Source organism: Erpetoichthys calabaricus, chromosome 2, assembly GCF_900747795.2.
Source record: "Erpetoichthys calabaricus chromosome 2, fErpCal1.3, whole genome shotgun sequence".
Lineage (NCBI taxonomy): Eukaryota > Metazoa > Chordata > Cladistia > Polypteriformes > Polypteridae > Erpetoichthys > Erpetoichthys calabaricus.
The window spans coordinates 22,703,560-22,847,738 of NC_041395.2; the positions used below are offsets into that span (position 1 = coordinate 22,703,560).

At 42.6% G+C, this 144,179-nt stretch overlaps 2 protein-coding genes across 2 annotated transcripts; one reads left to right on the forward strand and one right to left on the reverse strand.

Annotated features, from left to right (window-relative positions):
- Positions 1-16,095: 16,095 nt before the first annotated feature.
- On the forward strand, positions 16,096-91,033 carry si:ch211-210p4.6 (malignant fibrous histiocytoma-amplified sequence 1 homolog). Its single transcript, XM_028793516.2, has 11 exons — positions 16,096-16,111; positions 23,117-23,984; positions 28,365-28,662; positions 28,742-28,928; positions 34,319-34,509; positions 42,715-43,202; positions 58,726-58,877; positions 69,095-69,263; positions 74,823-74,890; positions 82,152-82,267; positions 90,829-91,033. The coding sequence occupies exons 1-11, from the start codon at positions 16,096-16,098 to the stop codon at positions 90,841-90,843; spliced, it is 2,568 nt and encodes an 855-aa protein (XP_028649349.2). The 3' UTR covers positions 90,844-91,033.
- A 16,201-nt stretch (positions 91,034-107,234) lies between these two features.
- On the reverse strand, positions 107,235-140,862 carry irf7 (interferon regulatory factor 7). Its single transcript, XM_028793517.2, has 9 exons — positions 140,741-140,862; positions 137,850-138,006; positions 131,807-131,978; positions 122,997-123,100; positions 118,884-118,935; positions 115,347-115,487; positions 112,617-113,012; positions 110,305-110,420; positions 107,235-108,053 (listed from the first exon to the last, which is right to left on the reverse strand). Exons 1-9 carry the CDS (start codon positions 140,746-140,748, stop codon positions 107,889-107,891), a joined length of 1,311 nt encoding a protein of 436 aa, XP_028649350.2. The 5' UTR covers positions 140,749-140,862; the 3' UTR covers positions 107,235-107,888.
- Between the last annotated feature and the right edge of the window lie 3,317 nt (positions 140,863-144,179).

Below are 144,179 nucleotides of genomic sequence, written 5' to 3' on the forward strand. Positions count from 1 at the left end.
CGTAGATTGCAGCCCATAGCTGCTCCCCCAGATCCAGTGTTGTAGGGGCTGGGCATGGGTCCTGGCCGTCCGCCACACCAGACAGAGACGTCTCTCAAACACGCTGTGGTGGTCTATGCATGTCGGCCCATCTCCACGGTCACAACGCTCACTACGACGTGCAAATGAATGACGAGACTTCAGTTACCTTGTGCTATTCAGCTCCTGAATGGACAACAGCAGTTTAAGGTTTTGGTTTTCTCTCCTCATCAAAGACTTTTGGGTTCAGTTTCTTTTGCTCTCTCCCAGAAACCCCAGCGGTGGTTTAAAAACACACAGACTGGAGGAACTGGGAGGCGGGTGTTTTCTTGGGGGCGGAGCCTTTGCAGTGCTGTTGTTCACTACTGTGGAAGTGTTGAACCTTTAAATAGTGGTAGCCACGTCAGTATTACTTCTGTCTAAAATGATTGCCTGTTCAATTTAAGTAGACAGAAGATAGTGTTCAATATATCAATATTGTTCAATACTCAACAATGCCAGGAAGGAAGGACGATTTAGCAAGGATAGAACTGAACTTGTCTGAAACTGGTTCTGCGTCACTGGCCATTGATGGGTAGACTCTATCGATGAAATCAGTGAAGGTAAATGTTGGTTGGAGTGAAAACCTGAACTTTGGAAGCCTCCCACCTATTCTACATCCCACGTGCACTCGTGACATAGACGGTGACTGGGAAGGCCACTCACCAGCAATTTGGGTGGTCACAGTTGGAACAGCAGTGACAAAGATGAGCAAAGAGGCAAGACATCCGGGCACAGTCATGTGTGTGACAAGTTGATGGGGAGTCTTAGATGGCACTGCATCTGTGTCATCAGGGGACACTCGGGGAGGCAGAGAGAGTAACTGGAGGAAGGGAAAGCGAATATGATGGGCCTGCTGCATGCGCTGGTGCTTCAGGTAGGATGATCGGACATGTCAAGAGCAGGAGAGCAGCACAGAGGATCAATGAAAGTGCCAAGTGCGGTGTGCCCCCAGGATGTGGCTCTATACTTGGTCCAGTCACCGTCTGTGTAGCACCTTTGTGTCACGAATCACTGCTCAGATGTATCTTTATATATAATCTTCATTTGGATCTTGATCTTTGTTTGTCCGCAAATTCCACGCATGCGTAGACCACCTTCCAGTTTAGTACGTTGTTGTTACTCACGGATGTCAACAATGTGCCGGGGTGGTGGACAGTGTTACGCTGGTTAGCTCCTGAGGCCTGGTTAGAGAATGAGATTGCTGAAGATAAAAGGTACGTGCCTACGTAACATATGAATGAAAGAAAGACAGTGGGTAAAATGAATGACAACGTAACGGCACGTTCCGGAAATGATTATTGTTACGTTGTAGCCGGCGAGTGCTGCGCGTCTCACAGTTGTACCCTGGCATGCTCACATGTCAGTGAAGTGATCCCTATTTATGCTTTAAAGAGCCTGGATACCTATGTGTCCCCCTTTCATAAGCATTGCTCCGTGTATATTGCCTTACTCTTTGGATTGCCACAAAGCAACCTGCGAGATTGGAGAAAGGTTGAGAAGAGATCGTGAGAGGAAACGAGACGGACTGTGAACGGAGTAGCAAAGTGGTGCTACACTGAAAAGCTGGAAAATAGGTTTACAGCCAACGACCCTGCATCAGTGTGCAGAGGTTTGAAAGACATCACCAACTACAGGAAACCATCCCCCCATACTGAAGAGAACCATCAACTGGCCAACGAGCTGAATTTGTTCTACTGCAGGTTTGATAATCCCTCTTTCACACCTCTCACCCACGCCAATCAAAATACACTCCCAGCACTCACTACCAAGCCCCTGCCCCTCCCCACTGACACCATACCTGCACTCGGGATCTGTGAAGGGGACGTGAGTCAGCTCTTCAGGAGACAGAAGATCAGGAAGGCACCAGGTCCAGATGGTGTTTCACCCTCCTGTCTTAAAGTCTGTGCTGATCAGCTGGCCCCCATATTTACACAGATCTTCAACAGATCCCTGGAGCTATGTGAAGTTCCCTCCTGCCTTAAGCGTTCCACAATTATCCCGGTTCCAAAGAAAACCTCCATCGCAGGGTTAAATGACTACAGGCCAGTCGCCCAGACGTCTGTGGTCATGAAATCCTTTGAAAGACTGGTGTTGACCTACCTCAAGGACATTACAGACCCCCTGCTTGACCCCCTACAGTTTGCTTACTGAGCAAACAGGTCAGTGGATGATGCAATCAACATGGGACTGCACTACATCCTGCAACATCTCGACTCTCCATGGACATATGCTAGGATCCTGTTTGTGGACTTCAGCTCGGCGTTCAATACTATCATTCCAGAAGTCCTCCACACCAAACTCACTTGGCTCACTGTACCAGCTCCCATCTCCCGGTGGATCAAAAACTTCCTGGCAGATAGGAAGCAGCAAGTGAGACTGGGAAAAATTACATCCAGCACACGAACAGTCAGCACTGGCGCCCCCCAGGGATGTGTCCTCTCTCCTCTGCTCTACTCCCTCTACACAAATGACTGCACCTCAAGAGACCCGTCTGTTAAAATCCTGAAGTTCGCAGATGATATGACAGTCATTGGCCTCATCAAGGACAGTGACGAGTCTGTATACAGACGAGAGGTCGAACAGCTGGCCCTCTGGTGCGGTCAAAACAACCTGGAGCTGAACAAGCTTAAAACTGTGGAGATGACAGTGGACTGCAGGAGGAGCCCCCCAATGCTGCCCCCTCTCACACTACTCAACAGCATTGTGTCTGCTATGGAAAACTTTAGGTTTCTGGGATCCGCAATTTCCCAGGACCTAAAGTGGGAACTAAACATAAACACAATTGTTAAAAAGGCCCAGCAGAGGTTGTACTTCCTGCGCCAGCTCAGGAAGTTCAACCTGCCTCAGGAGCTGCTCATCCAATTTTACTCTGCAGTAATCCAGTCTGTTCTCTGTTCATCTATCACAGTCTGGTTTGGCTCAGCCACAAAACAGGACAGGAACAGACTTCAACGGACAGTCAGGATTGCAGAAAAAATCATTGGTGTTGATCTGCCCTCCATTCAAGACTTATACAGATCTCGAGTCAGGAAACGGGCAGAAAACATCATTGCAGACCCATCACACCCTGGTTACAACCTTTTTCAACTTGATAGATAGATAGATAGATAGATACTTTATTAATCCCAATGGGAAATTCACATTCTTCAGCAGCAGCATACTGATACAATAAATAATATTAAAGAATGATAATAATGCAGGTGAAAAACAGACAATAACTATGTATAATGTTAAATATTAACATTTACCCCCCCGGGTGGAATTAAAGAGTCGCATAGTTTGGGGGAGGAACGATCTCCTCAATCTGTCAGTGGAGCAGGATGGTGACAGCAGTCTGTCGCTGAAGCTGCTCTTCTGTCTGGAGATGATACTATTTAGTGGATGCAGTGGATTCTCCCATAATTGATAGGAGCCTGCTGAGCGCCCTTCGCTCTGCCACAGATGTTAAACTGTCCAGCTCCATGCCAACAATAGAGCCTGCCTTCCTCACCAGTTTGTCCAGGCGTGAGGCGTCTTTCCTCTTAATGCTGCCTCCCCAGCACACCACTACGTAGAAGAGGGCGCTCGCCACAACTGTCTGATAGAACATCTGCAGCATCTTATTGCAGATGTTGAAGGACGCCAGCCTTCTAAGGAAGTATAACCGGCTTTGTCCTTTCTTACACAGCGCATCAGTATTGGCAGTCCAGTCTAATTTATCATCCAGCTGCACTCCCAGATATTTATAGGTCTGCACCATCTGTACACAGTCACCTCTGATGATCACTGGGTCTATGAGGGGTCTGGGCCTCCTAAAATCCACCACCAGCTCCTTGGTTTTGCTGGTGTTCAGTTGTAGGTGGTTTGAGTCGCACCATTTAACAAAGTCATTGATTAGGTCCCTATACTCCTCCTCCAGCCCATTCCTGATACAGCCCACGATAGCAGTGTCATCAGCGAACTTTTGCATATGGCAGGACTCCGAGTTGTATTGGAAGTCCGATGTATATAGGCTGAACAGGACCGGAGAAAGTACAGTCCTCTGTGGCTCTCCTGTGTTGCTAACCACAATGTCAGACGTGCAGTTCCCAAGACGCACATAGTGAGGTCTGTCTGTAAGATAGTCCACAATCCATGCCACTAGGTATGAATCTAATCCCATCTCTGTCAGCTTGTCCCTAAGGAGCAGAGGTTGGATTCTTCTTCTTCTTCTTCCCTCTGGTAGGCGCTACAGAGCACTGCACGCCAAAACTACCAGACATGTGAACAGTTTCTTTCCTCAGGCCATCACTCTCATGAACACTTAAGTCAATCTCACAGCATCAGGGACAATACTAGGTAAAACCGGAGTCCAATTCCTTGTATGTGTACATATACTTGGCCAATAAAGCTGATTCTGATTCTGATTCTGAGAGAAGCAGAACTGCTCCTACACCACCACATAATTACTATTCGGACAGTGATTCCGAGTAGGCCATTCCTATCGAATCAATGTCCAAGGGTTTTGTTTTGTAATTTTGTTTCCCTTATAAAAAATCATAATGCTGTGCGACGAAGGGCCCAGTTCACAACTGGCAGCCGCGTTTAAACAGGGAGCCCTTCACAGACAACTTTAACACGCGCAACGTAGTTGGGCGCACATGGCTAGTTCATATATACAGTTGTGGCCAAAAGGTTTGAGTGAATGAGACAAATATTACTTTTCAAAAAGTTTGCTACTTTTGTTTCTTAGATCTTTTTGTTTCTCTGGTGTACTGAAGTAGAATTACAAACATTTCAAGATTCAAAGCCTTTTACTGACCATTCCATGACGTTTATGCGCAGAGTCAATATCTGCAGTGTTGGCCCTTCTTTCTTTTTCCAGACCTCTGCAATTCACCCTGGCAGGCTGTCTGTCCATCAGCTTCTGGGCCCAATCCTGACTGTTGGCAGAATGGTCAGAATTTTGGGGGATTTTGTTTGCCCACCTACCTCTTGAGGATTGACCACAAGTTGTCAATGGCATTAAGGTCTGGGGAGTCTCCTGGCTCTGGACCCCAAATTTCGATGCTGTGTTCCCAAAGCCACTTAGTTCTCACTTTTTCCTTATGGCCCGGTGCTCCATCAAGCTGGATTGTTCATTGTTGGTCACCAAACTGTTCTTGGCTGGTTAGGAGAAGTTGCTCTCGGAGGATGTTTTGGTCCCATTGTGGTATAGCGGGTCCGCGGCTTCCGAAAAAAAAGGTTGGTTTTTAAATCAGTATAGCCGTGCCGTTCTCCGTGGGTGTGATTGCACAACCGCAGGGAGTTAATGAGGTGATTGGAGCGAGTCGCACCTGCACGTGTGTGTGTGCGGTCGTTCTTGTTTGCTTCATTGGCTTCCTGCAGCGTGTAATTAAGGCGCAGCGCCCACGGAGGCACCCGTGGGTGTGTATATATACAGTGATCCCTCCTCGATCACGGGGTTGCGTTCCAGAACCCCCCGCGAAAGGTGAAAATCCGCGAAGTAGAAACCATATGTTTATATGGTTATTTTTATTTTGTCACACTTGGGTCACAGATTTGCACAGAAACACAGGAGGTTGTAGAGAGACAGGAACATTATTCAAACACTGCAAACAAACATTTGTCTCTTTTTCAAAAGTTTAAACTGTGCTCCATGACAAGACAGAGATGACAGTTCCGTCTCACAATTAAAAGAATGCAAACATATCTTCCTCTTCAAAGGAGTGCGCATCAGGAGCAGAGAATGTCAGAGAGAGAGAAAAGCAAACAATCAAAAATCAATAGTTGCTGTTTGGGCTTTTAAGTATGCAAAGCACCGCCGGACAAAGGAGCTGCAAGGAAGAGAACAATGTGAAGGGAGTCTTTAAGCATTTTTTAGAGGAGCGTCCGTATCCTGTAGGGGTGCGAACAGCCCCTCTGCTCACACCCCTCCGTCAGGAGCAGAGAATGTCAGAGAGAGTGAGAGAGACAGACAGAGAAAATCAAAAATCAATACGTGCCGTTCAAGCTTTGAAGTATGCGAAGCACCGCATGGGAAGCATGTCGCTTGACAAAGCCGGAAGGGAGCAATGTGAAGATAATCTTTCAGCATTTTTAGACGAGCATCCGTATCGTCTAGGGGTGCGAACAGCCCCCATGCTCACAATATATTTGAGGAGTTTTATTTAATAAGTAATACGCGCTCTGGTTGGGTAGCTTCTCAGCCATCTGCTAATAGCGTCCATTGTATGAAATCAACTGGGCAAACCAACTGAGGAGGCATGTACCATAAATTAGAAGACCCATTGTCCGCAGAAATCCGCGAACCAGCAAAAAATCCGCGATATATATTTAAATATGCTTACATATAAAATCCGCGATAGAGTGAAGCCGCGAAATTCGAAGCGCGATATAGCAAGGGATTACTGTAGACGGATGTATACGAGCGGAGTTTGTTCTAAATCGGAGAGAGAAATCGTGAAGAAGGAGAAAGGTTGATGGAGAGAGACAAGCAGATGCGGTAAAAGGTCGGGAAAACAGCAGTCAGGTGGTGACGATCCGGACACCTGGACGGTGGAAACGCCATGAGCTGGAGCCCCACGAAGGAGCGTTATGCTGATGCGCTCTGGGGCTAGTTCACCCCACTGAATTTATCAGTGAGTGGGGTGAGCAGGAGTGGTGCCCTCCCGAAGGATCTGAGGAGTGACTGCGGGTGTGCGAAGGATCGAGGGAGGAGAGTTGACCTTGGCGGTCTGGCAGTGACATCCTGATAGGGGGCCAAGACGAAGGTTAACTGAAGGAGCTCGTGGTTGTTGGTTCTCCGTGGAGTAGAAGGTGCAATGGGAGGAGGGCTGGAGAGTAAGGAGAGACTGAGTTTTAATTACAGTAATCCCTCGCTACTTCGTGGTTCACTTTTCGTGGCTTCACTCTATCGTGGATTTTATATGTAAGCATATCTAAATATATAACGCAGATTTTTTGCTGCTTCGCGGGTTTCTGCGGACAATGGATCTTTTTACTTCTGGTGCTTGCTTCCTCAGTTAGTTTGCCCAGTTGATTTCATACAAGAGATGCTATTGGTGGATGGCTGAGAAGCTACCCAATTACAGCACGCAGTTAAGTTTCTGTGTGCTGCTGATTGGCTCAGTGACGGAGTGCTGCATTAACCAGGAAGTCTCATCTCACTCATTCAGCATTAACGTGCTCCTGCTACTGCTTCAGGGGCCGTGTCCAAGCGCCAACAGAAGATGCAAATGATTGCAGAAAACGTAAAAGTTTCGGATATGTTGAAGGAAGGGAACAGCTACACCGCTGCAGGACACCATCACAGCATCAATGAGTCCACGATTCTTTTTATTTAAAAAGGAGGAAAAGCATATAACATCTACGGCCGCAGTGTCCTTTAACCAGGGCGCAAAACGAGTTGCAAGTGGACGTGATAAGGCAGTAGTCTGGATGGAATCTGCTTTAGGAATCTTTGCAACAAGGTCGACGACGTCATGACCTCCTACAAGCTGCTCTTCGACCGGAAAAAGAAGCAGCGGCAGCAACTGCCGATCACAATGTTTTTGCAGCCTCGCAAAAAAGAGCCAGTTCCTCCTACTACTACTACTACTACGGATACACCTTCGGAAACCGTGGAGGAGGTGCCCCAGGAAATGGCACCGCTGTCTGAAGAGACGTTAAATACAGTCATCGGCTGCACAGTAAAAGTCATCATCACCTTCATCATCATCATTTTTACTGCGCAGCATATTCATCACCATCATCACGTCATATATAGCGAATGTGTACTTCGCTATACAATAAGTGTAAACTTATCTACCGATTTCATATTGCTTAGCAGTTGTCCCTGTTATTAATAGAGTAAACGGTGGGTTGTAAACAATACAGGGAGGGTTTAAAAACGTCCAAATACACGTTAAATAATTAAATAAATATAGTGTCCCTACTTCGCGGAAATTCAGTTATTGCGGTCGGCCTTGGAACCTATCTCCCGCGATAAGTGAGGGATTACTGTACTGCATATATTAACCTTGTGTTTTATGGATTTATTTTTTTGTTGGTTTTTATCCTCACTGGACCTTTTATGGAATTTTGGACACTGCACTTTTGCACTTTATGATTGATTTAATAAAAGCACGTTTTCACTTTTGGAAATATCCCCTGGCTTCATGTGAGATTTGTCCCCATTTGTCAGCTCAACTCAGTGACATTACTGACAGTGTTGGGTTCAGGGCTCCCATAAGGTTGTTAGGAGCCTGCAGAGAACATGCATCGTCACACCCATTCTTTATTCGTGGCCAAATTGTGAGTGAGCTGACTGCCTTGGCTGAGAAGCAACCCCACACATGAATGATCTCAGGATGTTTTACTGTTGGCCTGACACAGGACTGCTGGTAGTGCCACTCACCTTCTCTTTTTTCTGGATGGCCCAAACAATCAGAAAGAGGAATTCATCAGAGACAATGACTTGACCCCAGCAGTCCAATCCCAGAATATCAGTCTGTCCCCTGATGTTTTTCTTGGCTACTTTGCTGCCATCCTCCTAAAGTCTTCACCTCACTCAAACCTGCCTGCTGCCATTCCTGAGCAAGCTCTGCACTGGTGGTGCCCACAGCTGAATCAACTTTAGGAGACGGTGCCAGTCTCCTGCTGGACATTCCTGGGAACCCAAGACAATTGACCCTCTCTCTTCTGACTCTATCAGCGTGACATAGTGATCTCCAGCCTCGTCCTCGTCGACGCTCTCACCCGTGTCAACGAGAGGATCACTGAAATGACGTCAGCAGGTCCTATTGTTGATATGCAGTGGAATTGAGTTCACTTTCATGGCAAAGAGGGACTTTGCAATTAATTGCAATTCATCTGATCACTCTTCAGAACATTCTAGAGTCGATGCAAATTGGCATCATAAAAACTGAGACAGCAAACTTTGTGAAAATTCATATTTGTGTCATTCTCAAAACTTTTAGCCACGACTGCACACATTCCTGACCCTTCACTATCTGATTAGAAGTTTTTATTCATTTTATTTATTTTTTAAATATGGTATCTTCCTACAGTGACTACCGCCGACACGAGCACACATGTTCGCTGTTAAGTTTCAGTCAGCTTGTTATTTCTTGTTTTTGTGTGGGTTTGCCATGATGTATTTTTTTGTAGTATGATTTAGAGTTGATTGCGTATTTATGCTTGCATATATTCCTTGCTTGCGATTGTTGGACCTCCCCAAGAGGCGTGTCCAGCATGATGTCACTGCTGATGGCCCGCCCCCACTTCCCTCTCCCTTATCATCAGGCTAAAGTGTGCTGCAGGGTTTTTCCATTGTGAGTTTGGTTTTGAGGCGCTGCGGGTCTTCTTGAAAGCCTGCCTCTAGAGTTTGGGGTCTGGCTGCCTACGTTGAGGCCTGAGTTTCCTTTTTTGTGGATTTTGTGGCTTGAACCCCTTTTTGACATCTTGTGCCGCTATCCCCAAAATATTCACGCCCATTCCCAATCCCATTACTGTTTGTGTTAATTCGTCTCATTTTCTATTGTCACGCACACGCGCTTGGGGAGCCGCAGAACAACTCAGGGAGTAGTGGAAACCCGAAAGCCATAAGGGATTGGCGGGCAACTAACCATTCTCTCCTTATTTTCCCTAGAAAGAAGGAAATGCCGACACCCTGAGCAAGCTCCCGTTCATCCACTTTCTCATACTCCTCCTCCTCTCTGATGACATCATGATTACTGGATGCACCTGCAACTCATTACCCACACTCCCTCTGCTTATTCCGGCCCGCCCTATAAAGGTTCCCCCATCACACCAGCATGTGTTCAGTGATACTCTTTTGGACTGTTGTAACAAATTTGCATACTGTACAGTATACGGGGCCGGAAAACCCCAAACCTTTCTGTGCTGTATTCTCTTTATTTTTACACTATATAGCGCCTTTCTTAAAACATCTTTAAACACAGAAGTGCACATGTCTGCCCACACCCATCACTGTCTATGTAGGATTTTTAAATATTATTTTATAAAGTCAAGTCACATGACTTCAGTGTCCTCCCATCCGTACACCATATTGCAGCATACAGCGGCACGAAATAACATTTCAAAGACAGGTAGAGACCAATACCAGAAATAGATAAATAATGGGTAGGTGAATGGATGTCATGATTTGAAATAGACAGCTATCATAAGGTATTGTACCGTGTTAGCCATGATGGATGCAATGAGAAGTGAAGCAAAATGACCCCTTTTATTGGCTAACTAAAGAGATTACAAAATGTTAACTTTCAAGGCAAGAATGTAAAGGTTGGGTTTGGCTGAGAAAGAGAAAGTGAAGAAGGAGACTGAGCTGCCTCCAAATCTCGCACATTGTAATCGGATCAGAAGGTGTCATTCTGCTTGACGTCACATTAAATAGCTAGTAATAAATTAATAACAACAACTAATGATAATGAACACAACAGTAGAAACATCCATCCATCCATCCATCCATCATCCAACCCGCTATATCCTAACTTACAGGGTCACGGGGGTCTGCTGTAGCCAATCCCTGTCAACACAGGGTGCAAGGCAGGAAATGATCCCCGGGCAGGACGCCAGCCCACCGCAGACAGTAGAATCAAGTATAACAAATGTGCTGCATGTAAATAAACTCCTAGGAGCAGATCTGAGGGCAGGGGGGCAGCACAGAGTTCAGAGTCCGGACCACCAAGGGATAGAAGCTGTTGCAGAATCTCGTAGAACTTTCTGGGGACAAAGAGACCCCCAGGGTGGAGGGATGGCAATGGAGGTGGCAAGCTGTTTTGTAGTGGTCCTTCACAATAAAAAAAATCCTCAATAGGATCCATGATCACTTGCTCACCTACCAGCGACTGGAACAGTCTGGTTTCATGCCTAACAAGTCGACCATCGATCACATCCTGGCACTGAGGGTTCTCATGGAGCACAAAATGCGAATATCAGCAGAGTTTGTTTGCAGCTTTTGTCAATTTTCGGAAAAGCGTTCGGACTCAGTTAATCGAGCTGCCCTCTGAGACTTCACGGGATCCCCTCAAGGTTGCTGGATATCATGGCCGAACCTGTACACTGGTACTGTGAGTGCTGTACAGACTGGAGGCAGGACCTCTGTGTTTGTCCCAGTTGATTCTCAGCGGTGTGTTTTGCTCCTACCTCTGTTCAATGCTTGTATGGACTGGGTGTTGGGCAAGGTTGTGGTGGGGTCCAGCGGCTGTGGGGGCATCTGTTGGTGAAGAAAGATTCACTGATCTTGACTGTGCTGACAATGCTGCGTTCTTCACGGAGTCAATGGAGGCTCTGAGCAGGGCGCTCGGGAACTGAGTGAGGGGTCTGAGTGTCTGGCTTGTGAGGGTCCTGATAAAAACCAAGAGCCAGGCCTTTAATGACCTTTTGGGCACAGCCATCAGCAGTGTGTCTATCTGCGGAGAGAGTGTCGACCTTGTTGAGATGTTTACTTACCTCGGCAGTGACATTCAGGGTCTCTGGTGACTCTTCCCATGAAGTAAGTAGGCGGATTGGGAGAGCATGGGGTGGGGTCATGAGGTCACTGGAAAGGGGGTGTGTGGTGTTCCCGATATCTATTGCAAAAGGACGAAGGTCCAAGTGTTTATATTCCTGGTGCTTTCCTGTCTTGCTGTATGGTTGCGAGACATGGACTCTATCCAGTGACCTGAGATGAAAGACTGGACTCCTTCAGTACTGTGTCTCTTTGGAGAATCCTTGGTACCGCTGGTTAGACTTTATGTTGCTCATGGAGTCCTGAATGAGGCACATGACCTGCATTGTGAGGGAGCGTCAGTTATGGCACTACGGCCATGTGGCGCGTTTCCCCGAGGGTGGTCCGGCTTGCAGGATCCTCATTGTTGAGGACACTGAGTGGCTGGACCAGGCCAAGGAGACGCCCACGTAACACCTGGCTGCGGCAGATAGAGGGTCATTTCTGGAGGGTGAGACTGGACCGAGTGTCTGCCGGGGGGGGGGGTTGCCAACCAGGATCCTGAGCTGTTTCATCAGGTGGTGGGCGCAGCAACGCGCTGTACCAACCTGACCTGACCTGACCTTCACAATGCTGCAGGCTTTGTGGATGAAACACTTTACAAAGTTAGACAAACTTTACATATCCAAAGGAGGAATTTAGATGCATACAGCAGCAGAAAAATTAAAAATGAGGATAAATAAATATAAACTTTATTTATTTATTAACAAGTACATTGGATGGAAGCATTGAATTGCCTGATAGCAATGGGGCAGTGAAGACCCTCAGAGGCACATTGTGCACACAGTGCTAGAATGAGCCTGTGGCTGAAAGTGCCCTCAAGAGAGCGCCTCCTGCAGGGGATGGAGGAGATTTTTCATGATGGCATTCGACTTCATCGCCATTCTCTCTTTTTCAACAGCTTCACGTGTATCTGGGGTTTGTCCTGTGATGGTTTCCTGATATTGTGCTTCTTTTGAGCTCAGGCTGCTTCCCCAGGAGACCACACCACTCTGGCTACCTAAACAAGTCCCAGGTCTACTTAAACCACCTGCACCTGAACACCAGCAAAACCAAGGAGCTGGTGCTGGATTTTAGGAGGCCCAGGCCCCTCATGGACCCTGTGATCATCAGAGGTGACTGTGTGCAGAGGGTGCAGACCTATAAATACCTGGGAGTGCAGATGGATGATAAATTGGACTGGACTGCCAATACTGATGCTCTGTGCAAGAAAGGACAGAGCTGACTATACTTCCTTAGAAGGCTGGCGTCCTTCAACATCTGCAATAAGATGCTGCAGATGTTCTACCAGACAGTTGTGGCGAGCGCCCTCTTCTACGCGGTGGTGTGCTGGGGAAGCAGCATAAAGAAGAAGGACGCCTCACGCCTGGACAAACTGGTGTGGAAAGCTGAGCTCTATTGTAGGCACTGGAGCTGGACAGCTTTGACATCCTTGGCAGAGCGACGGGCGCTGAGCAGGCTCCTGTCAATCATGGAGAATCCACTGCATCCACTGAACAGGATCATCTCCAGACAGAGGAGGCAGCTTTCTGCGACAGACTGCTGTCACCGTCCTGCTCCACTGACAGACTGAGGAGATCGTTCCTCCGACACACTATGAGACCTCTTCAATTCCACTTGGGGGGGTAAACGTTAACATTATATAAAGTTATTGTCTGTCTGTTATACTGCATTGTTATCACTCTTTAATTTAATATTGTTATTATCAGAATGCTGCTGCTGGAGTATGTGAATTTCTCCTTGGGATTAATAAACTAACTGTCTGTCTGTCTGTCTGTCTGTCTGTCTGTCTGTCTGTCTGTCTGTCTGTCTGTCTGTCTGTCTGTCTGTCTATCTATCTATCTATCTATCTATCTATCTATCTATTATCTATCTATCTATCTATCTATCTAATCTATCTATCTATCTATCCTATCTATCTATCTATCTATCTATCTATCTATCTATCTATCTATCTATCTATCTATCTATCTATCTATCTACTCACCCACTCACTCAGACCCTGGTAGCATCCTTCTGCTACCTCAATTGGTGTCATCCCGTAGAGAACCTTGGTGTCTACTGGATCCCTGGGAGTCTAAACTATCATTCCTGCTCCTCAAGGCTATTCATTAGGGAAACGATCCACCCTGAAGCGAGATTCCCTTCCTTCCCTCATGGGTCACTGAATACTCGATCTCCAGTGTGCTTGCTCATTCCCGACTTTGCCTTTTGCTTATGCTCTCTAGTTTGAACCTTCTCTCCGACTATCCTTCTCAGGCTTCTTTTGTACTGATAGGGATGCACATGCGCTGATTAAGGACCCCAGAGCGCCAATGAGGCAATTGGCTGAACTGCATGTGGATGCACAGTCAACCGATGTTCCCATCAACCTCTGGAGCTGCTCCGCCACGCTACCACTCACACCTACACCTCTTTGACCCCAAGCGTGCTGTTTTTATTTAATACTTCCACCACCATGGCCCTGTCTCACCACATACCTAAACACAAGTAAACCCGGTGCAGTTCGAATAGATTAAAGGGAGATCATTCCACAGCTCCGGAGTGAGAACAAACATTGTCCAGACTTTGCATGTCTGCCAAGAAGATGAGGGAGTGTCAGCAGACAGGCAGAATAAGAAGAGAGACTAAATGAAGAGACTTAGGGAGAGACCAAGGTGATATTTCTCAAGATGCCGGTCTTCTTATGATTCCAAGGATTAATAAAATAACAATGGGAGGTGGAGCTTTAAAGTGACAGAACCCCTAAACTGTGGAGTGGTCTGCCTGCTACTATAAGAGATGTCCCTTCGGTCTCAGCTTTCAAATCCCGGCTGAAGACTCACTACTTCAGTTTAGGACACCCTGACTAGAGCTGCTGATTAACTGTACAGACTGCATCTCTGTTGTTAGTCATTAGCACTAAAACATAAGTAACAACCATCCATCCATCCATCCATTATCCAACCCGCTAAATCCTAACTACAGGGTCATGGGGGTCTGCTGGTGCCAATCCCAGCCAACACAGGGCACAAGGCAGGAAACAAACCCCGGGCATTGCGCCAGCCCACCGCAGCATAACTAACATGATAGTTCTAATTTGTTACTAACTCCCACCTATTCTGTTTCTCTTCTCGGTACTCATGTGGCACTTGGTGCCCACGGCCCACCTGCCAAGTTGTTTTGCCTGCCTAAGGTAAAGTCATCTCTGGTGGAGGATCGCAGGAATCGTGGGGTAGAGGGGTCCTTTCATCAGATTGGCTGACTCAACTGTGGAATGGCCAGTAGGGGGGAGGCAGCTTGATGGCCGAGGCCTCCAGAACTCTAATCCTATCATGTGATATCATTTACTGTTAACTTCTGCTCCAGATTTTTATACTGTATGAGGATTTGTTCTGTGTATTGTATTGTATTGTATTGTATTGACCCCTTCTATTTGACACCCACTGCATGCCCAACCTACCTGAAAAGGGGTCTCTTTTTGAACTGCCTATCCACAAGGTTTCTTCCATTTTTTCCCTACTAGGTTTTTTGGGGGAGTTTTTCCTTGTCTTCTTAGAGAGTCATGGCTGGGGGGCTGTCAAAAGGCAGGGCCTGTTAAAGCCCATTGTGGCACTTCTTGTGATTTTGGGCTACACAAAAATAAATTGTAATGTATTGTATACTGAGGAGCAGAACCGTTCAGAGAACTGTAGATCAAGGGTTTTGAATTGGTTCCTTGCTGCGACTGTAAGTCAGTAGACAGGCTGAAGCAGAGGAGGAGGAGGAGAAGTAGCAGAGAAACAAGGAACTGAGAATGCCAGACCAGCAGACACATTCAGGAGGAGCTGCAGAGGTCTGATAGCAGCTGAAGGAAGTCCTCCCAGGAAAGAGTTACAGTAATAATATCAAGAGAGAACAAGTGGCTGAACGAGGAGTTGTGTGGCATAATTAGTGAGGAAGGTTTGAATCCTCTGGATATTAGGAAGAAAGGAACAACAGGACTGGCTCATTGACATGGATGCCTTGACAAGTGACACAAGTATGCACTGACTCTTTTGCCATTGTTTGCTGTGTTCCAGCATTGGTCTCCATAGACAACTGTTCAGAAACTTTGCTGTCTCTAACATTTTCTTTTTCTTGGCCATCACTAGATCCATATGGGGTAAGTAAGTATTTCTTGAGTGGCGTACTCCTTTAAAGGTGGTTTAAGCTGTTTACAAAATGGATGAATGAACTTTGTGATAGGTGTGTTCTAACATTTCCATGCAATTAGAGTATCAAATAACTGGACACCTCCAGCTCTGGGAATGTGCAGGTGCAGCTGATTTTGGCCGTTCCACCAAAAGTGTGAACAAGTTCTGAAGGAATGAATGAGTGAAGAATGCAGGCTGCCTTCCAGCAGCATTTTCATGTTGTTCTAAAGTGAAACAAACCGTCTCTCCGCAAGGAAGAACTTACCCGTGCACTGCCACGCCTACCCGCCTACCTCTCTTTGGTTATGCTTTCTAGAGCTGCCCTCCTTTTTTGAAGGCCTGCCAATGAGGTTACGTTTCATCAGACAACACTGATAGAGGAAGTGAAACTGGAGCAGTGAGCGTCACAGAAGAGGTTTCTGTGGTGAGAAGATGGCTCAAAAGAATGGTGAGTAAAAAAGAGAAAAGCGAGTGCAGATTTGTTTACAGGACACAACAGCAAAAGTGCTCATTCTTCAGAACACTTGTCCTAAAGGTTAGGAAGTCCTATGGCTGTCATTTTGTTTTTTTTAGTCAGAAGTACTTTAAAGGCCTGGGGGCTTATTTGAGACAAGCTGTTGTGGAAAGTCAACAGCCATACCACTTCAGAAGAGGTCATCCACCTGAAGCCAAGCATGTTCAGGCCTGACCAATACTTGGCTGGGAGACCATCTAGGAAAAGCTTGGGGTGCTGCTGGAAGAGACGTTGGTGAGGCCAGTAGAGGGCGCTTACCCTGCGGTCTGAATGTGGATCTCAATGCACCAGTGCAGTGACGGGGACACTGTGCTGTAAAAATGGTGCCGACATAAAACTGAGGTCCTAACTCTCTGTGGCCATAAAAGATCCCTGGACATCCTTCGTAAACAGCAGGGTGTATCCCAATGTCCAGGCTAAATTGCCCACCACAGATTGTCATTCTGGCCCCCTAATCATCCCCTGTGTCTAATTGGCTATCTCTCTCACCACCTAACAGCTCATGTGTGGTGAGCGGACTGGTGAAAAAATGGCTGCCATCACATCATCCAGGTGGATGGTGCACATTAGTGGTGGTTGAAGTGGCTCCCCACTCACTGAAGTGCTCTGGAAAGATAGGGGGGGAGACAACCTGGCAGGGCTACTGACCAATGACATGCTAGGTGGCAGTCTCCACGGACTATACTCCCTTTGCAGATTCAGACTCCCATAAGGCATGCTGGGAACTGGAGTCCCATAGGGTAGCAACGGACCATGGGTGCTGCTAGGGGGAGCTGCTGGGATTACTGATCCCTACTTTGTGGGGTTTCTGTTTGACCTGGAATTGCTTCCAATTGGCTATGACCTTGCATTGGAAGTACTCCCGGATCCAAAATAAATGAAGCTGCTCAACCTCATCCAGACGAGTTGGAGTCGGATGTGGAAGACAATACAAAGCTCGCCTGGGAGGTGTGGGGAAGAAGCAAAAAGAGAGAGAAAAGAATGTCGGTTTTGTGATTACATTGTTAAAGAAGCCTTTTGTAAGGTAATTTATCATAAGAAACCTTGCATTTGCACCTGGGACTTGTGCCTGTGCAGTTGGAGTTTGGGGTGCTGCAACACCCTCTAGTGGTCACAAAGTATAAAGGAAATAATAACAATAATAGTACATTTCATATAAAGGGATAGAAAAAATGGAAGGGAAAAGGACAGAGGTTAAAACAAAAGTAAGGAAGAAATAGAGGGCAGGATAGCGAGAGCTGGAGCTGATGGGTTGTGGAGTCAAGCGGTCGGGAGTGTGGGCCCGAGAAGTGTGCATGGCCAACACTCGAGGTTCAGGGGTCTCTCCTGCTGTGCACCCCAAGAAGCAGGAACAACCAAGTGCTCCATCAAGCCATATCTGTGGGAGGCATGTCAGGACTTGTGGGGTCCCTGGGACCCCAAGGGATGGCAGGAAGGAACATGAGCCAGCATGTAAAAGCTTTGACCGTGCCTGTCAGTTGATGTCTCCTTTTGCTGAGGTGACCACTCATAGTGAGCTGAAGAGCGCTGTGGCTCATGGTTGTTTTTAAAAGGACTCTGGGGCTTCGCTCACCAACCCACGTTTTTGGTTAACCACATATTCAATTTAAAGAGATTGTTATTTTCCATGGGAATTGTTACATATACATTATTTTCACTTTTACTTTAAAACTTCAGTTAAAACATTATTTGGAATTAACTTTTCGTGAATATTGCATTGAAGTTTGAGTCCGTGTTTGGACTTGCATCATGACAACACAACGTATACTTGCCCGTGAGTGAAAATTGTTTCTTTCTCTCTAATAAATAAACCGACTTTTCTGAAAGTTTGTCCCTGTGATTTGTTAATTATCATATAAAAAGCTATTCTAACAGGAATCTGTAAACGTTTTAATATGAATGGCATATCAAGATCTCCTTTGGTGTCTAATGTCATTAGTGAAGATGGACTACATTAGCTTTCTTGTTGCCTGTTAAAATTTGACATGTCAGAATTGTTCGCCCAATTTTGAATACAACTAATCTTGTCCTACTGCATAGCCCATCACTCAGACGTAAATTACGCAATAACATTACGATACGTCCTTCTTTCTACAGTAATTCGGGCCGGTGTAAGACTGGATGGTGTTAATGCTTGTATTCTACATGATATTGTAAGATGATGTTTTCATCTTCTGCACCATCACCACCAACTGTTTCATCATAGTCTATTGATGCATTTAACCAATTTAACGTGTAACCGATCGACAATTTTCACGTTAATTCGTTTGACTTCATCGTTTCTCGCTGCCATATTTAGATGAATGAGTGATTTTAAACTGGATCTTTGTAAGTGTTAGTGTGTGTGTGTTCATTAGTAAGCCCTTTAATGGATTGGTTAAGTGCCGGAATGCACCTGAAGACCGTGGTCTTGTTTGAAAGTAGTTGTAAGTAGGGCGTGACTTAAAAGAATCTCATGGTCTCCGTCTTCCTTCCAAAAAGTCACATCTCGTCACGTCTTTATTATAATTTCGAGATTTCTTCCCGTGGTTTTAACCTCATTTTATGTAATATATTAATTGATTTATCTACTGAGTTTTAACCTCCACATGATTGGATTATTTATTTATAATGGAATAAGCACTGCACTTTGATTAGTGCAGCCGTTTGTTTTAATAAAAGCCCTTTCCATATTTGTACCAAGCCTTGCTTGTTAAGGTGTGGATGAAATAAATTAGAAAGAAATCTTGATGGCGTCTTTTATTTTCTCTTGGGAGCATCCTGTTATAGCAATCTACTAGAGGGCAGTGCCCTGGGCAGAGGCTATCAGCAAATGGAGATCAGAGACAGAGAGTCAGTCTTATAGATAACTAAATGTGCATAACAGTGCTGAATGATTGCTGACTCTGATTGGTTCACTAGCTTGTGTTCACTCTGATTGGCTCATTTGGCTTACACACCCTAATAAGCATACCCAAATAACTACAATCTTGTCTTCACTATCTCTTAAATTCAGCTCTTATTCTTTTATGGAAAACTGTGCACGTAACAGTTGTCAGGTCTTATTGAGTACATAGCATCGGCCAATTTCTTAAGCCTGCACCTTGAACGCTCTGCGTTGCCGAAGAGGTCAACCACCTGAAGCTAAGCCTGTTCGTACCTGGCCAGTACTTGGAATGGAGACCATCTAGGAAAAAAGCTTGGATTGCTGCTTGAAGAGGTGTTGGTGTGACCAGCAGGGGGTGCTTACCCTGTGGTCTGAATGTGGATCTCAATGCCCCAGTGTGAAAATGGCACTGTCCTTCAGATGAGACGTAAAACCAAGGTCCTGACTCCTGGGCATCTTTTGAAAAGAGTTGGGTATATTCTGATGTCCTGGCTAAATTGCCCTCCATGGCCTAGTTATTCTGGCCCCCCTAATCATCTCTTGTCTCTCTCACCACTTCACTTACCTAATAGCTAATGCAGCCTTTTCTCGATCTTTAAGTATTTGCTACCCGAGTTTTCATAACAGTTTTATTCGTGCCCCCCTAACATTTTTTTGAAACCCTAATAAAATTTATTCCTATATTTTTTACTGCCGATACACCGCTACGAGTTTAAAATTTCCCTGCGAATAGCGAAATTACACCACATATGGCAACATTCGTGCCCCCTTTTTTGCTACTTCGCGCCCCCCACCCCACAGTTTGAGAACCGCTGAGCTAATGTGTGGTGAGCATACTGGTGCAAAAATGGCTGCCGTCGGATAATCCAGGTGGATGATACACATTTGTGGTGGTTGAAGTAGTTCCCCACTCCCTATATGAAGTGCTGTGAGTGTTGAGGACAGTCCTATATAAATGAGTAGAACAATAATCAAATTATTAAATTATTCAATAATTAATAATTATAATTATTATTTCTGAGACAAATGTTATATTTCTTTTAATGTGTACTGCATACCATAATGCTTCATGAGCAAAAACTACATTACCCCTTGAGGTTCTCTCTCTTCTCTCACACCTTGCCCATGTGGGTTTATGACTATTGACAGATCCGGGGTTTAGGAATAAAGCAGCTGCTGCCAACCCGGACCATCACAACGCAGTTCTCGATTGGTTGTCAACTTTCAGAGCTTTTGCTCTTTAGATAGATAGATAGATAGATAGATAGATAGATACTTTATTAATCGCAAGGGGAAATTCACATACACCAGCAGCACCTTACTGATACAAAAAACAATATTAAATTAAAGATTGATAATAATGCAGGTAAAAACAGACAATAACTTTATATAATGTTAACGTTTACCCCCCTGGGTGGAATTGAAAAGTCACATAGTGTGGGGGAGGAACGATCTCCTCAGTCTGTCAGTGGCGCAGGACGGTGACAGCAGTCTGTCGCTGAAGCTGCTCCTCTGTGTGGAGATGATCCTGTTTAGAGGATGCAGTGGATTTTCAATAATTGATAGGAGCCTGCTGAGCGCCCGTCGCTCTGCCACAGATGTTAAACTGTCCAGCTCCATGCCAACAATAGAGCCTGCCTTCCTCACCAGTTTGTCCAGGCATGAGGCGTCTTTCTTCTTAATGCTGCCTCCCCAGCACACTACCGCATAGAAGAGGGCGCTCGCCACAACTGTCTGATAGAACATCTGCAGCATCTTATTGCAGATGTTGAAGGACGCCAGCCTTCTAAGGAAGTATAGTCAGCTCTGTCCTCTCTTACACAGAGCATCAGTATTGGCAGTCCAGTCAAATTTATCATCCAGCTGCACTCCCAGGTATTTATAGGTCTGCACCATCTGCACACAGTCACCTCTGATGATCACGGGGTCCATGAGGGGTCTGGGCCTCTTAAAATCCACCACCAGCTCCTTGGTTTTGCTGGTGTTCAGGTGTAGGTGGTTTGAGTCGAACCATTTAACAAAGTCCTTGATTAGGTCCCTATACTCCTCTTCCTGCCCACTCCTCATGCAGCCCACGATAGCAGTGTCATCAGCGAACTTTTGCACGTGGCAGGACTCCGAGTTGTATTGGAAGTCCGATGTATATAGGCTGAACAGGACCGGAGAAAGTACAGTCCTCTGCGGCGCTCCTGTGTTGCTGACCACAATGTCAGACATGCAGTTCCCAAGACGCACATACTGAGGTCTGTCTTTAAGATAGTCCACAATCCATGCCACCAGGTATGAATCTATTCCCATCTCTGTCAGCTTGTCCCTAAGGAGCAGAGGTTGGATTGTGTTGAAGGCGCTAGAGAAGTCTAGAAACATAATTCTTACAGCACCACTGCTTCTGTCCAAGTGAGAGAGGGATCGATGTAGCATATAGATGATGGCATCCTCCGCTCCTACCTTCTCCTGATATGCAAACTGCAGAAGGTCGAGGGCGTGGCGTACCTGTGGCCTCAGGTGGTGAAGCAGCAGCCTCTCCATGGTCTTCATCACATGTGATGTCAGAGCAACAGGCTGGAAGTCATTCAGCTCACTAGGACGTGATACCTTTGGGACTGGGGTGATGCAAGATGTTTTCCAAAGCCTCGGGACTCTCCCCTGTTCCAGGCTCAGGTTGAAGATGCGCTGTAGAGGACCCCCCAGCTCCGATGCACAGACCTTTAGCAGTCGTGGCGATACTCCATCTGGACCCGCTGCTTTGCTGGCACGAAGTCTCCTCAGCTCTCTGCTCACTTGCGCTGTTGTAATTGTGGGTGGGGATGTCTCTCCTATGCTGGTATCAGCAGAAGGATGTGTGGAGGGTGCAGTACTCTGAGGTGAGAATGAGAGTGGGTTAGGGTGGTCAAACCTGTTAAAGAAGTTGTTCATCTGGTTTGCTCTCTTCACGTCTCTCTCGATGGTGGCACCCCGCTTCGAGCTGCAGCCAGTGATGATCTTCATCCCATCCCACACTTCCTTCATGCTGTTATTCTGCAACTTCTGCTCCAGCTTTCTCCTGTACTACTTCTTCGCCGCCCTGAGCTGGACTCAGAGTTCCTTCTGCACGAGGTGGGACCTTCTGGGCTGACGTAGAAGCAACATCAAGAATTTGTTTCCGTATCTGGGCTCTGGGTGAGAAGGAGAAGGCAGTTAGTTGTCCGCGTTTATTCAAGCACCTGTTTGCGAGTCTTTACCTGCAGATTGTCTCTCAGATGCTTACGACGTAGAAAACATCTACTCTATATATTCTTTATATTTAAAATCCTAAGCCTAAAAGTGCAATGATTTTATGTGATGTTTTTGTGTGACATTTTTTGTCACTTTAAATCGGCTTATTTTAAAATCTGCATATATATGTCTGGTATTCTTTTCAGAATTTATCGAACTTTAATGTAATGTTGTTAGATTTTCAGATTTTTATTCCGTTTTTAAATGATAAACTAAAAAATATCAAGAACTCGCATCCCGCGAGACGAGACTTTGTGCCAAGAAATTTAACCACGCCCGGGGCCGGAAATAAAAGACAAAGAGTAGGACAGCTGCTGCAGAGACTTTTAAATGTTTGAAGTGCCGTGCGAGATGCAGCAGCTGTTGATCGAGCAAAGAGGAGGTAAATAAGTAAAACTGGATTTGTTTCCCATTGTATCACCGTTTAAGAAGGGGTTTCGGAGGAGTGACTGCGTCTCCTTGGGGTGCGTTCAGCCCCCCTCTTCACAACATGAGCGGTAGAGACGCAACGGGGTTGGTGCGTAGCACAGGCCGGTGGGGTTGGCAAGCGAAGCGAGCAGGGGGCGAACCCCCTAGTAATCTATATAATCAAAAACTCCAAGAGAAAGGCAAGAAAAATCATTAAGAAACCTGGAAAAATTAAGTATGAAATGTCCTTTCTGGGATTTTGTGAGGGACTTCACCTCCATGTCTTTATGTGTCCTTTACTTTCTGAATTACGTGGTGTTCCAGGCTCACTTCTTGTTTATCTCCCAATATCTGCCTACTGTTTGAGGAATATCTAATTATGTGTTTTTTTTTATTGTTTTCAATCACAGGTTTTGAGCAGGAGAAAAACGTAGACCTTTCCAGAAAGAAACTCAAAGCTTTACCAGAAAACATTTTGGGTGATACCAGTGTTGTTCAGCTGGATCTGGACCGTAATAAGCTCAAAACACTTGTAGGCATTGAAAAGCTGAGGAATCTGAGATGTCTCATCTTGAGCAAGAATGAATTCAGTGTGTTCCCGCAAGAAATCTCCCTTTTACAAAATCTTGAGAAGCTTTACCTAAACCAGAACAAGCTCCAGGTAATCCCTGAAGGGATCTTTAATCAACTTCATCACCTCAAACTCTTGAAACTGAGCCTCAACCGTCTCCAGGATCTTCCAGGAGACCTTGGTCAATGTTCCAAGTTGCAGTACATCAATGTATCTCACAACCTCCTGAAGGAGATTCCCGTGTCCTTCTTGGAGCTCAGAAACTTGGAAGAACTCTACTTGGAGGACAACAAGCTTCAAAAACTTCCTCCCAAGCTTTTTGAAAATAAGGCTTTACAGAAATTTAGCGCCGCTCGAAATCCCCTGAGTGAACCGCCTGATGAGATCTGCGCTGGTGGGCTCAAGCAAATCCGAAGTTACTTCAGTCAGATTAGCACTTCTGAGGCGGACTACATCAAGAGGGTGAAAACAATGTTTCTGGGTTGTTCGATGGCCGGGAAATCCACACTCTGCAGGAGCCTAAAGCAGCAGCAGGCAGTGGCAGTGGAATTGAAGGACAGAACCATTGGAATTGAAATAACGGAGACCCAGGTGAAAGATTTTCGATTTCATTTTTGGGATTTTGCCGGACAAGAGGAATACTACCTGACACACCACGTGTTTATTACACCTCAGGCCCTCGTTATTTTGGTGATCAATTTAGCAAGGTAGGCAAAACTCTGGCATGGTTATTATATTAGAAATGCAATAGTTTTAACAACTGGCTTATTCAAGTTAGTGATGGCCATGTGCCGGAGATGGAACAGAAATCGATGAATGTCCACCCATTGCAGGCCACACTTACTCATCCCAAACCGGTTAACCTAATCTGAGTGTCTTTAGGATGTGGGAGGAAACCGGAGTAGCGGGGAGAAAAGACGTGAAAGTCACTCAGTTTCAAGTGTAGATGGAAATGGCTCGTCCAAAACCGCATGGGCCAAGAAATGAAGAAGCCGGCGAGACTTTCCAAAAGTTTAGCTGAGAATTAGTAGTTCATGAAACAAAGCAAAATCCTGACGACCTTGTGATCCTTACAATTAATATCACAGGAGGATACAAGTCGTTTGTATTTGAGTTTATCCAAATACTTGGACAACAGCTAATCCGCACTTCTACCTTTATTATGATGTCTGAGAGGAGACACCATGAGAATTATCAAAAGTAACCAGGGGCCTCATATATAAAGCTTTGCGTGGATTCGAGCGTAAGATTATGCACACACCAAAAAACAGGAATACCCGTACACCAAAAATAATCGAATTTATAAAACCCAGCGTATGGAAATTTCTACTAAATCACAATTACCTTGAAAATATGCGTATGTGAAAATGTGTCAAAGGCTGCCCTGAAACATCTGTATATGGAGTGTGACAATATAGAGGCACTGTTGACCCCTTGAACCCTCAGACCAAATGTCAGACACCAGATAAAAGTCCAAATATAATATTTATTAGGACAATAATGTGCACAAAGTACCCTCCAGTCCTCTATACTTATAAACAATAACAAATAAACAATCCTCCAATCTTCCAGATGCTTAGCCACCCTGCCTCCCAACTCAGCTCATCCATCTGGGATTTCCCACAGTCCTTTATGGTCCTCGACCCGGAAGTGCTTCTAAGCCCTCAGTCCATGTGATTTTCCAGCACTTCTGGGTCAAGTAAAAACTTCTCTTTTTTCTTCAGCCCGGAAGTATATCATTTCTTCTGTTCCCGTGACTTGGAAATACTTCCGGGCTATACGGAAAATATAAATCCCTGGGCCTCCCTGCAGTGACTCCTGGCGGCCCCCATGGTATCCAGCAGGGCTGTGCATTAAAACTCCACTGTCCATGAGGCCCTGCTGGATTTCGGGACACCTCCATGTTGCAGGGAGGGCTCCATCTGGCGGCCTGGGGGTATTGGCTGGGATGAACGGCCAGCCATATCCCACAGGAGCATATTAATCATTATAGTGGGACTTGAACAGCGTAGAGGCTTGGGCAGATTTGTAGGAAATGAAATTTAATGTCAGTAAATGTAAAGAATTACACATAGGAAGGAAAAATGTGAGGTTTGAATACACAATGGGGGGTCAGAAAATCGAGAGTACCCCTTATGAGAAGGATTTAGGAGTCATAGTGGACTCTAAACTATCGACTTCCAGACAGTGTTCACAAGCCATTAAGAAGGCTAACAGAATGTCAGGTTATATAGCGCCTTGATGTGTGGAGTACAAGTCACAGGAGGTTCTGCTCAAGCTTTATAACACACTGGTGAGGCCTCATCTGGAGTCCTGTGTGCAGTTTGGGTCTCCAGGCTACAAAAAGGACATAACACAATACTTTGTCAGCATGCTTACAGTATGTCGATCAACTACTTTGACTTTATGCTGTAGAAAGATAAGTAAATAAATCAAGGTAAACAACATTCGATACGGCTTTTACTTAAGTAACATATACATGTTTTTTATATAAAGACCATCAAAAAACATAATCACAAACAGAATTTTGCACAATACCTTGGCGAGCTCTGTAAGCTGTGCTGTTTTGTTGAAGGAAATGTGTGGAGCAGACTGACTGGCAGGATGACGGCCAACCTGTTCCTACATCCAAACGGTGCCATCTTTCGTCTTTACGCCTGGTGCAGCTGCATTGTTCTTATGTGTGAGTGGACGTTTCTTGCGGGGAGAGCTTCTGTTCTCTTCTCTTTCTCAATTGAAATCACCACTTTCTGTCCCTTGGGTACACTGTTCATCATTTCATCCAACTCACTCCAAAAATCTTCTTTCTCCTCCATCGCACACTCAACTTGTGGTGCACATGCACTAGAAACATTCATCATCACACTTCCAATTTCCAGCTTCATAATCCGACACTCTTGACATTCTGTTCCTTCAGAATAACCCCTACTCCATTTCTCCTCTCATCCACACCATGATAGAACAATTTGAATCCACCTGGCCTTACTCCCCTTCCATTTAGTCTCTTGCACGCACAATATATCAACCTTCCTTCTCTCCATCATATCTGCTAACTCTCTCCCCTTACCAGTCATACTGCCAACATTCAAAGTTCCTACCCTCAGTTCCACTCTCTTTACCTTCCTCCTCTCCTCTTGTCTCTGGACACGTCTCCCCCCTCTTCTTCTCCTTCCACCAGCACCCTGTTGACTAACAGTACTGGTGGTGGTCGTTGTTAACCCAGAGCTCGAAATTTGTATAGTTGTCTGCATATTGATTTGGCAAAATTTTACACCGGATCCCCTCCCTGACGTAACCCTCCCCATTTATCCGGGCTTGGGACCGGCACAAAGAAACACACTGGTTTGTGCATTCCCTGTGGCTGGGTTACAATATGAAATATATACAATATGTAAAAAATATTTGCCACAATCTATTTCTAAAACGTTTATATTCAGAATCTTAAAACTTACGAAAATGGGAAAACTTCAGAGAGTGATCATGATTTGAAGCTCCATGACTTTGTTCATATATCCACAGCAGTGCTAGGTCTCTGGTGGTTCCATGGTTAGCCATAAAAGTCAAACCGCTGTGCTCATGTGCTATCAGACAGGTGGTAAATACGAGTTTCTAAGCTGGACTTCCATGTATACTCAGAGCTTTGAATCAGACAATTCTGAGAAAACAAAGCAACCGGAATCCTCCAAGGTGTGATTTAATGCTGACCTTCTTGTTATCCCAGTTTGTCCATCTATTCAGTACCCCATCTCTGTTCAGCTTGGTTCTTCATCACTAACACCTGGCAAGTCGATACACAACCTTGGGGTGGTGACTGATGGCCAGTTGTCCTTTGAGGACCATGTGGCTATGGTCCTTCAGTCTTGTAGATTCACTCTGTACAATAATCACAAGATCAGAGTATGCGACACAACTCCTGGTCCTGGCTCTGGTTTTGTCATGGCTGGACTACTACTGTGGTCTTCTAGCAGGACCACCGGCATGTACATATCGCCGAGCCAATGCAGATGATTCAAAATGCAGCAGCACATCACGTCTGGTGTTCAACCAGCCAAGGCAGCCACATGTCACTCCTCTCTTCTGACCACTTTCTAGCAATGTCATCGATGGCTGCCATTGTACTGGCCTCCCTGAATCTCCTGTTCAATTTTCCAGCAAGCTAAACACCTTCATGCAATAATTCCCGGAACCATGAAGTGATGTTGAGAATGTTTAATTACACAAATGGTGTGAAACTGTAAATACAAATACAAACAAACACTAATAAGTACTTGTATAAGTAACATAAACTAAATACAGCAGCATTTCTAACTAAAAGCTTAACAGCCGAAAGCTCAGTAATTTTGTATGTTATAAATATAACATTTACTTTGACATTCCCTAACCAAAATTACTTAAACAAAAGCTATAAAACTAGAAGATAACTTACAAGGAATGCCTTTACAATGGCTAACTAAGCAGGATGGCGAAGGATTGTTTGAGAGAACAAACACCCAAGATAACAAACACACCATGCTGGCTGCTGCTACACTCACTTCCTACTTCCTGTCACATTAGGATTTTTATGTTAAAGTTACAAAAGTTTGCTAAATAATTAGAACTTAACTGGCAGTGCCAGAACAGCCATGCTGATACTTCCCTGGGGATTTCCTGGAGTTGCACTGCATGTGATGTCATCAACGTGACCATATAAGGATCGGTGCATACATTATGGTGTAAATGAAATTGGATAATAACTGTGTTGGCTTGATTCTTGCTTTGTGATCTTAGTTTACATTTTTCTCCTGTCTGCTGAGCCTGAACAGAGAGGTAAGGTAATTATTTAAGGTATGGAAGACAGAAGTTTCCAGGTAAGATCGTTCTACTCCGTAGTTTTGGTACCAGAGAGCGGTGACATGTTGCATGTTGATTAGCACACGCAAGTAAGAATGTCACTTTGTTCTGCATATATGACAGTAAGGACCCTGTAAAGGCTAATTACAGGATCTCATGCAGCTTCCAAAGCCTTCCTCACATCCACTTTACTGTATGTTGATTCTTGAAGTCATATATTATACCAAATGATAAATGCAAAATATGAACTGTTTTAGCTACCAGATTGAAGAGCCCGACTCGTTTAAGAAGGACGTTGCCTTCTGGATCAATAACATCTTGATGAGGGTTCCTGACTCCGTGGTGCTGCCGGTTGGCACTCATGTTGATAAATGCTCCAGTTTGGAAGTTATGATGGCAAAGAAGGAAGATATCGAGAAAAGAATTCAGCAAATGATGAAGAAGATGAAAGAAAACATTCAGCTGCGGATGGAAAACTTCAGTGAAAAGAATGATGCTGAATTATTTTTCGATCAGTCCAATAAACTGAACAGCTTGATGGACTGCGACCTACAGGTATGTCATGCCTTTGAGTAGCTCTGCTGGGTGGTCTTATCTCTCCAGTTTTCCTTCTAAGCAATTTGTTTCTTCACAGGTCTTGGATCTGGTGCTCATCGATTGCACAAATATAAAGGAAATTAAACGCCTTCAAAATAGGATATTAGAAATTGTGCAAAATAAGGAAATATTCCCAAGTATTGAGAAAAAACTTCCTTACCTTTACAAGATGGTTGAATCAACAATAACGGACCTTCTAATCCGGAAGGAGATTCCAGAGCACGGTATGTCTTAAAAAAAACCCAAAAAAACCTGAATTTCATTAGAAATGTTGCTTAATGCATTTTGTTCACATTTACATAAAAATACAGCCAGGTAAATCAGCAGCAGTCTAGAAAAGGCTTCTTTAAATTTAGAAATCAGAAAAATTATGAAGAGAAATGGCCATATAACCTCATCAATTCTATTCACCTACAGTTGAGATTTGAAGATTTTAAGTCCTGCTCTCCACCATACAACTTGATCATTTATTCCATGTGCCTAAGGTCCTCTGTGTGAAGAAAAGCTTTCCAATACTTATGTGACATATACCTTTAACAAGTTTCTATCTGCTGTCATAAGAATGAGTCATAGACCTCATAAAGGTTTGGGGCAGCCACCCGTATATATTGTTTCCTGGCTGCAAAAAGTTGATTTAAAATAAGCACGATGTGTACAGAACAGAGTCCAGAACAGAACTGACTGGCCTGGAGACAAAATGGCTGTTTTAAGCAAGAGTAGGGAAAATGACATCACTGGTGCCAGAACCGGAAGTGACATCTTCGTGACTGGAAGTGAGGTCATCGATGGCGCCGGAACCGGAAGTGCTGTCGTCAGTGGTGCCGGAATCAAGCAGGATTTCCTGGGAATGGTCTGCAAGAGACGGAGAGAGAGAGACGGTCAGCACACTCCGCCGCCTTCTGGTCTGGCATAGAATTACTGTTATTTAGGCCCTTTAGCTGTTTCCCATGCTCACGTGTGTGATAGATACTATATTGATCCTGAGGGAAATTTAAGAGCAACACTGACAAAGCTATTATGATATAGTATGGTGTGATACTGTACAGTATGGTATGGTAATTTGTAAAATCTATACTTGCATTTTACCTGAGAACTTCTATTTGCACTCTGTGCCTGCCCTCAGTGAAGAACACTAAGCTGAATTAAATTGAAAATGGATGGACAAATTCACATTTGGTCTTTCGGTATTTTAGTAGTAAAAGAGCGGTCAAGGAGGTGATGAAGCATATGAGAAAAGGTAAATTCAAATTATAATAGGCAAACAGTGAAACAACAAACACTTCAAATTAGAATTTTTCAGAGGCTTCCACATGTGAGGAAGTCAATAATCTCTCACTAGTAATGGGGACTACTAACTTTCTCAATCTCTTCTGTCCACAGTCTGGAGGTAGCTAGTGATGAGTCCACTACAACTCCTAAATCCTTCTCATAAAGTGTACTTTTGATTTTCCGACCGCCCATTGTGTATTCAAACCTAACATTTTTACTTCCTTCATGTAATACTTTACATTTACTTGCATGAGATATCATCATCCATGGTCTGTATGCTGTCCAGGTCTCTCTGTAATGACACAACTGTTTCTACCTTATCTGCCCTTCCACCTAGTTTGGTGTTATCTGCAAACTTAACCATCTTTTTAATTATTTTCATGTCAAGATCCTTGATGTGTATTTCAAATAGTCGTGGCCACAGCACTGATTCCTGAAGGACATCAGTTTTAACATCACCCAATTCTGATGAGGTTCCTCCCACAATAATACTTTGTTCTCAGTTTTTCCACCCGTTTTCACTCTACACCCAGAATTTCCACTACTTCTAGTTTAATTCATAACTTCTTGTGTGGTATTTTACCTAAAGTTTTCTGAAAAATCAAAATAAATAATGTCATATGCACATCTCTGATTGTACCATTTTGTTGCTTCCTTGTAGAATTCCAACACATTAATGAAACACAACCATCCTCATCTGAACCCATGTGGACTATTAGTCAAACCTCTTATTCATGCCATGTGCTGCTCAATCTTTTTCTTTATAATTCCTGCCATTGATGTACCTCTAATGCCTGTTAAGCTTACTGACGTATAGTTACCTGGAACTCCCTAATCACTCTTTTTAGACAAGATAATATTTGCTAGCCTCCAGTCTTTAGGAAATTCCCAAGTGTGCAGAGATTTTCAAAAAAAAGTGTCAATGTTATTATATGTACTCACCAACTTCCTTAAGAACTCAAAGATGAATATTATCTGATCCTGGTGATTTGTTAGATTTCAGCCTATTTAATCTTAGCAGCACTTCTCTCTCTACAATTTCCAACTTCTTCACTACCCCCTTAGTAGTCCCCATTACTAGTGAGAGATTATTGACTTCCTCACATGTGGAAGCCTCTGAAAAATTCTAATTTGAAGTGTTTGCTTTTTCACTGTTTATATATTATAATTTGAATTTACCTTTTCTCATATGCTTCATCAATTCCTTGACTGCTCTTTTACTACTAAAATACCGAAAGACCAAATGTAAATTTGTCAATCCATTTTCAATTTTACTTCAGTTTAGTGTTCTTCACTGAGTGCAGATGCAGAGTGCAAATAGAAGTTCTCAGGTAAAATGCAAGTATAGATTTTACAAATTACCATACTGTACAGTATCACACCATACTATATCATAATAGCTTTGTCAGTGTTGCTCTTAAATTTCCCTCAGGATCAATATAGTAAGTATCTATCTATCTATCTATCTATCTATCTATCTATCTATCTATCTATCTATCTATCTATCTATCTATCTATCTATCTATGTATGTACAGGTGCTGGTCATAAAATTAGAATATCATGACAAAGTTGATTTATTTCAGTAATTCCATTCAAAAAGTGAAACTTGTATATTAGATTCATTCATTACACACAGACTGATGTATTTCAAATGTTTATTTCTTTTAATGTTGATGATTATAACTGACAACTAATGAAAGTCCCAAATTCAGTATCTCGGAAAATTAGAATATCAATTAAGACCAATGCAAAAAAAAGGATTTTTAGAAATGCTGGCCAACTGAAAGGTATGAACATGAAAAATATGAGCATGTACAGCACTCAATATTTAGTTGGGGCTCCTTTGACCAGGATTACTGCAGCAATGCGGCGTGGCATGGAGTCGATCAGTCTGTGGCACTGCTCAGGTGTTATGAGAGCCCATGTTGCTCTGATAGTGGCCTTCAGCTCTTCTGAATTGTTGGGTCTGGCGTATTGCATCTTCCTCTTCACAATACCCCATAGATTTTTTATGGGGTTAAGGTCAGACGAGTTTGCTGGCTAATCAAGAACAGGGATACCATGGTCCTTAAACCAGGTACTGGTAGCTTTGGCACTGTGTGCAGGTGCCAGGTCCTGCTGTTGGAAAATGAAATCTGCATCTCCATAAAGTTCGTCAGCAGCAGGAAGCATGAAGTGCTCTAAAACTTCCTGGTAGACGGCTGCGTTGACCTTGGACCTCAGAAAACACAATGGACCAACACCAGCAGATGACATGGCACCCCAAACCATCACTGACTGTGGAAACTTTACACTGGAGCTCACGCAACGTGGATTCTGTGCCTCTCCTCTCTTCCTCCAGACTCTGGGACCTTGATTTCCAAAGGAAATGCAAAATTTACTTTCATCAGAGAACGTAACTTTGGACCACTCAGCAGCAGTCCAAAGGCGAGACGCTTCTGACGCTGTCTCTTGTTCAAGAGTGGCTTGACACAAGGAATGCGACAGCTGAAACCCATGTCTTGCATACGTCTGTGCCTGGTGGTTCTTGAAGCACTGACTCCAGCTGCAGTCCACTCTTTGTGAATCTCCCCCACATTTTTGAATGGGTTTTGTTTCACAATCCTCTCCAGGGTGCGGTTATCCCTATTGCTTGTACACTTTTTTCTACCACATCTTGTCCTTCCCTTCGCCTCTCTATTAATGTGCTTGGACACAGAGCTCTGTGAACAGCCAGCCTCTTTAGCAATGACCTTTTGTGTCTTGCCCTCCTTGTGCAAGGTGTCAATGGTCGTCTTTTGGACAACTGTCAAGTCAGCAGTCTTCCCCATGATTGTGTAGTCTACAGAACTCGACTGAGAGACCATTTAAAGGCTTTTGAGTTAATTAGCTGATTAGAGTGTGGCACCAGGTGTCTTCAATATTGAACCTTTTCACAATATTCTAATTTTCCGAGATACTGAATTTGGGACTTTCATTAGTTGTCAGTTATAATCATCAACATTAAAAGAAATAAACATTTGAAATACATCAGTCTGTGTGTAATGAATGAATCTAATATACAAGTTTCACTTTTTGAATGGAATTACTGAAATAAATCAACTTTGTCATGATATTCTAATTTTATGACCAGCACATCTGTCTGTCTGTCTATCTATCTATCTATCTATCTATCTATCTATCTATCTATCTATCTATCTATCTATCTATCTATCTATCTATCTATCTATCTATCTATCTATCTATCTATCTATCTATCTATCTATCTATCTATCTATCTATCTATCACCACACCACACCACACCACTGTCTAAACCCACATAATCCTGAGCAGGATCGCAGGGGTCTGGGGCCGCTCCCAGCAAACAGGAACAATCCCTTTCTACAGGGTGCCAGTCCATTGCAGAGGAACACACTCACATGCACACTCCAGGTCCAATTTAGCAACATCAATCCCCCAAATCTACATGTAAATACAGAATTAGTACATTTGAAGACGCAGATTTGTTTAAAACACAGAGCACAAAGTACAAACTGATTAACAGACTAAAATACATGGGAACTAACAATATCTGTCCATTAATTAATTGTTGAATGCTCATCAGTTGACAACGGAGGAGAGGAAACCAAAAACTCCAGTCTTCGTCCCTGGGATATTAAACCCTCTTGTATCAGGTCATAATGGCTGTGCAGATCTCGAGTGCTGAATGTTCCATTTTAGGGCTCAGCCCCAGGTTTGACCCCACCGAGGTACCCTTCTTCAACATGTGCCTTTTCTGCCTGAGTTATTGTGATCCCCCCTTTCCATGGACTCTGAAACATACTGCACTACCGCTAAACGTAGCTGTTGGTTGTGCGTCCATTCTCCCCCTCTTATCTAAGGCTTGGGCAAATTATGGAATTTATAAATGTCGATGATATTGAATGACAATGACCTTGTCACCATACATGGTTGTGACATTTAAAGGTATTCTCTCCTTGGACGTTTCCCAATTTTCTTGTTATACACCATTGAATCACAATGGATTTCATTTTGCTTTTTTGACATAGATCAGCTGATAAAGACTCCTTAATGTCCAGGTGAAAACAGATCTCTGTAAACAGGCAACACGCTCTGGTTGAAACATCACAGTCTCTCTTCATCTCCTGATCCGTCTTTCCCAGTTTATTATTGTGCATACCTCATTCACCTCATCTTGTGCAGATCCTCTACTACTGTATGTTGTTCATGTGTCAATGAAATTGTGACCAGAAAGCGATGGATTCCCTTCTGTTCCCAGTGCCTCCTAAAGGAGCCGGCCTCTGAGCTCCTCAGGCATGTTCCTCTCACCTGTTAAATTTAAGCACTTCTGTTGGTTTTTCCAGGCATCGTTCCTCTTGGTGAGCTGTTGGACAAAATAAACGAGAACGGGGGCTTCAAGAAGCTGATAGAGGATGACTTGAAAGACATTTTACGATACCTGCATAGGATTGGGATTATCATGTGGTATGAGGAAATCTCCACTTTGGCCAAAACAATCTTCGTCAAACCTTCTTTTCTCATAACTCTTTTTAAGGCAAGTCTAAAATGTTTTCATTCCCACCTGATGGACTGTTTCATTCTCTCAGTGCTTATGTGTGATTGTCATTTGCTTCCAAAATCCCGTGTGTCAAAATCTTTCTTTGAATTCCTTCACAGTTTCTTTCCCTTATATTACCTTATCAGTACTGTCTTCCATTTTCATGTAATAAGGAGCTCAACTTGTGACAGTATTATGCAGTGCCCACCATAATGTATGGGACAAAGACTAGTTTCTCTTTGATTTCCTTCTTTGCTCCACAGTTTAATATTACAAATCAAATCATTCAGATGTGATTAAAGTGCAGATTGCAGACTTTCATTTAAGGGGTTTCCATACATTTCGGTCACAGCATGTAGACGTGACAAAACGTTTTATACTCGAAAGTTACAAATGTGACTTCAGTCCATTGGCATGGAGACAAAATAGATATTGGAACAATCTAGACGAGAACAGGCCATTCAGCCCAATTAGCTCTCCAGTCCTAGCCACTTAATTCTTCTACAATAGCATCAAGTTGAGTTTTGAAAGGTCCCTAAAGTTCTTCTATATCATGCAAAAATAATGGCAATGTAATCATAAATAAACTAGAGCAGTCATTGTATTGTTCTGGGTATGACGTTAAACTGCATCCAGCCCTGCAAGCGGTCCTCCAACTTGCAAGCTGATGGCAGGACTGGCACACAAGCCACCATAAAAATTTCATGCTCTGAAACACCAGACAGGCTCCTTTCTGCTCTCTGTGTGAGTAGCTCTGCTGCAGCCACCCATAGGACGGTTGCTAGCATTATGAAGGGGATGGCGTAAAGCCCTTGGCTTTCCCTGGAAGAGTCGGAACCCCTGAAGAGCCAATGGGGTCAGGCCTGTTGGAGCTGGCATGGCGCTGAGCTGTAGCCCACTGCACGGCAGCACTCGTGTCCCTCTGATGCGGCCCATCCAGGTAGGGGACTGGAACGTCTTGTCTCTCATGCATTCTGGAGTTGGACCGCATGTCTGCCTTGGGGTTTGCCAGTTGGGATCCTGAGCTGTGGTGGGTGCAGTAACACGCTGTACCAGTGCATGCTTCCCAACCTGACCTGACCTTAGCCATCGTATAAAAATAGTATACAAGCAGCCAGCGTGAGTTTCTGAGAGGAAGGTCCTACCAAACCAATCTGTTAGACTTGACTTCTTAAATGGGTAACTGGAGTAGTGGACAAAATCATAGCACGAAACACAACTTATCTGATTTTCAAAAAGCCTCAGATTCAGTCCCACAAATTTTGAAACTATACAATACAGTACAATTTATTTTTGTATAGCCCAAAATCACACAAGAAGTGCCGCAATGGGCTTTAACAGGCCCTGCCTCTTGACAGCCCCCCAGCCCTGACTCTCAAAGAAGACAAGGGAAAACTCCCAAGAAACCCTTGTAGGGAAAAAATGGCAGAAGCCTTGGGAAAGGCAGTTCAAAGAGAGACCCCTTTCCAGGTACGTTGGGCGTGCAGTGGGTGTCAAAAAGAAGGCGGTCAATACAATACAATACACAGAACAGAACAAATCCTCAATACAGTATAAAAATAAAAAAATTACAAGTATGGAGCAGAATTTAACAGTAGATAATATCACATAATATGATTTGGATTTGTTTAGAGTCCTGGAGACCTCATCCATCAAGCTGCCTCCCCCATTTGGCCATTCCACAGCTGAAACAGCGCTAATCCGATGAAAGGACCCCTCTTTCCCATGATTCCTGCTATCCTAAATCAGGGATGACTTTACCATAGGCAGGCAAAACAACTTGGCAGGTGGGTCGTGGCAGCAAGTGCCACATTTGAGTGCCTAGAAGAGAAACAGAATAGGTGAGGGTTAGTGACAAATTCTAACTATCATGTTACTTATGTTTTAGTGCTAATGACCAACAACAGAGATGCAGTCTGTACAGTTAATCAGCAGCTCTAGTCAGGGTGTGCTAAACTGAAGTTGTGAGTCTTCAGCCAGGATTTAAAAGCTGAGACCGAAGGGGCATCTCTTATAGTAGCAGGCAGACCACTCCACAGTTTAGGGGTCCTTTAACTAAAAGCTTGACTTCCCACTGTTATTTTATTAATCCTTGGAATCATAAGCAGACCGGCATCTTGAGATCTTAATGTGCGTTCAGGTTTGTAAATCATGATAAGTTCAGACAAGTAAGCCAGACCTCGGCCATTTAATGCTTTTCTTTATATGTTAACCCCTTAACCGCCCTCTGCCGGATATATCCGGCATCGTTGTTTTATTGCTAACGCCGTACTGCCAGAATTATCCGGCACATTTGCCTATGGTTATATGAATGCCTGGCGCATAGTATAACTGACGGTTTGGCGTGGGTATTATTACTACATTGTATTTCGACAACTCTGTGGTTGTTTTGGCCGGTTATGTGACGTGATTCGGAAGTGACAGCTGTGAATATGGCGAAACATAAACTGACTTCAAGTGAGGCTTTGCAGGCGATTTTGGACAATTCTGATCATGATTGTAGCAGTTCTGAAGAAGATTTTAGCGACAATGATGAGCAGCAAGGTGCGCTGCATGATACTGTGAATGACGGCGCATCGGATGATGGCGATGAGTGGGTGTATCCCCAGCATCTCAACTGGACTGCTGCCCGAGGTGAACTACCTTTTCTGCATCCGTTTCAGGCAACGTGTGGCTTTACTGTTGATGTAAAAAATTACACTGCTGAGCAGTTTTATGAGCTCTTTGTGTCACCTGATTTGATCAGACATTTTGCTCATCAGACAAATCTGTATGCAGCACAGTTTATTGAGAAAAATCCCAATTTACCTCCACATTCCCGTGTTCATGCTTGGGTAGACACTGATGAAAACGAAATGAAAAAATTCATTGGGATTTTGATGTTGATGGGAATAATCAGAAAACCAGATATTGAGATGTACTGGTCTACAGATCCTATGTATGCAACACCTATTTTTGCAGCTATCATGAAATGTAACCGATTCTCTTTGCTGCTGAAATTCTTTCATTTGAATGACAACAGAAATGAGCCAGATAAGAAAGATCCAAACCGCGACCGCTTATTCAAGCTACGTCCTTTGATTGACCATTTATTTGAAGCATTTCAGTTGCCCTACATGCCAGGACCGTCAGTTGCAGTTGATGAAAGTTTATTGTCGTGGAAGGGCCGCTTACAGTTTCGACAGTATCTACCATTGAAAAGGGCACGGTTTGGTATGAAGATGTTTTGCTTAGCTGAGAATTCAGGTTACATTTATAGATTTCGTGTATACACTGGCAAAGAGGATCCTATGAGTAGTATTTCAGCAGTGTTGCCAGACGAATGTAAGGACTTTGGACTTTCAGAGAAAATTGTTGTGTACCTTGCCCTACCACTATTGGACAATGGGTACACCATTTGGATGGATAACTGGTACTCCAGTTGTATGTGTTTGCCCATTTCTAGAACTTGCACAACATTTAGTGGTCAATACTGCTTGAATAAATGTAAAAAAGTAAACAAACGAAAATTGTTCAGATTTCACCTGGCGTGGGGAATATTTAGGGAGTTGGCGGTTAAAGGGTTAAAAGAAGGATTTTGAAATCTGCCCTAAACTTAACCAGGAGCCAGTGTAAGGATTTAAGAAGTGGAGTGATGTGTTCGTATTTTCTTGTTCTTGTAATAATTCTTGCAGCAGCATTTTATATTAACTGGAGGCTGTATAAAGAACAGTTTGAACATCCAGTGTACACCGCATTGCAGTAGTCAATCCTACTAGAAATAAATGCAAGATTTAATTTCTCAGAATCCTGTTTATTTCGAAAGCGCCTTAATTTCCCAACATTTTTCAGATGGAAGAAACCCGATTTGGACAACGTTGTAATATGCGCTGTCCTATAAGCTTTTGGCATCGGAAGCAAGTGTTCTACCAAAAATGAAAAGATATGGCAGGTCACAATGGCTGTGAATGCAGGGGCTGGAAGATAAATGTTTAGTCAAAAAGTCAAGCCAAAGTCAAAACATAGGAAATTAATAAAAAATATGTAGCACAGAAGCCAAATATTTAACCAAATATCTGAAGTCAAAAAACAGAGGCGGAAGAGCTAAGTTAACCATATGTGCTTAGAATTGTTTCAAAATCCGCAGTCTTGTATGCTGACCTTTATACTGTTTGACATCATGCATCAGGTCGTACTTGCATAACAGCTGTTATTACTAGGCAGTACCTTGTGGCCTCCAGGGGGCACTCCAGCTCCCCAAACACCTGACACAGACAGGCTCGGACACAAGTCACAGCAAACAAGAGTTTTTTATATTGTGTTTTCCGTGGGTAACTCTTTCCTAATCATTTCCCACAGCAATAAGCAGCACACAGCAACTCTTTCTTTTCTTCTCTTTCTTTCTCTCCCTCTGCCTCTTCCTCCTCTGCTCCACCCAGTAAGCTTCATCTCCTTCCTCCCAACTCTGGCTCCCAATTTCTTTCAGGCAGCATCTTTTATATTATCCCCGGAAGTACATCTGTTGTTCTAAAGGCTTGGCCCCACGAAGTAGGGCTCCCCAGTCCCTGCAGTACACACTGGTGGCACCCATTAATTCCAACAGGACTGAGTCAAAGAACTTCAGTTCCCAGGATGCCCTGTAGGAAACCGTGGCGTAGCTGGAACCTAGAGGGGTCTGCCATCTAGTAGTCTGGAGAGACAATGCCCTATGCATTGCTGTCTCCCCCTGCCCATTGAAGCATCATGGCCAGCCAAGGTCTCCGGCCATCCCGCACAATCTTTAATAAACTTTTTCTGATTATCAAAGAGGATTTTAACATGCCCGAATTTCATTGATTTTGTTATATATATTGCTTAGAATCTTGCTTATTTTTGTTATCATTTTGGTTTGCATTCTAAAGGATCGCTATTTTGTTTTTGGTAGATGTCACAACGTGCTAGGAAAAGGTTTCATGAAAGTTGGATCACATGACATGACAAGTGTGACGCTTCCTTTGTGGCATTCAGCATTGTGCATGAATGTCTTTCTAAGACGCGCTCTTGTTGATGTTTGTTTTTGACTAAGCCCACGTTCTAGAAATTTTGATTCTGCTCATCTGGACAAAGTTTTTAAGTGGGAGAAATATTTCGAGACTTATCCAAGTCTCTTCCTCAGTCTCAACTGACTGCAGGTTTCCCCAACCTTATAAACAGTACCTTTGCTTAATCACAGAGACTAGCACCATTGACAAAGGGCCAGTTGATCAGTGATATGCAAATTGTCCACTGATTAGTAGACGTGTGAACCATTCATAGAGGGTTGAGGAATGGCTGCAATCACAGCATTGTAAGATGGCGACAGATGTACCCTTAGGCCCCCTCCTCTGTTCAGAGATGGTCGTTCCTTTTTCACATAAATGGCCTCCTTGATTCCTCTCTCAAACCAGCGCTCCTTCCTGTCCAGGATGTGCACCTCTTCATCTTTAAAGGAGTGACCACTATCCTGTAGATGTAAATAGACTGCGGAGTCCTGGCCTGATGAGGAAGCTCTTCTGTGTTGTGACATGCGCTTAGCCAGTGGCTGCTTGGTTTCCCCGATGTACAATTCACGGCACTCCTCCTGGCACTTAACTGCGTAAACTATGTTACTCTGTTTGTGCCGTGGGACCCGATCCTTGGGATGGACCAATCTTTGGCGTAGCGTGTTTTGGGGTTTGAAAGCCACTGAGACCCGGTGTTTCGAGAAAATGCGCCTCAGCTGTTCCGATACTCCTGACACATACGGGATCACTAAGGGTTTTCGCTTAGGCAGTGGATGTCCTTCCTCTCTCATGAATCTCATGATTGCAGCCATTCCTCAACCCTCTATGAATGGTTCACAAGTCTACTAATCAGTGGACAATTTGCATATCACTGATCAACTGGCCCTTTGTCAATGGTGCTAGTCTCTGTGATTAAGCAAAGGTACTGTTTATAAGGTTGGGGAAACCTGCAGTCAATTGAGACTGAGGAAGAGACTTAGATAAGTCTCGAAATATTTCTCCCACTTAAAAACTTTGTCCAGATGAACAGAATAAAAATTTCTAGGCTTTCCTTACCTGGATTATTGAGCATGCATCGAGACATCGTAAGCCCACGTTGACTATTTGGGAATACTCCTGTCCCACACACGTGCTGCTCAATTTTTTCCTAGAAAATATCATGAGATTGCTGTAGAATTCCAGTACCTTAGTGAAACATGACCAGCCTCTTCTGAACCCTTGTTGACTGTTGACAGTTAAAACCTCCTATTTTTGCTGTGTGCTGCTCAATATTTTCTTTAATAATTGCTTCCATTAATTTACCGTACACGTGATGTTTGTTGAGCTTACTTGCCTAAAGTGACTTGGATCATCTTGATCCTGCTTTTATTCAATGGTTTAATATTTGCTGGCCTCCAGTCTTCAGGAATTTCCCCAGCGTGCATCGATTTTCGAAAATTGTGGTTTATATCTGCATTAATGTTTACTGTATATTTGATTATCTGAACCAACCTTCGTCCCAATTTCTTTAGAAAAGTGATGTTCTACTGTATTTTATTACAGGTGCTGGTCATAAAATTAGAATATAATGACAAAGTTGATTTATTTCAGTAATTCCATTCAAAAAGTGAAACTTGAATATTAGATTTATTCATTACACACAGACTGATGTATTTCAAATGTTTATTTCTTTTAATGTTGATGATTATAACTGACAACTAATGAAAGTCCCAAATTCAGTATCTCGGAAAATTAGAATATCAATTAAGACCAATGCAAAAAAAGGATTTTTAGAAATGTTGGCCAACTGAAAGGTATGAACATGAAAAATATGAGCATGTACAGCACTCAATATTTAGTTGGGGCTCCTTTGGCCTGGATTACTGCAGCAATGCGGCGTGGCATGGAGTCGATCAGTCTGTGGCACTGCTCAGGTGTTATGAGAGCCCATGTTGCTCTGATAGTGGCCTTCAGCTCTTCTGAATTGTTGGGTCTGGCGTATTGCATCTTCCTCTTCACAATACCCCATAGATTTTCTATGGGATTAAGGTCAGACGAGTTTGCTGGCCAATCAAGAACAGGGATACCATGGTCCTTAAACCAGGTACTGATAGCTTTGGCACTGTGTGCAGGTGCCAGGTCCTGTTGGAAAATGAAATCTGCATCTCCATAAAGTTCGTCAGCAGCAGGAAGCATGAAGTGCTCTAAAACTTCCTGGTAGATGGCTGCGTTGACCTTGGACCTCAGAAAACACAATGGACCAACAACAGCAGATGACATGGCACCCCAAACCATCACTGACTGTGGAAACTTTATGCTGGACCTCAAGCAACGTGGATTCTGTGCCTCTCCTCTCTTCCTCCAGACTCTGGGACCTTGATTTCCAAAGAAGATGCAAAATTTACTTTCATCAGAGAACATAACTTTGGACCACTCAGCAGCAGTCCAAAGGCGAGATGCTTCTGACGCTGTCTCTTGTTCAAGAGTGGCTTGACACAAGGAATGCGACAGCTGAAACCCATGTCTTGCATACGTCTGTGCGTGGTGGTTCTTGAAGCACTGACTCCAGCTGCAGTCCACTCTTTGTGAATCTCCCCCACATTTTTGTTTCACAATCCTCTCCAGGGTGCGGTTATCCCTATTGCTTGTACACTTTTTCTACCACATCTTGTCCTTCCCTTCGCCTCTCTATTAATGTGCTTGGACACAGAGCTCTGTGAACAGCCAGCCTCTTTAGCAATGACCTTTTGTGTCTTGCCCTCCTTGTGCAAGGTGTCAATGGTCATCTTTTGGACAACTGTCAAGTCAGCAGTCTTCCCCATGATTGTGTAGCCTACAGAACTGGACTGAGAGACCATTTAAAGGCTTTTGTAGGTGTTTTGAGTTAATTAGCTGATTAGAGTGTGGCACCAGGTGTCTTCAATATTGAACCTTTTCACAATATTCTAATTTTCCGAGATACTGAATTTGGGACTTTCATTAGTTGTCAGTTATAATCCTCAACATTAAAAGAAATAAACATTTGAAATACATCAGTCTGTGTGTAATGAATGAATCTAATATACAAGTTTCACTTTTTGAATGGAATTACTGAAATAAATCAACTTTGTCATAATATTCTAATTTTATGACCAGCACCTGTAGAAATTGTTCAAGGACAACATTTTCTGTGAATCAATCTGAAAATCACATGCTAATTCTGTGCATTTATTTAATTTATCAGTTGATTGTCCGCCATGATTTGGTCGAACAGTTAGAGAAAATTCCCAAGGCTGTGTTGGTGCGAGAGCGCGCTCTAGAGAAAGATGTCCACAAATGGATCCGTCAGTATAGAAGCAATGCGATCCTGGACCACAAAGCTGTGTCTGCCCTGGTGAAACATCTACTGCAGCAAGTCAGCTCTGATGGAGAAGACGACATCTTGGAGGAGATCACGGGGAACAGAGGACAGAAAGGAAAGCTTTTCAACCTTCTGGAACATTTTGAAATCTGTTTGGCGATGAAACCTCACACGTCCCTAAATCCTAATGCTACAGTATTCCATCCAGGAAGAAGGTGGGACTACATGGACTGCCATTCCAATGGAGCTTACCTGTTTCCAAGCAACTTACGCAATGCCATTTCAATGGGAATTTGGAAAAACGATAAGGAAGATGATATACGTGTCTTGGTTTATTTCCTGCCAGAAGTTCCTCAAGGCTTTTTTGCAAGGTAACTAAAAATTTTCTTTTTCACAAATCAAATTTTTTAAATGTTACTGAATACTCTCTAGTTAAACAAAGACAGAATAAATAGGCCTTAGATAAGTTGATATCTTTTGTGTGAATCAAATTATAAAGATGTCTTCATTGTCTAATCCTGTACATTTAGATCATTCTACCAGTTTAGAAGCTGAGTGTCTTCAGACCATCAAGTGCCTGAAGTGGAAACACATAAGTGCTGGCATTTCAAATTTTACACGATTTCTTAACTGAGTGAGGGGAGGCCACCCTCCAAAGTTCAAGGGCGTGATATATGCACATTAGATTTGAGAGCGGTAGGGCACAGTGGCCACCAAGAAGGTCAGAGATGGAGATGTTGGTTTGACGCCGCAAAAAATAGAATACATACCGGCCCACTTCAAGACCTGAGACCTTCCCTTTGTTTCTGTTGTCATGTTAATTATTTTTCTGTGACTTCAGGAATCGTCGCTTAGCTCTCAACTAGTCAACCATGCGCCGAATTTGCCATCGAAGATTTCTGTTTTCATGGAAAGTACATGTGCCCCAATCTCAAAAGTTAACATGGAAGAGCTTTCATCACGAGTACATGGCCAACCTAGCACTATGCCCAAACTGTGACAGAAGGACTCCAATCATGGTGTGTTCACACGCTTTGGAACAGATACTTGTGAGTGAAACCTTGACGACCTTTAAGAAGAATCAGGATGAGACATTCAGGTGAAAACAAGAACTTGATGGACCGAATGGTCTCCTCTTGTTTGTCAAATTTCTATTTTTTATTAGGAGTGTGGAATTAAAGGTCGCCACCCTTCCAAGTTTTAGGTTCCAGTGAGACAATTTAGAGATAACTTTATTACACATATAAGCTTTGACCTCTCACCTTATTCTGTAGTAAAAACAAAAAGTATTTCAGCCACAAATATCATTTTTTGTGCTTGCATTGTATTTAGTGGTCTGACATTTAATGAGTTCATGTGAATTGAGCAGAAAAACAGCAATGACCTCAAGTTTCTCTTACAGTGACACCACGAAACAAAGCGGAAAAGTGAGACTGCGGTCCAAAAGCAAGAAAAGAATCCGAAACTGTGGATTCAGTGGCCACTTTCACGAAATTTCCACAAAAAGGAAACGTGTTCATTAATTAACTGGGGTGAACAACAACAGCAACATTTATTTCTATAATACATTTTCATGCAAACAATGCAGCTCAAAGTGCTTTACAGGATGACAAAAAGAAAGTTATATGAAACGAAAAGCAAAAAAAGATTAGGCAATAATACGAGGGACGTTCAAAATGTTTCCGCCCTTTTTTTTTTTTTAACTCTATAAGAATTTCAAAACCAAATTATGTCTAAGTACTAGGGTGTTGTACTGTGTTAGACGTTATGGATGTAGTGAGAAGTCAAGCAAAATGACACCTTTTTATTGGCTAACAAGATAGATTACAATATGCAAGCTTTCGAGGCAACTTAGGCCCCTTCCTCAGGCAAGCTTGCATATTGTAATCTGTCTTGTTAGCCAATAAAAGTGTCATTTGGATTAACTTCTCACTAAAAACAAATGACCTCACTTTTCTACATAGTCACCTTGCTTTGCGATGCAATTTTCCCAGAGTCATACCAACTTTTTAATGCCCAATTACTTCACCGTTTCCAACAAAAATGCGGAATCTTTTTGAACATCCCTCGTATTGAAGAGAAAAAAGTAAATTCAGATGGTCAGGAGGTCAGAAACAACAAAAAAATAAGTCCACAAAGGCTGAAGTTAGGCCTCTACGCATAGCTGTGCTCAGAATCCATCAACTCTATGAAATAAAGTGCTCATGTCTGTCACACAATTACTATTATAGAGTGCTTATCTATCTATCTATCTATCTATCTATCTATCTATCTATCTATCTATCTATCTATCTATCTATCTATCTATCTATCTATCTATCTATCTATCTATCTATCTATCTATCTATCTATCTATAATATCGTGCCTTTCATATCTATCTATCTATAATATAGTGTCTTTCATATCTATCTATCTATCTATCTATCTATCTATCTATCTATCTATCTATCTATCTATCTATCTATCTATAATATCGTGCCTTTCATATCTATCTATCTATCTATAATATAGTGTCTTTCATCTATCTATCTATCTATCTATCTATCTATCTATCTATCTATCTATCTATCTATCTATCTATCTATCTATCTATCTATCTATCTATCAGTGCCTTTCATATCTGTCTGTCTGTCATGAAATTTTGCATACAAGTTGTTAAATATTTTGTACGTGTTTATTTGTAACTTAGGCAAAGCAATGTAATATTAGTGTTACATTAGTGAGAAGCATTCATGTTTACCCCCTTTTAGGACTGAGTCTTTTTGAATTTTACTACAGGGTCAGGGGAAGTGCCTCAAACAAGTTTGGCTAAATTTTCTCCGCTGTTTCTCAATCAACCCCCTCAGGAAAGCCAGCCTGCCTAACTGCCAAGCTTCACCCTAACATACGGTTTGGAGGGCAGGTGTGAAGGTATTCTGTCCCCCATTGGTCTGAAGTATGGCTGTTTGGAACTGGCTTGTATCAAAAGCCTTTAAGTATCATGACGTCTTATTGGCTTAGGAGTTGGACAGAAAACCTATAAATTTGCTTGCTTTACCTCACCCTCTCTCTCTTATCAAACTGATAAAAGTCCATCTCACACACCATGAACTGAAAAGGACAACACAATGAAGAGCACAGCTCGGCAGCCATATTGAGACAGGCATGCGGCCTGTTCTGAAGAAAGCTGACCACGAATGAGGACTTAACTAGAGACATTTTAAGTAACTAACAAATCTGTGTGCCGCCTTATGCTACACATCACCATTTATTAGATTGTATGGTTGCCAATATTCAAATGTACTTTGCATATTGTTATTATTTATGAATATTATCAATAGTACATTATTTAAAGTGTAACTTAACTCCTGCTTGTCTTTTACTACACCTGATTGCCTGAGGTTATAAATGTAGAAGGGAAGGTGAGGAGAAGTTATAAAGTACAGTACCTTATAAACAGTGGTAAGTCTGTGAGATTTGAGGCATTCTGCAAAGGCTACAAATTAATAATATAAAGGGGAAAGTAGAGCAATATAATATAATATAATACCTACAGAGAATGCAGTTTGTTGTGTTTCTGCGAAACGTGGCTAAATAACACCATCCCAGATGCCAACGTGGAGCTACCCGGGTTTAGCACAGTTAGAGCGGACAGAGATGCAAGTACCTGTGGTAAGCACAAAGGAGGAGGACTCGCTCTCTATGTTAATACACGGTGGTGTCACTCTGGACATGTTAACGTCAAAATCTCCACTTGCTGCAGGGATATCGAACTGTTGGCCGTAAGTTTACGTCCCTACTATTTGCCCAGAGAGTTTGGACATGTCATTGTTGTTATTGTATACATTCCTCCTCGGGCAGACGTGGAGTCAGCGAGTGACATCATCCATTCCGCTGTTGCTAAGTTACAAACGCAGCACCCTGAGGCGCTTGTGCTAATCGCTGGAGACTTTAACCATGTGACGCTGGACAAAACATTGCCTGCATTCTCCCAGTATGTGGACTGTAACACCCGGGGAAATAAGACTATTGATTTACTGTATGCAAACGTTAAAGACGCATACAGCGCCACCCCGCTGCCTGCGCTTGGGAAAGGAGATCATAACCTGGTTCAGCTTCAGCCTCACTATAAACCAAAAGTTAGAGTCCTACCTGTAACCACACGATCATTCAGGAAGTGGACCCCGGAGGCTGAGAATACTCTGAGAGAACTTTTTGGAACTACAGACTGGGATATCCTGCAGGGATCTCATAATGAGAACATTGAGGAAGTTGTTGACTGCACTACTGACTACATCAACTTCTGTATGGACATTGTAGTTCCAGTAAGAACAGTACGCTGCTATGCTAACAACAAGCCATGGATTACAAGTGACATCAAGGGCCTTTTGAACCAGAAGAAAAGGGCTTTTAAAGACGGTGATCAGCATGAGCTCAAGCGCGTGCAGAAGGAACTCCGAGTCCAACTCAGGGTGGCGAAGGAGCAGTACAGGAGAAAGCTGGAGCAGAAGTTGCAGAATAACAGCATGAAGGAAGTGTGGGATGGGATGAAGATCATCACTGGCTGCAGCTCGAAGCGGGGTACCACCATTGAGAGAGACGTGAAGAGAGCAAACCAAATGAACAACTTTTTTAACAGGTTTGACCACCCTAACCCACTCTCACTCTCACCTCGGAGTACTGCACCCTCCACACATCCTTCTGCTGATACCAGCATAGGAAAAACATCCCCACCCATAATAACAACAGCGCAAGTGAGCAGAGAGCTGAGGAGACTTCGTGCCAGCAAAGCAGCGGGTCCAGATGGAGTATCGCCACGACTGCTGAAGGTCTGTGCATCGGAGCTGGGGGGGTCCTCTACAGCGCATCTTCAACCTGAGCCTGGAACAGGGGAGAGTCCCGAGGCTTTGGAAAACATCTTGTATCACCCCAGTCCCAAAGGTATCACGTCCTAGTGAGCTGAATGACTTTCGGCCTGTTGCTCTGACATCACATGTGATGAAGACCATGGAGAGGCTGCTGCTTCACCACCTTAGGCCACAGGTTCAACACGCCCTTGACCCTCTGCAGTTTGCATATCAGGAGAAGGTGGGAGCGGAAGATGCCATCATCTATATGCTACACCGATCCCTCTCTCACTTGGACAGAGGCAGTGGTGCTGTAAGAATTATGTTTCTAGACTTCTCTAGCGCCTTCAACACAATCCAACCTCTGCTCCTTAGGGACAAGCTGACAGAGATGGGATTAGATTCATACCTAGTGGCATGGATCGTGGACTATCTTAAAGACAGACCTCAGTATGTGCGTCTTGGGAACTGCACGTCTGACATTGTGGTCAGCAACACAGGAGCGCCACAAGGGACTGTACTTTCTCCGGTCCTGTTCAGCCTATATACATCGGACTTCCAATACAACTCGGAGTCCTGCCATGTGCAAAAGTTCGCTGATGACACTGCTATCGTGGGCTGTATCAGGAATGGGCTGGAGGAGGAGTATAGGGACCTAATCAATGACTTTGTTAAATGGTCCGACTCAAACCACCTACACCTGAACACCAGCAAAACCAAGGAGCTGGTGGTGGATTTTAGGAGGCCCAGACCCCTCATAGACCCAGTGATCATCAAAGGTGACTGTGTGCAGATGGTGCAGACCTATAAATATCTGGGAGTGCAGCTGGATGATAAATTAGACTGGACTGCCAATACTGATGCTCTGTGCAAGAAAGGACAAAGCCGGTTATACTACCTTAGAAGGCTGGCTTCCTTCAACATCTGCAATAAGATGCTGCAGATGTTCTATCAAACAGTTGTGGCGAGCGCCCTCTTCTACGCAGTGGTGTGCTGGGGAGGCAGCATTAAGAGGAAAGACGCCTCACGCCTGGACAAACTGGTGAGGAAGGCAGGCTCTATTGTTGGCATGGAGCTGGACAGTTTAACATCTGTGGCAGAGCGAAGGGCGCTCAGCAGGCTCCTATCAATTATGGAGAATCCACTGCATCCATTAAATAATGTCATCTCCAGACAGAAGAGCAGCTTCAGCGACAGACTGCTGTCACTGTCCTGCTCCACAGACAGATTGAGGAGATCGTTCCTCCCCCAAACTATGCGACTCTTTAATTCCACCAGGGGGGGTAAACGTTAATATTTAACATTATACATAGTTATTGTCTGTTTTTTTCACCTGTATTATTATCATTCTTTAATTTAATATTATTTATTGTATCAGTATGCTGCTGCTGAAGAATGTGAATTTCCCATTGGGATTAATAAAGTATCTATCTATCTATCTATCTATCTATCTATCTATCTATCTATCTATCTATCTATCTATCTATCTATCTATCTACTCTACCAAGACAAAACACTATCTATCTATCGTTCTGTTATATAGCACCTTTCTCATGTTCCAGCCTACTGTTAATATCATTTAAATTATTTTTTTCCTTCATTAAGCAACACTCAATACTCCAGAATGGCAAAGCAAGATTTTATGCATTTTATTTAATCTGTTAAATATAAAACAAAACAACTTAGTACTTATCTGAAGCCCCTTTGGCAGAGATTTCAGCCTGGTGTCTTCTTCAGGTTTAACATGACAGGCTTCACACTTCTGGATTTGGTGATTTTCAAGCTCCATTAGTTTGGATGGAGACCATCAGTGGACAGTTATTTTAGGCCTGTTCAGTGGGGTTTAAGTCCGAGGTCTGTCTGGACCAGTCAGGGGTATTTCTTAAGAGTTCTCGCTAAGCCAGTCTTGTTATGTCGTTGGTTTGTGGTTTCGGGTCATTGTCCTATTGGAAGGTAAACCATTGGCCCAGTCAGAGGCCCAGAGGACTCCAGACCAGGTTCTCAAAAAGGATATCTCTGTACTTTGCTCCATTTAGTTTTCCCTCAATCCTGACTAGCTACTCAATCCCTGCTGCTGCTCCCACCATGTTTCACCGTTGGACTGGTATTGCAGTGGTGATGAGCAGTGTCTTGTTCCCACCAGATGTGACACTTAGAAATGAGGCCAAACAGTTCAATCTTGGTTTCATCAGACCAGAAAATCTTGTTTCTCATTGTCTTGCCTTTGTGCAAACTTCAAACATCTTTCCAAAAATCTTTTACTGAGGTGATGTTATTCCACTTTTCTTATTTATGTTGCTTGTTTGTGAGGTTGTGTTAATGTTATAAGCAACTCCAAAGCTACCAAGTTAAATTCCTGTACATTAAGTACTGGCAAATTAAAGTGTGTCTGATTCTGATTCTGACGTGGTCACTCTGCCATAAAGCACAGATTGTTGAAGTGTTGCAGTAAGGGTTGTGTTTCTGGAAGTTTCTCCCATCTCCACACGGGTTGTCTTGACCTCAGCCAGAGTAGCCATTAGGTTCTTGGTCACCTCTCTTACTAAGACTGTTCTACCCCTATTGCTCAGTTTGTCCGAGTGACCAGTTCTAGGAAGAGTCTTCAGTTATTCCCAACTTTGTCCTTTTAGGAATTATGGAAGCCATTGTGCTCTTGGGATTCTCCGGGGCTGTAGGAATTTTCATGTAGTCATCCCCAGGTTTGTGCCTGAACACAATCCTGTCTCTATGCTGTGCTGGCAGTTTCTTCATCCTCATGGCTTGGGTTTTGCTCAGCAGGTGTGTTCCTTTCCTAATCAGGTCCAGACCACAGAACTGACCACAAGAGGACTGCAGACATCTCAATGATGGTCAGTAGAATCGGACACACTTGACACAAATATTAAGTGTCATAACAAAGGGTCAGAATACTTGTATCAATGGGATATTTCAGGTTTTTATTTTTAAATATTTTGAAAAAATATCTAAAGTCCTATTTTTGCTTTGCCATTATGGAAAGATGAGTGTTGTTTGATTGTGGTCCATATTGACATGATAGCAACACACAGTTGCTACAGATTTGTCAGCTGCACATCCATGATTCAAATCTCCTGTCCACCTTATCCCAAAGGTGCTTTATTGGATTGAGATCTGCTGACTGTGAAGGCCATTTGAGTCCAGTGAACTCATTGTTAGATTCAAGAAACCAGTTTGAGATGATCTCAGCTTTGTGACATGGTGCGTTATACTGCTGGAAGTAGCCATCAGAAGATGGGGACACTGCGGTCATAAAGGGATCGATGTGGTCAGCAACAACTCTCAGGTAGGCTGTGGCATTTAAATGATGCTCAGTTGGTACTGTGGGGCCCAAAGTGTGCCTAGAAAATACCCCCCACACCATTACACCACCACCACCACCAGCAACAGCAATCTGAGCTGTTGATACGAGGCAGGATGGATCCATGCTTTCATGTTGTTGATGCTAAATTCTGACCATACCATCCGAGTGTCACAGCAGAAATTGAGACTCATCAGACCAGGCAACGTTTTTCCAATCTTCTATTGCCAATTTTGATGAGCCTGTGTGAAGTGTCACCCTGTGTGGTTTCCTGCTGCTGCAGCCCACCTGCTTCAAAGTCCAATGTGTTGTGCATTCAGAGATGCTCTTCTGAATAACTCGGTTATAATGAGTGGTCATTTGAGTTCCTGTTGCCTTTCTGTCAGCTCAAACCAGTCTGGTTATTCTCCTTTGACCTCTCAAGGCATTTTCTTTTTTGGATTTTATTGATTTTAGTAAAATCAAATAACATTCCATACAAATAAGTCAAGTTTTACAAAAATAGGTTTGAAACAAATCAACTCCCACCCATGAGAAAGAGAGCTAAGCCAGCAGAGTACAACTTTGAGCTAGTAAAAAAAAGTACTGTAAATAGATAAATTAATAAATGAATAAAGATAAATGAAGGAATAAAATAGGCGAGAGATCCTGCTTCCTCAATTTAAATGCTTATTCTGAAATGTTATTAATTAGATCCTGTCAGGTTTTAAAGAAGTTTTGTACAGATCCTTCCTCTAAGTGAGAATTTGATTTTTTCCAGTTTCAAATAGTATAAAACATCAGTTACCCACTGACTTAGAACAGGTGAGTTAGGATTCTTCCAGTTGAGCAAGATAAGTCTACGTGCCAATAGTGAAGTAAAGACAATGACAGTTTGTTTGTCCTTCTCCACCTTAAGCCCCTCTGTGAGCCCACCAAACACAGATGTTAGTGGATTAGGAGGGATTGGGACACCAAGGCTGACTGAAAGGCATTTAAAGATTTTGGTTCAGAATGATGTTTATTTGGTGCAGACCCAAAACATGTGGCCTAGTGAGGCTGGAGCTTGATTGCAACGTTCACAAGTTGGGTCTTGCCTCAGAAACATTTTGGACAGTTTTAAACGAGACATATGTGCTCGATAGATAATTTTGAATTGAATAATTCTAAGCTTGAGTGAATTCTGTACATTGCTACCTTCCACTCTTTTTCTGAGATGTCGAGTGAGAGATCCTTTTCCCACTGTACTCTTGGATCTTTGAAAGGTGAGGGACTGTAAATGTTTTTATATATTACAGAAATGCTGTCTGAGTCCTCGAGACTGAGTAATATTAGGGGTAGGTGGGAGGTGAGGAAAATTGGGCAGGTTCTGTTTAACAAAGTTTCTAATTTGAAGGTAGTGAAAGAAATGTGTTGCTGGAAAGTTAAATTTGGAGTGTAATTGTTCATAGGATGCAAAGACGTTGTCTATGTACAGATCTCTAAGTGATTTAATCACAAATGTTTTCCAGACATTAAAAACTGTGTACGTTTGAGAGGGTGGGAAAAGGTGCAGAGCTGCAACAGATAAAAGCTTCTTTATCTTAAAATACTTCCTACATTGGTTCCATATTCTGAGTGAGTGAAGCACAATTAGGTTGTTAGTATATTGATGATGACTTGTATTTATTAGGGTACAAAGTAAGGAATATAAAGAAGTACTGTGGGATTTTATTTCTATTGTGGACCAAGCCTGTGTGTGTTCATCTATTTGTGTCCATGTCCAGGTTTTTATAGTTTGTATATTTGCTGATCAGTAATAAAACTGAAAGTTATGTAGATCCATGCTGCCTTCTGCCTTAGGTCTTTGTAGAGTTGCTCTTTGGATACGTGGATGTTTTGAATTCCAAATAAATGAGGTTATGCTTGAGTCTAATTTCTTAAAAAATGATTTATTGATGTATATTGAAATGTTTTGAAATAAAAAAGAAGTTTAGGAAGGATATTCATCTTAACAATGTTAATTCTTCCAGCTAAAGTGAGATGAAGGGTTGACCATCTATGCAAGTCTTTCTTAATTTTTTCCATACAGATGGCGAAATTTTGTTGATAAAGAGCTTTATGTTTACTTGTGATGTTTACCCCTAGGTATTTAAACTGATCTGCAATGATAAAAGGGAAGGTGTTCAATCTAATATTGTGTGCTCGAGAATTCACTGGAAAGAGCACACTTTTAGTCAAATTAATTCTGAGACCAGAAATCTTTTGAAATTCTGTAAGTGCTGTTAGGACTGCAGGTACAGTGTTTTGTGGGTCTGATGTATACAGTACCATATCATCTGCATATAGAGAAATTTTCTGTTCAAGTCCTTCTCTGATCATTCCCTTTATCTCATTAGCATTTCTACAGTGAACTGCTAGTGGCTCAATGGCGATTGCAAAAAGTAGTGGTAACAAGTGGCATCCTTGTCTGGTACCATGTTCTAGTTTAAAGTAGTCTGAACAATATGTTGTTAATACAAACTGAAGCTTCTGGATTGGTATACAGTAGTTTGATCCAAGCACAAATGTTTGGGCCAAACCCAAATTTCTCCAACGTAGTAAAAAGGTAGTTCCATTCAACCATATCAAATGCTTTTTTTGCATCCAACAATAATAATATCTCCTGTGTGTTTGACTTTGTGGGTGAATATGTTACATTAAACAGGCATTGAAGATTGGAAGCTAAGTGTCTGCCTTTAATGAATCCAGTTTGGTCTTGTGATATTACCGAAGGAAGCACTTTCTCAATCCTTCCAGCTAGAACTTTGGAAAGTATCGTAACGTCATTATTCAGAAGTGAGATTGGTCTGTATGATGCACATTATAATAAGTCCTTATTTTGTTTAGGAAAAACACTAATTAATGCTTGGCGAAAAGTTTGAGGTAGAATTTTATTGTCTTTAGCTTTTGTAAATGTTGCTAATAAAAGGGGAGCTAGCTGAGTTGAGAATTTTTTATAAAATTCAGCAGGGTAGCCATCAGGGCCTGCTGCTTTCCCACTCTGAAATGAGCTTATAGCATCTAGTAATTCTGATAGTGCCAGAGATTTATCCAATTTCTCTGCCCTAAGAGTACCAATTTGTTTTATCTGTAATGCATCCAGAAATGCATTAGATTGCGTGTTGTCTTCTTTAAACTCAGTAGAATATAAAGACTTATAGTAGTCTCTCAATGTGTGCATTATATTTTTATGGTCAACGATTTTGTCTCCGTTTTGCGTTGGTGATTTCTGGGATCGCATTGTTCTTGTTTGTGGATTTGTTGAGCTAAGATCTTATTAGCTTTCTCTCCTTGTTCATAATAATAATGTCTTGATTTAAAAATGAGTTGTTCGGTTTCTTTTGTTTTTAAGAGCTTGAGTTCTGAATGCAGAGCCTGTCTTTTCCTACTAAGTGCCTCTCTTGGACACCTGGCATGTTCTTGATCTATTCTAGTAATTTTACTGATTAGCTCTGATACCTTCTTGGTTTCCAATTTATTTCTGTGGGAAAGGTATGAGATAATCTGTCCTTTTAAGAAAGCCTTCACGGTTTCCCAGAGTGTTCCTGCAGAAACCTCTGAGTATATATTAGTCTCTAAAACAAAATTGATTTGAATTGATTTAAATTCTGTACAGTTCTCGTCTGCTAATAAAAGTGGATTAAGACGCCACCTGCGAGATGGGTATGTGGGACATAATGATTTTAGCTCCAAGATCAAAGGGGCATGGTCAAAAATAACAATTGCGACGTACTTACAAGATTTAATCATAGGCAAGAAATTGTTATCTATAAAGAAATAATCAATTCTTGAGTAGCATTGATGCACTGGTGAATAGAAGGAATATGCTCTTGAATTTGGGTTTAGGAGTCTCCAGGGGTTTGATAAGTTGTGGTCAGTTACTAACTGTACAATTGTCTTTGCAGTGTTAGATGTCATCGTCCCTGTGGCAGGAGACCTATCTAAGTCTGGATTTAAAACACAATTAAAGTCCCCAGCCATTATAATTTTATGAGTGTTCACATTGGGAATGGATGCAAATACATTTTGGATGAAGTCCTTATCATCCAAATTGGGTGCATAAACATTTATCAAAATCACTTTACAGTTAAATAAATTACCTATGACTATCACATCTGATACTATAAATGAGACTGTTCTATGTACAGTATAAGAATTCCCACACCTCTAATTTTCTTTATATAGCTGGAATGGAATATTTGGCCAGTCCAGTCTCTGTGTAGCCGAAACTAATCCTTGCTTAATAAGTGGGTCTCCTGTAAAAATACTATTTTAGTATTTAGATGTGTTAGGTGAGAGAATACCTCTAACAATCCAGCTAACAAAGTTAACTTTCCAGTCATGGAGACATTGCTTCTGAACTTTTGTTGTCATTTTCTAGTCTTAACTGAAAATAAGACAGCTTTGACCTTAATTTCCAATTTTCCCACAAGTTATTACCATGCAGCCTATTGTTACGTTGGCACTTATAAGGAATTAAAGGATAAATTAGAGATAGTTTGCTCTCTTTCTCTCCCCCCCAAGTCCCCCCGGCCTCCCATTTTGCCTCCCCACATGAGGCTGGACCACACTTCACAAAGTCCCAGTCCTCTGACATACCTAGAGACAGAGAACGTCCAAAACAAAACAAGTCCCCCAGCAGCGGTGTATGAGGATTAAAATTGAGATATCTATTGATAATACGGTCCAAATACTATAAGCATAAAATATAATCTTCAACAATGTTGAGATAGTAAACCCAGGGAGTGAAGATAAAAAGTAGCCTTGGATAAACCCCGCTACAATAATAACAATAACATTAAACCAAGGGTATGATGTTAAAAAGTCACCTTAAAAATATACATACATATCCACATATAATTGTAATTAAAGCATAAACAAAAAGTGGCCGAAAAGTATGTATAATTACAGTACCAGTATCATTGCAAGCGGATCAAACAGCCAGTAAGATCATCTTTGCCATGCCGTGACTGGATGCTACTCACAATCGTATTTCAAAAAAGTATCGGGATCAGTTTTCTTAGCTCTTTTTCTGCTTCTTCCGTAGAGATAAAGATGTAATTGCTTGTCTTGAATATCCACTTTCAGTTTGGCAGGATACAAGAGGCTGTATCTGATATTGGCTTTCCATAAGTGCTGTTTAATGTTGTAAAAAGCAGCACATTCAGCAGCTGTTGAGGGTGAGAAATCAGGGAAAATATGAATGTGCTTATTTTCAAATATGGTTTCTGTCTGAGAAGTAATATTACATGTAATTTAGATTGTAATTTTTCGAAACCCACGGTTTTAGAGATATTTGATCCCCGTATGTGGTAAGCTGCTGCTATCTCGCCGTCTAATTTGAAGTCCTCTCCAATTATTTTAGAGAATAGTTCAGCTACGAATTTCACTGGGTTTGCACTTTCACGATTCTCAGGGAGACCTTTCATTCTAATTTTATTCCTTCTACATCCATCTTCCAGTACAGCAAGTCTGTCTCTGAGTATTTTGTATTCGGAATTTGCAACCGTTGCTTTTCTGTCAGCGGTAGGTGCCAGATGTTTGGCTGTTTCAGTTCGAGTCATGAACATTGTGCTCTCAGTTTATTCTCAAACTTAGATGTATTTTCCTGAATTTGTTCCTCAGTTTTTTCTAGCATACCTTTAAAGGCTGCCTCAGAGTGATTGTTTACACGTTTCTCCAGGTCTTTATTATCCTGCAGCAGCTTCTTGTTTGTCTTGTGTATGTCCTTTATTTCTTTCCTTATATCATTTATTTCCTTCCTTATACCATTTATTTCTTTCTTTCTATCTTTCTTGAGCGGTGGCCGTGGCCATTGCACTGATCATTACCTTCAGTTCGGACAGATCTTTTCAGTCTTCGTGCTCCACGCGGTGACGTGGCAAGTCCAGTTAAAATCGATACTCCCGGCTCGTGAGGAGGCAAGGCTATTTTCAGTTTTAATGAATCTTTTGGAATTGACGAGCTATCGTGACCTGAATCACTTGCACATTCGCTCCCACTTTCACTCTCGGATGGAGACAATGCAGCGGCTCCCGGTCCCAGGAAATCTGTGCTTTCACCGGTCTGTTCCAGGTCAGTCTCTGAAAGGCCGTACCTTGAACTTGAACTTGATGCCTGTCTAGTCTTGGATGGACCTTTAGCTTTCTTTTCCGTTTCTTTCTGAGCCCCTTTCCTGCTGGTCATGTTTATATATGCTTGCATATACTGTAATAGAACCTCCTTGGGTTGGGTAAATACAGGATACCTTGGGATGATAAAAAAAGAGAAAAAATAACACCACTTCTAATGGAATTTCGCTTCAGATGTCCATCTCCCATAACAGATGAGACCAACAAAGCATTTTCACCCAGACAACTGATGCTCACCGGATGTTTTCCCTTTCTTGGACCATTCTCTGTAAACCCTGGAGATGGTTTTGTGAGAAAATCCCAGTAGATCAGCAGTTTCTGAAATACTCAGAGCAGCCTGTCTGGCACCAACAACCATGCCACGTTCAGAGTCACTGCAGACACCTTTCTTACAGCAGGAGGGCTGCAGTGGCTGAAGGTTTTCATTCTAACCCTTTTTCCTAATCAATGACCAGCTTTCACTGCTAATTAATTATTTTCCCTTCATTGTAATAGCCCTGTTTTTAAGAATTCAGTCCTCTGAATTGATTCTTTTCTTCATTAAATGACAGCCAAACAGAAATGAGACTTGAAATGAGCCAACGGATGACCAGCTAAATTGGGACTTCAGACTACAACCAGTTTCTTAATGAGAAGCCCATTCTTTCTGTTAATTAAGCCCATTGTTTAATTCCATGGCCACAGCAGACATTTCTAAAACTGTTGACTTTCTGTGTTTTCTAAGACTACCGTCAAAATGTTTTAGTGACCTGAAAGATCAATCTTACTGAGACCTTCACTTTTCTTTACGTTCAGATATTGTGTGATGGGCACAGATAAGCTGGTCTTATGGTGGCTTGTTTTGTGTCTCATTATTGTTTGGCTGCTAATTAAGGAAAAAGAAACAACTAAGAGGCCCAAGTCAAGTTAATTAAAATGAAAACAAAAGAAGTTAATTAGCAGCAAAAACTGGTCCCTAATGAAGAAGCTGGTTAGAATGAAAACCAGCAGCTGCTGCGGCCCTCCAGGACCAGAGTCTGACATCCGTGGTCTACAGGCCAAAATGCTTTGAGTTGCTTTCATATGATTGGATGATTAGATATTTGCATTAACAAGCAATTGAACAGGTGTATCTAATAAAGTGGCCAGTGAGTGTAAATGTCTGTACAGCTGTGTTTTGCACTGTGTGCATTAGACCATTCTTTTGCTACTCTTTTTTATTAAATTTATTTATTTTACTTCATTGTATTGTATTATTATGCATATACATACTTCCCTTCCCTCACTCCACAGCTTTGACTCCAGAATTTCACTGTGTTCTCACAGTGTGTGTGTCAATGAAGATCTGATCTAATTTAATCTAATTAACCATATTCATGTTAGAGTACGTCAATTTTGATAACTTGTATTACATGATGTGACACACTGTAGGTCTTTGGGTCAGTATTCACACCTATAGAGAGTGCAGTGAAATTCACACGTCATCCATCCTCAGAAAATCGATGACCCCTTTCATTCACATCCTCTGGGGCTTGGATAACTTTTTAAAGATTAAATTATGTACCATGAGGCCACTCTGGATTCTAATTGGATGGCTTGTGTCTGAATCTCACCCGTCCTTTTTTTCCTTTATCTTCCAAGGCTTATCATAAGGACCTGCTCACTTTTTTCTCCTCACTGGGTGGGCTTTCAAACGTGCTTAGTTGTGTCAAACTCTATTGAGCTGTTAATAAAGGAAAAACATGAAGAAGACCAGTTCATGGAAATTCGCTGCAGACGTCCCCGCGGCACCGGTAAGGAATTTATTTTTTTTAATTGCATTTGTTTTTTTCATGCATTACTTGATCTTAATATCTGCATTTGAGTGACAGTCAGTCAGTCATTTTCCAACCCGCTATATCCTAACAGAGGGTCACGGGGGTCTGCTGGAGCCAATCCCAGCCAACACAGGCTGCAAGGGAGGAACAAACCCCAGGCAAGGCGCCATCCCACCATAGGGCACACACACCCACACACCAAGCACACACATGGGACAGTTTAGGATCGCCAATCTACCAAACCTGCATGTCTTTGGACTGTGGGAGGAAACCCACGCAGACACGGGGAGAACATGCAAACTATATGCAGGGAGGATCTGGGAAGTGAACCTCCTTACTGCAAGACAGCAGCGCTACCCACTGCACCACTGAGCCGTCCCGATTTTATTATACTATTGGTAAATTTACCAATGAACTGTAGAAGTGATAGATGGACCACAGTGATGTACCAAATTTGCCATGTGCCCAAATATTGTAACAGATCTACAAAGTCAAAACTGTACTTAGTGCTTTACTTTTCGAGCTCTGCACCATTGGCTGCAATACATGTGTAGGGTACTGGTGCTCTGATGGTGTCCTTCACCTATGCTGCAAGACTGAACTCCATCTTCCTTGGCAAGTCAGAGCACCCATAGAGCATACAGTAATATGAAAAAGTTTGGGAACCCCTCTCAGCCTGCATAATAATTGACTCTCCTTTCAACAAAGAAGATAACAGTGGTATGTCTTTCATTTCCTAGGAATATCTGAGTATTGCAGTGTTTTCTGAACAAAGATTTTTAGTGAAGCAGTATTTAGTTGTATGAAATTAAATCAAATGTGAAAAACTGGCTGTGCACAAATGTGGGTCCCCTTGTCATTTTGCTGATTTGAATGCCTGTCACTGCTCAATGCTGATGACTTACAACACCAAATTGGTTGGATGAGCTCGTTAAGCCTTGAACTTCATAGACAGGTGTGTCCAATCAGGAGATATAAAGGTATTTAAGGTGGTCAATTACAAGTTGTGCTTCCTTCCCTTTGACTCTCCTCTGAAGACAGCATGGGATCCTCAAAGCAACTCTCCAAAGATCTGGGGCCTCATGTATAACGCCGTGCGTAGAACTCACACTATAACATGGCGTAAGCACAAAAGCAGGAATGTGCGTACGCACAAAAAAATCCAGATGCAGGAATCTGTACGTACGCAAACTTTCATGTTTTTCCGTTACATAAATCCCGATCAGCGTGAAAAGTAACGCACGTGCACGCGCCTTCTGTCCCGCCCCAACTCCTCCCAGAATTACGCCTCTTTGAATATGCAAATCGATATAAATAGCCTTCTGTGAAAAGACAATGGGAAAAGCACGGGGGAAAATATAAGAATTTCAGCGAATACCAAGTGGAGGCAAAGGAAAAACGTACTATTTGTTGGTTTAAACAGTGGTATAATCAACAAAAGGAAGCTGAACGAGTGACAGAGTGTCGGAGAAACTTGAAAGCTCAAGTTCACAAAGTCGCACAGTCCCCGAAATAAAAAAGAAATCACATATCAAAGTCGCCGTGAAAAGGCAAGTCATAGCCCACCGTCTGAGTGTCATATGAAAGCTTATTAGGGTACAGTGAAAAAAAAATAGGCACACAGTGGGGAAAAAAGCACGAAATGTCAACTTTAATCTCGAAATTTCCACTTTAATCACGTAGTTTATTTTGCCATTAAAGTAGAACATCATAAACTTCATCTTAAAATCATTTAATTTACTAGTTTCTCAAATCCCATTGTAACTAAAGTAGCACATTAAATGCTTTGTTCTGTATTTGATCTTCTACAGTATGTACTCTGTGTGTGAATCACTACCTGCTTCTTAAAGGGCTTTCTCTTTCTCTGACAGGACACATAATCCATTACATTCGTGATATTACAGCTCTCTGAATAATTAAAATACTGAGATGTATACGTGATATCTTTTTCATGATGATAGGAATGAAAGCATTTATTAAACATGGGAACACGGTGGCACAGTGCTTGTTCATGTCTCACGCAAGAGGCTTGCTGCGCCATGTGCGACCTTCGATGAAATAATTTATTACAGAAGTACTGTCTCTTTCAAACATACTAACCTCCAATTCCTGTCCTTACTTTTCTTTCTCCAAATACTCAATCGCCACACAATTAGCTCTATAATAGATGTGAAGCCATTTGTAAGCTTAGAACGCTGATTCTTCAAAACTTTTAAGGAACATTGAAATATCTTCGTAGTACATATTTAATTATTCTATCCGTCTATCTTTCCAGTGTCGCGTCAGCGCAAGAATACAGCGCAATGCAGGAACAATCCCTGAACTAGCTAGCGCTGCGGCACCGTGTCCTCACATGTTTAATTATTAACAATACAGATTATTTAAATGAAGTTAAAGTTTTATCTGTATAATATAATCAACATATTTTGCTGTATTTCATCTTAAAAATGATATCATCATCATATGTAGATACGCGCTTTATAAAGTGGCGCAGGTTGTGCAATATTATAACTGTAGTGCAAGTTTACAGTGAGGTAATTGTACTTATAAGTACAAACAGTTCTACAAGGAGCACTTGATGGACTGATTGAGTGCGTTTATAGTTCTTGGGATGAAACCTTTTCTAAACCGCGAAGTCCGTACAGGGAAGTCTCTGAAGCGTTTTGCCATGGCTCAGGCAGTGTCTGCTTCATGCTGTATACTGATAATTCTCTTTCCAATCAGCTGCTGCTGTGATTCCCCACTCAGATACAGTGATATAAAAACTCCGAGTGGTGCAGTGAGAGTAATGTGGAAAAAGATGATCTGCTGTGGCAACCCTTAATGGGAGCAGCTGAAAGAAGAAGAAGATGCAGTGAGAGTAACAACGCTAAAGCAGTTATGGTATTTGGAATACTATGGCTATTCCCTGGACCATTATATTGCTACAGATTAATTACAATCAGATGCATTACACTAATAAACAATATGCAGTTAGTTTCAGTGTATTTATAAAGCAGCGTCAGGAATGTGGATCTAAGAAAGAAAGGGTGACAACACAGGAACAGTAGCACTGCTTTGACGCTGGGTGCCACCAGTCTGCAAAACCGAGCGGAGAAATTGCGTACGTCAGGGTATGAGGTACCGTGGAAAAGTGCGTTACTTTACACCAAGTTTAGGTTTTATACATCGCGATTTGAGCGTGGAAAGGTTCGTACGCAACATTTCTGTGCATACGCACTGTTTATACATGAGGCCCCTGAAAACAAAGATTGTTCAGTCTCCTGGTTTAGGGGAAGGCTACAAAAAGCTATCTCAGAGGTTTAAACTGTCATTTTCATCTGTAAGGAATGGAATCAGGAAATGGAAGGCCACAGGCACAGTTGCTGTTAAACCCAGTAGGTCTGGCAGGCCAACAAAAATACAGGAGCGGCATATGCGCAGGATTGTTAGAATGGTTACAGACAACCCACAGATCACCTCCAAAGACCTGCAAGAACATCTTGCTACAGATGGTGTATCTATACATCGTTCTACAATTCAGCGCAATTTGCACAAAGAACATCTGTATGGCAGGGTGATGAGAAAGAAGCCCTTTCTGCACTTACGCCACAAACAGCGTCGCTTGTTGTATGTAAATGCTCATTTAGACAAGCCAGATTCATTTTGGAACAAAGTGCTTTGGACTGATGAGACAAAAATGGAGTTATTTGGTCAGAACAAAAGATAGATAGATAGATAGATAGATAGATAGATAGATAGATAGATAGATAGATAGATAGATACTTTATTAAAAAAGCGCTTTGCATGGCGGAAGAAGAACACCGCATTCCAAGAAAAACACCTGATATCTACTGTCAAATGTGGTGGAGGTTCCATCATGCGGTGGGGCTGTGTGGCTAGTTCAGGGACTGGGGCCCTTGTTAAAGTCGAGGGTCAGATGAATTCAACCCAATATCAACAAATTCTTCAGGATAATGTTCAAGCATCAGTCACAAAGTTGAAGTTACGCAGGGGTTGGATATTCCAACAAGACAATGACCCAAAACACAGTTCAAAATCTACAAAGGCATTCATGCAGAGGGAGAAGTACAATGTTTTTGAATGGCCGTCGCAGTCCCCTGACTTGAATATCATCGAAAATCTATGGGATGATTTGAAGCAGGCTGTCCATGCTCGACAGCCATCAAATTGAACTGAACTGGAGAGATTTTGTATGAAGAATGGTCAACAATACCTCCATCCAGAATCCAGACACTCATCAAAGGCTATAGGAGGACAGCGTCTAGAGGCTGTTAGATTTACAAAAGGAAGCTCAACTAAGTATTGATGTCATATCTCTGTTGGGGTGCTCAAATTTATGCACCTGTCTAATTTTGTTATGATGCATATTGCATATTTTCTGTTAATCTAATAAACTTAATATCACTGCTGAAATACTACTGTTTCCATAAGGCATGTCACATATTAAAAGGAAGTTGCTACTTTGAAAGCTCAGCAAATGAGAAGCAAAAATCCAAGTAATTAAGAGGGGTTCTCAAACTTTTTCGTTTGACTGTACATATGAGGGATGTTCAAAAAGTTTCCGCTCTTTTTTAAACTCTATTTATTAAGAATTTCCAAAACAAATTCCATCACTTTTCTACATAGTCACCTTCCTTTGTGATGCAATTTTCCCAGCGTTGCACCAACTTTTTAATGTCCAATTGCTACTCGTATATTATTGTGTAATCTGAGGTGACCAAATGTCTTTTTATATACTGTACTCTAAATTAACCAGTTGTTTCACTTAAATGGGTAGTTTGAAAGAATCGAGTCAGTAAAGTGAATTGAAATGCCCATCACTAGTAAATTCGATAGTTGGCTTTTGATGTAATACAGAGGGTTATTGAGGCTATGTATTTCATATTTTTTTTACATATTTTTATATTTTTTTTCATCTTGTAAAGCACTTTGAGCTTCATCATTTGTATGAACCTGTGCTATATAAATAAATGATGTTATTGTTGTACATATGGATGTGGTTTTATGTATGGTGATTTGTGCCTGTGAGGTTTTGTGAAGTATACTGAACTTTGTACATTGTGATATCTGTTGTTTGGAGTTTCAGTTATAGGGCTGTGTTTTTATGAAGTGCCTTTCGTTGGTTTGTGTGTATCAGTTCATTGTGTCAAGTGTTTTTGGTTTTATGTACAAAATTCTTGAGACGTGTTTGTTGTGGACACCAGGGGGCATTCCAGTTCCCCAAACACCCAGCACAAACAGGCAAAAGCCCAAAGAGTCTTTATTTGTGGGAAACTCTTTAAAACAAGCATTTCCCACCACTACAGCCATAGTATATGCAATAAGCACTGTATAGCACAAAAAGGCAACTCTTCGTCTTCTCTCTCTGTATTTCGCTGGTCATTGCCCCTTCCACTCCTCCACACAAGCTTTGTCCATCTTCCACACGACTCTGGCGTATACGTCTGAGGCAGGCAGCTCCTTTTATCTTCCACACGGGAGTACTTCCGGTCTTCTGTACACGTAGTTCAAAAGCACATATATTAAGTAGGTCTCCCTAGTCCCTGCAGCACCTCCTGGTGGCATCCACATAACCCAACAGGGTTGTCCCATGCTGCCCTGCTGGAATCCAAGGCACCACTGCAACACAGGGGGGCTGTCATCCAGCACTCTGGGGAAGATAATGCCCTGTGCACACTCTCTCATCCGGTCCTTCTGTCTCATGGGCGTCCCAGCCAGCTAACGACATGGGCCATCCCTCAAATTGAGTATAAGTTAGCCATGTTAAATGTGTGGTATATGTTATGTTTTAGGCAAATACTGTACTGTATGTATAAGAAAATGTACATATTTTGTTGGGTTTGAATAAATTGAAGTAGCTTTATGAGATCAGGAAGTTTGTTTTTCCATATCGTGTGCTGTTTAAGTAGTAGTGAGTGGGATTTTTTTTCTGTTTTTTTTATTATTGTGAAACATTGGGGAAAAAATACATTCCAGTGTTTGCTTGTTTTATTGTTCATTTTATTTATTTCTTTATGTTTTTGTGAATAACATAGGGGACTAACATAGGGTGCCTTTTTAGAGAAGCTCTTCCCTTGTTCAAAGTTGGTAAATGGAAACTGCTTTAATAGTATATGGGGAGTAAGGGTTACAATACAATAAGTCGATTAGGCCTGGAGCCAATCCGGTGTTTGAGAAAATATTCTGCAAAATAAAAAATAGTCTTGAGTCATCATTAGTAAAAGAATCCGAGGTGGATATCATTTATTACAACACGCTTGAGAGAGTCAGCCATGTGCATTGTTCAGTGCATTGTGACAAGACTGACAAATCTAATAAAGCAGCAATCTATTATATGATAAAACACTAGGGTCTGTGTGTCCAGTCCCTCTGAGTAATTTGATTGGTAAGTCTGGCTTTGGTGATGTGACGAAAGAGGAAGTGCGAGTGTGAGAACCACAAAGAGGAGTTAAGTATACGAAGCACGCTGAGAGAGCCACCATCAGAGATGGCAAGTATAAAACCATCCAGGAGGCGAAAAGGCGCCTCAGAAATATCGACAGACTCTGAGAAGCAGGGCTTACGGGAAAGTACTTGAGAGATATGGCTCTGGTGAAGAGACATTCAGACGCACGCAGGCAAAGAAGAAAGGTGGAGGAGGTACACATAAGGCAAGAGATAGCAAATCTTTTGAAATGTATTCTATTACCTGTCTTTGGCTACTCTTAAAGAACTTAAGTTCATTTGAAATAGCACAATCAAGAAGCATGTTAGTTTTCACCAATCGACATACAATTAAATGGTATAATCTTAACACACCAATGGCTGAGCGTTATCTAAAGGTCACAAAATAGTAAAACAGATGAAAACTATCTGGTTCATTGAATAGGACTTCTTATATGTAAACTATTATGAAGATTAATTTGTCATTATCTACTTGTTCCCTTGAGTATAAATGTTACAGAATGTCAGAGTTGAACAAGCAGGCATAGTCTAATGGCGGAGGCCGTTAACCAGCAGAGGTTTACCATGAGGGTCCTGCCTTTTATATGGGGTCATTCCAAATGAATCCACATCTCCTCACACACAGCCCTTGCCTGCTTAGACACTGGCTCACAGCTCAATGTTAAAATGGGCAAAAGAACACAAACATTGGATGGTGGATTTCTGGATGATTTCAGATTTTTGGCCATTTTTAGCCTTTTCCTTTTACAGTCGACTCCATTTAAGTGCACGGCCTCCAGACGAGTTTGCCACATGCGCTTAAGCAGAGCGTGTGCTTAATAAGAGTGCAACATGTCAGTCCTGAAAGTTGACCATTCAGTTACCCCACCTACTAGCCTAGCCAAATGTAATAAAACAGAATACAGCGGATACATGTATAATACATACATACACATTAACTGTTCAGATATACATGTACTGTACCTGTACACCTTCAGCCTCCCCTATTCTTTGTCATTTTCTGTCTGGATTGCTGCTGTTCTGCCATATCGGTTCCTTGTAAGTCTGAGAAATCTGGCTAGGATGAACGCCGTAATGTTTCACAAAAGAGACCTGACTCTCCTTGTTGTCAAGTCTGTTTAAGACATCGACACATTCAGCCAGAGACAACGATTTTTACACACGGGAAGACGAAGTCGACGGCATAGTCAAAAGTCACGACAGCTAACTTAACACAGTTGAGGTGTAAGGCTAATCCGTAATGTCATTCGTTGCTAACAGACTCTTGTTTAACGCATTAGCAGTTCTGAGAAGACATTTACATGTACATAAGAACACGCTGTTAAACCGACTACACTGTACACCTAGTAAATGCATTGTATACTTTTAGGCCTCAGTACAGTAGTGGGATTGGACATCAGCACCTGAACGATCCGCCTTGAGCCAGTCACAAGGGCCGGGCTACTTACATCATCGCACACTGATTACGTCATTTGAGCGTGTCAATCAATATCGTTGTTTGACTAATGGATGTGAAGAGACTGCGCAGTTAACCGGAGTGAATTTGGCTTTAGAGAATAGTGATGGGATCAATAATGTACGTGCTCTTAAGCAGATTGTGTGCTTATTGGTAGTGCTCTTATCCGAATTTATTGCCCGTTTACTTGACTTTATACAAATAGGGACATGCAGCTAAGTGGAGCATGCATTTAACCGATGTACACTTAAGTGGAGTCGACTGAATTTCACATGCTTCTCAGAATTAGCGTGTATTTAAGGACCTGTAAGGTGTTTGTTTCTCAGACTAGATGGAGATGGAAGTCACCATAGAAGGGCACTGTATAAAATAAAGGTCACACCAATTGCTCTATTGATAACCCTGAATGAGCCATATTACCTGCTTGTCCTTCAATTAAAAAAAAACACATATATATATATACAGTGGAACCTCGAGATACGATCACCTCTGTATACGAGAAATTCAAAATACGAGGAAAGTATGAGCGAAAATTTCTGATCTAAATGTGAGCATTGGCTCGCGTAACGAGCCACGAGCCAGGCTGTGGGTATAGCTCTCAGCTTAGCGAGGGAGCGTGGTAGCAGTTGCGAGCCGCGATCTGTGGTGTCTGCGTTTCTCACTTAAGTGCACAGGTGGGAAACTGCCCACATCCATGATTGTTCCTGTGGCTGATGGGCTGCAGCTGCCATGTCCTCCCCGCATATATAGAGAAGCGCGAGCCGGTTAAGGGGGAGAAGAAGTAAAAGGAGAGAGAGAGAGAGAGAGAAAAAAAAAAAGGCAGGCAGGCGAGCAGGCTCGCGTGTAGCTGAACAGTGAGCTGAACAGCCAAGCCAAACAGCTGAAGCAGGACGGTGTAGAGAAGGTCAGCTGCATTAAGAGTGTCTCGCCTGTTGCAGAGCCCGCAGGTGAGACGCTAACAGAGAAGAAGCACACGGGATTGTCGTCTGTTTTTTAAAGACTGCATCCTTTTGACGTTTTAACCTCGTGTTAAAGGATTGTTATTCTTGTGTATTTTAAACCTCCACTTCACAACTGTTTTAAGGATTATTTATTTAAACATTTATTGAATGCTCTACTGCACTTTGGACACCTGTTTTGATTCTTTTAATAATCAGTTATATTATTTACCAGTGTTATTTATTAAAGGTAGACTACAGTATATATAATTTATCAGTGTTATTTGTTAGGAAAATTGATTTTTATGTTAATATATTTGGGGTGCGGAACGGATTAACTGGATTTCCATTATTTTCAATGGGGAAGTTTGTTCTAGATACGAGAAATTCGCTATACAAGCTCAGTGCTGGAACGAATTAAACTCGTATCTAGAGGTTCCACTGTATATATATATATATATATATATATATATATATATATATATATATATACACAGTGGGTATAGAAAAGAATCCCCCCTTCGAAATATTCCCATTTTTTTTGCTTTACAGCCTTAAATGAAAACACACACAAAATATATTTTTTCCCAGCTTTACTTATGCAATGCAACTGATAACATCCATGTGAAAGATATCACAGCTTGGGGCAGCCACCGTATAATTGTTCCTGGCTGCAAAACTGATTTCTTAGAACAGACATGTTCACACAACCGAGTCCAAAACAGAACTCATTCTCTATACACAAGATGGTAGCTTTAAAGGCCAGTGGAGGAAGTGATGTCATCAGGACCGGGGCCAGAAATGATGTCATTGGCTGCCTCAGAGCCGGGAAGGATTTCCCTAGAATGGTCTGCAAAAGATCGAGAGGGAGAATTAGTGCACTTTGCCACCCCCTGGTTCAGCGTGGAATCACATGTACTCAAGCCCTTTAGTTGTCTCCTAAACACGTGTGTGTGACAATATATATATATATATATATATATATATATATATATATATATATATACTGTATGTATATATATATATATATATACTGTATGTATGTATGTATATACTGTATGTATGTATGTATATATATATATATATGCATATATATATATATATATATATATATATATATATATATATACTGTATGTGTATATATATATATATATATATATATATATATATATATATATATATATATATATACTGTATTTATATATATATATATATATATATATATATATATATATATATACTGTATGTATGTATATATATAGTGAGGAAGTTTGTAAGTGCATAGGGGAGAGTATTCTTTTTAAAAGGTGCTATATAAAATAAAGGTTATTTCATTCTTCTCTTGTTTAAGATTTACGCTTTACCTGGGACCTCATCCTGGCCATCATTTTTAAACTCAAAAAACTCTCGGAGCAGTGGCCAGGACTGTACTACAGCATCCGGAGCCCCTGTCGGACCAAGAACTGCCATGAAGACTTTCCTTGGCCAGATCAGGACGGGCTGTCAGACTACATGGACATGTAGGTTACTTTTTTTTTCTTTATTTAACTCCATGATATACTGTATTTATTCTCCTTTTGCCCATTGGCCTGGTCATGGTGAGGTGGACTGGACCTTTTATTTTAATGTGTGCTCCTTACAACAGGTGGTACTTATAGGCTTAATAGAAAGGAAAAATAAATGCCTACCCTACAGAGTATGACCCCCTTCTCAGGCAATCACTGGCAAATTGCTTGGCTTGTATTGTAATTCTCACCACCACCTCGGGTTGTGTCATCTTTTAAAAATTGGGAATGTCAAATTGGGATGGAGAGCCTAATCATAATGTTGATTACTGTATAATGTAATTCTATAACATTGAAAAAACTCAACCAATGTTATAGTTAATAAACAAGAACCTGTTGCAATTGTCCGTAAAATAGTAATCGGAAGGTTTGACACCATTTTGAGGGGCAACTCCACTCATCTGAGCCTGACACGTGAGAACACTTTTGGCTTGGGGAGCAATTGGCTCATCCTGAAAAGTGGGAATAATGAAATGCCACTAAACACCTTGACATTAGTGTGAAATTTTCTGGTTGTGCCATAGCACTACAGGCCCCTCAACTAATCTCTATAATGGGTGGGCAGGGATTAGTGCTGCTGCCTCCCAGCTCCAAGGTCCCAGAATTCAGTCTGTTCACTCTGCGTGTGGAGGCCGCACATTCTCGCTGATTTGGCTCAAGTTTCCTTTAGTTATTCAAATTTTTAGGGACGGGGGAGCAAAAGCTTTAAATTCTTCAAAAATTTTGATCTCATGATTTCGATGGATCTCGACATTTTAGGGTCCCCTGATACTGAAAACGTTGATATCTCGATGATGGGTGTGTGTCTGTCTGTGTCTTTGTGTCACAGATTCTTGAGGACAGTGTAGAGCTAAAACGGCTGGATGGAAAAATCCCAAACTCCAAACTTAAGTCTTGTGAATGAGAGACAAAAAACAAGATAAAGATTTGGGGGGTTCACCCCGTATACTGTAGGTTTTTGAGCAAAAAGAACTTCAAACAAGTAATCATCCAAGACTGAGTCCTGAATGATAGATAGATAGATGTGAAAGGCACTATATGATAGATAGATAGATAGATAGATAGATAGATAGATAGATAGATAGATAGATAGATAGATAGATAGATAGATAGATAGATAGAAATGAAAGGCACTATATGATTGATAGATAGATAGATAGATAGATAGATAGATAGATAGATAGATAGATAGATAGATAGATAGATAGATGTGATAGGCACTATATGATAGATAGATAGACAGATAGATAGATGTGAAAGGCATTATATGATAGATAGATAGATAGATAGATAGATAGATAGATAGATAGATAGATAGATAGATAGATAGATAGATGTGATAGGCACTATATGATAGATAGATAGACAGATAGATGTGAAAGGCATTATATGATAGATAGACAGATTGATAGATAGATAGATAGATAGATAGATAGATAGATAGATAGATAGATAGATAGATAGATAGATAGATAGATAGATAGATAGATAGATAGATAGATAGATAGATACTTTATTAATCCCAAGGGGAAATTCCCATACTCCAGCAGCAGCATACTGATCAAAAACAATATTAAATTAAAGAGTGATAACAATGCAGGTATACAGACAGACAATAACTTTGAATAATGTTAACGTTTACCCCCCCGAGTGGAACTGAAGAGTCACATAGTGTGGGGGAGGAACGATCTCCTCAGTCTGTCAGTGGAGCAGGATGGTGACAGCAGTCTGTCGCTGAAGCTGCTCCTCTGTCTGGAGATGATCCTGTTCAGTGGATGCAGTGGATTCTCCATGATTGACAGGAGCCTGCTCAGCGCCCGTCGCTCTGCCACAGATGTCAAACTGTCCAGCTCCATGCCTACAATAGAGCCTGCCTTCCTCACCAGTTTGTCCAGGCGTGAGGCGTCCCTCTTATTTATGTTGCCTCCCCAGCACACCACTGCGTAGAAGAGGGCGCTTGCCACAACCATCTGATAGAACATCTGCAGCATCTTATTGCAGATGTTGAAGGATGCCAACCTTCTAAGGAAGTATAGTCGGCTCTGTCCTCTCTTGCCATCAGTATAGACAGTCCAGTCTAATTTATCATCCAGCTGTACTCCCAGGTATTTATAGGTCTGCACCCTCTGCACACAGTCACCTCTGATGATCACGGGGTCCATGAGGGGTCTAAGCCTCCTAAAATCCACCACCAGCTCTTTGGTTTTGCTGGTGTTCAGGTGTCGGTGGTTTGAGTCGCACCATTTCACAAAGTCCTTTGTTTAGGTTCCTATACTCCTCCTCCTGCCCACTCCTAATGCAGCCCACGAAAGGAGACAAATGATCGGTAGGGCAGGAAAAGGTGGGTCCTCAGGCGGAAATGGACTCAGTAGGGGGGGTTTGAACTGCTGCCAGAAGTGGGAGGAGTTTAGGTGAGCTTTCCTTGTGAAGGTCTGTGGAAGATGGAGAAAAGGCATTAGGGCAATGAATCATCCCCACACTCTGCGTCTTACTCCTGCCTAAGCTCTTAGACTGCTTCCCATGCATGTGTGTGACAGCCTGTTATGACACGACGATGTGCTGATTACTTTTTGAGCCAAATTGTGCAAGAGAAAGAGGCACTCAAGAGGAACCCTCAAATACTGTTATTCTGCAATTAATTCTGAATTCTTCTGATCAATTGCTATCGTAATGACCTATTTTATGATTAGAAAGATCCGCATCAAAGCGGTAAATAATTACTGAAATGTTATGGAATAGTTCAGGTAACTTGGCTCCTAGGACACAAGGCCTACTGACACTCAGGTATGAGTTATTTTTTTACATTCACCAATTAGGTTGACAAACATAACCTCACACTGGGTGCGAGGCTGGAAGTGGTCCTAGACGGTCCCCAGCCCATCGCAGATTTGGTTAATTATTGACTTTAAATGATCAATGTATGGGTACGCATGGCTGTGCCGTGTCCCATCATGGCCTTGCGTCTTGTCCAGTACTAATCACTGCCTTGAACCCAATATGGTGCGCAAAGCTGTTTAAAGATAAACATATGAACGTCATTCTAAGAGGCAGTTTGGAGATAATTCTGTAACAAAATGATTTCCCCCTGACCACCCACCTCACTTCACCCTACAAAATAAAAAGAGGAAAATAAAACCAGTCAGCTCCACCACAAAGAGGACTTTGCAGTAGGGGTACCACTTTACTGCAAGAACTCAATTTAAAGTTTAATAAGCCTTTACAATTTATCAACAGTTCCGACTTTAAAAAGAGCTGGCAAATAAATTACAAGTGATCTGTAAAGACCTCAAGAAATATTATATCCATCCATCCATCCATCCATTTTCCAACCCACTGAATCCGAACACAGGGTCACAGGGGTCTGCTGGAGCCAATCCCAGCCAACACAGGGCGCAAGGCAGGAACCAATCCCAGGCAGGGCGCCAACCCACCGCAGGAAATATTTATTATATTTAAGGTTTAATTAATAAAGGTTATTAGAAAATATTACCAATACATGAATTATCATTTAATGACATTGATAACAATGTGAATGTACCTGAACAAACAGTCTGTTGATGTTTCTTAATGCCTTAGTAATGAAATATTTTAAAGTTAGAACATCTATCCATCAACCCATCCACTTTGTAAACCGATTACCGAGAGGAGTTTTGTGGGGATACTGATAGTAAAATTTTGACTTCGGTACCGATATCAGCTTTCATATTTCAATACCGGTACCAAAACGGTTCAGAAACAAATAACAGATAACTACAACCCAGGCGCCACCTTACTCTAGCGTCTCTGGTGCGGTGTGCCATTATGCCACACTACACTCTGTGCCTCACAACACACCGTTTACCTCTTGATAGTCGTGAAGCCCTAATTGTATCGATGCAATAGGGGGGGTGCCCTGTGAAGTCTCAATCATGTCGAAGCCTGTCATTTTGTTTCATAAAGTCTACATGACTGACGTTTTTTCCACATTTGCAGTGGGTAAGGGGGGCAGTTAGGGGGGTGGAATTGAGAGGAAAGCTAACATTTACTTCTGGTACTGAAAATCCTTGAATTTCTGACACTATACTGTTATGAAATTTGGGTTTTTCGGTACATTTTGAGTACCAGTATATCTTACAAACAAGAGGGCATCAAGCACAAGGCAGGTACAATCCCTGGACAGGATGCCAGCCCATCATAAGGTAAACACACTCTCTCTCTCTCTCACACACACGCACACATACACAGACAGGCAGACTAGGAACAATTTAACATCGCCAGTTCACCTAACCTGTATGTGTCTGGACCGTGGGTGGGAACCAGACAACCCAGAGGAAACCCACTGAGATATTAGAACATTAAAGCAGTTGTGACAACAACAAGCCATTCAGCCCAACCAGCTCGTCCATCCTATTGATCTTTCAAGGACCACACCTGCCCATGAAATAGCCTTTGAGTCAATTGTCCAATTACTTTTGAGCCCCTGAAATGAAGGGATTGTGTTCAAAAGATGCTTTAGTCGCCTCACATTTTTATGCAATCGTTTTGTTCACCCCACTGAATTAAAGCTGAAAGTCTGCACTTCAACTGCATCTGAGTTGTTTCATTTAAAATTCATTGTGGTAATGTACAGAACCAAAATTAGAAAAAAGTTGTCTCTGACCAAATATTTATGGACCTAACTGTATATATCGCTTTCCTCACTACTCAAAGCGTTCTCCACACAGGGAGGACCCGGGAAGCGAACCCACAATCTCCTACCACTGCACCACCTATAAGGATATAATGTCAAAGTAATAAGGGGGGGGGGGGTGTCCCCTCATGCCCTGTGCAGTCCCAATTGTGTTGAAGCTATAGGGGAGGGGGGGTCCCTTCATACTGTGCTGTTCCAATCGCGTCAAAGCAATGAGGGATAGGGGGACAGGTCCCCCATGCCCTGTGCCGTCCCAATTGAAGTGATAAGGTGGAGTCCCCCATACTGTGCTGTCCCTATTGTGTCAAAGCAATAAGGAAAGGGACCCTGTGTAGTCTCAATCACACATCGCAACAATAAGGGGGCCCCATGCAGTCTCGATGTGGTTTTATTTCATGAAGTTTGCAAAAAGGACATTTTTCAACATCTACAATTGTGAGAGACAAGGGGCCGGAATTGACAGGAAAGCTGATGTGTAATTCCAGTAGTGATAATCCAGTATTGCTGGTAGTCCACCATTGGTTTTTTTTGGTAGTTTTCCAGTACAGGTATACTGCACAATCCTAATCACACGTGTCCTCATTTGCTTATCATCTCTTTTATAACTGCACGACTCTATAACTGTTTATTATAATGTCATTTGTTTACCTTCTGTTATTTGTATGTGATGCTGTGCTCAGTTATAAGCAGTTTCAAAATTCCCAAGTTAGATTCCTGTACATTATGTAAAAGTGATTCGAATTTATTCTAGAGGAACGTTTAATGGCCAGATCGATGGACGGAGCTTACTCCCTTGGTGCTGCTAATCTTTCAGTATAATTTGATGTAATTCTTCATTTTTGAAGGGCGGAGGGTGAGGTGTCAACATGCAGTGAAGGCCACAGGAATGAAACTGAGCTTCTCTTCCCCAAAGGTAGGTAGGCCATGTGTCTTATAAAAGCTTTTATGTAAAAGCTGGCTAATGTTATACTGCAAATGTTTGTTTTTTTTATTTAAAACTAATTTTAACTGTCCTCTTGAATGTTTCCCACCAAGTGGTATGATGATAACTGCTCCATCACAGGACTAACCCCTGGACACACTGGAAGCTGTTGTAGATAATTTTGATACCATCATGAAAAACCCTCTCCATCCCCTCCAGGAGGCGCTCTTTTGAAGCAGTTTTTGCAGACATTTTGTTCACACCACATAGAAGACATAACACTTTTTCTCTACATGGTTCTCCCCATTTCAGGGCACCACAATGTTTGTGGCAATTTGCATCACAGGTGTTTGTGATTCCTCAGGTGCGTTTCATAACTTCATTAGACACCTCAGCTTGCTTCTACCTTTAGGATTCTGTAGTTGCCATTGTTGAACATGAGGACAAGAGCTGTGCCAATGAAAGTCAAAGAACAACAACAACATTTATTTCTATAGCACATTTTCATACAAATAATGTAGCTCAAAGTGATTTACATGATGAAGAAAGATAAAAAAGACAAAATAAATAAGAATTAAAATTAGTGAACACTAATTAACATAGAATACAAGTAAGATCCAATGGCCAGGGAGGACAGAAAAAACAAAAAAACTCCAGATGGCTGGAGAAAAAAAATAAAATCTGCAGGGGTTCCAAGGCCACGAGACCACCCAGCCCCCTCTAGACATTCTACCCAACATTAATGACCTCAATCAGTCCTCGTTGTATTCAGGGTTCTCATGGAAGAACTTGATGATGATGGTCATGTGGACTTCTGATCTTTCATCCATCAATGGAGGGACATCACGGTGCTTTGATTAGGTGGTGGTGGTGGCGCAGATCACCACCATAGAAAACCGGAAAAAGAACAGAAGAGAAAGTAGGGGTTAGTACGGATTTTGGAGCCACCATGAATAATAATGATAATTAATTAAATATACAGAGCATCAGGATTTAACTAAGATGAAGCTATGAGAAAGTCATGTTAAAGTAATGTGTTTTCAGCAGTTTTTTAAAGTGCTTCACCGTATCAGCCTGGTGAATTTCTATCAGTCAGCTAGTCCAGATTTTAGGTGCATAACAGCAGAAGGCCGCCTCACCACTTCTTTTAAGTTTAGCTCTTGGAATTCTAAGTAGAAACTCATTTTAAGATCTGAGGTTACAATTTGGAGTGTAAGGTGATAGACATTCAGAAATATAAGATGGAGGAGATTATTTAAGGCTTTGTAAACCATAAGCAGTATTTTAAAGTCAATTCTAAATGACACAGGTGACCAGTGTAGTGACATCAAGACTGGTGTGATGTGCTTGGATTTTCTTTTTCTACAACCCCAATTCCAATGAAGTTGGGACGTTGTGTAAAACGTAAATAAAAACAGAATACAATGATTTACAAATCCTTTTCAACCTATATTCAATTGAATACACTACAGAGACAAGATATCGAATGTTCAAACTGATAAACTTTATTGTTGTTTTGCAAATCTTCACTCATTTTGAATTTGATGCCTGCAACACGTTCCAAAAAAGCTGGGACAGGGGCATGTTTACCACTGTGTTATATATCACCTTTCCTTTTAACAACTCTCAATAAGCGTTTGGGAACTGAGGACACTAATTGTTGAAGCTGTGTAGGTGGACTTCTTTCCCATTCTTGCTTGATGTACAACTTCAGTTGCTCAACAGTCCGGGGTCTCCGTTGTCGTATTTTGTGCTTCATAATGCGCCACACATTTTCAATGGGAGACAGGTCTGGACTGCAGGCAGGCCAGTCTAGTACCCGCACTCTTTTACTTCGAAGCCACGCTGTTGTAACACATGTAGAATGTGCTTTGCATTGTCCTGCTGAAATAAGCAGGGACGTCCCTGAAAAAGACGTCGCTTGGATGGCAGCATATGTTGCTCCAAAACCTGTATGTACCTTTCAGCATTAATGGTGCCTTCACAGATGTGCAAGTTACCCATGCCATGGGCACTAACACACCCCCATACCATCACAGATGCTGGCTTTTGAACTTTGCGCTGATAACAATCCAGATGGTCCTTTTCCTCTTTGGCCCGGAGGACACAACGTCCATGATTTCCAAAAACAATTTGAAATGTGGAGTCGTCAGACCACAGTACACATTTCCACTTTGTGTCAGTCCATCTCAGATGAGCTTGGGCCCAGAGAAGCTGGCGGCGTTTCTGGGTGTTGTAGATATATAGCTTTTACTTTGCATGGTAGAGTTTTAACTTGCACTTGTAGATGTAGCGACGAACTGTGTTAACTGACAATGGTTTTCTGAAGTATTCTTGAGCCCGTGTGGTAATATCCTTTACAGAATGATGTCGGTTTTTAATGCAGTGCCGCCTGAGGGATTGAAGGTCACGGGCATCCAGTGTTGGTATTCGGCCTTGCCGCTTACGTGCAGAGATTTCTCCAGATTCTCTGAATCTTTTGATGATATTATGGACAGTAGATGATGAAATCCTTAGATTCCTTGCAATTGTACGTTGAGAAACGTTCTTCTTAAACTGCTGGACTATTTGCCCATGCAGTTATTCACAAAGTGGTGAACCTCGCCCCATCCTTGCTTGTGAACGACTGAGCCTTTTGGGGATGCTCCTTTTATCATGACAAACATCTGTTTCCAATTAACCTGTTCACCTGTGGAATGTCCAAAACAGGTGTTTTTTGAACATTCCTCAACTTTCCCAGTCTTTTACTGCCCCTGTCCCAGCTTTTTTGGAATTTGTTGCAGGCATCAAATTCAAAATGAGTGAAGATTTGCAAAACAACAATAAAGTTTATCAGTTTGAACATTCGATATCTTGTCTTCGTAGTGTATTCAATTGAATATAGGTTGAAAAGGATTTGCAAATCATTGTATTCTGTTTTTATTTACGTTTTACACAACGTCCCAACTTCATTGGAATTGGGGTTGTAGTTAAGATTCTAGCAGCTGCATTTTGTACTCGTTGCAATTGATAGATGTCTTTTTTGGGTGGTCCTGAGAGGAGTGCGTTACAGTAATATAGTCGACTGAAAACAAAAGTGTGAACTAATTTTTCAGCATCTTGTAATGTTATAAGGGATCTAACTTTTGTTATATTTCTTAAGTGAAAAAATGCTGTCCTAGTAATCAGATTAATATGTGATTTAAAATTCAGGTCAGAGTCAATAGTTACCCCTAAATTCTTTACCTCCGTCTCGACTTTTAATCCTAATGCATCAACTGTATTTCTAATAACCTCATTATATCCATTATTGCCAATCACTAAAAGCCATCATGAGGCTGAAAAACAAGCATAAAACCACAAGAGACATCGATAAGACCTTAAGGTGACCAAATCAACTGTCTGGAATATCATAAAGAAGAAACAATACACTGGTGAGCTCAGTAATCACAAAGGGACTGGTAGGCCAAGGAAGACCTCCATTGCTGATGATAGAAGAATCCTCACTATGGTCAAGAAAAAGCCCCCAAACGCCTGTCTGACAGATCAGAAACAGACCCCAGGGGGCGGATGTGGACGTGTTAGAGAAGTCTTCATGAACTGAAACACAGAGGACACACTGCAAGATGGAGACCACTAGTTAGGCACAAAAACAGGATGGCCAGATTGCAGTTTATGAAAAGGGACTTCAAAGAGCCTGCAGAATTCTGGGAAAAAAGGTCTTGTGGACAGAAAAGATGAAGATGAACCTGAGCAAAGTGTGGAGGCAACAAGGGACTGCCCAAGATCCAAAGCAGACCACCTCATCTGTTAAACATGGTTTTGAGGGTGTAATGGCTTGGCCATGTATGGCAGCTACAGGTCCTGGTACACTTCTCTTCATTGATGATGTAACTGCTGATGGCAGACGCACAATGAATTCTGAGGTGTGTAGAAACATCCGATCTGCTCAAGTTCCAGTAAATGCCTCCAAACTCACTGGATGGCACTTCATCCTACAACAAGATGATGATCCAAACATACTGCTGAGGCAACACAGGAGTTTTTCAAAGTTAAAAAATGGAAAATTGTCTTGGCTGTGTGCTTTGGGTCATTATCATGCTTAAAAGTAAACCATTGCCCCAGTCTGAGATGGCTTGCACTCTGGAACAGGTTTTCTTCAAGGACCTTCCTGTATTTGGCTGAATTACTCCTTTTGTGTTGCCCCGTGTACTGGCACCTCTTCACACGTGGAAACACCTCCTCCTTTAAACCATTGTTTCTCAACCAGAGACCCCAAAAGTAGGTAGTGAGTTGCTGTTGTTTATAACCGTAGTGGGTCCTGGTGGGTCACAAGTGGGCTGTGTAGTGGTTCTTGGTGGATTGCCACTCTGATGATAGTGCTTGATCCCATAAGCTCCATCCCCACTCTGACGATCACTCTTGTTTCTCCAAGAGGAAGCTCTGACAATTTCCGACCATTTCCCAAGGGGGAACCAATGCTCTTCCCCCCATTCCGATGATCGCTCTTGATTCTGCAAGGGACATGTGCTGCCCCCACCCCCCAGCTCTGCTGATGGAGCTCAATATACTGTACAACAGGGGGCCTCTCCCCCACCGTGGGGTATCACAAAGACACCTATATAGGAAAAAATGGGTCACAACATCAAAAATGTCAAGAAACACTGCTTTAAACTTGTATATGCCTTTTAACTCAAGTGGGGCCACTGTCCAGCCATTCTACCATAAACATCTGATTGATAGAGAGCTACCGAGGTGGTCTTTCTTCTGACAGCTTCTCCTGTCTCAGAGTGACCATTGAGTTCTTAGTCATCTCCCTGACTAAGACTCTTCTATCCTGGTTACTCAGTTTGGTTTGGAAGGCCAACTCAGGAAGAGTCCTTGTGGTTCCAAACGTCTTCCATTTCACAAGTATTGAGGCCTCTTGTGCTCCTGTGAGCACTCCAAACTTTGGAAATAGTTTGATCCTCTTTTCCTGATCTCTGCCTCACCATATTTTGATTGCAGAGGTCTACAGAGACTTCATGGCTTGGTTTTTGCTTGGACATGCAGTGTGAATTGTGTTACCTTCCATACACAGGAACACGTGTGCCTTTCTAAATGATGTCCAATCAATTCGGTTTGCCCCACCGGTGGACTCCAGTCAAGTTCTAGTAAATACAAGAGCATTCACAGACAAGGCACATTTTACAGTAGCCAAGTAACATAACAAGCTGTTAGTAAATGTAACAAAATAAATTCTTCTTCTTCCTCCAACCCTCAGATCTTTTCTTGACTGAGCAGGTTCTGGCCAAACAAAAAGAGACTAGTGGGGGACATGATTGAGGCATTTGATTATATGGAGGGTATGAAAAAGTTTGTGAACCCCTCTCAGACTGCATAATAATTGACTCTACTTTCAACAATAAAGATAACAGAGGTATGTCTTTCATTTCCTATGAACATCTGAGCACTGCGGTGTTTTCCGAACAAAGATTTTTAGTGACGCAGTATTTAGTTGTATGAAATTAAATCAAATGTGAAAAACTGGCTGTGCACAAATGTGGGTCCCCATGTCATTTTGCTGATTTGAATGCCTGTCACTGCTCAATACTGATTACTTACAACACCAAATTGGTTGGATGAGCTCGTTAAGCCTTGAACTTCATAGACAGGTGTGTCCAATCATGACAGAAGGTATTTAAGGTGGTCAATTGCAAGTTGTGCTTCCTTCCCTTTGACTCTCCTCTGAAGACAGCATGGGATCATCAAAGCAACTCTCAAAAGATCTGAAAACAAAGATTGTTGAGTCTCATGGTTTAGGGGAAGGCTACAGAAAGCCATCTCAGAGGTTTAAACTGTCAGTTTCAACTGTAAGGAATGGAATCAGGAAATGGAAGGCCACAGGCACAGTTGCTGTTAAACCCAGCAGATCTGTCAGGCCAACAAAAATACAGGAGCGGCATATGTGCAGGATTGTGAGAATGGTTACAGACAACCCACAGATCACCTCCAAAGACCTGCAAGAACATCTTGCTGCAGATGGTGTATCTGTCCATCGTTCTACAATTCAGTGCAATTTGAACAAAGAACATCTGTATGGCAGGGTGATGAGAAAGAAGCCCTTTCTGCACTCACGCCACAAACTTGTTGTATGCAAATGCTCATTTAGACAAGCCTCTGTTCCTCATTCTGGAACAAAGTGCTTTGGACTGATGAGACAAAAATTGAGTTATTTGGTCATAACAAAAAGCGCTTTGCATGGCAGAAGAAGAACACCGTATTCCAAGAAAAACATCTGCTACCTGCTGTCAAATTTGGTGGAGGTTCCATCATGCGGTGGGGCTGTGTGGCTAGTTCAGGGACTGGGGCCCTTGTTAAAGTCGAGGGTCAGATGAATTCAACCCAACATCAACAAATTATTCTGGATAATGTTCAAGCATCAGTCACAAAGTTGAAGTTATGCAGGGGTTGGATATTCCAACAAGACAATGACCAAAACACAGTTCAAAATCTACAAAGGCATTCATGCAGAGGGAGAAGTACAATGTTCTGGAATGGCCGTCACAGTCCACTGACTTGAATATCATCGAAAATCTATGGGATGATTTGAAGCAGGCTGTCCATGCTCGGCAGCCATCAAATGTAACTGAACTGGAGAGATTTTGTATAGAGGAATGGTCAGAAATACCTCCATCCAGAATCCAGACCCTCATCAAAGGCTATAGGAGGACAGCGTCTAGAGGCTGTTAGATTTGAAAAGGAGGCTCAACTAAGTATTGATGTCATATCTCTATTGTGGTGTCCAAATTTATGCACCTGTCTAATTTTGTTATGATGCATATTGCATATTTTCTGTTAATCCAATAAACTTAATGTCACTGCTGAAATACTACTGTTTCCATAAGGCATGTCATATATTAAAAGGAAGTTGCTACTTTGAAAGCTCAGCCAATGAGAAACAAAAATCCAAAGAATTAAGAGGGGTTCCCAAACTTTTTCATATGACTATAGGTGAGGAGCAGTCGTCGTTCCTTTTAAAGTCAGTTCTCCGAAATGGAGCACATGACGATTGGCTCAGGGGGACACGGGACACAAATGTTAGCAAACCTTCCTTCACAGAGACAGTTCTGCAAGCACGACTCAAGTGGAGGAGTCGCAGGTAGCACTTTGGTGACCTTCCGAAAATCTCAGAGTTGAGATCTGAGAAAGGGAAATGCTGTGCGAGGTTGAAGCCTCAAAACATTTTCTGATGCTCTGACTAATTTGTATTTTGAACAATTTTATTTTAAAGCTGAAAGATGCAGAAGAAGAAGAACTAAAGAAGCATGGAGCCCGAATGTCTACAACATCAACGCTACTGGAAACATTTCCATTGGAACCAACAATACTATCGACGTGAAAGATCAGGTAATTCTTTTGTTTGTTATCATGAAGAATCCTTAGAAAGGTAGAAGATTATTCCACAATTTACTGTGACAGTGCGGGTCCTGCTCCATGCTCACACTATTGTTTGGGAGCCGCTTGAACCCAACACCGTCGATAATGTAACTGAATGAGCAGGCAGATGAGGTAAGTATAAAAGTGTAGTGGACTAAAAAACCCAGCTAAGATTCACACCACCTGATGACGATGATATATTTATTTTTTCGGTGGGGATCCCAGGAACGCACCTTGCCTTGGCCCGAACTTACACACACTCCTTCACAGAAACAATAAGCAAATGGCAATAAAACAGAAATTAAAGAATGTATTAAACAATAAAAAACGAAATATACAGTTAGGTCCATAAATATTTGGACAGAGACAACTTTTTTCTAATTTTGGTTCTGTACATGACCACAATGAATTTTAAATGAAACAACTCCGATGCAGTTGAAGTGCAGAGTTTCAGCTTTAATTCAGTGGGGTGAAGAAAACGATTACATAAAAATGTAAGGCAACTAAAGCATTTTTTGAACACTCCCTTCATTTCAGGAGCTCAAAAGTAATTGGACAAATTAAATAACTGGAAATAAAATGTTCATTTCTAATACTTGGTTGAAAACCCTTTGCTGGCAATGACAGCCTGAAGTCTTGAACTCCTGGACATCACCAGATGTTGGGTTTCCTCCTTTTTAATGCTCTGCCAGGCCTTTACTGCAGCGGCTTTCAGTTGCTGTTTGTTTGTGGGCCTTTCTGTCTGAAGTTTAGTCTTCAACAAGTGAAATGCCTGCTCAGTTGGGTTAAGATCAGGTGACTGACTTGGCCATTCAAGAATTTTCCACTTCTTTGCTTTAATTAACTCCTGGGTTGCTTTGGCTGTATGTTTTGGGTCATTGTCCATCTGTATCATGAATCAATTTGACTGCTGTATTTAGCTGGATTTGAGCAGACAGTATGTCTCTGAACACCTCAGAATTCATTCGGCTGCTTCTGTCCTGTGTCACATCATCAATAAACACTAGTGTCCCAGTGCCACTGGCAGCCATGCACGCCCAAGCCATCACACTGCCTCCACCGTGTTTTACAGATGATGTGCTATGCTTTGGATAATGAGCTGTTCCACACCTTTTCCATACTTTTTTCTTGCCATCATTCTGGTAGAGGTTGATCTTGGTTTCATCTGTGCAAAGAATGTTTTTCCAGAACTGTGCTGGCTTTTTTAGATGTTCTTTAGCAAAGTCCAATGTAGCCTTTCTATTCTTGAGGCTTGTGAGTGGCTTGCACCTTGCAGTGCACCCTCTGTATTTACTTTCATGCAGTCTTCTCTTTATGGTAGACTTGGATATCGATACGCCTACCCCCTGGAGAGTGTTGTTCACTTGGTTGGCTGTTGTGAAGGGGTTTCTGTTCACCATGGAAATGATTCTGCGATCATCCACCATTGTTGTCTTCTGTGGACGTCCAGGTCTTTTTGCGTTGCTGAGTTCACCAGTGCTTGCTTTCTTTCTCAGGATGTACCAAACTGTAGATTTTGCCACTCGTAATATTGTAGCAATTTCTCGGATGGGTTTTTTCTGTTTTCGCAGCTTAAGGATGGCTTCTGTCACCTGCATGGAGAGCTCCTTTGACCGCATGTTGTCTGTTCACAGCAAAATCTTCCACATGCAAGCACCACACCTCAAATCAACTCCAGGCCTTTTATCTGCTTAATTGATAAGGACATAACGACGGACTTGCCCACACCTGCCCATGAAATAGCCTTTGAGTCAATTGTCCAATTACTTCTGAGCCCCTGAATTGAAGGGATTGTGTTAAAAAAATGCTTTAGTTGCCTCACATTTTTATGCAATCGTTTTGTTCACCCCACTGAATTAAAGCTGAAAGTCTGCACTTCAACTGCATCTGAGTTGTTTCATTTAAAATTCATTGTGGTAACATACAGAACCAAAATTAGAAAAAAGTTGTCTCTGTCCAAATATTTATGGACCTAACTGTAACTATGCAAATTACAACGATCCCACCCCAGTTCCCTTCTGGCGATTATACAATAAACACAAATTCAACAATAACTAACCACTGACAAAAACCACACACGGTGAAGTCCATAAAAAAATCGGCAACTGATGTAATGAAATGATGGAGATGGATAGTCCAGAGATCAGCTCGCTGTATGCGAATGTAAAGGTCAGTCCTACTGGGATTTCCTGATGATGACGTGTGGAGGGATCAGGAGCGTTCCTTTCTTCGATGGTCGACAACCAATCCTAATACAAACCTCATGCAGCAGGAAGATACCAACAACAACAACATTTATTTCTATAGCACATTTTCATGCAAAAAGATAAAGAAAGAAAATACTGAAAAAGAAAAAAATATAAAAATAAAATTAGGCAATACTAATCAACAAATGAATAAAGTAAGGTCAGATGACCAGGAGGACAGAAAAAACAAGACATACAGACTGGCCAGAGGAAAAAAAAATATCTGCAGGGGTTCCAAGGTCAAGAGACCACTCAGTCCCCACTGGGCATTCTACCTAAAATAAATGATCTAAATCAGTCCTCATGATTTTTAGGCTTCCCGTGAAAGAATTTGATGATGATGGTCACGTGGACGTCTCGGGTATTGCCTTCCATCTATCAATTTAGGGAGTGCATGGTGCAATTACAGTGATCCTCCGCTATATTGCGGTTCAGCTATCGCGCCCTTGCTATATCGCAAATTTTTCTGTGGAACATATCTAACATTTAAGCAATACAGTAAACCATTAAATATACGTTGTAAAAGACCAGGCCCCAGGCACAGACAGACAGACACCGTATGTCTTAAACACACACGTTTTATTTTCTTCACCCGTGGGCGCATGTCTTCCCCGTGACCCACAGGCAATACACAGTCCCAAACAAGCACAATTCTCACCACAGCAACAGTCCTTCTGGCAGCACAACCACTCCTCCTCAGGCTTAGTCCTCCTCCTCCCGACTCTGGCTGTCTCGAGTGGTGGTGGCTGGCCTTTTTTATACCCCACCCGGAAGTATTCCAGGTGCTTAATCACCTGGGCCTAATTGCATTTCCGGGTGGGGCTGAGGAATTGACCAGCCAGGCTGCAATGTCCATGCAGCTCCCCCTGGCGGCCATCCAAGCCCCCAACCAGGCTGTGGAGGACCCACTCCATCTTGCCTCACTCTCTTTTTCACCTCTCTTCCACAATTCCTTCCACAATTCCCATTACTCTGTACTGTTGATCCCAAGTATTTAAACTCATCCACCTTCACCAACTCTACTCCCTGCATCCTCACCATTCCACTGACCTCCCTTTCATTCACACTCATGTATTCTGTCTTGTTCCTGCTGACCTTCATTACTCTCCTCTCTAGAGCATATCTCCACCTCTCCAGGGTCTCCTCAACCTGCTCCCTACTCTCGCTACACATCACAATGTCATCAGCAAACATCATAGTCCACGGGAACTCCTGTCTAATCTCGTCTGTCAACCTGTCCATCATCATTGCAAATAAGAAAGGGCTCAGAGCCGATCCCTGATGTAATCCCACCTCCTCATTGAATGTATCCATCACTCCTACCGCAGACCTCACCACGGTCACACTTCCCTCGTACATATCCTGTACAACTCTTATGTACCTTCAACACCATCCAACCTCTGCTCCTTAGGGACAAGCTGACAGAGATGGGAGTAGATTCATACCTGGTGGCATGGATCGTGGACTATCTTACAAACAGACCTCAGTATGTGCGTCTCGGGAATTGCAGATCTGACATTGTGGTCAGCAACACAGGAGCGCCGCAGGGGACTGTACTTTCTCCGGTCCTGTTCAGCCTATATACATTGGACTTCCAATATAACCCGGAGTCCTGCCACGTGCAAAAGTTTGCTGACGACACTGCTATCGTGGGCTGCATCAGGAGTGGGCAGGAGGAGGAGTATAGAAACCTCATCAAGGACTTTGTTAAATGGTGCGACTTAAACCACCTACAACTGAACACCAGCAAAACCAAGGAACTGGTGGTGGATTTTAGGAGACCCAGGCCCCTCATGGACCCCGTGATCATCAGAGGTGACTGTGTGCAGAGGGTGCAGACCTATAAATACCTAGGAGTGCAGCTGAACGATAAATTAGACTGGACTGCCAATACTGATTCTCTGTGCAAGAAAGGACAGAGCCGCCTGTACTTCCTTAGAAGACTGGCATCCTTCAACATCTGCAGTAAGATGCTGCAGATGTTCTATCAGATGGTTGTGGCGAGTGCCCTCTTCTACGCAGTGGTGTGCTGGGGAGGCAGCATTAAGAAGAAGGATGTCTCACGCCTGGACAAACTGGTGAGGAAGGCAGGCTCTATTGTTGGCATAGAGCTGGATGGTTTGACATCCGTAGCAGAGCAACGGGCACTCAGCAGGCTCCTATCAATTATGGAGAATCCACTACATCCATTAAACAGTGTCATCTCCAGACAGAGGAGCAGTTTCAGCAACAGACTGCTGTCACTGTCCTGCTCCACTGACAGACTGAGAAGATCATTCCTCCCCCAAACTATGCGACTCTTCAATTCCACCAGAGGGGGTAAACGTTGAACATTATTCAAGTTATTATCTGTTTTTTTTTTTACCTGCATTTTTTATTACTCTTTAATTTAATATTTTTGCTGCTGGAATATGTGAATTTCCCCCTGGGATTAATAAAGTATCTATCTATCTATCTATCTATCTATCTATCTATCTATCTATCTATCTATCTATCTATCTATCTATCTATCTATCTATCTATCTATCTATCTATCTATCTATCTATCTATCTATCTATCTATCTATCTACTTCTCTGCCACTCCCGACTTCCTCATAGAATTCTGAGGAAAAAAATGAATTTAATCCATTTTGGAATAAGGCTGTAACATAGCAAAATGTGGAAAAAGTGATGCGCTGTGAATACTTTCCGGATGCACTGTATATTATATCACACCCCAACCAGTCTCGACATAACATTCAACCTCAAAAGTGTCTGGCGGTAAGTAATAATAAAAAGAAAAGGTGCAGCACAAAGTTAATATACAATACAAACCCTCCCTTGACCCCACACTGAACATGAACTCAATAAGACACACAAAGTACGAAATGCACATAAAAGTCCAGAAGATTTAATGGAAAATGGATAATATTTGTGAACCTGGTTCAGCTAGAAAAATAGTCCTACGGAAAGTACACAGATGAAAATGATGGTTTGCTCCTCTCCCCAAACAACAAGAAACAGCCTCCCCGTGCTTATCATTGGTGCGTGGCGTAATCCAGAACCCCGGGGTTTTGCAGTGCAAAGATGTTGTTGTCAGGCATTGAAAGTGGCAGGTAGACAAAGGTGTGAATGATTTGGATCGGTGCCTTCTCCTATCTTCTGTAGTGAGTTGACAGTCTAGTAGAATGGGCTGTCATGTCTGCGAATGAGAAGATGGAGTGGAACAAGATTGTTAAAAATGGTTAATTAAAAGCAAAAGAAGAATCAAATTACCCCATGCCAGGAAATCATGTAATACATTTTAAAACCTTCTCTAAACTGGTGTCTACATTCATTTTATCTGAAAATGTCTTTTGTAATCCGTATGAAAGGTTCTGTGAGGCAGAACAAGCAAATAACTATCAAAATTAAGAGAAAAGGAAAGAAGGTGATCACTAGAAGATACCAGTTAGCCTCGGGAACACCTCATAAAAGATCTACAGGAAAGATTAGATCTGTCAAAGTAAAGATTGGTAAGAAGTTTGAGTCTGGTGAAATTCTTACCAAGGAGATTTTGGTGGAGTCCCAGCAAATTTTGAAAACTCTAGAGGAGCAGTCTGAAAGTTCATCATCTGACATTTATGAGGTACCCATGGAAGAAATTGAGCCTGAAACTATTATTATTGAGTCTGACAATATTACAGAAGAAACTTCCGCTATTAGCTGGGATTACAGTGTACCAAGGCCAGAAGAGGAGAGTGACCAATCAAAATCAGAACAGTTTGAGATGTCAGAAAACCCCTCTTTTTGGACCCCTGGAAAATGGAGCCAACCAATGACAATATCGATAGAAGAAATAGAACAAGATGAAATTGTATAAGAACCCTCATCTAAAAGTCCAAAAAAAGCAGTCTTCATGTATAACAAGACTAGAGGAAGAGGAGGAGGAGGAGAGATTGAGAAAGGATCATCCTTACAATATGAGATGTTACATGAACCTCTTTATGAAATTCCAGGAAAGCTGACCCAGCAAGAAATTGTATCGATGGAGGAACTAGAAATGAAAACCTCAGATGAACACGATATACTCCAAGAACCTACAGCCATATGTCTTGAAATGTTGCCCACGTATCTTTCAGAACCAGAGGAAGAGATTGAAGAGGGAACATTTCAAAACTATGAAATATCAGAAGAATCTCCTCATATAAGCCCTGGAAAGCAGAACCAACAAGAACCAATATTGTTGGAAGACCCAGAAAAGGATACATCTGAACGATGTGACATTATACAAAAACCTTCTGTGGGCCATTCGTTCTGCATCAGAAATATTTCTAGCACACGTAGACATCAACTGGAAAGAGTCCATGTGGACAGCAGGGGGCGCTCATGAGCTATCCATGAACACTGAATGAGACAAGGGGGGGACAATAAAAGTTGGGAAAAAAAAGGGCTGTCTTTCTTTTCTTTCTGTCCTTTTTGTTTAAATAGCAAATGACCGGATGCAGGTGATGGGATTGAAAAGACCAATTATCGTGAAGGACCACGGTTCCACAGTGTTATCCTTCCCGTTTTGTTTCCAGGGGAGCATATGTACATACACACAGATGATGTAAACAGGACAACTCTACGAAAGACGGGACTCAGCACAAGATACATTTATGACGACATTAATCACGTAGCACTGCTACACCTTTGTCCAAGGTGACTTACCACATTTTAAATACAATTGGTTCCATTTCTTTTTGGTTTTCCAACTCGATCACAGGCAGGTCAAGTGACTTGCTCATAGTCACACACTGGTGTCAATAGTGGGATTTGAACTCATAAACTTCAGGATTTGAAGTCCAAAGCCTTAACCACTACATGACACAGTTACGAGATTGTGCCCTTCTGTCAGTCAGTGTGGCCAAGTCTACGAGATTCATGGATGCTGAGGTTTTCAAGGCAATTTTCAAAGCATTCTATAGCAGCATGGACTTTGACTTCTTATTAAACTTGAGCACTCCTGGACGTATTTATATTTTTTTAATTTGTCGATGAAGTTCGCATGGTGGTGCAGTGGTAGTGGTTGTGGACGAAAGGTCGAGACAACAGCAGGCAGACACCAATTCAAATAAACAGAATTCTTTTTATTTCTTTACACTTGGTGAATAGAGGGTCCTTGCTTTACAGAGCCTAAGTGCAAAAGCCCCATCATATTGGGGTGAGTTGTATTTTTATAACAGAGATCTTCAAAGAAACGGTTTTAGAAAAAAAATAAGCTCCGTTTCATCCAAAGGTCACAGAACATTCTTACACAATTTGTTGATTACAACGTAAAGCAGAAATTCTAATCTTTTCTTATATTTTTAATTAAGCTTATCAGAAAACTTGTCATATGTTTGGCATCTTAATTGGACGATAACCAGACACTACTGAGACAAGCCGGGAAGTACCCAAAAACCGCATTCCACGCTGGCAGCCCTACTCTATGTGAGCACGCTTATTTATCTGTTATAATAATACCTAGCCACACAGAGAACATGCAGATTTTCATACAGAAGCTAGCAATAGATTTTAAATTCCATTCCACACTGTGCAGCCTTGCAGTAAGGGGACCGGGGTTTGTCCTCCCTGAGCGGAGTTTACATGTTCTCCCCGTGTCTGTGTGGGTTTCCTCCCACTTCCCAAAGACATGCAGGTTAGGTGGCTTGGTGATACAAAATTGGCTCTAATGTGGGGTTGGGATTTGTGTGTGTGTGCGTGTGCGTGCCCTGTGCTAGCAGGGATTGGCTCCGGCACCTCCAAAGACCCTGTTCAGTACTAAGCAAGTTAGAAAATGACTGACTTTGGAGATGCCTATGATTTTAGACTCATTTGTTTTTCACCCAGTGGCGGCTGGATGGTCTTCTGACCTGGGACCCCTTGCAGATTTTTTTTTTTTTTTTTTTTTTGTGTGTGTGTACAGCTTAACAGGAGGTTTTCTCTTGTTGTTTTAGTCCTCTTAGCTGTCTGACCTTATCGTCGTACTCCTCTGTAGAGACTTGCAACATGATATTGTACAGTATGTAAGGACGCTACCCTTCTACTAATTATATGCCTATGTTTCATAAGCTTGTACAGATTTATTTTCTTCTGTTATTTCTATATTATCATTTTATCTAATTTTGTTTTTCTTTTTTTGTAACTTCCTCTTTGACAACTTGTAAAGTACTTTGAGCTGCATTCTTTGTATGAAAATGTGCCATAGAAATAAATGTTACCTCCTCCTCATCATTTTGATAAACATTTGTTTCTTGTTCTAAACGTGCTAAGAAGTTCATTTGTGTCACGTTGCTTTACAGAACTTTGACTCCTGAAGTGGATATCTGGATTCCCTTGGAAGAAGAATGTCAAAAATTATTAAAATATTTTTAGACTGTTTTTCTGAAAAACTGAAATGAAGTGGCTGTCATATTTCCTGAGCGTGTTGTCTGCTGGTCAAACATGTGAGTAAAAATTTCACCAAACTTTGTACATGCAACAATAAATGTGAACTTGAATTTTGTATTTCCTTTTGTATGAATGATTTATTCAAGTGTGTAAATATGGAAACTTATGATCTTTAAACTGTTTGGCATTTTTACATCCCCAATTGAACCAGAATTGGCTGCCTCATTCTCGGGGAGTGACACAGTTCACAAATCAAATGAATGAGAATTGTCTGCCTCATTCTCGAGTAATGACACAGTTCACGAATCAAATGAATGAGAATTGTGTGTCATGTTCTCGGGTAATGACTCAGTTCACGAATCATATGAATGAGAATTGTGTGCCATGTTCTCGGGTAATGACTCAGTTCACGAATCAAATGAATGAAAATTGTCTACCTCATTCTCGGGTAGTGACACAGTTCACGAATCAAATGAATGAGAATTGTGTGTGATGTTCTCGGGTAACCCCTCCTTTAACCGTCACCTTATCGTGGTGGAGGGGTTTGTGTGTCCCAATGATCCTAGGAGCTCTGTTGTCCGGGGCTTTATGCCCCTGGTAGGGCCACCCAAGGCAAACTGATCCTAGGTGAGGGATGAGACAAAGAGCAGTTAAACAAACCTCCTATGACGAAAAACAATTTTGGACGGCGTTTTCCCTTGCCCGGACGCGGGTCACCGGGGCCCCACTCTGGAGCCAGGCCTGGAGGTGGGGCTCGATGGCGAGCGCCTGGTGGCCGGGCCTGCACCCATGGGGCTCGGCCGGGCACAGCCCGAAGAGGCAACGTGGGTCCCCCTTCCCATGGGCTCACCACCTATGGGAGGGGCCAAGGAGGTCGGGTGCAGTGTGAGTTGGGTGGTGGCCGAAGGCGGGGACCTTGGCGGTCCGATCCTCGGCTACAGAAACTGGCTCTTGGGACGTGGAATGTCACCTCTCTGAAGGGGAAGGAGCCTGAGCTAGTGCGCGAAGTTGAGAGGTTCCGGCTAGATATAGTCGGACTCACCTCGACGCACAGCTTGGACTCTGGAACCAATCTCCTTGAGAGGGGCTGGACTCTCTATCACTCTGGAGTTGCCCCCGGTGAGAGGCGCCGAGCAGGTGTGGGTATACTTATTGCCCCCCAACTTGGAGCCTGTACATTGGGGTTTACCCCGGTGGACGAGAGGGTAGCCTCCCTTCGCCTTCGGGTGGGGGGACGGGTCCTAACTGTTGTTTGTGCGTATGCACCGAACAGCAGTTCGGAGTACCCACCCTTTTTGGAGTCCCTGGAGGGGGTGCTAGAGGGCATACCTTCTGGGGACTCCCTCGTTCTGCTGGGAGACTTCAATGCTCACGTGGGCAATGACAGTGAGACCTGGAAGGGCGTGATTGGGAGGAATGGCCCCCCTGATCTGAACCCGAGCGGTGTTTTGTTATTGGACTTCTGTGCTCGTCACGGATTGTCCATAACGAACACCATGTTCAAGCATAGGGGTGTTCATATGTGCACTTGGCACCAGGACACCCTAGGCCTCAGTTCGATGATCGACTTTGTGGTCGTGTCGTCGACTTGCGGCCACATGTCTTGTACACTCGGGTGAAGAGAGGGGCGGAGCTGTCAACTGATCACCACCTGGTGGTGAGTTGGCTTCGATGGTGGGGGAGGATGCCGGTCAGGCGTGGTAGGCCCAAACGTGTTGTGAGGGTCTGCTGGGAACGTCTGGCAGAGCCCCCTGTCAGAAGTAGCTTCAACTCCCACCTCCGGCAGAACTTCGACCACATCCCGAGGGAGGTGGGGGACATTGAGTCCGAATGGGCCATGTTCCGTGCCTCTATTGTTGAGGCAGCTGACCGGAGCTGTGGCCGTAAGGTGGTCGGTGCCTGTCGTGGCGGCAATCCCCGAACCCGCTGGTGGACACCGGCGGTGAAGGATGCCGTCAAGCTGAAGAAGGAGTCCTACAGGACCCTTTTGTCCTGTGGGACCCCGGAGGCAGCTGATAGGTACCGGCAGGCCAAGCGGAATGCGGCTTTGGTGGTTGCTGAGGCAAAAACTCGGGCGTGGGAGGAGTTTGGGGAGGCCATGGAGAATGACTTTCGGACGGCTTCGAGGAGATTCTGGTCCACCATCCGGCGTCTCAGGAAGGGGAAGCAGTGCAGTGTCAACACTGTATATGGTGGGGATGGTGCGCTGCTGACCTCGACTCGGGACGTTGTGGGTCGGTGGGGGGAATACTTCGAAGACCTCCTCAATCCCATTAACATGCCTTCCAATGAGGAAGCAGAGCCTGGGGACTCAGAGGTGGGCTCCCCCATCTCTGGGACTGAGGTCACCGAGGTGGTCAAAAAACTCCTTGGTGGCAGGGCCCCGGGGGTGGATGAGATACGCCCGGAGTTCCTCAAGGCTCTGGATGTTGTAGGACTGTCTTGGTTGACACGCCTCTGCAACATCGCATGGACATCAGGGACAGTGCCTCTGGATTGGCAGACCGGGGTGGTGATCCCCCTCTTTAAGAAGGGGGATCGGAGAGTGTGTTCCAACTACAGAGGGATCACACTCCTCAGCCTCCCTGGAAAAGTCTATTCAGGGGTCTTGGAGAGGAGGGTCCGTCGGATAGTCGAGCCTCGGATTCAGGAGGAACAGTGTGGTTTTCGTCCTGGTCGCGGAACAGTGGACCAGCTCTATACCCTTAGCAGGGTCCTGGAGGGTGCATGGGAGTTTGCCCAACCAGTCTACATGTGTTTTGTGGACTTAGAAAAGGCATTCGACCGTGTCCCTCGGGGAATCCTGTGGGGGGTACTCCGGGAGTATGGAGTACCGGCCCCCCTGATAAGGGCTGTTCGGTCCCTGTACAATCGGTGCCAGAGCTTGGTCCGCATTGCCGGCAGTAAGTCGAACCCGTTTCCAGTGAGAGTTGGACTCCGCCAGGGCTGCCCTTTGTCACCGATTCTGTTCATAACTTTTATGGACAGAATTTCTAGGCGCAGCCAGGGTGTTGAGGGGGTCCGGTTTGGTGGGCTCAGGATTGGGTCACTGCTTTTTGCAGATGATGTTGTCCTGTTTGCTTCATCAGGCCGTGATCTTCAGCTCTCTCTGGATCGGTTCGCAGCCGAGTGTGAAGCGGCTGGGATGAGAATCAGCACCTCCAAATCCGAGACCATGGTCCTCAGCTGGAAAAGGGTGGAGTGCCCTCTCAGGGTTAGTAGCGAGATCCTGCCCCAAGTGGAGGAGTTCAAGTATCTCGGGGTCTTGTTCACGAGTGAGGGAAGAATGGAGCGTGAGATCGACAGGCGGATCGGTGCGGCATCCGCAGTAATGCGGGCATTGCATCGGTCTGTCGTGGTGAAAAAGGAGCTGAGCCGCAAGGCGAAGCTCTCAATTTACCAGTCGATCTATGTTCCTACCCTCACCTATGGTCATGAGCTATGGGTAGTGACCGAAAGAACGAGATCGCGAATACAAGCGGCTGAAATGAGTTTCCTCCGCAGGGTGTCTGGGCTTTCCCTTAAAGATAGGGTGAGAAGCTCAGTCATCCGGGAGGGGCTCAGAGTAGAGCCGCTGCTCCTCCGCATCGAGAGGAGTCAGATGAGGTGGCTCGGGCATCTGATCAGGATGCCTCCTGGACGCCTCCCTGGTGAGGTGTTCCGGGCACGTCCAACCGGGAGAAGGCCCCGGGGAAGACCCAGGACACGCTGGAGGGACTATGTCTCTCGACTGGCCTGGGAACGCCTTGGGATTCTCCCGGAAGAGCTAGAAGAAGTGGCCGGGGAGAGGGAAGTCTGGGCATCTCTGCTCAAGCTGCTGCCCCCGCGACCCGACCTCGGATAAGCGGGAGACAATGGATGGATGGATGGATGGATGGTTCTCGGGTAATGACTCAGTTCACGAATCATATGAATGAGAGTTGGCTGCCTCATTCTCGGGTAGTGACACAGTTCACGAATCATATGAATGAGAATTGTGTGCCATGTTCTTGGGTAATAACTCAGTTCACAAATCAAATAAATAAGAATTGTGTGCCATGTTCTCGGGTAGTGACACAGTTCACGAATCAAATGAATGAGAATTGTGTGCCATGTTCTCGGGTAATGACTCAGTTCACGAATCAAATGAATGAGAATTGTCTGCCTCATTCTCGGGTAATGACTCAGTTCACGAATCAAATGAATGAGAATTGTCTGCCTTATTCTCGGGTTGTGACACAGTTCACAAATCATATGAATGAGAATTGTCTGCCTCATTCTCGGGTAATGACTCAGTTCACGAATCATATGAATGAAAATTGTGTGCCATGTTCTCGGGTAATGACACAGTTCACAAATCAAATGAATGAGAATTGTCTGCCTCATTCTCGAGTAATGGCTCGGTTCATGAATCACATGAATTAGAATTATGCACCTCATTTTCAGGTAATGACACAGTTCACAAATCATATGAATGAGAATTGTCTGCCTCATTCTCGGGTAATGACTCAGTTCACGAATCATATGAATGAGAATTGTGTGCCATGTTCTCGGGTAATGACACAGTTCACAAATCAAATGAATGAGAATTGTCTGCCTCATTCTCGAGTAATGGCTCGGTTCATGAATCACATGAATTAGAATTATGCACCTCATTTTCAGGTAATGACACAGTTCACGAATCATATAAATGAGAATTGTGTGCCATGTTCTCGGGTAATGACACAGTTCACAAATCAAATAAACAAAAATGAACACTGCATGGTGGTGCAACACTTAATGCTGTTGAATCCTGTGCTCAGCCTCTGTCTGTGGGCAATTTGCATGTTCTCCTCTGCTGGCGTAGATTGCCATAATAATAATAAGTTAAATTTATGGTGCCCTCTGTAATGTTTGGGAGAAAGACACATTTTTTTCTTGATTTACCCCTCTGCTTCACAGTTTAAAATTGCAAATCAAACAATTCAGACATAATTAAAGCGCACATTGCAGATTTTCGTTTAAGTATATTTGCATACATTTCAGTCACACCATGTAGCAATGACGCCTTTTTTACTACATGGTCTCCCCATTTCAGGGCACCAGTGCATACCTTATCGAGGGCACCGTATATAGCACTTTACTTGCGACTCAAATTGCTTAGACAGAGGGGAACCGCTTCAATCACCACCAATGGATGATGTGAAGGCAGCCATTATTGTGCCAGTACACTCGCCACACATTAGCTATTAGGAGATGAAGGGATGAGAGAGATTGATAGCCAATTAGAGACAGGGGATGATTAGTGGGCTAGAACGGACGCAGCCATGGTGGACAATTTAAGCCAGGACATCAGGATGAATCCTACTGTTTCTGAAAGATACCCTGGAGTCTTTAATGACCACAGAAAGTCAGAAGTTTGATTTTATGTCTCATCCAAAAGACAGTGTCATGTTTACAGCACAATGTCCCCATCATTGCATTGGGGCTTTGGGGTCCACACACAGAACACAGGGTAAGTGCCCCCTACCAGCCTCACCAATCCCTTCCAACAGCAACCTAGGCTTTTCCTAGATGGTATCTCATCCAGTAACTGGTTGGGCTGAACATGCTTACCTACAGGTGGATGACCTGTCCTGAGGTGGGTATTGGCTGTGTGTCTTCTGGTTATTCCAGTTTTCTTCCCTCAACCAAAAGATTTGCTTATTGAAGATTCTAAGTTGGCTCCATACACGAGTACACTTGGGTGGGTTCAGTTCCTGCCTTGCAACTGATGCTGCTGGGATATGCTGTGGCACCCCACAAGTCTCCACTGGATTTGACAAAGTCAGATTATGAACAATTTAAGGAGACCGGTTCTCATTTATAGGGAACCCAAACTTTTCTCCATTAACCTGTGTTCTTTACATGGTGTGGAATATGGCCCAGACACAGACAGGCGGACACCGATGGTTCACCCAACATACGTTTATTTACACCATTCATATTTACAAAGTGCCACACACAACCCCAGAACTACCCCAAAGTCCAGGCCCTTCCAATGCCTCTTTCTTCAGGCTGCCTCCACTCCTCTCCTCCCGACTCCAGCCATCGAATGGAGGGAGGCGGCCCCTTTTATACACACCCGGACATGCTCCAGGTGCCTACTGATAATCATCCGTTGGCACTCCCAAGTGTGGCGGAAGTACCAGCTGCGCACCTGGAAGCAATCCGGGTGTCCCTGGTCGTCTTCCCCCCAGCACTTCCGGGTTTGGCGTAAGTGCTGAGGGCCAGGGCTCCTCAGGCATTGGGGCACCCCCTGGCGGTGACCACGGGCCCCTATAGGGTTGAGCTTCTAAGCTCTGTTCCTGTGGTCCCAAAAGCCACCAGGGCAGTCGCCCCCTCATGGTCTGGAGGAGGCGCAATCCCTTCTCTGGTCCTTCCGGGCATCCTGGCTGGGTGCCACCCCCAGCCGCTTGTAACAACAGCAAATCCAAAATGAATGAAATGTACAATTTCCAGGGTTGGCTGGGTGAGTGCAGGCGTCAAGAAGTCCCGATATCTTGCAAGTGCAGGTGAATCCTTACTTTGGTAATTTACACTTTCTTGGATCTAAAGCTGTAATTGTTTAAGAATCTCTGCAACATCTTTTTACAAAGCAAACGTTTTCCCACTATATCCAAATTGGGGAATTTGCTTCTGTACAACATTCCAAAGTGACCCAGTGAGGTTTAATGGATATTCTAAACTGGCCTGACCACACTATGCGACTCTTCAGTTCCACCCGGGGGGGTAAACGTTAACATTATTCAAAGTTATTGTCTGTCTGTATACCTGCATTGTTATCACTCTTTAATATTTTCTTATCAGTATGCTGCTGCTGCAGTATGTGAATTTCCCCTTGAGATTAATAAAGTATCTATCTATCTATTAGCTGTTAGGTGTCCTGTGATGGGATGGACAGACTTTGAGTCCTTAGGGTTGTAAGGAAAAAGAAAAAGTGTGTGAAACTGCCTGCGTGGCAAACTAGGACATCCTGGCTTCATTTGTATCGGCACATTTAAGTTAGAAAATGAGCTCATAGATACAGTGGATATAAAAAGTCTACACACCCCTACCAAAATCACAGATTTTGTGTAATAAAATAATAAAACCAAAATAAATCCTGTTAACTTGTGCCACCTTTATTGCAAAAAGTGAAAACAAATCAGAAACTTATAAATGAAAAAATTCGGACGTGTGCCTCAGTAGGTTTTGTGCCCCAGGAACTAATCTAACTAATTCAATAACATTTCAGTAATTATTTACCACTCTGATGCTGATCTTTCTGATTATAAAATAGGTCATTACGATATTAACTGACAAGTCGTCTTCTTCTTTCATTAGGGGTTGCCACAGTGGATCATCTTCTTCCATATCTTCCTGTCCTCGTCATCTTGCTCTGTCACACCCATCACCTGCATGTCCTCTCTCACCACATCCATAATTCTAGTCTTAGGCCTTCCTCTTCTCCTGTTACCTGGCAGCTCTATCCTTAGCACCCTTCTCCCAATATACCTAGCATCTCTCCTCTGCACATGTCCAAACCAACACAATCTCGCCTCTCTGACTTTGTCTCCAAACCGTCCAACCTGAGCTGACCCTCTAATGTCCTCATTTCTAATCCTGTCCATCCTTGTCACACTCAGTGCAAATCTTAGCATCTTTAACTCTGCCACCTCCAGTTCTGTCTCCTGCTTTCTGGTCAGCGCCACCGTCTCCAACCCATATAACATAGCTGGTCTCACTACCGTCCTGTAGACCTTCCCTTTCACTCTTGCTGATACCCGTCTATCACAAATTACTCCTGACACTCTTCTCCAGCCACTCCACCCTGCCTGCACTCTCTTCTTCACCTCTCTTTCTTCCACAATCCCCATTACTCTGTACTGTTGATCTGAAGTATTTAAACTCATCCACCTTCACCAACTTTACTCCATGTGTCATCCTCACCATTCCACTGACCTCCCTCTCATTTACACACATGTATTTTGTCACGGTGGTCCTACTGACCTTCATTCCTCTCCTCTCTAGAGCATATCTCCACCTCTCCAGGGTCTCCTCAACCTGCTCCCTACTCTCGCTACAGATTACAATGTCTTCAGCAAACGATAGCAATTGACAAGAAGAATTCATAATGAACTGCAGAATTACAGTATTTAAGGGTTCTTCTAGAGCACCTCTTTCTCTTGCATGATTTTGCTCAAAAGCTAATCAGCACATCGTAATCTCATAACAGGCTTAGGTTTTGAGTTTGGGATCTTTCTGTCCAGCCTTTTTTCGCTCTATACTGTCCTCAGGAAACTGACACACACCCATCAGAGATATCAATGTTTTCGAGATCCATCAAAAACCGGAGATTGAAATTTTGGACGAATCTAAAGCTTTTGCTCTTCTACCATAGATGACAGGTTATGGTGGTGGGGGATTGGAACAAAAAGCAAAAAGGAAAATATCCTCTTGGTTGCCACATCCTCCAACGCCATGGTCCGCAACGAGCTTTTAAAACACGAACAGGATCTAATTGAAAGGTATTAATGAGGAGATGGGTACCAAAAGTATCCAAAGCATTAAGCATGGAGCACGGTGAAGACAGACATCAAAAAGTGGAGAAAATCTGCCTGAATGGCAAATCTACCACGATCAAGACGTGGACCTCCAAGACTGATGGGAAGTCAATGAGAAAACTGGTCAGGGGGTCCACCAAGAGGCCTACAGCAACATTAAAGGAGTAGCAGGGTTTCCTGGCAAGTCCTGGTTGTTGCCTACAAGTGACAACAATCAATCCGTCGTATTCTTCACATGCCTGGGTTGTGGGGTGGGGTAGCAAGATGAAAGCCTTTTCTCACAAAGACAAACATCCAATCCTGGCTAAACTTTGCTAAAAGGTCTACCCAGTTGCCCACAACCATGTGGAAAAATGTATTCTGGTCTGATGAGACTAAGGCTGAACTATTTGGCTATACTTCCAAAAGGTATGTTTGGTGCAAAAACAACAGAGCACATCATCAAAAGAACAACATGAGACCCACAGTGAAGCATGGTGGGGGTAGCATCAGGCTTTGGGGCTGCTTCTCTTCAGCTGGAACTGGGGCTTAAGTCAAGGTGGATGGAATCATGAAGAGCTCCATGTATCAGTCTATGTTGGCACAAAACCTTCAAGCACCTGTTAGGAAATTGAAGATGAAGAGGAACTTTGCCTTTCAGCGTGACAACAACCCAAAGCATACGTCAAAAATCAACAAAGCAATGGTTTCATCAAAGGAGGATCAATGTTCTGGAATGGCCCAGCCAGAGCCCACCGCACATCCTGAGGATTGACCTGACGAGAGCTGTGCACAGGAGATGCCCTCGGAGTTTGACATATCTAGAGGAGTGGGCAAAAATCACCAAGTCCAGATGTGCCAAACTGATTGACTCTCACCCAAAAAGATTGAGTGCTATAATAAAAAGAAAAGGGGCTTCAACTAAGTATCAGTTAAGGGGGTGTGCACACTAATGACGCCAGGGTTTTGGTAGATTTTTCTTTTCCCCACTAAACAGTTTCCGATTTGTTTTCATCTTCTTTGTATAGGTTACAATTTTGCAATAAAAGGTGGAATAAGTTCTCAAAGGATTTGTCTTGGTTTCATTTTTTTATTACATAAAATCTGCGATTTTGGCAGGAGGTGTGTAGACTTTTTATATCCGCTGTAACATTTAACTTGGTGTTTTGTTCAAAGACAACAGCTTCACATATGAGGAGTCTTATTCTGTAAACCAAATGTTTAGACAAGACGGCTAATGATGGAACAATTTTGGGAGCTTTGGATGTTATTTAATGGCAGAGTGCTTTATCTGAGAACTGATTGGTGGGATTGAAATGTTTACCAGCTACTATATGCGTGACAGGTAGTCTGGTCACACTTATAGGTAGTCTAACCTAGACGCCGTTAAAATATCCGACTACGCCACCCAGTTTTATTAAGAGACTGGGAACTCTTGAAATTGACCGATAATAGCACACAGGTTTCTTTAAATTGGGCGGTGAGTAAACACACAATGAAAGACACAGAAGAAATTTCAGGAAAAGCAACAGCAGCTTCTATTATCCAAGACAATTGTGATATATGGCTGGCAGTTTATCCCGGCCAATACCCCCAAGCCGACAGATGGAGCCCTCCCTGCAACATGGAGGTGCCCTGAATTCCAGCAGGGCATCATGGACCTTGGAGTTTTAATTCACAGCCCTGCTGGATACCATGGGGGCCACCAGGGGATGCTGCAGGGAAGCTCAGGGACTTATATTTTCTGTATAACCTGGAAGTACTTCCCAGTCACAAGGACAGAGGAAATGATGTACTTCCGGGCTGAAGAAAATTTCATCTGACCGGGAAGTGAAGGACAGAAGCACTTCCGGGTCAGGGACTATAAAAGGACTCTGGGAGATCCCAGCAGTGAGCCGAGTTGGGAGGAAGGGTGACTGAGCTGCTGGGAGTGGAGGATTGTGTATTGTGATTATTATTGGAGTGTTGTGGAGTGGAGGGTGTTTTGTGCACATTATTATTATAATAACACTAGCCAACCCATGGCGTAGCATATGCTGCATAATTATGTATTGATGGGTGAACACTTCCTGAAAGACACAGTTGTCCAAATGGGGTTGGTTTTGAGGATACGACTATAGGTGAATGAAAAGATGTTACTCTGGAGAGGGCAACATACAATACAGCGTTTTACACGCTGCATACAGCGATTCACATCGAAGCATAGACACTGCTAAGACCATGGGATACCCCTCGCAAACTGTTTTACACGCTGCGTACAGCAATTCACATCCGCGACAAACAAACTGTTTTACACGCCGCATACAGCAATTCACATCCGCGACAAACATGCCTCTTCTTAAATAGTCCTGCTGCGTCCACCCTCGTTCTCGAAGCATACACACCGCCTGGTCATGTGCCCGCTCGCAAGAGCAACTCACGGAGACCCGCCCACCAACTCTAAGAGCATGGCATGTAAAACAGTTTGCGATGGTGGACGCGGTCGTGCGTCATAACCGAAAAGAATGCAGTGGAAGCTCAGTTCACGACCATAATTCGTTCCAAAACTCTGGTCGTAAACCAATTTGGTAGTGAACCGAAGCAATTTCTCCCATAGGATTGTATGGAAATACAATTACAGTAATCCCTCACTATATCGCGCTTCGCCTTTCGCGGCTTCACTCCATCGCAGATTTTATATGTAAGCATATTTAAATATATATCGTGGATTTTTCACTGCTTCGCAGGTTTCTGAAGACAATGGGTCTTTTAATTTCTGGTACATGCTTCCTCAGTTGGTTTGCCCAGTTGATTTCATACAAGGGACGCTATATGGCTGAGAAGCTACCCAGCTTACTTTTCTCTCTCTCTCTTGCGCTGACTTTCTCTGATCCTGACGTAGGGGGATTGAGCAGGGGGGCTGTTCGCACACCTAGACGATACGGACGCTCGTCTAAAAATGCTGAAAGATTATCTTCACGTTGCTATCTTTTGTGCAGCTGCTTCCTGAAACGACATGCTGCACGGTGCTTCGCATACTTAAAAGCACAAAGGGCACGTATTGATTTTTTTATCTGTCTCTCTCTCTCTCTCTCTCTGCTCCTGACGGAGGGGGTGTGAGCTGCCACCTTCAACAGCTTTGTGCCGCGGTGCTTCGCATACTTAAAAGCCAAACAGTCCTATTGATTTGTTTGCTCCTTTGAAGAGGAAGATATGTTTGCATTCTTTTAATTGTGAGACTGAACTGTCATCTCTGTCTTGTCATGGAGCACAGTTTAACCTTTTGAAAAAGAGACAAATGTTTGTTTGCAGTGTTTGAATAACGTTCCTGTCTCTCTACAACCTCCTGTGTTTCTGCGCAAATCTGTGACCCAAGCATGACAATATAAAAATAACCATATTAACATTATTATGGTTTCTACTTCGCGGATTTTCTTATTTCCCGGGTGGCTCTGGAACGCAACCCCCGCGATGGAGGAGGGATTACTGTAATCCATTCCAGACCATACGAACTGTATGTAAATATATATTTTTGTAAGTTTTTAAGCACAAATATAGTTAATTAAAACATAGAATGCACTGCGTAATAGTAAACTAAATGTAAAAACATTGAATAACACTCAGAAAACCTTGAACAACAGAGAAAACTAACACTGCAATAGTTTGCGCTATAGCAACAAAAAATTAACATTTGAAAAAATCCGTAATTTAATAAACCACCAAGAAAAGTAACATTTCAAAAATGCACACTACGAACCGATCGCTGTAAACAGAAGTGAAAACAAAATCAAGCCCAGTGCATTCTTTAACTGCCTTCTCTACCTTATGAGTCCAGCCCTCTCTCTCTCTGGCGCTGCCTGTGTGTGTGTGTGCACGCGTCTGTCTCTTTCTCTCGCGCTGCCTCTGTGTGTGTGTGTCGCACAGGAAATGCACAGGGAGAGACTGAACCTCGCAAGAGCAACTAACAGAGACCCGCCCACCAACTGTAAGACCATGGGATACCCCTCGCAAACTGTTGTACACGCTGCATACAGCGATTCACATCCGCGACAAACATACTTCTTCAGAGGTGCATGTGGAGTGTAGCAGAGACGAACGCGAATGATGCCCCGCTCTGTGAGTTGCTGCGTCCGAGTTGGTGGGCGTGGCTCTGCGAGTTGTCGTCGTATCCAATGGTCTTAGAGTTGGTGGGCGTGGCTATCTTGCGTGCTTTCCATGGGTGTCTACTTGTCGGCGGCTTAGTGAATTATATATATAGATTATTGGACTTTTACCTGGTGTCTGACGTGTGGTCTGAGGGTTCAAGGGGACGACAGTGCCCCCTGTCACACAATATAAAGTACATAAAAAATATAAATAAAAATCTAATATTGGGGACAAAAACCCAAAAAAAGGAAAGCACTCTAAAGTCCATTAAAAACATGAAGTGGAGGATACAACCTTTAGTGGTGCAAAGTCCAGTTTGCGCACTGTTACCCCAACAATTAATCGTCCAACTTTCCACGGATGTACTCCGTCATCAGAAATTTTGTCAAATCGTTGAATCCCTGTCAGCATCTCTTCGTTGTCCTTTTACTCTGGGCTCCTTGTGTTACAGCGACCTGGGCACGCCTCACTTCCTATCTGCCAACTGTTGGATTATTGATCAGGCAGTTAAACAGACAGCAAGGGACCTGGTGGGTCATTGCAGGAGAGTTCTGGGCTGTTAAGTTAACTCAGGAGTTGTAGGAGTGACTATGTAGCACCTGTTATTTCCACTAAGTTTGAAATAAATTCACAACTGCGGAATTATTCTAACTGGTTATTGGAATATTACTCCAGCTTTGCTCGGTCCTTTCATGCGGCTTCCCTCTCTCACTGGGCCCACAAGCGACGTCCTCTTGTGGAGCTCTCTCTTCCTCCCTGGAGGTAAGTGTTGCCGTCCTTGTGCCTCACGTCGTACCAGCCATGTACCCTTGTCTGCCTGCGAGGCTCTGTGCAAGTGTCTTGGCAGCGTTTTCCGTGGTCTGTACCTCACTCTTGCCTTGTCCTGCCCAGAAGTTTAAATCTCCTTCACTCCCTGCCTAGATCAACATGATGATGGATTAAACAATGGCACATCCAAATTTTTTGGGCTTAACAAATAATGTAAACCAGAGGATAACAAAACGTATTGTTACCAACTATCAATGAGTATACATATGCGGATTAGAAACCGATATTCTCAGACTTGTTAATTTCCAAGTCAGGGAAATACAAACATTTTCCAAGGAAGGAGCAGTTCTTTTATCATAATGTTGTATTGTTTGTATATTTAGATAGATAGATAGATAGATACTTTATTAATCCCAATGGGAAATTCACATTCTTCAGCAGCAGCATACGGATACAATAAATAATATTAAATTAAAGAATGATAATAATGCAGGTGAAAAACAGACAATAACTTTGTATAATGTTGAATGTTAACGTTTACCCCTCTGGGTGGAATTAAAGAGTCGCATAGTTTGGGGGAGAAACGATCTCCTCAATCTGTCAGTGGAGCAGGACGGTGACAGCAGTCTGTCGCTGAAGCTGCTCTTCTGTCTGGAGATGACATTATTTAGTGGATGCAGTGGATTCTCCATAATTGATAGGAGCCTGCTCAGCGCCCTTCGCTCTGCCACAGATGTTAAACTGTCCAGCTCCATGCCAACAATAGAGCTTGCCTTCCTCACCAGTTTGTCCAGACGTGAGGAGTCTTTCCTCTTAATGCTGCCTCCCCAGCACACCACTGCGTAGAAGAGTGCACTCGCCACAACTGTCTGATAGAACATCTGCAGCATCTTATTGCAGATGTTGAAGGACGCCAGCCTTCTAAGGTAGTATAACCGGCTCTGTCCTTTCTTGCACAGCGCATCAGTATTGGCAGTCCAGTCTAATTTATCATCCAGCTGCACTCCCAGATATTTATAGGTCTGCACCATCTGCACACAGTCACCTTTGATGATCACTGGGTCTATGAGGGGTCTGGGCCTCCTAAAATCCACCACCAGCTCTTTGGTTTTGCTGGTGTTCAGTTGTAGGTGGTTTGAGTCGCACCATTTAACAAAGTCATTGATTAGGTCCCTATACTCCTCCTCCAGCCCATTCCTGATGCAGCCCACGATAGCAGTGTCATTTAAGCACTTAAACCTTCAAAGCGGGGACTCTTTTGCAAGACAGCAAATACCTATATCCTGTAGCCAGCCATCACAATAATCAGTAATAGAATTATTCAGGAAATTTGCCTTTGAACTTCTCACCCCAGTCCAAATAATGGGTGCCTATTGCCTCGTCATCTACTGCGTTTTAAATGGAATATCTACATGTTCCTTTGATAGATCTTTATTGTCATTGTCACCTTTTACAAAGGAGCAACAAAATTGAAGGTGCAGTCGACTCAGTGTGAGGAATAAGAGTTAAAAAGATGAGAGAAAATAAACCGAATAGTAATAAAAGTACTTTACAAAATATACAAATTGCACTTGTTGACTTAAGGTCTATATTGCACATTGGGAGAATGATATGGAGCATTTTTATTCTGAGTTTAGGGCCAGGATTGCTTTTGGATAAAATCTGTTAAGGTGGTTTGTCCTGGTTTTCATTGCTCCGTATCTCTTGCCTGATTGCCTCTTCCAGCTTCTGCCATGACTGGGATGTGATGAATCCTGTGAAATATCCATTGCTTTTTTGTGGCATCGGGAGGTGTAGATTTGTTCCAGAGTGGGGAGGGTACAACCAATTGTTCTCTCCGCTGTCCGGACGACCCTGTGGAGCGCTTTCTTTTCTGAGGATGTGCAGCTGCCGTACCACACACACAGTCCGTACGTGAGCACACTCTTGATGGAACAGTGATAAAAGGCAAGGAGCAGATTTTTGGGGAGATGGTTCTCTCTGAGGATTCTCAGAAAATAGTCTCTGCTGCGCCTTCTTCAGCAGCTCCTTGGTGTTGGCGCTCCAGGTCAGGTCATCCTCCAGCTCAATGCCCAGACACCTGAACACCGGGACCCTCTCCACACAGGCCCCACCAATGATGAGTGGCTGGATGTCAGTTTTGTTTTTTCTAAAGTCAATAACAAGCTCCTTCGTTTTTGTGGTGTTGAGGAGCAGGTTATTGACTCTGCACCACTCTAACAGCCGCTCCACCTCGTCCCTGTATGCCAGCTCACCCTCCTTGTAAACTTTGCTTAAGAAAGAAAAGAAACCACCCAGAGTACAAAACATGTTACCCCTCTGACATATGCAGATGAACCTCAGTGATAACAGGAGCCGCTCTCGTTAACAGTAAGCAGTCTTGCTAAGGAGATCCTCACGGGTCACACATTGAGTGTCCACCAGCGGTCATGAATAAAGGACGTGCCAGCATTTCGTTTATAGCGATGACTCGAGACTTTCATCTTCAACATCGGCTTCTACTCTTACACCTACTAGTGCTGGGAGAGACTTCCAGCAATGTTGACTGAAAAAACAAGCAGACAGACAATGAATGGACATTTGGATCCACAAATACGGGTAAAACGCTAGAAAGCAAACAAATGGAACAGCACTTAAGTAGAATAGAGGAATTTTTATTAAATCTCAATTTGGCATATTTCACATTGGTTGATCATACAAATTACAAAATAAAATATGCATAGTCATTCATTAAATTATTATACAGTTTACTAAGGCTACACAAGTCAGTATTAGTGTCTAAAATGTACATAAAATTTCACTCAAGTCTTTTCATTTTCAAGAATTCACTGTGAGTCTTTTGATTTTTTTCCCCCTAATACAAGTCGTCACCAGGGCCGGTAGTGCAATTTAAAAAAAAAAAAATTCAGTTTAAAACTTTGTAAAAAGAATTCTTGATAGTGATAAAAAAATAAATCAATCTCCTGCGGTGGGTTGGCACCCTGTCCGGGATTGGTTCCCTGCCTTTTGCCCTGTGTTGGCTGGGATTGGCTCCAGCAGACCCCCATGACCATGTGTTTCGATTCAGCGGGTTGGAAAATGGATGGATGGATAGATAAATAAATAAAATAATCTGATTTATGACTAACTGCAGAAACAGTATATACAGGTGATGGCATCTACATTTTCTCTAAATTCTTAATAGAACTGAAATTCAAACAATGCAGTAGTAAGAAATGGGTAATGCCCTGAAGAAGCTAAACACACCATGATGGTCTGTTAAAAAACAGAAGGGAGGCCGGGAGTAGACCACCCCCCCCCCCCCCCCCCCAACTATTCATTACCCACAAAGAGGGACTTTCCGTCTTAATAAATTTTATACATCTCCTTTAGACAGATATCCGTCCTAGATATAACTTCGTCATTTCATACTTAAATCTCAATATATCTTGCATTTCCATATAGAATATCTTTAGATACGATTTACTTTAACTATATTTATAAATGAGTACTGCATCTTGAGAATGTTAAGATGTTGCGCACTATAAAATATATGTATATAAATGGTATGTAAAATATCAATAATTTGTAAAGTCCATTCCACTATTTAAATAAGATTGAATGAGATTATACAAGTCATTCTCCGGGTCACACGATATCTGTAAACTGGGGTTACTTCTTAAAGATGATGCTCCACTTAGCTGGGCCACTTCATAAAGGTATTTATACATGAGAGGTACAATCTGAAAGAGAAAACAAACAAACAAAAATTATATACAGAGACAGCTTAATGGGTGCTAAATGGTGTGTTAGTGTGCCCTGCCATAGACTGGCTCCTGTCTGGTCTGATGGTGCCGATATAGGGTTACTGGCTCCTCGAGTACAACTAAGCGCGTTTCACAATGTCTACAGAACATACATTTGCACACAAACACGCACATTATATACTGTACAAGTAAGCCCGCAATTCGCTAGCGAATCGGAAATCCAAGAATGGCAATCAGTTTCTGTTCCGTCCGATATCTGGATGGATGACTTATGGTGGGTGGGTGCGTCTGGGGAAATGTCATTTAATTACATAAGCATATCTGTACTAATGCGGTTTCATTTTGTGGAGACGTGATTCCGTTGCCTTTGCTGACACCGACTGCTGGCAGAGTGGAGCACAGCAAGTTTAGTTTACAGGTTGTGGTGTTCGTGTGCCAGCCAGAGTCTGGGAAGCCGCTGGGTTAGAGTCTGTGACCGTTATGTGATCTATATTACTGGCACAGTGGATTAGAGCAAGTGTAGCTCACAGGTTGTGTTGTTTGGGCGCCACCTACTGACTCTGGGAAGCTGCTGAATTTTGGGAAGTCGCTGCGTCTGACTCTGGGGCGGGCACCACGTCACATTACGTTGTGTTATTTGGGCGCCACCTACTGACTCTGGGAAGACGCCACGTTTTGGGAAGTTGCTGCGTTTGACTTTGGACTCTGGGGCGGGCGCCAGACTGAATGACTGTTATGTGATCTACATTACTGGCACAGTGGATTAGAGCAAGTCTAGTTTACAGGTGGTGTTTGGGCACTTACAGGTTGTGTTGTTTGGGCGCCACCGCGTTTTGGAAAGCCGCTGCATTTGACTCTGGACTCTGGGGCGGGCGCCAAGGCCGCAGTGCGCATGCGCTTCGGTGCGTCCGCCGTTCATATATTAACTGTGGTTTAGTAAGATAGATAATAAGTCAATAATTATTCATACTTTTGTGATCATTTTGCCAGGGTTGGCTGCACAGCTTTCCCCCTCGTGCACATATGGAAACCTGATGTGTCTGTGGTCACAGTGGTGATGTTTTGACCTTGGTCCGTCAGTTTTGGTTGTTTTCTAGGACTAAACATGGTTGCTCATCCCTTGGATTACACCACACAAGAGCATCAAGCAGTGATCCCACTTTTAATGGGTTGAAAGTGTACTAGGGGTCCATTATCGTCATGGGTTCATCCAATTCACGGCACAGATTTTGATCAATGTTCTAATCTGTAGTGGATGTGGATGGGTTTTTCTGCTCCTTCAAGCTTATCACTTGTCCAGCTATTTCTAAACGTTCTCAGTCCATTTGTAAACCCTCTGTCATGGTAAAACACAGTCTCCATATTTTTCTGGAAGCCTTCTACAGATTTCAGTTCCTGGTCGACTCCATTTCTTCATGAGTGAGATCTGAGCACTTTTGTGTAACCCCCTAAAATTAAGCATCACCATGTGGGATGCTACAAGACGACTCTTGCACTAATTCGGACAGGGGAAAAAAAAAAAATGTTCACAACTGGAAAGAAAACTTGAATGTCACTATGACCCTAAGTCTGAGCAACCATTAAAAAAGAATGGAAGCATGGAGATTCTCCGACATTAACACAGCTATCAGCCAACTCTCCTTCATGACGATGACCCCCCCATTTATACCACATTGACTGACTGCAAAGCCTACATTGTGGAACTGTGGATTCGGAGGGATGCCAAACTTCCCCTGTCCTCCAGACTTCGTTCCATGCAACTACCAAAGGTTCTGAACACTGAACCTTTGTGGAATATGCTGTGACCATGAAAAACAAAAAACGTAGATATCGGAGTGACACAGAAAAGCTTTGTGGACCTTTATAACACCTGCATTAATGGTGTCCACGAGATTATGTTAAAAAAACAAAACTTGATCAGCTTCTCTGCATAGTTTAGGTTCAAAATATTTTGATCTTACTTCACATACTGCACCTTGGAGGACGGCTCATCACCGAGTGTTGGCTATTCCAAGCCGCCCTCTTGCAGTACTCCTAGTTTTCTTTTTGGTGTGCTCAGGCTTCAGGGCCTCAATCTGCACAACTTCAGGTGCAAGAGCTGCAGTTAGCTTTACATGTAAAGGGGAGCATCACATACATACTGCAGTTATGAATACTGAACATTTAAAAACCTACAAAGAAGCTGCTGAATGTACTGTATGTACTGCAATCTGACAAAGTACATTACCTTAACAATAATAAGTTTCCTCTCATTTGGCTTGTTATCTGGATATTTCTCTCCAAAGCACAGGTATATGGTATAATCTGGAGAGTGACCTTCATGGTCACAGTAGTTCTTAATTTCTAAAAACAAAACACAAATTTTGAATTAAAAAAAATAAATAAAACACTATTTTCCATTCTTTGATTTAAGTGATTTAAAGCATACTGATGGCTCTGATCACCCCTAGGTTCAAAAAATAAATGCACAGATACAGAACCTCATCTTTGAATTGGCGAGGACTGTGTAATAGTTAACTGACACAACACTTTAAGGGAAGGATGAAAGAATGGACTGGCTGAGCGCCGCCTGCTAGAAAGGCAGCGAGCCCCTCTACAGTCAGACCCGTCATACTAAAGTCGTTTTCGCACTCCTGCCCCATTTGCTTGGTTAAGATTGTTTCAATTTCCACTTGGAATTTTGCATTGTGAAACGCAAACAAACTAAGTGAACTAAGCATATCAAACATTACATAGACATGCGGTGGACTGGTTTCATTGGGCAGAAACATTACCTGGGAGGTTTGACAAGAGTTGTATTTACACACCACCACATTTTCCATAATGATCTGGTATATTTAGCCCAACACAGCTCTAGAAAGTTCTTCAGTTCAATGACAATATGACGTATCAGGAGAGTTTCACTTAACTGCATGGTTCATACCATCCAGCAGCCACAATACGTAACCTCAATTTAATTGATCTCAGATTCCTTTCTTTTGAATTTTTCTTTCATTATAGCAGTTCCAGTGTGTGTTCAGACCAAAGTGTGTGCGTTTATTTATTTACTGTACTTATCCACCCATTTATATATTTATTAAAGAGCTTCTGTAAAAAGCCAAATTTCCCCCTGGGGACAAATAAAGTTCCATCTATCTGCTGTATTAACTCCTGTAAATTTTTGGTAATAAAATGTTAATTTTGGAACATACGTCAAAGTCAGTGTGCATGCTGTGGGGACACCAAACCTGCACGCCTTCACTTTCATGGTGTAAGATTTGGGAGTTTAATCGTCGAGCTCCCAAAGCACTGTTTTTCGTTTTTATAAAGCTGGTGCTGCTGCCTGGCGTTAAAGAGCCCCGAGTTTTCTTCCCAGAGGATTTTGGGTTTCCCCATGGGATTAATATAGTTTTGTCTAATCATGTATGCCAGTGGTTCCCAAATTCGGTCCTGGGGACCCCCTGTGGCTGCAGGTTTTTATTCCAAGCAACTTCCATTTTTCATTGGACTCTTAACCTAATTAAGGGAGTCATTATTTCCCAGTTTGTGTTTTGGAATCAATGTAGAAATTACAAACTAAGTCTGGAAGATTTTAATTAAAATGTAATAAGCAGTTATATGGGGAATTTGTAGTTTAGTCTAAACATTTTTGGAATTGCTGAAGAGGAACGTTGTCCAAGGCCTGCAGAGATTTTTCTCGGACTTCCTCCATGGTACAAAGACACTTTCCTTCGAGTTTGAGTTCTTTTTTCATATGCAGGAACAAGAAAAAGTCGCACAGAAGAAAAGATCAGGCGAGTAGCGAAGTCAGTAAGACATAAAAGTTGATTCAGAAATCTCAATAGTCCGACGACGATCTTCGTAAATGCACTGTGAACTTTTTCTAAGATTCGTCATTCCTAATTGTGGAACGTCGGCCAGATCTTGGTTGGTCTTCAAGCGACATTTCCCCTATTTTGAAAAGCGAAAACCACTCAGACCGGAGTTTTATTTAAAGCTTACTCTATAAAAGCAGTTTCAAGCATCACTACAGTTTCAGCAGCGGTTTTCCCCAAACAGAATATAGAATTTAACGCAGACTCGCTGTTCTTTATGATCACTCATCACAAAAATCGCAGAACCCCTAGCGACGAAATTCACAACTTAGTAGAGATTGTGTGCCAGGTACAGATTCCGGTTATTTTTGGGTACCTCCTCTTATTTACTTTATCGATTGGCTGTATTATCTCTCCTGAGAGTCTGTATTCTTCCTTTTTAGGTTTCTGCTGCAGTATGCATCTAGATTTCCCTGTGGGATTAAAATTTATCTAATCTAAAGAGAGTCTGGGCAAGACAAGCTTATAGTTGGTCACAACCTGCAAAAGTAACAGCAAATATAAGCAGAAACGGCGTCCGCAAGATCAAAGTAAGCACACATTTCAGATGGACGTCCATATCGGTCCAAGTGAAACCTTGTCAACATGCCATGTCAAAGGGAATAATGAGATTCTGAGATAGTCGTGAACACAGCAACATCAGTTAATTTAATATGTAATAGGTCTGAAAAATGTAAGTGTTTACCTAGGAAGTATTTACTGAAGTCCAGAAGCTGCACTTCTTCATTTTGAGAAAGTTTAAAAGATCCTCCGATTGTGTTTGGTGGAGCACTTGGGTCAGACATGTAAATGCAGCATTTGCTCAGTCGTGTTGCATAGATGCTCTTATTTCTAATTTCCAATAGGAGTCCTCTCTGGATATTATCAAGGAGCGTGTTGGTGCTTTGAATCTGCTTCCGATCCGTCATCCCATCAGTGCTGGGGAAGCAGACGTGACTCTGGGTTACAATCGCGTTTCCCTCACAGTTGTAGTGGAGCTGAACTTTAGGGCCACACACTGTCGTCTGCAGCACGGTTCTACCTCTGTAGGTGATGGTGACTTCCATATCGTGCGGTGAAGGACCTGCAAATTGAAAGTTTCCTATAAAAATAACAAAGTTATTTAACTTATAGCTAATGAACACAAAATACTACAAAACATTTTGAGGCATATGCTTAAGTCCCACAGGAGAGCAGGGCGACACTGCATTGAGGGTAAATCTGAGCAATATAGTAAAAAAATGTTATCAAGATATATTTTTTGAGATCATTCAATGTCAATAATGATTGAATCATTTTTGTAACCCTGAAGAAACCAGAACACTTGTCTTAAACAAAATATTGAACATAAATGAAAATAAAATTTATAGAAGACATTTTGATCATTTCCATAACACTGAACAGTTGTCATGTATAAATATAAATACATTGCTCAAAAAATGAAGGGAACACACAAAATCACACATCGGATCTCGAATGAAATATTAAAGTGGAAACTCTTTACGGAGTAATGCTGTGTAATTTATTGAGAACAAAAATGATGTAACAGTCAATGGAAACCAAAATCACCAGTGCATTGAGGGCAGATTCAACATTACACGGACAATCAAAGTCAAAAACTGAAATCTCCGGCTGATCCAACCTGCATGAATTTCTTCACAGTGACACCTAATGTGACTCAGTAGTGTGTTTGGCCCCCACAAGCTGGTATGCACTCCCAACAATTTCAGGGCTGCTCCTGATGAAGTGGCAGATGGTGTCCTGGGGGATGATCTCCTCCCAGAACTGATCAGTCTCTGGTGCTACTTAGTGGCATTGGATCTATGGATGCATAACATCTCAGAGGTTCTTAATTGGATTCAGGTCTGCAGGCATCAATGCCTTTGTCATCCAGGAACTGCCTACACATGGAGGCTGGACATTGTCCTGCATGAGGAGGTACCCAGGGTCCACTGCACCAGCACAAGGTCTGACAATGATTCTAAATATTTAATCCCAGTACCAAACAGCAGTCAGGTCAGGGAACTGTTGCCTAGCATATGGAGGTCTGTGTGAAACTCCAAGGATATGCCTCTCCAGACCATCACTGACCCACCACCAAATTGGTCCTGCATAATGTTCACCACAGTGTCTCCAGACTCTTTCAAATCTCTCACATGTGCTCAGTGTGAACCTGCTCTCATCTGTGAGGAGAATGGGGTGTCAGTGGCAGAGCTGCCAATTGTGGTATTCTCTGGGAAAAAGGCAATTGAGCTGCATGGTGATGTGCTGTGAGCATTGGTCCTACTAGATGTTGGGCCCTCATGGAGTTGGTTTCTGACAGTTTGGTCAGAAACATCCACACCAGTGTCTAGCTGGAGGTTATTTTGTAGGCTCTGGCAGACCTCCTCCTGTTCTTCCTCACACAAAGGATCAGATACCAGTCCTGCTATTGGGTTGCTGCCCATCTATGGCCCTGTCCAGCTCTCCTTGTGTAACAGCCGTCTCCTGGTATCTCCTCCATGCTCTTGAGACTGTGCTGGGAGACACAGCAAAACTCTTGCAACAGTACATATGGATGTGCCAACCTGGAGGAGCTGGACTACCCGTGGACTATCTGAATTGGCGGATGGTACCGCCTCATTCTACCAGTAGTGAGGAGGACAGTAGGAAAATGCAAAAAATCAGAAGAATTGGTCAGGATTGCCTGTCCAATGCACCGGTCTTCACTTCCATTTACTTCCTAACTAGACTGATTGATATCCCTGAAGTGTCACCGAGTTGGTGTTAAGACTGGGATGATTAATTGTTCCCCTCATTTTTTTTTTTTTTTTTGAGCATTTTAACATTTACGAAACTAAGACATGAAACACTGTCCTATCAATCAACTGAACAGGAATAAACAATGAATACAGTAATGTGAAAATTTGAAAAGTCAGATTTTCATGGTTTATTTTTTTCAGTTATATCACCTTTATCTAAAGATACCATTTAAATGAAGATCAAATCTTTATGTCCACATATGTTAAAAGGTAGAACTGAATGGTAACTGGGAGAGCCATCTGTACATGAGCTCATTGCATAGCTTTGATTCCTTTTTTTAGGGAGTGTGTAGGACGCTGCATCCCAATGTGATTCGTCCTGCCATCATTTCATTTCCTTTAGCAAATTTGTGACAAGTGACACAATTACAATCTGCACCTCAGCAGTCACATCACTGCACTCTCAAAGCACAACCAAATCTATTTCTGAACTAACTCCATAATAAACACAAAAGTGACAGTAACGAAAGCCCGTCTGTGTGTTTGTGTTTGCAAAATTCCTGCAGTCGCATGCCGAATTTCTCCTGCCTCGAACACAACATGACTTGTGCAGTTTTTCTTTCCAAGATGTGTTAATGTGGTGCTGCACCATCAGTGGGGACGCTGCAGGCCATGAGCATTAAGAATTTACTTACCCATGGCGTACTGCGAAGTAGCTGGTTCTTGTGGCATCTCATTCTGAGGAACATGGACAGGATTGGCTGGCGTGGACTCGGCAAATTGCTCAGAAAATAAAATTGGGGACGCGTTTTGTGAGGAAACTCCAATGGGTAGCTCTGCAATAAACCAAACACGGAACACTGGAATCATTAAAATGTCAAAAGCATTTTTAAATATGGCCTCTGTATAAAGAAGGTGCTGGTGTTTTCTTGCAATATGAGTCTCCATTGTATAGAAATGTGGCTAACAGGGACACAAATGTTCAGTTTCAGTTCACCAGTTCTGTTGAACTGGACAGACAAAGCGACTCAACTGTCATCTCCTCCTCCAAATCCTTACCAGCTTTTTAAATGAACGTGGCAGTCATCACTTTATCTAGAGCTCCATGCTATGGCATAGCAACAGGTGTCAGAAGTACACCAGGTAGACAGATTTCGGTTTTCCATTAAATGACATGAAGTTCTGCATTTTCATACATTCTGGTTTATCGTGATGTTGGGCGAGTGTCAATGCACTGCGTGTTGGTCGAGTTTGCATGTACAAATTTTGCCGTACTTTGACAATATTAATACTTACTGCAGAGGAGGAATTTACAGACACTCCTAGGGCGGCCAGCATGTCCCAGGACTCATTCACAGATTGGGAAAAATACTGTATGTGCGCTTGGGACTGCCGGTCATTGCGACATTCAAGGAGGAGGTCAAGTGCATCAGAAATAGTAAAGGGGGATTAAAAGATAGACAATGAAATAGCAGATGCCCTAAACTTGAACAAGTGGATAACCTCAGAGCAGTAACAGGGACTACTAAGGAGGTACTGAGGGATTTGGAAATTGTAGAGAGAAGTGCCGCTCAGATTAAATAAGCTGAAATCAAACAAATCACCAGGACCAGATAAGATTTACCAAAGAGTTCTTAAGGAGGCTAGCGAATACAGATATAAAGCCTTGACGCATGTTTTTAGGAAGTCACTGGGGAGATTCCAAAGGACTGGAAAATGGCAAATATCATTCAATTATATAAAAAAGGTGACAGGGCAGATTCAAGCAACAATAGGCCAGTAAGTTAACATGCATCACAGGAAAATTAATGGAAGGAATTATTAAGGATAAGATTGAGCAACACCTGGCAAGGACAGGACAGTCCGCGTGGTGTCAGAAGAGGGAGGTCGTGTTTTACTAACATGCTGGAATTCTATGAGGAGGCAACAAAAGGATACGATCAGAATGGATCAGATGATATTATTTATCTGGACTTTCATAAAGCATTTGATAAGGTGCCACATGAGAGGTTGGGCATCAAATTAAAAGAAGTGGGAGTTCAGGGTGATGTGTGTAGATGGGTGCAGAATTGGCTCAGACACAGGAAGCAGAGGGTGATGGTGCGAGGAACCTCATCAGAACTGGCTGATGTTAAGAGTGGTGACCAGCAGGGGTCAGTGCTGGGGCTGCTGCGATTTTTAATAAATATAAAATGATTTAGATAGGGGGCGGCACAGTGGCGCAGTGGGTAGCGCTGCTGCCTCGCAGTTGGGAGACCTCGGGACCTGGGTTTGCTTACCGGGTCCTCTCTGCGTGGAGTTTGCATGTTCTCCCCGTGTCTGCGTGGGTTTCCTCCCACAGTCCAAAGACATGCAGGTTAGGTGGATTGGCGATTCTAAATTGGCCCTAGTGTGTGCTTGGTGTGTGTGTCCTGCGGTGGGTTGGCACCCTGCCTGGGATTGGTTCCTGCCTTGTGCCCCGTGTTGGCTGGGATTGGCTCCAGCAGACCCCCCGTGACCCTGTATTCGGATTCAGCGGGTTGGAAAATGGATGGATGGAAGTAACAAGCTGGTTAACTTTGCCGATGATACCAAGAGAGGTGGAGTAGCAGATAATTTGGAATCCATTATATCATTACAGAAGAACTTGGATAGCAGACAGGCTTGACAGATTTGTGGCAGATGAAATTTAATGTTAATAAATGTAAAGAATTACACATAGGAAGGAAAAATGTGAGGTTTGAATACACAATGGACGGTCGGAAAACAGTACACCTTCTGAGAAGGATTTAGGAGTCATAGTGGACTCTATGCTATCGACTTCCTGACAGTGTTCAGAAGCCATTAAGAAGGCTAACAGACTGTCAGGTTATATAGCGCCTTGATGTGTGGAGTACAAGTCACAGGAGGTTCTGCTCAACCTTTATAACACACTGGTGAGGCCTCATCTGGAGTACTGGGTGCAGTTTGGGTCTCCAGGCTACAAAAATGACATAACAGCACAAGAGAAGTTCCAGAGAAGAGCGACAAGGCTGATTCCAGGGCTACAGGTGATGAGTTATGAGGAAAGATTAAAAGAGCTGAGCCTTTACAGTTTAAGAAAAAGAAGATTAAGAGGAGACCTGACTGAAGTGTTTAAAATTATGAAGGGAATTAGTCCAGTGGATTGAGACTGTTATTTTAAAATGAGTTCATCAAGAAAACTTGTTAAGGGTAAATTTCGCACAAACATTAGGAAGTTTTTCTTTATACAAAGAACGATAGACACTTGAAATAAGCTACCAAGTAGTGTGGAAGACAGTGAGACTTTAGGGACTTTCAAAACTCGACTTGATGTTATTTTGGAAGAAATAAGTGGAGAGGACTGGTGAGCTTTGTTGGGCTGAATGGCCTGTTCTCATCTAGAGTGTTCTAAGCTGAATGTCAGAGTCCTTCATTGTGTTTAAGAAGAGATTTTTTTCATGGCTCGTCGCAAAATGCCAACAAGGTCAGACAACCAATGAGTGCTCAGCAGGAAGTGAAATGCACACAATGTTAACCAACAAGAGTCCAATCAAATCTACTGGACAGAGAACAATAACGAAAAATAGGAGTTCAGGATGGCACAAAAAGAGGAGATGAGGCAGCAGAAACGTCTATTCAATGTCTTGCCTTTGTCGTAGAACAGAAAAAAAAATGAAACAAGGCTTCACACCGATTGGCTGCCAAAGTATGTCAAATTTTGTGATACTTTGGCTGTGTAATAGGAAATTTCTAAACATGGTAAGAAGTGGCTAGGGAGTTGAAATCCATCATCACCCTTAAGGCAACGAGATCCAGCACCATGCAATGTGTGATGCTGGCCCTGATCATTTCTAAATTGGCCTTGTGTGGACCCTGGCAGCGGACTGGCAGACTCTCCAGAGCCTGTGCTGGATGGAAATGGCTTGAAAATATCTCAGTAATTGCTTATGCATTGAGGAAATTGGTATCAAGACAGCCTGTAGCAGGTCATTTGTAAGAACCTTGCATGCTCTTGTGAATTTGCTGTACGTTACCCAAGGTGGGGTACTGTATATAAATAAAGGGCACCCTGCAATGGAATTGGCACTTTAATGAAAGTTTGTCCATGTCCCGCACCGTATTCTGGGTTACAGACGATCTCCTTGCAACTCCACCCTGGATGAAGCAGTTCAGAAAAATGGATGGACTGTCTGTATGATAAATTCACGTAAAGACTTTATTCAAGAGCTATCAAAAAGAAATATTAGTACCTGCTTGAGTGTTGCTCAGATTCAGCATCCCAAACTGTTGGAAAGTTTCTTGCTAAAATAATAAGTTAAAAAAAAAAATTAGACAAATATTCCAACTTGTAAATTTTAAGCATATCATACAAATATTAGCAGCAGTGTGCCGAACTCTTTCATGACGGCTCAATTTTTGTCCATTTTCTGCTACTTTGATTGAGCTGGCTATATCCTGATCATCCATCACTCAATATTCATGTTCTATCCCTCCCAATTTAGGTCAGACATTTCTCTTTCCAAATTTAACACCTCTGGGATATAGAGGTGTTTTACAGATATGCTGCAGTAAAAGGAGTTGCAAAATTCAGTTAACGTTTTTACCAAAATATGCACTTTGAATGTTATTCTTATTTCCAGATATGTTGGAATACGCAGCCAAAACACATCCAGAGAATGCGTCAGGAACACCCAGAAATGAAATATTTTCAAGTTTTGTGCATAATTTTACGGTTTTGAAGCAGTACAAAAATTTTTTTTTACAATTTTCAACAACATTTATTTCTATAGCACATTTTCATACAAATGGAGCTCAAAGTGCTTTACAGGATGAAGAAAAAAAAAATAAAATAAAATTAGGCAAGACTAATTAACATGGAATAAAAAAGTAAGGTTACAATGGCCAGGGAGGACAGAAAAAAAAAAAAAAAAATCTGCAGGAGTTCCGAGACCACCCAGCCCACCCTGGGCATTCTACCTAACATAAATGACCTCAATCAGTAAGTAAGTGTCCATAGCATACAATGGCATTGCATCATTTCGTAGGGCAGATCTTACTGTCAGTGTATATTGTTGGTAAAGAAATTATACTGTGTATCCAAACTACAACACGAATGGTGGCAAGATTAAAAAAAATATGTATATAAAAACACATTTTACAAGTGATGTAGAAGAGACTTATTTTTTACTTTTTAGTACACTTAATATAAGCCTGGTTTTTAAAAAGTATATAAATATATCAACATTTAACACTTCCTTTAATATCTCTATCAGTTACTAGCGCCATCTATTGGTAAAATCTTTAAGTATTCTCCATCCATCCGTCCATTATCCAACCCGCTATATCCTGTCACAGGGGTCTGCTGGAGCCAATCCCAGCCAACACCGGGCACAAGGCAGGGAACAAACTCCGGGCAGGGTGCCAGCCCACTGCAGAGCACACACCCACACTAAGGACAATTTAGGATCGCCAATGCTCCTAACCTGCATGTCTTTGGACTGTGGGAGGAAACCCACTCAGACACAGGAAGAACACGCAAACTCCACACAGGGAGGACCCGGGAAACAAACACAGGTCTCCGTACTATGAGGCAGCAGCACTACCCACTGCGCCACCGTGGCACCCACCTTTAACTATTCATATGAAAAATTTCATTTCTTAATTAACATGGATTAATTGTTCAATTAGTGAAACTGATTATTGATTCATGTATTGTCATTGGAAGTGCGTAAGTGTGCAAAATTTCAAGTCATTTGGACAATAGGAAGTGGGTTCAATTACAAGAGTTGTACCAGACAACAAAACGGGTGAAGTTAAAAGAAGCAAGGGAATAAAAATCTTTTCAAAAAATAAATAAATTCTGGGGTCGCACGGTGGCGCAGTGGTAGCGCTGCTGCCTTGCAGTTAGGAGACCCAGGTTCGCTTCCCGGGTCCTCCCTGCGTGGAGTTTGCATGTTCTCCCCGTGTCTGCGTGGGTTTCCTCCAGGCGCTCCGGTTTCCTCCCACAGTCCAAAGACATGCAGGTTAGGTGCATTGGAGATTCTAAATTGGCCCGTGTGTGCTTGGTGTGTGGGTGTGTTTGTGTGTGTCCTGCAGTGGGTTGGCACCCTGCCCAGGATTGTTTCCTGCCTTGTGCCCTGTGTTGGCTGGGATTGGCTCCAGCAGACCCCCGTGACCCTGTGTTTGGATTCAGCAGGTTGGAAAATGGATGGATGGATGGAAATAAATTCTGAAATATAGAAAGTAGATTGTGGTGTCATTTGAAAGTTGAAACTCCCCCCTCTCATTTAGTACATAGCAGTCTGTCCATCAAATTGCACACATTTGGATCAGGACAGTTTAAGGGGATGGGGGGGCAGATGTTGCTGTGATTCTGCCATCTTTGCAGAAAAACAAAACAAAAAAATAAACAAATAAACATTGCCATGTGGTATTGGAGTACACAATAGGCATTTTAATGGAAAAACACTGCTTAAAATTATAGCAATGCAGAAATGAAGGATTTTATGCAGATTTTAACCTCCTTCGCATTACATTTTTCCCCCTGAAAAACAAAAAAAAAGTCTTGTATTTTTTAGCTTGAAAAATTACATATTTATTAAATCTGATCTTTGTACGTTTTTAGTGTTTTGCACATTTTACAGTAGAAAGTCAGAAATGTAGAAAGTATAATAAGGATACAAATAATATCTTAAAAGGACGGTAGTACTAGGGTGTTGTACCGTGTTAGCCATTATGAATGTAGAGACAAGCCAAGCAAAATGACACCTTTTATTGGCCAACTAAAAAGATTACAATATGCAAGCTTTCGAGGCAACTCAGGCCCCTTCTTACATCTTGCCTGAAGAAGGGGCCTGAGTTGCCTCGAAAGCTTGCATATTGTAATCTTTTTAGTTAGCCAATAAAAGGTGTCATTTTGCTTGGCTTGTCTCTTTAAAAGGACGGTGAAATTCACAATCCAACGTCACAGTCGGGACAATAACAGTGCGATTCCTTGTGGATTTTCTTTCCAGACTGATCAGCTTTTGAACAGCACACCGCACATGTGCGATTGACATAAATGTCACGTTTGGATTCATCAGAATCACTTTTCATTACACGGTCATCACCGCTCATATCACTGTCAAGAGTGCAACAGCTAAGCTGCTGAAAAACACTTCTTACGGGATGCCGTTATGAGGCCAGGAGAGGACGCGTCTGCACCATTGCCAAGGGTGGCACTCAAGCCTGTCGCCTACATCATCTCCCAAGCAACGCTCGGCACTAACGCGGTTGGCACTTTTACAGCCCGAGTAATCAGAGGGTCTAATGCTTATGTGAGATGATGCATCTATACAGTTGCCCAAGTGTCACTCGGGACTAATGTTAAGGAGGTTATAAAACTCCCCATTGTTTAGTCCTGCCAGAGGTGGAGTTTAAAGGGCTAATTTAACTCATTCATCCCTCTTCTCTTCCTATAAGGGGTCTTTCCATGTGGACTTTTTACAGTTTCCAAACTCTGCTACACAACACTGAATCAGGATTTCGGAGGTGCAGGAAAGATGAACCGGCAGTTCCAGACTGACCCCTATGGCAGTGTGGGTGTGAGTGGCACCCTGTCCACAGTGGTTGTTAGCCTTGCACCTGGTGCTGCCAGGATAGGCTCTGGTTCCCTGTGACACTGATTTGGATTTGAGCATTTTGAGGAGGAGGAGGAGGCACTAATGCCATGCACTGTCACACCCACCACACGACAAACCACCTTAGAATCTGGATCCGGAAGTGCCAAAGAGGCCACCAATCCCCAAGCTTTCCCTGCAAGTTGGCAGATCAGGGCTGGATGCAGGTTAATGTCACACCCACGACGTTAGGCTCTGACGTGGTGCGACAGCATTTTGGATTTGAGAGTTTTGAGATAGTAAATATCTGTCAGCCTTTACCGGATATCAGTTTAGACTACGCTTTTTCCATGTAGATTTCCTTCTAATGTAGCATTTGTATATTTCTTACTACGCTCTGTCCCTTCAGGTGCCTGGCTACCAAAGGTGCTATAGAATATAAAGAGATTAACTTGACAGGACATCTGCCTCACAACATCAGAGCCCAGGAAGGTATGTGGACAGTGTACATGATCTTTCTCCCTGTGGTTCTTCTCTGGTTACTTCAAACGTCCCAAAGACATGAAGGCTTAGGTTGTTTGGATGTAGTAAACTAGACTGGTATAAGTCAGCCGGTGTCCTCCTAACAAGGGCGGGTTCCTGCCTTGCACCCAATGTTACCGGGATAGGCTTCAGCAACCTGTGACCCCATAAAGCAATATATGTTTAAAATAAAACACAAGATAAAAAAAAAAATAATAATAACATAATAAGAAAATACATCACCTCTGTATTTACTGGCTGATTCACTGCTGGAGAAACCATTTGAAAATTCATGGGCAGAGGTAAGTGAGCATGGATATTGCTTTGAGGAAGCTCTGCATTTTCCACTTTAGGAAAGAATAAGAGAAATGAAGTTAATGTCACATTATTAGACATGAAAATGTCTTTTTTTCAGATCTAATATAACAAAAGTGAAAACAAAAGTAGAAATATTGCCTACTTAAAAGAAAAAACATCTTTATTCAATACTTACTGAGGAGGTGTTACAATAAAATATGCAAGTAGAGTTCTCATGATAATAATAATAATAATAATAATAATTCTTTGCATTTATATAGCGCTTTTCTCATTACTCAAAGCGCTCAGCAATTGCAGGTTAAGGGCCTTGCTGAAGGCCCAACAGAGCAGAGTACCTTTTGGCATTTACGGGATTCGAACCGGCAACCTTCCGATTGCCAGGGCATATGATAGACATCCATCCACTATCCAACCCGCTATATCCTAACTACAGGGTCACGGGGGTCTGCTGGAGCCAATCCCAGCCAACGCAGGGCGCAAGGCAGGAACAAACCCCATTTTTGATACCCAATACAGCATACAGTGTAACGAAATTAAATATTTAAATTGCAGTTTTGTATTCATTAAAACCTTTACAGTAATAAAAATGGAAATTTTAGTCATTAAATGCAAATATTTCAAACAGTGAAATCTTTTACATTACACAAGTTTAAATCTGAATATATGAGCACATGGAGGAGTGGCGCCGCAGTTTGTGCAACTGAGCACTGATAACTTACAGCGCCTTGTAAATGTAATGAAGCAACTTTAAAATGGCACATAATACAATAAAAAAAAGTAACTCACTACAGGCGAGGGTTTAAAAAACTCTTAAAAATTAAGTTGCCAGGGTGGTCCTCCACAGCGAAGCCATTGTGGAACCATTTTTGGTTCCCAAAAGACCCATCCACTTGAAGGTTCCAGAAAGAACCTTAAATTTGGGTCCAGAACAGGCTCCATACAGTAAATAACCATGAACAGATGACAACAGATTTGTTAAATACCAATAAGTCATGATATGAAAATGACTCTTGCTTCTTATATATCTACCTATAACACAGGCTAAGTAAGTTTTCTAAACGTGTTAGTGTCCTGCTAGGTAGCTTACCATACATTATAAAGATTTCATACAGGAAAGTTGCTCAAAGCACAAAGCGCTACCTTCACATGCAGAGAAACCTTACCAGAATGAGGAACCACACAACCCAGTAAAGAACCATAAAGTGCCAATAAAGAACCAGGATTTTTAAGCGTGAATCGAGGGAGAGACGGAGCCCCAGTGCTAAAGCAGGTTGCCCCTGGACAATAGGAAGTGGGTTCAATTACAAGAGTTGTACCAGACAACAAAATGGGTGAAGTTAAAAGAAGCAAGGGAATAAAAATCTTTTCAAAAAATAAATAAATTCTGGGGTCGCACGGTGGCGCAGTGGTAGCGCTGCTGCCTTGCAGTTAGGAGACCCAGGTTCGCTTCCCGGGTCCACCCTGCGTGGAGTTTGCATGTTCTCCCCGTGTCTGCGTGGGTTTCCTCCCACAGTCCAAAGACATGCAGGTTAGGTGCATTGGAGATTCTAAATTGGCCCTAGTGTGTGCTTGGTGTGTGGGTCTGTTTGTGTGTGTCCTGCGGTGGGTTGGCACCCTGCCCGGGATTGGTTCCTGCCTTGTGCCCGGTGTTGGCTGTGATTGGCTCCAGCAGACCCCCGTGACCCTGTGTTTGGATTCAGCGGGTTGGAAAATGGATGGAAATAAATTCTGAAATATAGAAAGTAGATTGTGGTGTCATTTGAAAGTTGAAACTCCCCCCTCTCATTTAGTACATAGCAGTCTGTCCATCAAATTGCACACATTTGGATCAGGACAGTTTAAGGGGATGGGGGGCAGATGTTGCTGTGATTCTGCCATCTTCGCAGAAAAACAAAACAAAAAAATAAACAAATAAACATTGCCATGTGGTATTGGAGTACACAATACGCATTTTAATGGAAAAACACTGCTTAAAATTATAGCAATGCAGAAATGAAGGATTTTATGCAGATTTTAACCTCCTTAGCATTACATTTTACCCCTGAAAAACAAAAAAAGTTGCTCAAAGCACAAAGCGCTACCTTCACATGCAGAGAAACCTTACCAGAATGAGGAACCACACAACCCAGTAAAGAACCATAAAGTGCCAATAAAGAACCAGGATTTTTAAGCGTGAATCGAGGGAGAGACTGAGCCCCAGTGCTAAAGCAGGTTGCCCCTGAATGAACAGCACAGAATGAAACTGGCGTGTGGATAAAAACAACTTGGTGTACGAGTTATATGCGTTCTTGCTTATTCCCACCTTCGGATTGATAACGTAACAAAATTATACATTGTGAATTAGTTGTTTATCTTCCTAGAAATTAAATCGGTGTAATGTTTATTTTTTTTATTGCCTCAAATTTCAAATGCCGTGTCTGATGCCGTCACAAAAGGACGGTCTGAAAATGATTTTTGAAGCATTTGTGGATGAAAATCAGAATTTGACTTTTTTTCATTCATGAGTGATATTTTTCCGAACCCTGCTGCTTACACGTGAAGTGTTCTGAGCCTTTTGGCCAATAATATGCTGCCCCCAAAAATGTGCCCCTAGCTATGTCACTGGCTCCAGCAGACCCCCCCCCCCCCCCCCCCCCCCGTGACCCTGTGTTAGTCATTGTCCAACCCACTATATCCTGACTTGATAACTATATGCAAGAGAAAAAAAGAAAAATAAAACACATTTCCATGTGTTACACAAATGTCAACCTTTGCTCCGTTTAAAATCAACAGGATCAAAAGAAGTGACTTTCAAACCAAAAGGGTGAATGAGCACACAAAACCAAATGAAGTGGAACTTCCGTACTTTAAAATTTCCATCCATTTGTCTGGCATTACCGCTTAAAGACATTTAAATCGAGACATAGATCAAAAATGAAAATTCCTCCCTTAGTTATTTCATCCACTTGAACCTTTGTGCAGCTGTTTAGGGGCAGATTAAAAAATAAAATCCTGTGGGATTCTGGTTTCAGGCCAGGAATTCCATGAAAAAGATTTTTTTTTTGTGAGCGACAGACACATAGAATTTACAGAAACACAAAACCCAAATTCAAAAGTAAAGATCAAGTCCAGATTGAACACTAAACACTTCATTTGTGAACCCCAGGATTTCTGCATTATTTCTTCCTAACAATGTCAACGGAGTCACAATAACAGACAAACACCAACTGCTTAAAGTAATAACACACATTTGGACAACTTCCTGTCCATATTGAACATATATCATTTAAAACATTCCCAAAATTGAGACTAGGAAAGAAGGGGAACCTGCAGACTGACGATTTGTCCAAAAGCTCATTGGACACAGATGAACCAATCAATGAGACTGGAGACGTGGCTTAGAATTGCACTGTGAAAAGACTCATAAAAAAGTTTAGCGACCAACAGTCTGCTCTTTGCAGGAAAGAGCAGTTCATGTAAGCCATTAAATATCAGAGGACCAGAGAAGAAATGTAGATATAAATAAAAAAGTTGGAAAAGGCACCAAAAGCCTTTGTAAAGGCCTGGGTCCAGAAATTGAGGGGTTGCTGTACTGTTGCTACACTCGATAGGAATGCATATCCTATAAAGATCACGACAAGGCTGTGGAGGTGAAAGGAGGAGACACCTCAGCACCACATTGGAACACTGAAGTTTGTTTAACAGTGGCTGGAGTGCCAACCCTGCCACCAACCTCCAAGTTTTTCCTGTAAGTTGTACCTGCTTGCAGGGATGGATACAGATTAACGTCATACCCAGGACAGAGCAATTGCAAGTTAAGGGCCTTGCTCAGGAGCCCAACAGAGTAGAGTCACACCTGGCATTTATGGGATTCGAACTGGCAACCTTCAGATTGCTGGTGCAGATCCCTAGCCTCAGAGAACCCAGAGATAAATGCAAAATCTCTTGAATTTGCCAATGTCTTGGATCATACAGTATGTTTACTAGAGGAAAAAACAACGAGCAAGAATGGTGTTCATAGACACCAGAGGAAACCACTGCTCTCTAAAACAAACACAGCTGTACGTGTCAAGTCCATGATCCATCCATCCATCCTCTTCCTCTTGCCTTGCGGCTCAGCTCCTTTTTCACCACCACAGACCGATGCAGAGCCTGCATCACTGCGGATGCTGCACCGATCCGCCTGTCGATCTCACGCTCCATTCTTCCCTCACTCGTGAACAAGACCCCGAGATACTTGAACTCCTCCACTTGGGGCAGGATCTCGCTCCCAACCCTGAGAGGGCACTCCACCCTTTTCCGGCTGAGGACCATAGTCTCGGATTTGGAGGTGCTGATTCTCATCCCAGCTGCTTCACACTCGGCTGTGAACCGATCCAGAGAGAGCTGAAGATCACAGCCTGATGAAGCAAACAGGACAACATCATCTGCAAAAAGCAGTGACCCAATCCTGAGTCCACCAAACCGGACCCCCTCAACGCCCTGGCTGCGCCTAGAAATTCTATCCATAAAAGTTATGAACAGAATCGGTGACAAAGGGCAGCCCTGGTGGAGTCCAACTCTCACTGGAAACGGGTTCGACTTACTACAATGCGGACCAAGCTCTGGCACCGATCGTACAGGGACCGAACAGCCCTTATCAGGGGGTCCGGTACCCCATACTCTTGGAGTACCCCCCACAGGATTCCCTGAGGGACATGGTCGAACGCCTTTTCCAAGTCCACAAAACACATGTAGACTGGTTGGGCGAATCAAATCAAGTCCATGATTGATCGATGACAATGGCAAGAGAAAAAGAAAAAAATCACCAACACTAAAAGCTCAGGGTGGGAGCATCATGGTTTGGGGGCTGCTCTGCTGCATTAGGGCCTGGACAGCTTGCCGTCATAATAAACTCAGAAATTGTATGAAGTGATCTGACAGGGGAATGTCAACGTAGTGATCCATCACCTGAAGCTTAAAGGAAGTTGGATGGAGCAACAATGGACCAAAGCACAAAGGTAAATCAACAAAAGAAAAATGTGTGTTGTGGAATAGCCAAGTCAGAGTCCAGACCTCAACCCACTTGAGATAACCCAAGGGCTGTTCATGTAAGGGATCCCAGAATTATTAATGAGATTTGGGAAGAGCAGTCATCTAATTATGCAAATCTGATCAGTAGCTATACAATAACAGCTTATTTCTTGTATAGCTCAAAAATAAATAAATAAACACAACGAGGGATGCAATGGGCTTTAACAGGCCCCATTTTTTGACAGCCCATCAAACCTCGACTCTAAGAAGACAAAAAAAAAAAAAAAAAACCTTGGGAAAGGCACTTCAGGGAGAGACCCCCTTTCCAAGTAGACTGAGCGTGCAGTGGGTGACACGGAGCATTTGGTGGAGGTTATGGCTACAAAAGGAGGTTCTACCAATTCCTGAAGACAAGGAGTCACAGAAAATAGTGTATGCTGCAAATTGTGTTTGTGCCTGACGAGAACAACTCTAATGGTTTGTGCTATCAATTTACACCGATTGTGTTTGTTATACTGTAGATCACAGGAAACCTCGTGTAGAGGGGTCCTTTTATCGGATTGGCTAGCCCAGTGCTGACTCAGCTGTGGAATGGCCAATAGTTGAAGGCAGCTTGATGGCCAAGGTCTCCAGGACTCTTAACAAATCAAAATCGTATTATGTGATATCATCTACTGTTGAAATCTGCTTGGTACTTGTAATATTGCTCTATTATATTGTACTTGCTGCGTGCCCTGCGGCTTTGGACGATGGATTTTATAGAGATGGAGGATTACTTGTGTTTCTGTTCTGTGTATTTATCTCCCCCCCCCCATTTTTTTTTGACACCCACTGCATGCCCAACGTACCTGGAAAGAGATACATTTTTTTTCCCCCCCTACAAGGTTTTTTTTTTGGGAGTTTTTCCTTCTTAGAGGGTCAAGGTGGGGGTGGGGGGTGGGCCCTGGCCTGTCAAAAGATATGGCCTGTTAAAGCCCATTGAGGCATTCCTTCTGTGATTTTGGGCTATACAAAAATAAATTGTATTGTATTGGCATACAGTGCATCCACATTTTGTTATGTTACAGCCTTATTCCAAAATGGATTAAATTCATTTTTTTCCTCAGAATTCTACACACAACACCCCATAATGACAACGTGAAAAAAGTTTACTTGAGGTTTTTGCAAATTTATTAAAAATAAAATAATTGAGAAAGCACATGTACATAAGTATTCACAGCCTTTGCCATGAAGCTCAAAATTGAGCTCAGGTACATCTTGTTTCCCCTGATCATCCTTGAGATGTTTCTGCAGCTTCATTGGAGTCCACCTGTGATAAATTCAGTTGACTGGACAGGATTTGGAAAGGCACACACCTGTCTATATAAGGTCCCACAGTTGACAGTTCATGTCAGAGCACAAACCAAGCATGAAGTCAAAGGAATTGTCTGTAGACCTCTGAGACAGGATTGTCTTGAGGCACAAATCTGGGGAAGGCTACAGAAAAATTTGTGCTGCTTTGAAGGTCCCAATGAGCACAGTGGCCTCCATCATCCGTAAGTGGAAGAAGTTCGAAACCACCAGGACTCTTCTTAGAGCTGGCCGGCCATCTAAACTGTGCGATTGGGGGAGAAGGGCCTTAGTCAGGGAGGTGACCAAGAACCCGATGGTCACTCTGTCAGAGCTCCTCTGTGGAGGGAGGAGAACCTTCCAGAAGGACAACCATCTCTGCAGCAATCCACCACTCAGGCCTGTATGGTAGAGTGGCCAGACAGAAGCCACTTCTTAGTAAAAGGCACATGGCAGCCCGCCTGGAGTTTGCCAAAAGGCACCTGAAGGGCTCTCAGACCATGAGAAAGAAAATTCTCTGGTCTGATGAGACAAAGATTGAACTCTTTGGCATGAATGCCAGGCGTCACGTTTGGAGGAAACCTGGCACCATCCCTACAGTGAAGCATGGTGGTGGCAGCATCATGCTGTGGGGATGTTTTTCAGCAGCAGGAACTGGGAGACTAGTCAGGATAAAGGGAAAGATGACTGCAGCAATGTACAGAGACATCCTGGATGAAAACCTGCTCCAGAGCGCTCTTGACCTCAGACTGGGGCGACGGTTCATCTTTCAGCAGGACAACGACCCTAAGCACACAGCCAAGATATCAAAGGAGTGGCTTCAGGACAACTCTGTGAATGTCCTTGAGTGGCCCAGCCAGAGCCCAGACTTGAATCCGATTGAACATCTCTGGAGAGATCTTAACATGGCTGTGCACAGACGTTTCCCATCCAACCTGATGGAGCTTGAGAGGTGCTGCAAAGAGGAATGGGCGAAACTGGCCAAGGATAGGTGTGCCAAGCTTGTGGCATCATATTCAAAAAGACTTGAGGCTGGAATTGCTGCCAAAGGTGTAATCGACAAAGTATTGAGCAAAGGCTGTGAATACTTATGGACATGGGATTTCTCGTTTTTTTTATTTTTAATAAATTTGCAAAAACCTCAAGTAAACTTTTTTCATGTTGCCATTATGGGGTGTTGTGTGCAGAATTCTGAGTAAAAAAATGAATGTAATCCATTTTAGAATAAAGCTGTAACATAACAAAATGTGGAAAAAGTGATGCGCTGTGAATACTTTCTGGATGCACTGTAGCTGAAGACCAGACCCCACGGTTATGAGGAACTAATGCAGAAATCCAGGGAACTCCAAAGGGTTCATTTATGTTTCCTGCAACTTCTAATATGGACATATTAACAGCAAACAGCTCAAATTACTTCAGATATGCTCAACAGCAACTTTCTCACTAGAGACAAAAGAAACAAAAAAGACAGACATCGGCAATGACATCTTGGGTCTCAGAAGAGGTTTAAGTCCTATTTTGGGAAGTCCAAGAGTTTTGTGGATTACACATCTCCCATTTTGCACAGGTTACCGTGCTGACAGGCAGTTCACATAATGGTTGTCTGGTAAACGGCTGCACGGATGCAAGTTGGGTGGTTTTGCTTAAATCCAAGCCTCAATTCTAGTAATTTTTATGAGATTTAAGTGTTTGTGCAGGACACCCCTTTGTCTTCACCCTTTACTCAGCCAAAGGCTGAATAAATTGAATATGTTTTTAAAATAATCTTGTTAGCCCTATAAAAAGCATGGAAGTGGAGTTTGTTCTTAATGACATCTACTATAAAAAAAAAAAAAAAAAAAAAATATTCTTGGAAGGAGACATGATTTTTTCAGAGACACTTTCATGTCCCGGGAGACGAGATTTTGTGCCAAGAGATTTAACCACGCCCGGGGCTGGAAATAAAAGACAGTAGATGACAAAGTAGAACGTCAAAGAATTCAAAAATGGCATGATACACATTCAGAGCAGGTTAGAGATAATGGAAGTACGAAAATTCGAAAGTCTCAAAAAAAGGATAGTAAAGATCGCATTAGCGCAAACGGAAATTACTCTGAAATAACGGAGCAGCGAAAAATAGATCAAATATATTGTTCGGATTTAACCTTTAAGTCAGAGAGTTATAGATCGTCAAATTCGTCTTGCCATCAGGGAAAAAAGGAGTAGCGTTTCTTCCCAATGAAGAGGCGTATCCGCGACAATTAAAAGTTTTGTTGTTTGGTGAAAGTGAAATCCACATACGCGAGCGACAGAGATGTGAAGTTGCTGGCGTGAAACGCAGAGCCCCCCGGAATACCGACAGATCTTTAACAAGTTCAGGTCCTGACAACGTGCACAGCTTGTGTATTAAAGAATAAAAAGATCACAAAACGTACCATTAATGTCCTCCACTATCTGGTATACTTTGTGAGGGTCATCCGAATCCTTAGAATGATCTTCAATTTTGCGAAAACATTTGAGGCTCCGTAAGATACAGCGGAAATTGGTCTTCCACTTTGCCTTACTCTCCGGGTATTCATGTATCTTACCGCTGGTCACTGCCCATGCCTATTAACAAAAAGAAAAATCTTTATTATAAAGAACAATCCAGCACCATCTCAAATCTTGAATGGGACATTTCGCAACCAAATGACTACCTGGAAATCCACATAGGAAGTGTGACACTTGCCTAATTTGGCCAAAAGCCACACATATACTCATTGTGAGCAGGCTTTAATGGACTTGCTGGGGTAAGATCCTGGTTTGCTACCCTTCACACCAACTGAGAAGTGGGCTTCTTAAATAGAAAAAAAAAAGAAAAAAAACACAAAAAGGATAGCTATGCAAAGAGAAAAAAAAAGTAAAATTTAAATTTTCTGCAATGGTTCTTTCTACCCCTCCAATGTCCATACCACAAAAATCAAAATATTAAAGGAAAAGCAGTGGAGGCACAGTGGTTCACTAGTTCAAATGATAAGAACATTAGAAATTTGAGAAACGAGAGGAGACCATTCAGTCCATTGCGCCCGTTTGTTTAGCTAATAGCTAAGTGGTCCCCAATATCTCTCTTGTTCCACTCACTTCTCCCTTGTTCAGGCTGCCTGAAGGGACCATCAAAGACTATTGGAGTCCAACCAAAAACTTCTTTTCAGGCTGCTGCACAGTGGCACACTTCAAACCTGTTACAACAATTGGTTGGGGAGCAAGCGTGGGATCCGCTTTAAACAGAACAAAAGAAATCTGACAGAACGAGAGCAGACTATTCAGTCCATCGAGCTCGTTTGTTTAGCTAATAGCTAAGTGGCCCCCAATATCTCATGAAGATTCTTCTTAAAGGTCGTCAACGTTTCTGCTTCAGCTCCATGGCTCAGTAGTTTGTTCCAGATCCTCTCTAATGATGTACTGATCATTTGCACCCAATTCTAATAGGAGGTATTTGAGATAGTGATGAATGTAGGGGGTGGGACTTTTTGCCACATGCAGAATTTACATTTATGTTTGTTAAAATTATATGATGGGTTACAAAATGTAAACGTGGCACAATGTTTGTTATATTATACTAGCTGTGTAAGCCTGTGCTGTAGAAAGCACAGGGTCCTAGAAAGTATTGAAATCGTCAGGATAATGTATTGAAAATATGGAGATGTCAGGTAGGTGGAAGGAAATACTCTGGGCATCTCTCTCCTAGGAGGATTCGTGTTGCCAACTTGTTCACCTTGCTTGTGTATTAGCTGCTAAGTAAGCGACTCTTCGGAGGTTCATGCTGGCCTCGTTTGTGTATCCTCGGAGGTGGAGTCGGGGTAAGGGCTCACTTCCGGGACGGACAAACACATTTCCATGCGTAGACGTTTATATACAAGAATAGCTGTGTACACCTGTGCTCTAAAAAGCCCGGGCTCCTTGAAACCATGGATTCTGGCATTTTAATCAATTGCATCGGTTGTGCATTAGTGGCTAAGCAAGGTTCTCTTTCCTCAGTGGTTTCGTTTTGCCAACATGATCACCTCTGTTGTCCATCAGTGGCTAAGTGAGTTTCTCTCTCCTCAGAGGTTTTGTTTTAAGCAAGGTTGTCTTTGCTCAGCGGTTTCATTTTGCCGACGTGCTCACCTCCATTGTCGATCAGCAGCTAAGAGAGTTTCTCTCTCCTTGGAGGTTTCGTTTTGCCGATGTGCTCAACTCACTTGTATTAGCGGCTAAGTGAGTTTCTCTTTTCTCGTCGGTTTCACTTTAGTGACAGTCAGTTTCTTTGGGCTTCATGCTGTACTCTTGCACTTCTGGGCCGGGCAGACAGACACACATACTTCCATGTGTAGACATTTATATATAAGATCACCTTAGACTATACATACTGTTTAAATGAAGATCAAATCTTGACATGTCCACACAAGTTAAAAATGATAAAACATGTCATGGGGTTCACTCTCTTTTTCACATGATTATAACTGGAAGAAAAAAAAAAAAAAAAAAAAAAAAAAAAAGCTGTATTTAGCTCAGAATATCACTGGTATGATATGCACAGAGGAACACTTGCTGTCTTAGAAAGGCAAAGAGGAATCTTAAAGATCCCAGCCATGGTTTCTTGTCGTCCTTCTCCTTTCAGGGCCATCAGGTTACACAAGACAGTTTTTATTCTCGGGCCGCAAGTCTACTCAACAGTCACTCGCACGGACAAACGTAGCAGTAAACCTGTCGGGTGTCTTTCTTCGGTCTGCCCTCTGCTGTCATACTAAGTGTCCATCGCCCATTGTTGTACTGAACGTCTGTCAGCAGTTGCTGGGACACATGTAACAAGAGACCATTCAGTCCATCGTGCCAGTTTGTTTAGCTAATAGCTATGCTGCTTCCGAATATCTCATCCAGATTCTTCTTAAAGGTAGTCAAGGTTTCTACTTCAACTCCACGGCTTGGTAGTTTGTTCCAGATCCTCTCTGATGTCCTGATCATGTGCATCCATTTCTTAAGATAGTGAGGAATGTAGGAGTGGACTTTTGCCATTTGCATTTATGTTTGCGGAAACTATGTGATGGGCTACAAAATGTAAATGTGACAAAATGTTTGTTATTATATCACCTTTCCCTGGACATATTGTTTAAATGAAGATCAAATTTTGACATGTTCATGTAAGTTAAAAAACATTTCCCTACTCAATTTTTCTCACCTCCCACCTACTTCTATTCTGGAAAAAAATATTGGATAGCCTTGAGGACTCGGACAGCATCTCGAATATATAAAACCATTTTATAGTCCGTCCCGTTCAAAGATCCCAGAGTAAAGTGGGAAAAGGATCTCTCACTCAACATTGCGGAAAAGGAGTGGAAAGCAGCAATGCAGAGAATCCACTTGAGCTCGATATGTGCAAAGCATACAATTATTCAACTTAAATTATCTATCGAGCACATCTGTCTCGTTTAAAATTGCCAAAATGTTTTCAGGGTGAGATCCAACCTGCAAACATTGCAATCGAGCTCCAGCTTCATTGGGCCACATGTTTTGGGCCTGCACCACATTATCATGCTGGACCAAAATCTTTAAATGCCTTTCAGACAGCCTTGGTGTCCCAATCCCACCTAACCCATTAAGAGCTGTGTTTGGTGGGCTCACAAAGGGGCTTAAAGTGGAGAAGGACAAACTGGAATGGCCTTTACTACGCTACTGGCATGTAGATTTGTCTTGCTCAACTGGAAGAATCCTAACCCATCTATCTATCCATCCATTATCCAACCCGCTATATCCTAACTACAGAGTCATGGGAGTCTGCTGGAGCAAGTCAGGAAACAAACCCTGGACAAGGTGCCAGCACAGCGCAGGGCACACACACACACCCTAGGGACAATTTAGGATCGTCAATGCACCTAACCTGCATGTCTTTGGACTGTGGGAGGAAACCCACGCAGACACAGGGAGAACATGCAAACTCCACGCAGGGAGGACCCGGGGAAGCGAACCCAGGTCTCCTAACTGCGAGGCAGCAGCGCTACCACTGCACTACCGTGCTGCCCAGAATCCTAACCCACCTCTTTTAAGTCAGTGTGGGTAACTGAGGTTATATCCTTGACTTGCTTGTATGGAATGTTATTTGATTTTATTAAAATCAATAAAATGTAAACAAAAAAAACATTTTTATGGGGTGCACTCTTTTTTACATGATTTTAACTGGAACAACTAAGAAAAAGAAAGCCATCACTGGCACCCGTTTGCCTTCTGTCTAAGATATGCACAGAGGAACCCTTGATACCTTAGAAAGGCAAACAAGATTATTGAAGATCTCAGCCATGGGTTTTTTTTTTCAGCCTTCTCCTTTCAGGGCCATCAGGATTTGCAGGACGGTTTTTATGCGAAGGTCATAACTCTACTCATCAGCCACTCGGACGAACAAATGTAGAAGTAAACCTGTCGGGTGTCTTTCTTCTGTCATACTAGTGTTCATCGGCCACTGTTGTACTGAATGTGTCAGCAGATGCTGGGACAAATGCAAGTCAGAGTTTCATTCGACTGATTAACTGAAAACAGATTTGAACTCAGTGTGGGGGGCACATAGAAAAGGGGAGAACATGTAAGGTCCCCTCACACACACACCCTAAGTATGTCCAAACCTAGCATTCTGGAGCTGATAGACAGCAACTCTAAAGTGCCACCAGAAATCCTCCAAAAGCAGGAAGATAGAGAATAGGAGGATAATTTAACTCTTTTAGGGTGGATGTTGACTTTTGCCGATATGAGGGGCTGAGGGCGAAAGAAAGCTGCAAATGCTGATAAAACTTGCCATTACGTTATATGCAGACCCTTCTTTGCTTAGAGGACTGTTAGACTCATTGACTTGACGTTGAAACCCTGCATGTGTGAGTAGCGTAGAGTAAACCTCTAGAATGGCATCGACATCGGGCGAGAGAGCAAAGCAAATACTCTGTGCCTATTTGTGTATTATTGTTGAATCAGACTGACTTATCAAACTCCGATTCTGATACAAGTGATCTGGAGAGCGAAAACGAAAGTCAGGTGACTACATCAGCCGACTGGTCCCCAGCTGATCGTAGTGCTGGACATGCTTGTGTAGCTGATGTGCCAACGAAATCGTTCACCCTGGGAGGACAACACAGACATCGATCGGTGGGAGATAAACTGGCAACTGGACTTCACCGAACGATGTGGCCTGCTGGTGGACACTACAGATTGGCAGCTCCTCGACTACTTCAAGCATTTCTCTTACCAGAAAGTGCCTTTCAGCTTATGAGTGATGGGACAAACACGTATGTAATAAATATGTGAATTTGGCTATTGTAGGGGCTCCTGAATCAGAAAACAGTGACATTTGTCATCGATCTATATTATATATATATATATATATATATATATATATATATATATATATATATATATATATATATATATATATATATATATATGGTGTCTTCTGGTGAAGTGCGCATGCGCGGGGCACGGTGCGATGCGTGATATTACTGTCAGAGAAAGTTACAGGCATTTTACAGAAATACAAACCAGTATTACTGCGAGAGGAAATTAAAAGGTACACAATACAGTGACGCATATTACAGCCACATACAAGCCAGTATTACTGTCAGAGGAGATTAAAGGCATATTACCGACGCACACGTCTGTATTACCGCCAGAGAAAATTAAAGGTATATTACGGACGTACAAGCCAGCAGATGTATAAGACGGTATCCTTCAATAAGGGCGCCCACAAAAAGGCGAGCCTCAAAAGGGCGACCTCAATTGGGCACAGCGAATAAAGGCGCACGTAAATAAAGATCTGCACCTTTGTTGCTCTTCACATATTCCAGAGCCATTTGAACTAAATTATCTATGAACGGCTTTATTCGCCGCGCTCAATTGAGGTCGCCCTTTTGAAGTTCGCCTTTTTGTGCGCGCCCTTATTGAATAGAGCTGTACAAGACAGTATTACTGTCACAGAAAATTAAAGACACACAATACACGGCGGCAGCCCACAAAGAACGGTCAGCTCAGCAAGTAAACATCAACAAAAGAAAGGCTGAAAGAAAGAAAAATACGACCAACAAAAAGAATGAGGTCAAGGTCCCTTGCCATTTAATATAGACTGTACCTACTAATGTTTATGCACTACTGTTCTAGCGCCCGTTATTGTAACGGGCTAAACGACTAGTGAATAAATATTTTATGTTGATTTATGCGTTAAACCATTGCTTTATATGTTTCTAAAAAACAGTTTTTTGGAAACATTTAGCCTTGGGACAAGAGTTACACAAAAAAAAAAAAAAAAAAAAAAAAAAAAAGCCCTAAAAAGAGAGTTAGTAACATAAAGTCTCTTCTCTACTGGAAACAACTGTAGCCGGTGAGAAGTGCTGCCCTGCCTATTATCACAACAAAACAAGCAACATTGTTCTGGCCGTTTAAAAAGAAAGATGGCATGAAGCCAAGCAGTTTGGATGATGTACATACCTTGAAGATGGCACAGTCCTCTTCACTGCAGTCCATCCGGGAGATGTGTTTCCATGGAATGCGAAATGTGACTCTGTCCAGCCAGAAAAGACCAGGGTACCCATTACTGTTAATCTGTTCAATCAGCCAGCAGCTGAACTGGGGTCTTGTTCTGTTACTAGAAACACAAGAAGAGCACCCATTAAAAATAAATGATGTGCACCATGCTTACCAGCCTTGATCTCAGATCTTTGGTAGCACTTATAACTCCTGCACCTCACTAATGCATTAGCCTGTCAAAGTAAAGCTTGTAACCCTGTCAGGCCTTAATGATGAGATTCAGGGTAATGGGGGGCTGGAGCCCATTCTTCAGCACTGGATAGACGGCAGAAAACATTAGGTGGAGGGCATCGGTTTATTGTTGGACACTCATACACACAGTGCCCAATTTAGAGTTACCAGTAACAATAGTAACTGTATAGCATATTTAGCAGTTATCAAGGAGCTTCACAAAATAACAATGGACAAGTCCTAAAAAAAAAAAAAAACTCACATACAAGGCATATTATCCAAAGACAAAGACCACAGTTTGAGAGACAACTCAAGGACTGGGGTCTCTGATATGGATGTGAGCAACACTGGAGCACCACAAGGAACAGGCCGGTCTCCTTTTCTCTTCACTTTGTACACCAGACTATGAATATAACAGCAGGTCAGGTCACTTGAAGACATTCTCAGATGATTCTGCACTCATAGGGGGGGTGAGACAGAGGAGAGGAATCAAGAGGAGAACTTTGTTTCTTGGTGCAAAGAGAATTGTCTAAATCTTATCAGCAAAACCAAGGAACTGCTTATTGACTTTTACTGCAGCAGGGAGCCTCTATGTTCATATGCAGAGGTGGTGCATTCCTACAAGTACTTGGGGGTCCACATCAATGACAGGTTGGACTGGTCTTGGAACACGGAGGAACTATAGAAGAAAGGGCTAAGCAGAGACTTTCCTTAGGAGATGCCATTACTTTCATGTGGGAAGTGACATCCTTCACATCTTCTACAGCTCTGTGATGGCCAGTCTGTGGTGTGCTGGGCTGGTAACATCACTTCAAGAGAGGCCCACCAAATGCTAATTAAAAGGGCAGACTCGGTTATGGGACTCTTTCTGGACCCCCTGGGGGACGTAATAAAGGAGAAGATTAAAACAATCCCAGTCCCAATGAAGCTTTAGCAGGCATATTGTTGTTGGTATAAAGGAGACCCTGTAACATTTCTTGATATACTTCTGCCGAATAATTTATTGGCTAAAAGTCCTCAGTGTTAGAGTGTATTATCCATAATGGCACATACAGTAAAACATATCAGTACTGTTATGTCATTTAGGAGAATGATCAGTAAAAAAGGATTATTTACAATAAAACATGTTAGTATTGTAGTTCTGTATTGGTCACACAATTTAAAAAAACTTCACTATAGAAAGGCACTATATACAGTAACATGTCAGTACTGTGGCTTTCCATTTGTTAATTTAGGAAATTCTTCACTAAAGAAAGGCACAATATTGCTCCAGAGAAGACCCCGTTGATAGCCTGGTATCCCATCTAGGGCTGGTTCCGGCCTTGTGCTCAATTCTGTCAGAATAAGCTCTGGCTTCACACAACCCTGAACTGGATTAAATAGTCACGTTGATGTTGGGTTATTACATTTATTATGTATAAACTGCTTTTTTTAGATAAAATATTTACAAATATTTTGACAAAATGTTAACTAATCTCCTTTGTAAAGTTTTTTTTATGCCTTGCTACAAAACATGCTACATAATGAAGATGATTACAACGGTCAGCATTACAATTAAGTTTGCATTTTCAAATATGTAAGAAGAATCCGCAACAGTTGGTGTTTTTTCTACCCTAAGACATTATAAATTGCTATTTGAGGAGAGCAAAAAAAGAAATTGGATGGTTTGTGAAAGGTGCTATATAGATAAATTATACTGTATAGCACTGTTAAAATCCATTGGTCAGTATCCATCTTTAATATAATCGGCACATACATAAATACACACATATACAGAGAGAATTAGTTTTACTGTCAAATAATGCAATAATGGGCTCATCAGGCATACACACTCACTGCACTCCCTCTCTGTAAGCCATTTCAGTCAATGCATTTGGCAATCAAAGGTATCCAGCAGTTGCACACTGCTTTCCAATCCTTAAACAATTCCTAACCCACTAATCCAGGGCAGGGTCGCGGGAGCCTGTGATCAAAAAAGGAACAATCCCCTGGATGCAGCACACACACACACACACACACACACGGCAATTTACTAATGTTAATTCTCTTAAACCATTTTCTACTCCCTATATTATATTCATTTATACTAAGTGGTGCACTTATTTACAATGTTGTTGTTTTCATCGTGCTTTCTCTTGATTAGGCTGTACACTCAGTTAAAATTTATTCTCCGGCTAGGCAGCGAACGCGCATCCAAGTGCTCACACACTCGTAAACCTGTCTATTCAAATTGGCCCATTCATTTTCAAATAATTTATCTATAGCAAAACAAAGTACATAAACACATAAAATATTGCACATTCTTTTTCTACACCAATAATTTACACATTTTTGTTAAAGCTGTCTGCAGTCTCATACCGCGGACATTCAAATCTTTCCAAACAGCTGAAGTCTTGTTTACTTTAAATTACTAATGTAGAGAAAAGCCAAGCAAAATGACACCTTTTATTGGCTAACTAAAAAGATTATTGGCTATTGGCTACAAGCTTGCATATTGTAATCTTTTTAGTTAGCCAATAAAAGGTGTCATTTTGCTTGGCTTTTCTCTATATTCATAATGGCTAACACGGTACAACACCCTAATACTTTAAATTACTAATAATGTCTTTGGCTCGTGTTACCTTTGCATCGTTTCGATTTGTGTCGTGTGGATTGCTGCAGAGCCTCCGTCTCTCTCGCATAGTATTTAATATTCAAAGATTTCACTGTGAGCGCTTGTTTATTTATACGCCATCATAGGGTGAGGGGGCGTGTCTAGTTTGGTGACGTTGATACCCAAATAAGGTCGTTCCGCCATCCTGTCATTCGTGCGCGAAGAACATTCGTTTGTTTTGCTTCCGAGAAAACACGTGTTCAGGCGGAAAACAAAACTTTACTTTCTGAACGCAGTCTTTCCAACCCAGAAAATGGTTCGCTTCCAATCGGGGCCGCTAGGTGCCGCAAAGTCTTTCGTCGCTACGTCTTTCTTTACCTTTCCGCGGGCATTCCCCGCTTTGACCTCATCTCTCGTCCAGGGAGTTGAAGGGTAGGTCCCGTTTTCAAGTTCAGTCAGGGGAACTTTCATCTGGCATGTTTTGGGATTTTTTTTAGAGACTGCGCGTGTAATTTTGATAATTTATATAGAGTGAAAGTGAACCTGTCAATTTTAATCCCACCATCGCTTTTCCGAATCCTGTTTTTTTTTTTTAAATAGGAGAGGGTCCTGAAAATGTTTCAAACATGAACAACTAAGTGCACGCTTACACTAACTGAACTAACCTGGAGAATAATCACCTCGAAAGCATACGTGAGGTTTTGGCACGGACATTCATCTCCTTACAGTTTGCAGTTTAATCCGAATTTAATCCTTCAATGTTTTTGTGGGCGGCACGGTGGCGCAGTGGGTAGCGCTGCTGCCTCGCAGTTGGGAGACCTGAGGACCCGGGTTCGTTTCCCGGGTCCTCCCTGCGTGGAGTTTGCATGTTCTCCCCGTGTCTGCGTGGGTTCCCTCCGGGCGCTCCGGTTTCCTCCCACAGTCCAAAGCCATGCAGGTTAGGTGGATTGGCGATTCTAAATTGACCCTAGTGTGTGCTTGGTGTGTTTGTGTGTGTCCTGCGGTGGGTTATATGTAAATGTAATAATTCATTACATTTATATAGCGCTTTTCTAAGTACTCAAAGCGCTATCCACACAGGGAGGAACCGGGCATTGATGCATTTGTGGACCGTTTTGCAAGAAATCACAAACGCAGAATACTGTTATTATAATGTTACAGGCTACTGTGTCTGCGGTGGGTTGGCACCCTGCCCGGGATTGGTTCCTGCCTTGTGCCCTGTGTTGGCTGGGATTGGCTCCAGCAGACCCCCGTGACCCTGTGTTCGGATTCAGCGGGTTGGAAAATGGATGGATGGATGTTTTTGTGGAGCAGTTTTAAAGTGCTAGTGTGTGCCAAGCAGCGCTTCCAAATCAAGTGTCAGGTAACAACGTAAAAACCTACAGGGACACATTTTTGGCTGACTGACAGAATTAACACTTTCCACCTGCTTCGGAATGTCACCAATTGCTTAAGTACCAATTACATAAGAAAATAACTCACTAAATTTAATTAATGATTAAAGGCTGGCGGCACTCACTCCCATTGTGATGAAATTCTTCAAAAGCTTGGCACTGGGACACACTGAACGGAAAGTCCTAAATAGTCTGGACCATGTCCAGTTTGCATAGCTTAACAGAGAATGCCATATCTATAGTACTACATACCATCCTGGCAAAACCTGATAATAAAAACTGCTACAGTTACGCCATTTGGAGAGATTACAGCTTGGCATTTAACACCCCTGCAAACAAACAGATATTAGGACAGCATATGCCCAGTGTGGGCAAACATACAGTGCATCCGGAAAGTATTCACAGCACATCACTTTTTCCACCTTTTGTTATGTTACAGCCTTATTCCAAAATGGATTAAATTCATTTTTTCCCTCAGAATTCTACACACAACACCCCATAATGACAACATGAAAAAAGTTTACTTGAGGTTTTTGCAAATTTATTAAAAATTTTATTTAAGGACAAATTTTAGTTTTTAAATATTGGATTGTTTTTTTTTTTAGTTTGATCCCATTTTTTTTTATAAAATTGAAAACCGTTTATGGTCTAACCTTTATTTGTAAATGAAGTCCATGCGCCTATCCTTTTCCACGAAAATCTCCATCACTTTCTTATAAAAGTCCCTCCCTACTTCCTTTAGTTTTAAAAATCTTATTCTTCTATTTTGGCAGTCACTCAGAACAAAAAAAAGAATAAAAAACGGACCGCTGCAGTGCATTTGACTTTCTGATATTGCTGGCGCCTCTTTGTAGAAGAACAGCAGGACAAGCACCTGTTGGGCTCACATGCGCCCCCTTCAGGGCGGCATGGTACTGTCTGCCTCACCTTGTGCCTTTTCACTGCGGTTTTATGTCAGATCAGCAAGACTAAATATGTCACATACATTCATTAAAGATATCAGCCAGACTGTGGAAAGTCAGGGTGTATAATAAACGTGTCTGCAAACATATTGGTGACATACAGAGAGACAGCGACAGACAAGCGGCAATTGCAGGCATCAACCCAGAGTGTGAGGGAGAGCCAGTCTGAGGTGAGGCTCGTTGCTACTGCACCTCGCGTTTCTCTCTTGTTTAAACGGGAAATGCGCTAATTCAGTGATTGTGACTATAAAAATGATTGGAATCACACAGAAAACAAATTTATAGTACAGACCAGTGAAAACATTTATTTTATGTCATCATTATTAGTTTTTTTTACTTTTCATGATGACGCCTCCCCTGACCGCATGTCCCTGCTCTGAGATCAGTCTCCATTTATTAGTGGAAGTGGTGCAGAGCTACAAGTGCCTAGGGGTCCACATAAACAACAAACTGGACTGGTCTGACAACACAGTGTTGCACTTCATAAGAAGTGGCCAGAGCAGACTGGACTTGCTAAGGAGACTCAGGTGTTTTTGATGTGTGCAGTAAGCTGCTGGAAATGTTCTACCAGTCCATAGTAGCCAGTGTGGTGTTCTACGCTGTGGTCTCCTGGGGAAGCACCCTGAGCTCAAAAGAAGCACAATGTCTGAACAAACATATCAGGAAAACCTGTGCCATCACAGGGTGAATCCTGGACACACCCTGGAAGCTGTTGTGAAAAGGAGAATGATGGCAAAATTGGATGCCATCAGGTGAAATTCCCTCCATCCCCTCCAGGAGGCGCTTTCTTGGAGCACATTGAGCCACGGGCTTATTCCACCACACTGAGGTAAGAAGTGCCTCTGGGGGTCTTTTCAGCCCACTGCTATCAGGCAATTCAATGCTTCCTCCTGACGTACTCTTTAAATTAATTTGGAATTTTCTGCACAATATGGATTTATTTTTTTGTATTTATATATTTGCAGATTGATTGATTGACTGTATTTTTTGTCCTGTGAGTCTTTATTCTTGTTTTTTATGTTTCTGCTGCTGTATGCATGTGAATTTCCCCTTGTAATTAATAACATTTATCTAATGAAGTCTAATCTCACTTATTCAGGACAAGAGTTGC

Bases quoted from the DNA above. Each gene is read 5' to 3' on its own strand.
- si:ch211-210p4.6 (XM_028793516.2), top strand. The intron at 34,510-42,714 runs GCAAGTCTAAAA...TTAATTTATCAG, and splicing joins TTCTCATAACTCTTTTTAAG to TTGATTGTCCGCCATGATTT. The intron at 69,264-74,822 runs GTAGGTTACTTT...TCATTTTTGAAG, and splicing joins CTGTCAGACTACATGGACAT to GGCGGAGGGTGAGGTGTCAA.
- irf7 (XM_028793517.2), bottom strand. The intron at 123,101-131,806 runs GTACGTTTTGTG...TCTTTCCTAAAG, and splicing joins GATAGTGGAGGACATTAATG to TGGAAAATGCAGAGCTTCCT. The intron at 108,054-110,304 runs GTAATGTACTTT...TTTCTCTTTCAG, and splicing joins GGAAACTTATTATTGTTAAG to ATTGTACCTCTCATGTATAA.